Source organism: Ictalurus punctatus, chromosome 14, assembly GCF_001660625.3.
Source record: "Ictalurus punctatus breed USDA103 chromosome 14, Coco_2.0, whole genome shotgun sequence".
Lineage (NCBI taxonomy): Eukaryota > Metazoa > Chordata > Actinopteri > Siluriformes > Ictaluridae > Ictalurus > Ictalurus punctatus.
Window position 1 is genome coordinate 932,289 of NC_030429.2, and position 130,212 is coordinate 1,062,500.

The window sequence follows — 130,212 nt, forward strand, 5'->3', positions numbered from 1 at the left end:
CAGTTGGGACAGTAGTTTGGAACAGGTGGGACAGTAGTTGGGGCAGATGGAACAGTACTTAGCGGCAGTTGGGGCAGTAGTTAGGCGCAGTTGGGACAGAACTTAGCGACAGTTTGGACAGTAGTTAGGGGCAGTTGGCACAGTAGTTAGTGGTACTTGGGAGAGTAGTTGAGGCAGTTGCGACAGTAGTTAGGGGCAGATGGGACAGTAGACAGCGACAGATGGGACAGTAGATAGCGACAGTTGGCATTGTAGTTTGTGGTAGTTGGGACAGTTGTTATGGACAGTTGGGACAGTAGTTGGGGCAGATGGGACAGTAGTATGCGACAGATGGACAGGAGTCAGTGACAGTTGGGACAGCAGGTAGCCACAGTTGGAACAGTAGTTAGTGGCACTAGGGGCAGTTGGGACAGTAGCTTGCAGCAGTTGGGAGAGTAGTTTGCAGGATTTGGGACAGTAGTTTGCGCAGTTGGGACAGTAGTTAGTGGCAGATTGGACAGTAGTTAGTGACAGATGGAACAGTAGATAGGTGCATTTGGTACAGTAGTTACCGACAGTTGTCACGGTAGTTAGGGACAGTTGGGACAGTAGTTAGCGGCAGTTGTGACTGTAGTCAGTAGCAGTTGAGACAGTGGTTAGCGACAGTTGTCACAATAGTTAGTTACAGTTGGGACAGTAGTTAGGGACAGCTGGGATTGTAGTTTGCGGCATTTGGGACAATAGTTAGCGGCAGTTGGGACAGTAGTTAGTGACAGTTGGCACAGTAGTCAGGGACAGTTGGGACTGTAGTTAGGGTCATTTGAGACAGGGGTCAGCGACAGTCGTCACAGTAGTTAGTGGCAGTTTGACAGTAGGTACCTGCAGTTGGGACAGTAGTTTGGAACAGGTGGGACAGTAGTTGGGGCAGATGGAACAGTACTTAGCGGCAGTTGGGGCAGTAGTTAGATGCAGTTGGGACAGAACTTAGCGACAGTTTGGACAGTAGTTAGGGGCAGTTGGCACAGTAGTTAGTGGTACTTGGGAGAGTAGTTGAGGCAGTTGCGACAGTAGTTAGGGGCAGATGGGACAGTAGACAGCGACAGATGGGACAGTAGATAGCGACAGTTGGCATTGTAGTTTGTGGTAGTTGGGACAGTTGTTATGGACAGTTGGGACAGTAGTTGGGGCAGATGGGACAGTAGTATGCGACAGATGGACAGGAGTCAGTGACAGTTGGGACAGCAGGTAGCCACAGTTGGAACAGTAGTTAGTGGCACTAGGGGCAGTTGGGACAGTAGCTTGCAGCAGTTGGGAGAGTAGTTTGCAGGATTTGGGACAGTAGTTTGCGCAGTTGGGACAGTAGTTAGTGGCAGATGGGACAGTAGTTAGTGACAGATGGAACAGTAGTTAGGTGCATTTGGTACAGTAGTTACCGACAGTTGTCACGGTAGTTAGGGACAGTTGGGACAGTAGTTAGCGGCAGTTGTGACTGTAGTCAGTAGCAGTTGAGACAGTGGTTAGCGACAGTTGTCACAATAGTTAGTTACAGTTGGGACAGTAGTTAGGGACAGCTGGGATTGTAGTTTGCGGCATTTGGGACAATAGTTAGCGGCAGTTGGGACAGTAGTTAGTGACAGTTGGCACAGTAGTCAGGGACAGTTGGGACTGTAGTTAGGGTCATTTGAGACAGGGGTCAGCGACAGTCGTCACAGTAGTTAGTGGCAGTTTGACAGTAGGTACCTTCAGTTGGGACAGTAGTTTGGAACAGGTGGGACAGTAGTTGGGGCAGATGGAACAGTATTTAGCGGCAGTTTGGACTGTAGTTAGGCACAGTTGGGACAGTAGTTAGCCGCAGTAGGGGCAGTTGGGACAGTGCTTAGCGACAGTTGGGAAAGTAGTTGGGGTAGTTGAGACTGTAGTTAGAAGCAGTTGGGACTTTTGGGACAGTACTTAGCGGCAGTTGGGAGAGCAGTTATCGGCAGATGGGACAGTAGTTAGGGTCAGTTGAGACAGTAGGTAGCCGCAGTTGGGACAGTTGTTAGCGGCAGTAGAGACAGTTTGGAGAGTAGTTTGTGACAGTTGGGACAGTAGTTAGGAACAGTTGAGACAGTAGGTAGGAACAGTTGGGACAGTAGTTGCGGCAGTTTGGACCGTAGTATGCGACAGATTGGACAGTTGTTCGTGACAGATGGGACTGTAGTTAGGCACAGTTGGGACAGTAGTTAGGCATAGTTGGGACAGTAGTTTGGGGTAGTTGTGACAGTAGTTAGATGCAGTTGGGACAGTACTTCACGACAGATGGTAGTTAGTGGCAGATGGGACAGTAGATGGGGCAGTTGGGAGAGTAATTAATGACAGTTGGGACAGTAGTTTTTGGCAGTTGGGACAATAGTTAGTGGCAGATGGGACAGTAGTTAGCCACAGTTGGGACAGTAGTTAGCAGAAGTAGTTGCAGTTGGGACAGTAGTTAGGGACAGGTGGGACAGTAGTTAGCGGCAGTTTGGACTGTAGTTAGGCACAGTTGGGACAGTAGTTAGCTGCAGTAGGGGCAGTTGGGACAGTACTTAGCGACATTTGGGAAAGTAGTTAGGGGTAGTTGAGACTGTAGTTAGAAGCAGTTGGGACTTTTGGGACAGTACTTAGCGGCATTGGGAGAGTAGTTATCGGCAGATGGGACAGTAGTGAGGGTCAGTTGAGACAGTAGGTAGCCGCAGTTGGGACAGTAGTTAGTGACAGATGTGACAGTAGATGGGGCAGTTGGGACAGTACTTTGGGACAGTAGTTAGCCACAGTTGGGATAGTACTTAGCCACAGTAGGGGCAGATGAGACAGTAGTTAGTGACAGATGGGACAGTAGTTAGGGGCAGTTGAGACCGTATTTAGCTACAGTTTTGACAGTGGTTAGGGGCATTTGAGACAGTAATTAGTGGCAGTTGGGACAGTAGTTAGGGGCATTTGATATTGTAGTTAGGGGCAGTTGGGACAGTAGTTTGGGGCAGTTGGGACAGGAGTTACGGACAGTTGGGTCAGTTGATAGCGACAGATGGGACAGTAGATAGCTACAGATGGGACAGTAGTTGGGGCAGTTGGGAGAGTAGTTAACGGCAGATGGGACAGTAGTTAGGGTCAGTTGAGACAGTAGGTAGCCTCAGTTGGGACAATAGTTAGCCGAAGTAGGGACAGTTTGGAGAGTAGTTTGTGACAGTTGGGACAGTAGTTAGGAACAGTTGGGACAGTAGTTAGGAACAGTTGGGACAGTAGTTGCGGCAGTTTGGACCATAGTATGCGACAGATTGGACAGTTGTTCATGACAGATGGGACTGTAGTTAGGCACAGGTGGGACAGTAGTTAGGGGCAGTTGGGACAGTAGTTTGCGGCAGTTGAAAGAGTAGTTAGGGGCAGTTGAGGCAGTGGTTAGCAACAGTTGTCACAGTAGTTAGCAACATTGGTGACAGTAGTTAGGGGCACTTGGGACAGTAGTTAGTGACAGTTGGGACAGTAGTTTGGGCCAGTTGAGACAGTAGTTAGCGGCAGTTCCGACAGTAGCCAGGTTCAGTTGGGACAGTAGTTAGGGGCAGTTGGGACAGCAGTTTGCGGCAGTTATGACAATAGTTAGTAGGACGTGGGACAGTACTTAGTGGCAGTTGGGACTTTAGTTAAGAACAGTTGAGACAGTAGTTAGCAACAGTTGCGACAGTAATTAGTGGCAGTAGGGGCAGTTAGGACAGTAGTTAGGGGCTGTTGGGACAGTAGTTTGTGGCAGTTGAGACAGGAGTTGGGGCAGTTGGGACAGTAGTTAGCAACAGTTGCGACCGTTGTTAGCAGTAGTAGGTGCAGTTAGGACAGTAGTTAGGGGCAGTTGGGACAGTAGTTAGTGGCATTTGCGACAGTATTTAGGGGCAGTTGGGACAGTAGTTAGTGGCAGTTGGGACAGGAGTTGGGGCAGGTGGGACAGTAGTTAGCGACAGTTGGAACAGTAGTTCGGGCATTTGGGACAGTAGTTATCAACAGGTGGGACAGTAGATAGCGGCAATTGGGACTGTAGTTAGAGGCAGTTAGAACAGTAGTTAGGGACAGTTGGGACAGAAGTTAGACACAGTTGGGACAATAGTTATGGACAGATGGGGCAGTTGTTAGGCACAGGTAGGACAGTATGTAGGGGCAGTTGGTACAGTAGTTAGGGGCAGTTGCGACAGTAGTTTGTGGAAGTTGAGACAGTAGTTAGTGGAACTTGAGACAGTAGTTAGCGGAGGTTGAGAAAGTAGTTAGCGGCAGTTGGTACAGTAGTTAGCGACAGTTGAGACAGTAGTTAGGGGCAGTTGGCACAGTAGTTATCAGCAGTTGGGACAGTAGTTATCAGCAGTTGGGACAGTAGTTAGGTTCAGTTGGGACAGTACTTATTTACAGTTTGGTACAGTAGTTAGTGGCAGTAGGGGCAGTAGTTTGCAGCAGTTATGACAGTAGTTAGTGGCAGTTGGGACAATAGTTAGTGGCAGATGGGACAGTAGTTAGCCACAGTTGGGACAGTAGTTAGCAGAAGTAGTTGCAGTTGAGACAGTAGTTAGGGACAGGTGGGACAGTAGTTGGGGCATTTGGGTCAGTAGTTAGCGACAGATGAGACAGTAGTTAGTGACAGATGGGACAGTAGTTAAGAACATTTGAGATAATAGTTGGGGCAGTCGCGACAGTAGTTAGGGGCAGGTGGCACAGTCGTTTTGTTGCAGTTGGGAGAATAGTTAGCGACACTTGGGACTGTACTTAGGGGCAGTTGAGACAGTAGTTAGCAGCTGTTGGGACAGTAGTTAGGGGCAGTTGGGACAGTAGTTACCGACAGTTGAGATAGTAGTTAGGGGCAGTTGGGACAGTAGTTTGGGGCAGTTGGGAAAGTAGTTTAGTGACAGTTCAGTCAATATTTAGGGGCAGTTGGGACAGTAGTTTGCGGCAGATGGGACAGTAGTTAGCGTCAGAAGGGACAGTAGTTAGCGGCAGTAGGGGCAGTTGGGACAGTAGTTAGTAGCATTTGGGACAGTTGTTCAGGCAGTTGGGACAGTAATTAGTGACAGTTGTGACAGTAGTTAGCGGCAGATGGGACAGTAGTTAGGGGCAGTTGAGACAGTAGTTAGTGACAGTTGTGACAGTAGATCGGTGCAGTTGGGACAGTACTTAGCGACAGTTGGGACAGTAGTTTGCGGCAGTTGGGACAGTAGTTTGCAACATTTGGGACATTCGTTTGCGGCAGTTGGTACAGTAGTTAGAGGCAGGTGGGACAGAAGTTAGCAAAAGATGGGACTGCAGTTAGTGACAGATGGGACAGTAGGTAGGCACAGTTGGGACAGTAGTTAGTGGCAGTAGGGGCCTTTGGGACAGTAGTTAGGGGCAGTTGGGACAGTAGTTGGGGCAGTTGCGACAGTCATTAGAGGCAGTTGGGACAGTAGTTAGTGACAGTTGGCACAGTAGTCAGGGAAAGTTGGGACTATAGTTAGGGTCAGTTGAGACAGTGGTCAGCGACAGTCGTCACAGTAGTTAGTGGCAGTTCGACAGTAGGTACCTGCAGTTGGGACAGTAGTTTGGAACAGGTGGGACAGTAGTTGGGGCAGATGGAACAGTAGTTAGCGGCAGTTTGGACTGTAGTTAGGCACAGTTGGGACAGTAGTTAGCGGCAGTAGGGGCAGTTGGGACAGTAGTTAGTAGCATTTGGGACAGTTGTTCAGGCAGTTGGGACAGTAATTAGTGACAGTTGTGACAGTAGTTAGCGGCAGATGGGACAGTAGTTAGGGGCAGTTGAGATAGTAGTTAGTGACAGTTGTGACAGTAGATCGGTGCAGTTGGGACAGTACTTAGCGACAGTTGGGACAGTAGTTTGCGGCAGTTGGGATAGTAGCCAGTGGCAGATGGGACAGTAGGTCGTGGCAGTTGGGACAGTAGTTTGCAGCAGTTGGGACAGTAGTTTGCAACATTTGGGACAGTCGTTTGCGGCAGTTGGTACAGTAGTTAGAGGCAGGTGGGACAGAAGTTAGCAAAAGATGGGACTGCAGTTAGTGACAGATGGGACAGTAGGTAGGCACAGTTGGGACAGTAGTTAGTGGCAGTAGGGGCCTTTGGGACAGTAGTTAGGGGCAGTTGGGACAGTAGTTGGGGCAGTTGCGACAGTCATTAGAGGCAGTTGGGACAGTAGTTAGTGACAGTTGGCACAGTAGTCAGGGAAAGTTGGGACTATAGTTAGGGTCAGTTGAGACAGTGGTCAGCGACAGTCGTCACAGTAGTTAGTGGCAGTTCGACAGTAGGTACCTGCAGTTGGGACAGTAGTTTGGAACAGGTGGGACAGTAGTTGGGGCAGATGGAACAGTAGTTAGCGGCAGTTTGGACTGTAGTTAGGCACAGTTGGGACAGTAGTTAGCCGCAGTAGGGGCAGTTGGGACAGTACATAGCGACAGTTGGGAAAGTAGTTAGGGGTAGTTGAGACTGTAGTTAGAAGCAGTTGGGACTTTTGGGACAGTACTTATCGGCAGTTGGGATAGTAGTTAGGGTCAGTTGAGACAGTAGATAGCCGCAGTTGGGACAGTAGTTAGTATCAGATGTGACAGTAGATAGGGGCAGTTGGGACAGTACTTTGGGACAGTAGTTAGCCACAGTTGGGATAGTACTTAGCCACAGTAGGGGCAGATGGGACAGTAGTTAGGGACAGTTGGGACAGTAGTTAGTCACATTTGGGACAGTAGTTAGGGGCAGTTGTGACAGTAGTTAGTGACAGATTCGACAGTAGTTAGGGGCAGTTGAGACCGTAGTTAGCGACAGTTTTGACAGTGGTTAGAGGCATTTGAGACAGTAATTAGTGGCAGTTGGGACAGTAGTTAGGGGCATTTGATATTGTAGTTTGGGGCAGTTGGGACAGTAGTTATGGACAATTGGGTCAGTTGATAGCGACATATGGGACAGTAGATAGCTACAGATGGGACAGTAGTTGGGGCAGTTGGGAGAGTAGTTATCGGCAGATGGTTCAGTAGTTAGGGTCAGTTGAGACAGTAGGTAGCCGCAGTTGGGACAGTAGTTAGCGGCAGTTGTTAATGACAGATGGGACTGTAGTTAGGCACAGTTGGGACAGTAGTTAGGCACAGTTGGGACAGTAGTTAGGGGCAGTTGTGACAGTAGTTAGATACAGTTGGGACAGTACTTAGCGACAGATGGGACAGTAGTTAGGGGCAGTTGAGGCAGTGGTTAGCGACAGTTGTCACAGTAGTTATCAACATTGGGGACAGTAGTTTGGGCTAGTTGAGACAGTAGTTATTGGCAGTTCCGACAGTAGCCAAGTTCAGTTGGGACAGTAGTTAGGGGCAGTTGGGACAGCAGTTTGCGGCAGTTATGACAATAGTTAGCAGGAGTTGGGACAGTACTTAGTGGCAGTTGGGACAGTAGTTAAGAATATTTGGGAAAATATTTGAGACAGTAGTTAGTGGCAGTTGTGACAGTAGATCGTTGCAGTTGGGACAGTACAACAGTAGTTAGGAACAGTTCGGACAGTAGTTAAGAACATTTGGGACAGTAGTTAGTGGCAGTTGTGACAGTAGATCGGTGCAGTTGGGACAGTAGTTAGTGGCAGTTGGGACAGTAGTTAGGGACAGTTGGGACAGTAGTTAGGGACAGTTGGAACAGTAGTTATCAGCAGTAGGGGCAGTTGGGACAGTAGTTAGCGGCAGTAGGGACAGTATGTAGAGTAGTTTGTGACAGTTGGGACAGTAGTTAGGAACAGTTGGGACAGTAGTTAGGAACAGTTGGGACAGTAGTATGCGACAGATTGGACAGTTGTTAGTGACAGATGGGACTGTAGTTAGGCACAGTTGGGACAGTAATTAGACGCAGTTGGGATAGTAGTTAGCGGCAGTTGGGACAGTAGTTACCGGCAGATGGGACTGTACTTTGCGGCAGTTGGACAGTAGTTAGCGGCAGTAGGGGCAGTTGGGACAGTAGTTACCGTCAGTTGGGACTGTAGTTAGCAACAGTTGGGGCAGTAGTTTAGAGCACCTGTGACAGTAGGTAGGGACAGTTGGGACAGTAGTAACGGGCATTTGAGACAGTAGTTAGCGACAGTTGGGACAGAAATTAGGTGCATTTGGGACAGTAGTTAACGACAGTTGAGACAGTAGTTAGCGACAGCTGGGACTGTAGACAGGGGCAGTTCAGACAGTGCTTAGTGACAGCTGTCACAGTAGTTGGGGCAGTTGGGACAGTAGTTAGCTGCAGTAGGGGCACTTGTGACACTAGTTAGACGCAGTTGGGGCAGTAGTTAGTGGCAGTTAGGACTGTAGTTTGCTGCAGTTGGGACAGCAATTAGGGGAAGTTGGGACAATAATTAGCGGCAGTTGGGACAGTAGTTAGTGGCAGATGGGAGAGTAGTTATGGGCAGTTGGGACAGTACTTAGCCACAGATGGGACAGTAGTTAAGTGCATTTGGGACAGTACATAGTGACAGCTGGGACAGTGGTTAGGTGCAGTTGGGACAGTGGTTAGGTGCAGTTGGGACAGTACTTAGCGACAGTTGGCACAGTAGTTAGGGGCAGTTGGGAGAGTAGTTGGGGAAGTTGGGGAAGTTGGGGCAGTAGATAGGGGCAGTTGGGACAGTAGTTAGTGGCAGTTCGGACAGTTGGGACAATAGTAGGGGCAGTTGAGACATTAGTTAGCGACAGTTGGGTCTGTAGTCAGGGGCAGTTGAGACAGTGCTTAGCGACAGTTGTCACAGCAGTTAGCGACAGTTGGGACAGTAGTTAGCAACAGTTGGGACAGTAGTTAGGTGCATTTGGGACAGTAGTTAGGGGCAGTTGAGTCAGTAGATAGTGGCAGATGGGACAGTAGTTAGCAGCAGTTGGGACTGTAGTGGGGAAGTTGTAACAGTAGTTAGCAGCAGATGGGACAGTAGGTAGGGGCAGTTTTGACAGTAGTTACGTGCATTTGGAACAGTAGTTAGCGGCAGTAGGGGCAGTTGGGTCAGTAGTTAGGGGCAGTTGGGTCAGTAGTTAGGGACAGTTGGGACAGTTGGTAGCGAAAGATGGGACTGTAGATAGCGACAGATGGGACAGTAGATGCGACAGTAGTTAGCGACAGATGGGACATTAGTTGGGGCAGTTGGGACAGTAGTTATCGGCAGATAGGACAGTAGTTGGGGCATTTGGGACAGTAGTTAATGGCAGTAGGGGCAGTTTGGACAGTAGTTAGGGGCAGTTGGGACATGAATTAGTGGCAGTTGGGACAGTAGTTAGTTGCAGTCTGGACAGTAGTTTGGGACAGTAGCTGGGGCAGTTGGGACAGTAGTTAGTGGCAGTCTGGACAGTAGTTTGGGACAGTAGTTGGGGCAGTTGGGACAGTAGTTAGGGGCAGTTGGGACAGTAGTTGTGGCAGTTGGGACAGTAGTTAGTGGCAGTAGTGGCACTTGTGACACTAGCGGCAGTTGGGGCAGTTGGGACAGTAGTTAGGGGCAGTTGGGACAGTAGTTGTGGCAGTTGGGACAGTAGTTAGTGGCAGTAGTGGCACTTGTGACACTAGCGGCAGTTGGGGCAGTAGTTAGGGGCAGTTCGGACAGTAGTTAGTTGCAGTTAGGACTGTAGTTTGCAGCAGTTGGGACAGTAATTAGGCACAGTTAAGACAGTAGTTAGCGGCAGTTGGGACAGTAGATAACGGCAGATGGGACAGTAGGTAGCCACAGTTGGGACAGTGGTAAGGTTCAGTTGGGACAGTAGTTAGTGGCATTTGGGATAGTAGTCAGCGCAAGTTGGGACAGTAGTTAGCTGTCCCAACTGCCCCAACTACTGTCCCAACAGCCCCTACTGCCACTAACTACTCTCCGAACTATGGCTAACTATAGTGTCAACTGAACCTATCTACTGTCCCAATTGCTGCTAACTTCTGTCCCAACTGTTGCTAACTACTGCCTCAACTGCCCCTATCTACTATCCCAACTGTCGCTAACTACTGTCCCAACTCCCCAAACTACTGTCCCAACTTCAATCCCAACTGTCGCTAACCACTGTCACAACTGCTGCTAACTACTGCCTCAACTGCCCCTATCTACTATCCCAACTGTCGCTAACTACAGTCCCAACTGCCCCAACTACTGTCCCAACTGCAACTAACAACTGTCCCAACTGGCCCTAACTACTGACCCAACATCCGTTAACTACTGTCCCAACTGCCCCTACTGCCGATAACTATTGTCCCAACTGCCACTAACTACTGTCCCAACTACCCCTACTGCTGCTAATTACTGTCCAAATTGTGGCTAACTACTGTCCAAACTACCCCTAACTAGTGTCCCAACTGCCCCTATCTACTGTCCCAACTGTCCCATCTGCCGCTAACTACTGTCCCATCTGTCGCTAACTACTGTCCCACCTACACCTATCTACTGTCCCAACTGCCACTAACTACTGTCCCAATTGCCCCTAGCTACTGTCCCAACTGCTGCAAACTACTGTCCCACCTGCCGCAAACTACAGTCCCAATTGCCCCTAACTAGTGTCCCAACTGCCCCTACTGCCGGTAACTACTGTCCCACCTGCCGCTAACTACTGTCCCATCGGCCCTAACTACTGTCCCAACTGCCGCAAACTACAGTCCCAAGTGCCCCTAACTACTGTCCCAACATCTGTCGCTAACAACTGAACCATGTGCCCCAAACTGCTGTCCCAACTGCCCCTAACTGCTATCACATCTACCCCTAACTACTGTCCCAACTGCCGCAAACTATAGTCCCAACTGCCCCTAACTACTGTCCCTACATCCGCTAACTACTGTGTCAACTGTCACTAACTGATGTCCCAAGTGCCCCTAATTATTGTCCCATTTGCCCCTACTGCCGCTAAGTACTGTCCCAACTGCCGTCCCAACTGCCCCTAACTACTGTCACATCTGCAACTAACTACTGTCCCATCTGCCCCTAACTACTGTCCCAACTGTCGCTAACGACTGTCCCAAATGAGGTTTACTTCTGTCCCAACAATCGCTAACTACTGTCCCAATTCCAACTAAGTACAGTCCCAACTGCCGCTAAATACTGTCCCAGTTGCCCATAACTACTGTCCCAACTGTCACTAACTACTGCTCCAACTGACCCTAACTACAGTCCCAACTGCCCTTTACTACTGTACTAAATGTTGTTAACTACTGTTCCAACTGCCTCAACTGCAGTTCCAACTATACCTAACTACTGTCCCAACTGCCACTAACTACGGTTCCAACTGCCCCTAACTATTGTGACAACTGTCGCTTACTACTGTCTCAACTGTCGCCAACTACTGTCTCAAATGCCCGTAACTACAGTCCTAACTGTCTCTAACTACTGTCCCAAGTGCCCCTAAATACTGTCCCAACTGACGCTTACTACTGTACCAACTGTTGCTAACTACTGTCCAAACTGCCCCATCTACTGTTCCAACTGTCGCTAACTACTGTGCCAACTGCCACTAACTACTGTCCCAACTATTTCTGACTACTGTCCCATCTGTCGTTTACTACTGTCCCAACTGCCACTAACGACTGTCCCAACTGTGGATAACTACTGTCTCAAATGCCCGTAACTACTGTCCTAACTGTCTCTAACTACTGTCCCAGCTGCCCATAACTTCCGTCCCAACTGTCGCTTAGTACTGTCCCAAGTGCCCCAAACTACTGTCCCAATTGTTGCTAACTACTGTTCCAACTGACGCTTACTACTGTACCAACTGTTGCTAACTACTGTCCCATCTGTTGCTAACTACTGTTGCATCTGTCGCTAACTACTGTCCCGACAGCCACAAACTACAGTGCCAAATGCCGCTACCTACTGTCCCAACTGTCCCTAACTACTCTCCCAACTGCCCCGACCGCCGCTAACTACTGTTGCAACTGTCGCTAACTACTGTCCCAACTGCCCTTAACTACTGTCCCGACTGATGCTAACCACTGTCCCAACTGCCCCTAACTACTGTCCCAACTGCCCCTAACTACAGTCGAAACTGTCGCTAACTACTGTCCCAACTGAGGCTTACTACTGTCCCAAGAATTGCTAACTACTGTCCAAACTGCCCCTAACAACTGTCCCAACTGACGCTAACTACTTTCCCAAATGCACCTTACTACAGTCCCAACTGTGGATAACTACTGTACTAACTGACAATAACTACTGTCTCAACTGCCCCTAACTTCTGTCCCAACTGTCACTAACAACTGTCCCAACTGCCCCTAATTACTGTCCCAACTGTGCCTAACTACTGTCCCATCTCTCACTATCTACTGTCCCTAACTACTGCCCCAACTACTGTCCAAACTGTCCCTAACTACTGTCCCAAATGCCGCAAATGTCACTAACTACTGTCCACCTGGCTCTAACTACTGTCCCAACTGTTGCTAACAACTGTCCCAACTGAGGCTTAATACTGTCCCAACTGCTGCTAACTACTGTCCCATCTGTCCCAAACAACTGTCCAAACTGCCGCTAACTACTCTCTCAACTGCCCCTAACTACTGTCCCATCTGTCGCCAACTACGGTCCCAACTGCCCCTAACTACAGTCCCAATTGCCACTAACTACTGTCCCAACTACTGTCCTGACTGCAGCTAACGACTGTCGCAACTGTCGCTAACTACTATCCCAACTGCCTCTAACTACTGCCGCTAAGTACTGTCCCAAATGCCGCAAACTACAGTCCCAACTGCCGGTAATTACTGTACCATCTGGCGCTAACTACTGTCTGAACTGCCCCTAACTACTGCCCCTATTGCCGCTAACTACTGTCCCAACTGCCCCAATCACTGTCCCAACTGTCCCAAACTACTGTGCCAACCGCCCCTAACTACTGTCCCAACTGCTGCTAACTACTGTCTCAACTGCCCCAACTACTGTCCCAACTGTTGCTAACTTCTGTCCCAACTTCTGTCCCAACTGCCCATAACTTCTGTCCCAACTGGCACTACTGCCGTTAACTACTGTCCGAAGTGTCACTAACTACTGTCCCAACTGCCCCTAACTACTGTCCCAACTTCCACTAACTACTGTCCCAACTGCGACTACTGCCGCTAAGTTGTCACAGTAGTTAGAGACAGTTGGAACAATAGTTAGCGGCAGTAGGTGCAGTAATAGGGGCAGTTGGGACAGTAGTTACGGACAGGTTGGATTGCAGTTGGGGCGCATGGGACAGTAATTAGCGGCAGTTAGGACAGTAGTTAGGGTAAGTAGGGAGAGTAGATAGCGGCAGTAGGGGCATTTGGGGCAGTCGTTAGCATCAGTTGGGACAGTAGTTTGGGACATTTGGGACAGTAGTTTGGGGCAGTAGTGACAGTAGTTAGCGACAGATGGGACAGCAATTAGTGACTGATGGGACAGTAGTTAGCTACAGATGGGGCAGTAGTTAGTGGCAGTTGGGACAGTAGTTAAGGGTATTTGGGACAGTAGTCAATGACAGTTGGGACAGTAGCTGGCGGCAGTTGCAAAAGTAGTTAGCGGCAGTTGGGACTGTAGTCAGTGGCGGTTGAGACAGTGGTTAGCGACAGTTGTCACAGTCGTTAGTGACAGTTGGGACAGTAGTTAGGGGCAGGTGGGATTGTAGTTTGCAGCATTTGGGACAGTAGTTAGCGGCAGTAGGTGCAGTTGGGACAGTAGTTGGGGCTGTTGCTACAGAAGTTAAGGGCAGTTGGGGCAGTAGTTAGTGAATGTTGGCACAGTAGTCAGGGACTGTTGGTACTGTAGTTAGGGGCAGTTGAGACAGTGGTTAGCGACATTCGTCACAATAGTTTGTGGCAGTTGGGACAGTAGTTACCGGCATTTGGGACGGTAGTTTGTAACAGGTGGGACAGTAGTTTGGGGCATTTGGGACAGTGGTTAGGGACAGTTGGGACACTAGTTAGCGGCAGTTGGGCCAGTAGTTAGGGGCAGTTGGGTCAGGAGTCAGGGGCTGTCGGGACAGGAGTCAGGGGCAGTCGGGACAGTAGTCACTGACAGATGGGACAGTGGCGGCAGTTGGGACTGTAATCAGTGGCAGTTGAGACAGTGGTTGGCGACAGTTGTACCAGTTGTTAGTGACAGTTGGGACAGTAGTTAGGGTCAGGTGGGATTGTAGTTTGTGGCAGTTGGGACAGTAGTTTGGTGGAGTTGGGACAGTATTTTGCAGCATTTGGGACAGTCGTTTTTTGGAAGTTGGGACAGTAGTTTGTGGCAGCCGGGACAGTAGTTAGCGGCAGAAGGTTCAGTTGGGACAGTAGTTAGTGGCAGTTGGGACAGTAGTTAGTGACAGATGGGACAGCAGTTAGTGACAAATGGGGCAGTAGTTAGGCACTGTTGGGAGAGTAGTTAGTGGCAGTAGGGGCAGTTGGGACAATAGTTAGGGGCAGTTGGGGCAGTATTAGTGACAGTTGGCACAGTAGTCAGGGACAGTAGGGACTGTAGTTAGGGGCAGTTGAGACAGCGATTATGGACAGTTGGCAATTAGTTGTGGCAGTTGGGAGAATAGTTAGCGACAGATGGGACAATAGTTAGCGACAGATAAGACTGTACTTAGCGACAGATGAGACAGTAGTTGGCGGCAGTTCAAACAGTAGTTAGGGGCAGTTGAGACAGTAGTTAGCGGCAGTTGGGACAGTAGTTGTGGCACTTGGGACCATAGTATGTGACAGATGGGACCGTAGTTAGTGACAGATGGGACAGTAGTTAGTGACAGATGGGAAAGTAGTTAGGCACAGTTGGGAAGTAGTTAGGCACAGTTGGCAAGTAGTTAGGGGCAGTAGGGAAAGTAGTTAGCGGAACTTGGGACAGTAGTTAGGGGCAGTTGGGACAGTAGTTAGTTGCAGTTGGGACAGTACTTAGAGAACATTGGGACAGTAGTTGGGGGCAGTTGGGACAGTAGTTAGCCACAGTTGGGACAGTAGTTAGCGGCAGAAGGGGAGTTGGGACAGTAGTTAGCGGCAGATGGGACAGTAACTAGTGGCAGTTGTGACAGTAGTTAGTAGCAGTTGGGACTGTAGTTAGGTGCAGTTGGGACAGTACTTAGCGACCGTTGGGACTGTAGTTAGGTGCAGTTGGGACAGTACTTAGCGACCGTTGGGACAGTAGTTAGGGGCAGTTGGGACAGTAGTTTGCAGCAGTTGGGACAGTAGTTTGTGGGAGTTGGGACATTAATTTGCCACAGTTGGGACAGTAGTTTGTGGCAGTTGGGACAGTAGTTTGTGGGAGTTGGGACATTAATTTGCCACAGTTAGGACAGTAGTTTGTGGCAGTTGGGATAGTAGTTAGAAACCGTTGCGACAGTAGTTAGTGGCAGTAGGGGCAGTTGGGACAGTTGTTAGTGGCAGTTGGGACTGTAGGTAGGGACAGAAGTTTTGCACAGTTGTGACTGTATTTAGCGGCAGTCGGGTCAGTTGTGACAGTCGATAGTGGCAGTTGGGACAGTAGTTACTGGCAGTTGGGACAGTAGTTAGGGGAAGGTGGGACCGTAGTTGGGGCAGTTAGGAGAGTAGTTAGTGATAGTTGGCACAGTAGTTAGGGGCAGTTGAGGTAGTAATTAGTGGCAGTTGGGACAATAGTTAGCGGCAGTAGGGGCAGTTGGGACAGTAGTTAACGGAAGTTGGGACAGTAGTTAGGGGCAGTTGGGACAGTACTTGGTGACAGTTGGGACAGTATTTGGGGGTAATTGGGACAGTAGTTAGGTGCAGCTGGGACAGTAGTTTGCGGCATTTGGGACAGTAGTTAGTGAAAGATGGGGCAGTAGTTAATGGCAGTAGGAGCAGTTGGGACAGTAGTTAGTGGCAGTTGGGACAGTAGTTAGTGGCAGTTGGGACAGTAGTTATTGGCAGTTGGGACTGTAGTCAGGGACAGTAGTTAGGGGCAGTTGAGAACGTGGTTAGCGTGGTTCGTCCCAATAGTTTTTGGCAGTTGGATCATTAGTTTGGTCAGAAGGGACAGTAGTTAGGGGCATTTGGGACAGTGGTTCGGGCAGTTGGAACAGTAGTTAGCGGCAGTTCGGACAGTAGTTAGCAGGGGTTGGGAGTTTAGTTTTCCGCAGTTGGGACAGTAGTTAGGGGCAGTTGGGACGTTAGTTCATGTCAGATGGGACAGTAGTTAGGCACAGTTGGGACAGCAGTTAGGGGCAGTTCAGACAGTATTTAGCGGCAGTTGGGACAGTACTTAGCGGCAGTAGGGGCAGTTGGGACAGTAGTTATTGGCAGTTGGGACTGTAGGTAGGGACAGATGGGACAGTAGTTTTCCACAGTTGTGCCTGTAGTTAGCGGCAGTAGGGGCAGTTAGGACAGTCGATAGTGGCAGTTGGGACAGTAGTTAGTGGCAGTTGGGACAGTAGTTAGGGGATGTTGGGACAGTAGTTGGGGCAGTTGTGAGAGTAGTTAGGGACAGTTGGGACAGTAGTTAGCGGCAGTTCGGACAGTAGTTAGGGGCAGTTTCGACAGTAGTTAACGGCAGATGGGACAGTAGTTTGGGGTAGTTGGGACAGTATTTAGCGGCAGTAGCGGCAGTTGGGACATTAGTTAGGGTCAGTTTCGAGAGTAGTTAGCGGCATTCGGGACTGTAGTTAGCCACATTTGGGATAGTAGTTCGCGACACTTGAGACAGTAGTTATGGGCATTTGAGACAGTAGTTAGCAACTGTTGTCACAGTAGTTCGGGGCAGTTGAGAGAGTAGTTAGCGACAGTTGAGACAGTAGTTCAGGGCAGTTGAGAGAGTAGTTAGCGACAGTTGAGACAGTAGTTAGCGACAGTTGTCACAGTAGTTCGGGGCCTTTGGGAAAGTAGTTAGGCACAGTTGGGACAGTAGTAAGATGCAGTTGGGACAGTAGTTCGTGGCAGTTGGGACAGTAGTTTGGAACAGTTAGGACAGTAGTTAGCGGCAGTTGGGACAGTAGTTATAGTCAGTTGGGAGAGTAGTTAGCCGCAGTTGGGACTGTACTTAGCGACAGTTGGGACAGTAGCTTGGGACACTTGGGACAGTAGTTAGGGGAAGTTGGGACATTAGTTACCGACAGTTGGGACAGTAGTTACGGGCATTTGAGACAGTAGTTAACGACAGTTGAGGCAGTAGTTTGCAACAGTTTGCCAAAGTAGTTAGCGACAGTTGGGACGGTACTTAGGGCAGTTGGGATTGTAGTAGGGGCAGTTGAGACAGTAGTTAGTGGTCGTTGGGATAGTAGTTAGCAACAGTGATCACAGTAGTTAGGGGAGTTGGGACAGTAGTTAGGGTCAGTTGGGACAGTAATTAGGGTCAGGTGCGACAGTAGTTAACAGCAGAAGGGACAGTAGTTAGGGGCAGCTGGAACTGTAGTTAGGGGCAGTTGGGACAGTAGTTTGTGGCAGTTGGGACAGTAGTTATTGTCAGTTGGGACAGTTGTTAGGGGCAGATGGGACAGTAGTTAGGGACAGTTGGGACATTAGTTGGGGCCGTTCGGACAGTAATTAGCGATAGTTGGGATAGTAGTTATCTGCAGTAGGGGCAGCTGGGACAGTAGTTAGCGACAGTTTGGACAGTAGTTAGTGGCAGTTGAGACAGTAGTTACTGGCTGATGGGACAGTAGTTTGCAGCAGTTGGGACTGTAGTTAGGGGCAGTTTCAACAGTAGTTAGAGACAGTTGGGACAGAAGTTGGGGCACTTGAGACAGTAGTTAGCGACAGATGGGATAGTAGGTAGGGGCAGATGGGACAGTAGTTAGCTGCAGTTGGGACAGTAGTTAGGTGCAGTTTGGACAGTAGTTTGCAGCAGTTGGGTCAGTCGTTTGCCACATTTGGGACAGTCATTTGCAGCAGTTGGAACAATAGTTTGTGGCAGTTGGGACAGTAGTTAGCAGCAGTAGGGGCAGTCAGTTGGGACAGTAGTTGGGGCAGTTGAGACAGTGGACAGCGACAGTCGTCACAGTAGTTAGTGGCAGTTGGGACATTAGTTACCAGCAGTTGGGCAGTAGTTTGGAACAGGTGGGACAGTAGTCGGGGAAGATGGGACAGTAGTTAGGGGCAGTTGGTACAGTAGTTAGCGACAGACGGTACAGTAGTTAGGGACAGTTGGGACAGTAGTTAGTTGCAGTTGGGACCGTAGTTGGGGCAGTTGGAACAGTAGTTAGTGGCAGTTCGGTCAGTAGTTAGGGGCAGTTGAGACTGTAGTTAGTGGCAGCTGGCACAGTAGTTAGGGGCATTTGAGACAGTAGTTAGGGGCAGTTGGGAAAGTACTTAGCGGCAGTTGGGTCAGTAGTTTGGAACTGGTGGGACAGTAGTTGGGGAAGACGGGACAGTAGTTAGAGGCATTTGGGACAGTGGTTAGGGACAGTTGGGATTGTAGTTGGGGCAGTTGGGACAGCAGTTCGCCGCAGTTGGGACAGTACTTAGCGACAGTTGGGACAATAGTTAGGGGCAGTTGGGACAATATTTAGCCACAGTTTGGACAGTTGTAAGTGGCAGTAGTGGCAGTTGGGAAAATACTTAGCGACAGTTATGATAGTAGGTACGGGCAGTTGGGTCAGTAGTGTGCAGCAGTTGGAACAGTATTTTGCGCGAGTTGGGAGAGTAGTTTGCGGCAGTTGGGACAGTAGTTAGCGGCAGATAGGACAATAGTTAGCCACAGTTGGGACAGTACTCAGTGGCGGTAGTGGCATTTGGAACAGTAGTTAGCGACAGATGAGACAGCCGTTAGCTACAGATGGGACAGTATTTAGGCACAGTTCGGACAGTAGTTCGCGGCAGTTAGGAAAGTAGTTCGGGCGGTTGGGACAGTAGTTAGGGGCAGTTGGGACAGTAGTTGGGACAGTTGGGACAGTAGTTCAGGTAGTTGGGACAGTAGTTAGCGACAGATGGGACTCTAGTTAGGCACCGTTGGAACAGTAGTTAGCGGCAGTAGGAGCAGTCGGGACAGTACTTAGCAACAGTAGATATGGGCAGTTAGGACAATAGTTTGCAGCAGTTGGGACAGTAGTTAGTCCCAGTTGGGAGAGTAGTTGGGGCAGTTGGGACAGTACTTAGTGGCAGTTGAGACAGTGGTTATGGGAAGTTGGGACAGGAGTTGGGGCAGTTGGGACAGTAGTTAGGGGTTTTTGAGACAGTAGTTAGCGACAGTTGAGACAGTAGTTAGGGGCAGTTGGGACAGTAGTTAGCGACAGTTCAGACAGTAGTTACTTGCATTTGAGACAATAGTTAGCGGCAGTTGAGACAGTAGTTATCCACAGTTGTCACAGCAGTTCGGGGTAGTTGGGAGAGTAATTAGCGACAGATGGGGCAGTATTTAGCCACAGTTGGGACAGTAGCTTGGGGCACTTGAGAGAGTAGATAGGGGCAATTGGGACAGTAGTTAGCCACAGTTGGGACAGTAGTTACGGGCATTTGAGGCAATAGTTAGCGACAGATGAGACAGTAGTTAGCGACAGTTTTCACAGTAGTTCAGGGTAGTTGGGAGAGTAATTAGCGACAGATGCTGCAGTAGTTAGGCACAGTTGGGCCAGTAGTTAGTGGCAGTTGGGAAAGTAGTTAGCAGCAGTTGGGACAGTAGTTAGGGGCAGTTTAGACAGTAGTTCGTGGCAGTTGGGATAGTAGTTTGTGGCATTTGGTAAAGTATTTAGGGGCAGTTGGGACAGTTGTTAATGGAATTTGGGACAGTAGTTAGCAACAGCTGGGACAATAGATAGCGACAGTTGTCCCAGTAGTTAGGGACAGTTGGGACAGTAGTTAGCGGCAGTTGGGAAAGTAGTTAGGGGCAGTTATGACAGTGGTTAGGGACACTTGTCACAGTAGTTAGCTACAGTTGGGACAGTACTTAGGGGCAGTTGGGACAGTACTTAGTGACAGTTGGGACAATAGTTACGTGCATTTGGGACAGTAGTTGGCGGTCGTTAGGATTGTGGTTAGCGACAATTGGGACAGTAGTTAGGGGCAGGTGAGAGAGTAGTTAATGGCAGTTGGGACAGTAGTTTCCGGATGTTGGGACAGTAGTTAGCGGCAGATGGGACAGTCGTTTGCCACAGTTGGGACATTAGTTACCGGCAGTAGCAGTGGTTGGGACAGTAGTTAGGGGCACTTGGGAAAGTAGTTAGCGACAGTTGGGACGGTAGTTAGGGACAGTTTGGACAGTAGTTAGAGGCTTTGAGACAGTAGGTAGCGGCAGTTGGGAAATAGTTATGGCCATTTGGGACAGTAGTTAGCGGTAGTTGGGATAGTAGTTAGCGACAGTTGGGACAGTAGTTAGGTGCAGTTGGGTCAGTAATTATGGGCAGTTGAGACAGTAGTTAGCAACAGTTGGGACAGTAGTTAGGAACAATTGGGTCAGTAATTATGGGCAGTTGGGACAGTAGTTAGCAACAGTTGGGACAGTAGTTAGGTGCATTTGGGACAGTAGTTGGGGACAGTTCGGACAGCAGTTAGAGGCAGGTGGGATTGTAGTTGGGGCAGTAGTCAGGGGCACTTGAGACAGTGGTTAGCGACAGTTGGAACAGTAGTTAGGGCATTTGGGACAGTAGTTAGTGACAATTGGGACAGTAGCTAGGGGCAGGTGGGATTGTAGTTGGGTCAGTTGGGACAGTAGTTGTGGCAGTTGATACAGTAGTTAGTGGAAGATGGGACAGTAGTTAGCAACAGTTGGGACAGTAGTTAGCGGCCGTAGGGGCAGTTGGGACAGTAGTTCGGTGCAGTTGGGACAGTACTTAGTGGCAGTTTGGACAGTAGTTTGGAACAGGTGGGACTGTCGTAGGGGAAGATGGGACAGTAGTTAGGGACATTTGGGACACTAGTTACTGACACTTGGGACAGTAGTTATGGACAGTTGTGACAGTAGTTAGGGGCAGTTTTGACAGTAGTTAGGGCCAGTTGAGACAGTAATTAGCGGGAGTTGGGACAGTAGTTAGCGACTGATGGGACAGTTGTTAGCCACAGTTTGGACCGTCATTAGCCACAGTTGGGACAGTAGTTAGCGGCAGTAGGTGCATCTGGGACAGTACTTAGCGACAGATGGGACAGTAGTTAGGGACAGTTGGGGCACTTGGAACAGTAGTTTGTGGCAGTTGGGACAGTAGTTAGGGACAGTTCGGACAGTAGTTGGGGCAGTTGGGACCGTAGTATGCGACAGATGTGACTGTAGTTAGTTACAGATGGGACAGTAGTTAGACACAGTTGGGACAGTAGTTAGTGGCACTAGGTGCAGTTGGGACAGTAGTTAGGGGCAGTTGGGACAGTTGTTTGGGACAGTTGGGACATTCGTTGGTGCAGTTGGGACAGTAGTTAGCGACAGTTGGGATAGTAGTTAGGGGCAGTTGAGACAGTAGTTAGCAGCAGTTGGGACAGTAGCCATGTGCAGTTGGGACATTACGTAGCGACATTTGGGACAGTACTTAGGGGCAGTTGTGACAGTAGTTAGGGGCAGTTGAGACAGTAGTTAGCAGTAGTTCGGACAGTAGTTAGTGGCAGTAGGTGCATCTGGGACTGTACTTAGCGGCAGTTTTGACAGTAGTTTGCGGGAGTTGAGTCATTAGTTTGCAGTAGTAAGCGGAAGATGGGACAGTAGTTAGCCACAGTTGGAACAGTAGTTAGCGGCAGTTGGGACAGTAGTTGGGGCAGATGGAACAGTGGTTAGGGACAGTTGGGGCAATAGTTAGCAACAGTTGGGACAGTAGTTAGGTGCATTTGGGACAGTAGTTAGCGGCAGTTCGGACAGTAGTTAGGGGCACATGGTACAGTAGTTAGAGACAGTTGGGACAGTAGTTAGTGGCAGTTGGGACAGTATTTAGCGGCATTTGACAGTAGTTAGCCACAGTTGAGACAGTACGTAGGAGCAGTTGGGACAGCAGTTAGTGGCAGTTAGGATAGTAGTTAGTGACAGTTGGGACAGTAGTTAGGGGCAGTTGGGACAGTAGGTATAGACAGCTGGGACAGTAGTTAGGGGCAACTGGGACAGCAGTTAGCAGCAGTTGGGACAGTAGTTAGCGACAGTTGGGACAGTTGTTAGGGGCATATGGGATAGTAGTTAGGGGCAGTTGTGACAGTAGTTATTGAAAGTTGGGGCAGTAGTTACTGGCAATTGTGACTGTAGTTAGCAACAGTTAGGACAGTAGTTAGGTGCAGATGGAACAGTAGTTAGTGGCAATTGGAACTGTAGTTAGGGGCAGTTGGGACAGTAGTTAGCGACAGTTGGGTCAGTAGTTAGGGGAAATTGGGACTGTAGTTAGGGGCGGTTGGACTGTACGTAGCGACAGTTGGGACAGTAGTTACTTGCAGTTGGGACAGTAGTTTGCGGCAGTTGGACTGTACTTAGGGGCAGTAGCAGTAGTTAGGACAGTAGTTAGGTTCAATTGGGAGAGTAGTTAGTGGCAGTAGGGGCAGTTCGGACAGTAGATAGCGTCAGTTGGGACAGTAGTTAGCAACAGTTGGGACAGTAGTTTGGGGCACTTGTGACAGTAGTTAGCAACAGTTGGGACAGTAGTTCCGGGCACTTGAGACAGTAGTTAGCGACAGTTGCGACAGCAGTTAGTGGCAGATGGGACAATAGTTAGCGGCAGTTTGGTGTGTTGTTAGGGGCAGTTGGGACAGTAGTTAGGGGCAGTTGATACAGTAGTTAGGGGCAGTTGAGACAGTAGTTAGCGGCAGTAGGGGCAGTTGGAACAGTAGATAGGCGCAGTTTTGACAGTAGTTAGGTGCAGCTGGGACAGTAGTTAGGTGCAGCTTGGACAGTAGTTAGGGTCAGTTGGAACAGTAGTTAGCGACAGTTGGGACAGTAGTTGGGGAAGTTGAGACAGCAGTTTGGGACAGTAGTAAGCCGCAGTTGGGACAGTAGTAAGCCACAGTTGGGAAAGTACTTAGCGGCAGTAGGGCAAATGGGACAGTCGTTAGTGGCAATTGGGATAGTAGTTAGGGGCAGATAGGACAGTAGTTAGCGACAGTTGGGACAGTAGTTAGGGGCAGTTGGGACAGCAGTTAGTTGCAGTTGGCACAGTAGTTAGGGGCAGTTGGGACAGTAGTTAGTTGCATTTTGGACAGTACTTAGCAACAGTTGGGACAGTAGTTGGGGAATTTGAGACAGTAGTTATCGGCAGATTTGAAAGTAGTTAGGGGCATTTGGGACAGTAATTAGCGGCAGTAGGGGCAGTTGGGTCAGTAATTATGGGCATGTGAGACAGTAGCTAGTGGCAGATGGGGACAGTATTTTGCCGCAGTTGGGACAGTAGTTAGCGGGAGTTGGGACAGTAGTTAGCGACAGTTGGGACAGTAGAGGGGGAATTTGAGATAGTAGTTAGCGGCAGATGTGACAGTAGTCAGGGGGAGTTGTAACAGTAGTTAGCAGCAGTAGGGGAAGTTGGGACAGTAGTTAGTGGCAATTGGGACAGTAGTTACGGGCAGTTGGGACAGTAGTTAGGGACAGTTGGGACAGTAGGGACAGTACTTAGCAAAAGTTTGGACAGTAGTTAGGTTCAGATGGGACAGTAGTTTCCGGTTGTTGGGACAGTAGTTAACGGCAGATAGGACAATCGTTAGCCACAGTTTGGACAATAGTTCCCAGCTGAAGGTTCAATTGGGACAGTAGTTAGTGGCAGTTGAGACAGTACTTAGCAACAGTTGGTACAGTAGTAAGCGTCAGTTGGGACTGTAGTTAAGCGCAGCTGGAACAGTAATTAGTGACAGTTTAACAGTAGTTAGGGGCAGTTGGCATAGTCAGTAGTAGACAGTAGGGTCAGTAGTTTGCCTCTGTTGGGACAGTAGTTAGCTGCAGTTGCGGGAATTGGGACAGTAGTTAGGGACAGAAGTTAGGGGAAGTTGGGACAGTTGTTAGTGACAGTTGAGACAGTAGTTAGCGACAGTTGTCACATTAGTTAGGTGCAGTTCGGACAGTTCTTAGGGACAGTTGGGACAGTACTTAGCGGCAGTAGGGCAGATGGGACAGTACTTAGTGGCAGTTGGGACAGTAGTTAGGTTCAGAGGGGGCAGATGTCTGGAGCATTTGGGACAGTAGTTCGGGACAGTTGGGACAGTAGTTGGGGCAGTTGGAACAGTAGTTAGTGACAGTTTGACAGTAGTTAGGGGCAGTTGAGACAGTAGTCACCGGCAGATGGGACTGTAGTTAGGGGCACTTGGGAAAGTAGTTAGGGGCACTTGGGACCATATTTAGTCGCAGTACGGACTGTACTTAGGTGCAATTGGGACACTAGTTAGCGACAGTTGGGACAGTTGTTAGGGGCAGTTGGGACAATACTTAGCGACAGTTGGGACAGTAGTAAGCCTCAGATGGGACAGTAGTTATGGGCAGTTGGGACAGTGGTTAGCGGCAGTTGGGACAGTAGTTAGCTGTAGTTGCCGCAGTTGGGACAGTAGTTAGGATCAGTTTGAGAGTAGTTATCAGCACTAGGGGCAGTTGGGACAGTAGTTAGCTTCAGTTGGGACATTAGTTTGGGGCACGTAGGACTCTACTTAGCAACAGTTGGGACAGTAGTTAGCCACAGTTGAAACAATAGTTAGGGGCATTTGGGATAGTAGTTAGTGAAAGTTTGACAGTAGTTACGGGCATTTAAGACAGTAGTTTCCGGCAGATGGGACGCTAGTTAGTGGAAGTTGGGACACTAGTTAGTGCCAGTTGGGACAGTAGTTAGTGGCAGTTGGGACAGTAGTTATGGACAGTTGAGACAGTAGTAAGCCTCAGTTGGGACAGTAGTTAGCAACAGTTGCGGCAGTTTGGACAGTACTTAGGGACAGTTGGGATAGTAGTACGCCTCAGTTGGTACTGTAGTTAGGTGCAGTTGGAACAGTAGTTAGTGACAGTTTGACAGTTGTTAGGGGCATTTGAGACAGTAGTTACTGGCAGATGGGACAGTAGTTAGTGGCAGTTGCGGAAGTTGGGACAGTAGTTATCGACAGTTGGGAGAGTAATTAGGGACGGTTGGGAAAGTAGTTAGCTGCAGTTGGGACTGTGGTTAGGTGCAGTTGGAACAGTAGTTAGTGACAGATGGGACAGTATTGGGGGAAGTTGGGACAGTACTTAGCTACAGTTGGGACAGTAGTTAGCCACAGTTTGGACAGTAGTTAGCCACAGATGGGACAGTAGTTAATGACAGTTGGGACAGTAGTTAGCGGCAGTTGGGACAGTAGTCAGGGGCAGTTAGGATAGTTGTTAGTGACAGTTGGGCACAGTAGTTCGGGACAGATGGGACAGTAGTTAGGGGTAGTTGGGACAGTAGTTAGCGACAGTTGGGACAGTAGTTAGCGACTGTTGGGGCAGTAGTTAGCGGAAGTTGGGACAGTAGTTAGGAATAGTTGGGACAGTAGTTCGGGACAGTTGGGACAGTAGTTGGGGCAGTTAGGACAGTAGTTTGGAACACTTGGGACAGTAGTTAGTGACAGATTGGACAGTAGATAGCAACAGATGGGACAGTAGTTAGGGGCAGTTGACACAGTAGTTAACGATAGTTGGGACAGTAGTTAGCGACAGTTGGGCCAGTAGTTAGCGACTGTTGGGCCAGTAGTTAGCGGAAGTTGGGACAGTAGTTAGGGGCAGTTCGGATAGTAGTTTGCGGCAGTAGTGGCAGTTGGGACAGTAGTTAGTGGCATTTGGGACAATAGTTAGGGGAAGTTGAGACAGTAGTTAGCGCAGTAGGGGCAGATGGGACAGTAGTTAGCAAGAGATGGGACAATTGTTAGGCACATTTCGAACAGTAGTTAGTGGCAGTTGGGACAGTAGTTAGTGGCAGTTGGGAGAGTAGTTAGGGGCAGTTGGGACATTAGTTGGGTCAGATGGGACAGTACTTAGCGGAAGCTGGGTTAGTAGTTAGCAACAGTTGGGACAGTAGTTAGGGGCAGGTGGGATTGTAGTTGGGGCAGTTGGGACAGTCGTTACCGGCATTTGGGAGAGTAGTAGTTAGGGGCAGTTGGGACAGTAGTTTCGGGCACATGGTACAGTAGTTAGCGACAGTTGGGACAGTTGTTAGGGGAAGTTGGGACAGAAGTTAGGGGCAGTTGGGACAGTAGATAGCGACACTTGGGACTGAAGTTAACGGTAGTTATTGGCAGTTGGGACAGTAGTTAGTGACAGTTGGGACAGTCGTTAGGGGCATTTGCGACAGTAGTTTTGGGGGCAGTTGGGACAGTAGTTAGAGGGATATGGGCCAGTAGTTAGTCACAGTTGGGACAGTAGTTAGCCTCATTTGGGACACTAGTTAGTGACAGATGGGTCAGTAGTTAGGCACAGTGGGGACAGAACTTTGCTGCTGTTGGGACAGTAGTTAGCAGCAGTTGGGACAGTAGTTAGCGGCAGTTGGGACAGTAGGTAGCGGCAGTTGGGACAGTAGTTAGCGGCAGTTGGGACAGTAGTTAGTGACAGTTGGGACAGTAGATAGGGGCAGATAGGACAGTAGACAGCGACAGTTGCGACAGTAGTTTGGGCAGTTGGGACAGTAATTAGCGGTGTTAGTGTCATTCGGGACAGAAGCTATTGGCAGTTGGGACAGTGGTTCCGGCAGTTGGGACAGTAGTTAGCAACAGTTAGGACAGTAGTTAGGTGCAGTTGAGACAGTAGTTAGGGGCAATTGGGACAATAGGTAGCGGCAGTTGGGACTGTAGTAAGGGGCAGTTGGGACAGTAGTTTGTAGCAGTTGGGACAGTAGTTAGCAGCAGTAGGGGCAGTTGGGACAGTAGTTAGGAACAGTTGAGACATCAGTTGGGACAGTAGTTAGGGGCTTTTTGTACAGTAGTTAGCGACAGTTGGGACAGTAGTTAGCGACAGTTGGGACTGTAGTTAGGTGCTGTTGGGATTGTACTTGGGGCAGTTGGGACAGTAGTTAACGGAATTTGTGACAGTAGTTAGGGGCAGTTGGAACAGTAGTTAGCGACAGTTAGGACAGTAGTAAGCAACAGTTGGGACAGTAGTTGGGGCAGTTGGGACAGTAGTTAGCCACAGTTAGGACAGTAGTTAGCGGTAGATGTGACAGTAGTTAGGGGCAGTTGTGACAGTAGTTTGCAGAAGTTGGGACAGTAGTTTCCGGCTGTTGGGACAGTAGATAGCGGCAGATGGGACAGTCGTTAGCCCCAATTGGGACAGTAGTTACCGGCGGTAGGTTCAGTTGGGACAGTAGTTGGGGCAGTTGAGACAGTAGTTAGCGGCAGTTGGGACTGTAGCTAGGGGCAGTTGAGACAGTAGTTAGCGGCAGTTGGGACAGTAGTTAGGGGCAGTTGGGACAGGAGTTAGCGACTTTTGGGACTGTAGTTAGGGGCAGTTTAGACAGTAATTAGGTGCAGTCGGGACAGTACATAGCGACAGTTGGGACAGTAGTTAGGGGCAGTTGGGACACTAGTTTGCAGCAGTTGGGACTGTGGTTAGCGGCAGTAGGGGCAGTTGGGACAGTAGTTAGGGGCAGTTCGGACAGTAGATAGTAGCCGTTGGGACAGTAGTTGGGAACAGTTGGGACAGTAGTTGGGGCAGTTGGGACAGTAGTTAGGGGCTTTTTAGACAGTAGTTAGTGTTTTGTAAAAAATTGACATGAAATAAACATTAGGGAGACTAAATGAATAAACTGTAATTTTATTGGTAATTCCCAGGACTGGTGGGTGTGTAGTTTGGAGGAGAGCTGGAGGGGGAAGAAAATGGGGTGCGTCCTGTGGACATGGGCAAGTCGGCAAAGGTGACGTGGGAGGACCACTGAGAGTGGGGTGGACTGGTAGGTGAGAAGAGGGACGAAGGGTAGGTGCCCGGATCAGAGAAGAGGACATCTCCCTCAGACTGAAAGCCGGAGGGGGGTTCTGGCTGTGTAGAGGCATCAACACACACGTTCACGGGGCAGATTCTGTATCGGAGGGCGGGAGGCAACCCCGCATTTCCATTTCCATTTCTGGAGGGGGTGCTGTGAAGATAGTTAAGTAGCACCATGATATCAGCAGTGAGATGCATAAGCTGATAATGAGTGTCCAGATCGTGATCCAGATCCAGATCCAGTAACGGGGAGAGGAAGGACTGACGACGGGCACCTAGACACATAGAAGCACGATTAGGCGAACATTGACAAATTGGAATTACACTTTAAAGATCGTTAAGAGCACTACACTGTGGTGTAGTACTCAAAAAAGTCAAAAAGAGGTATACGAGCTGAGCTGAGGAGTGCTAATACACACACACACACGCTCGTACAGTCAAGGGCGGGCAAGTAGACACAACATACACACACACACTCTCTTTCTCATACACACACATGAATAACTTTATAAGAATAATGAAAAAGTACTAATAAGATATTATAATATCTTATAGTAATAGAGAAACTCTATAAAAAACAGCATAGTAGGATATGCAGGACAGTAGAACTGTAATGATATTAAGAAGGAGGAAGTACAGTAAACTGCTTTTCAAGTAGTATAAATATATATAAAATAAGAAATATAGAGCAAACATGAAAATAAATTATAAGCTAGAAATACAGACAAAATGTAACTTACTCATACTTCAGATGGTAAAGATTCTTGTCTCGCTAGGAAGGCCTTAATTTTAAGAGAGAACCATGAGGAGCCATTTATAAAGGTGGCTGAGTCAAGCTGCCCCCCCCCCCCGCGAGATAATAATAAGACCGACATCACTCTAGATTGTTTTGTCTCTTCACTTTTGATTTTACGGGTTATTCAAATCCCTTGGTTTCGATTCTCTGGGTTATTCAAATCCCTTGGTTTGGATTCTCTGGGTTATTAGAATCCCTTGGTTTTGATTTTCTGGGTTATTAGAAATCCCTTCGTTTTGATTTGATGTGTATTTTGAGAACCCCTGGTTTTGATTCTATGTGTAAGTGGAATAGCCCTTTTCTGGAACATAAGAGTAAGGTAGATGAGCTCTTTTTTAACCCTATTGGTAGTGATGGTATAGTTTTCTTGAAACATATGGGTTATTTACTGTGTAAGTACAGTATAAATACTGGAGCTTAAGCGCAGGCTATCAGATCACTTCTGAGAATTCTCATCGATGTGGATCTTGTGTGGTGGAACGGAACCGATGAAGCTGGACCCTTGCTTCTTCTCACTCACAGCTGGTGTCTTTTTTTCTATCTCCAACTGGGCTCAGAGGTAGGTGTGAGTATTGGCTTCTATGTTGAATTTTAAGTGTTTTGGCTAAATTTGAGACAGCATTAGCGACAGTTGTCACAGTAGTTAGCGACAGTAGGGACAACAGTTACGGGCATTTGAGACGGTAGTTAGCAACAGTTGGGACCGTAGTAAGTGGCAGTTGGGAATATAGGTAGGGGCAGTTGGAACAGTAGTTAGCGACAGTTAGGACAGTAGTTAGAGGCCGTTTAGACAGTAGTTAGCGGTAGATGGGATAGTAGGTAGGGGCAGTTGGGACAGTAGTTGGCAGCAGTTTGGACAGTAGTTAGGGGCTTTTGAGACAGTAGTTAGTGGTAGATGGGATAGTAGGTAGGGGCAGTTGGGACAGTAGTTGGCAGCAGTTTGGACAGTAGTTAGGGGCTTTTGAGACAGTAGTTAGCGACAGTTGGGACAGTAGTTAGGGGCAGTTGTGACAGTAGTGTTGTGGATAAAAATGACATGAAATAAACACGAGGGAGATTGAGTATGAGTAAAAATGTCATTTTATTGGTAATTCACAGGACGGGTGGGTGCGTAGTCTGGAGGAGAGTAGGAGGGGGAGGAAAATGGGGTGCGTCCTGGGGACATGGGGAAATCAGGGTGGGTGAAGTGAGCGGACCACTGAGAGTCGGGCGGACTGGTGGGTGAGAAGAGGGACGGATGGTCGGGGCCCGGATCGGAGAAGACAACATCATCATCCTCGGATTGGAAGCTGGAGGGGGGTTCTGGGTCTGACTGTGTAGAAGCGTCAACACGCACGTTCGTGGGGCAGATTCTGTACCGAAGAAGAGGGGGGAACCCCGGATCTCCATTCTTAGGGGGGGTGCTGCGAAGATAGTTAAGTAGCATCATGATATCAGCAGATGCACAAGCTGGTAATGAGTATCCAGATCCAGGTCCAAACCCTGATCCAGGTCCAGTAACGGAGAGAGAGGGGACTGACAACGGGCACCGGCACCTAGACACATAGAAGCGGGATTAGGCGGATTGGAATTACGAGCAATTTAAGAGCAGTAATAGTAAAAAAGTCAAAAAGAAATGTACGAGCTGAGGAGTGCTAAAAACACACACACTCGTACCGTCAAGGGCGGGCAGGTAGACACAACATACATACACACACATGAATAACTTTAATAGAATCTTATAGTAATAGAGAAACTCTATAAAAAACAGAATAGTAGCATATGCAGGACAGTAGAACTGTAATGATATTAAGAAGTTGGAAGTACAGTAAACCGCTTTTCAAGTAGTATAAATATATATAAACTAAGAAATATAGTGCAAATATGAAAATAAATTATAAACGAGAAATACAGGAAAAAAACAGGAAAATATAACTTACTCATGATTCAAATGGTGAAGATTCTCGTCTCGCAAGGAAAGCCTTAATTTTTAGAGAACCATGAAGAAAGCCAGTTATAAGGGTGGCTGCCCCCCCCCCCCTCGAGATAACGATAAGACCAAGGTCCCTCCCGGTTGTTTAGTCGTCTTGCTTACGTCATTTTTTTAACCTAGGGAAATGGGAATCTTGGTTTTTGAAAACCTAGGTAAAAGAGAACCCTGGTTTTTGAAAACCTAGGTAAATAGAAACACTGGGTTTTTGTTTCCTGGGTTGTTGGAAATGCCTGGGTTCTGATTTTATGTGTAAAGTAAAACCCCTGGTTTCAATTCTATGGGTAAGTGAAATAGGCCTTTTCTGGAAACCTATGGGTTATCTAGTGTGTAAATACAGTATAAATACTGGAGCTTAAGCTCAGGGTATGGGGGATCACTTCTGAGAATTCTCATCAGTGTGGATCTCGTGTGGTGGAATGAAACAATAAAGCTGGACCCTTGCTTTTTCTCACTCACGGCTGGTGTATTTTTTCTATCTCCAACTGGTCTCAGAGGTAGATGTGAGTATTGGCTTCTAAGTTGAATTTTAAATGTTTTTGGGTAATAGGCTAAATTCGAGCCAACATTTGGCGACTCAGATGGGACTGGGCTAAGATCTATATGTCTGGAATCTCTCCCGTGGGACTTCGCTCTCTAAGCAACAGACAGGCCGTATAGGAAAAGGCATTGCAGACGCCTGTTATTTCAAAGCTCTGTTTTAGTGGTCTGTTGTTACGATTGAGAAGCCCCGGGGTGGGAAGAAAGACTAAGTGGGTCTCCAAAAGAACCTGGAGTGAGTGAGAAGAGGTAAGAGAGAAGTGTAGATTGTAGAATGTACTTTTTATATAATTGTAATAAAGAAATGGTATATGTGTTGTGTGAGTGAAAGTCCTGCAATACCGCTGGAGGAAGGGAAAAAAGGTAGAAAAAAGAGTAGAGAAATAGAGAAATACTCCAGGGCTGGGATAGAAAGCAGGTGGAAAATGAGGCCTCAGACCCCAGATACCGGCTACTAGACTTGACTAGCAGTCTAGTGGTGGCTGCATTGGTGGGGACCCCTAATACCGCTGGAAAAGGATTAGATAAAAGATAGATAGATTAGATTCCAGGGCTGGATAGAGAGGGGAATAAATCCTGGGCCCAGGTCCGGGTCGTGCAATACAGCATGCCCGGTGTATGAATGGAATATGTACTAACAAATGTGTGTGCTTAAAATATATGTGCTTATAATATGTATAATATGAGTGTGGTGTGAGAGCGTGTAAGTTTTGGAGACAGGGAAAATGTATTTATTAGTGCTCTGAACATGAGCTCCATACCTAAAGTATTGGATAAGTTGGATAAGAGTCAGAGAAAATAATTTTTTTTGGAGAAAGTTGGATTTAATTTGTATGACTGTAAGCTTCATGCATACGGAGCTGGTTTGGAGGTACTTTATACTTTGAAAACTTCATGTAGTAAAATAAGTGTAATAATGTGGAATACAATGTGTGTATGTGAGCTTGCCTGCGTTGTTGATAGAAAAGGGGGTGTGTGTGTTCCTGTCCGTTCTTATCTGTGCGTCTGTGTGGAAGGACAAGGGAAAAAAAAAAGGGGGAAAAAGGTAAGACAATTCGGTGTGTGTGAATTCTTCAGAGTGGGCTGGGTAATGCGGAGCATTGTGAGATATCTTGCGGACTTTGAATATTTCGAATCCGGTACATACGTTCGGTGAGTCGCTAGACTGTGCTAGACTGTGTGTGTGTTATAATTAATTTAATATCCATAACTGCTGTATAAGTGAAAAAAAATAAAAATAATATTAATATGTAAGTGTATATATATATATATATATATAAACATATGCATATTTTAGAGCATGCACGCCAATGGTACATATTTTAGACATCTGTACGACTGCCCATTGGGTAAATAGGAATTACTAGACCTGTAATATATAACAACATATTCCCAGATTGTGTGATCCAGGAACAGGAAAACTGAAGGTGGGAGAAAAGTGTATATTGTCGGGCCATTATTGAGAAATGAGTGAGTTAGTCCATTTGGACCCTTTATTTTTTATGCTATAAATTACGAATGTGATGTCTAGGTAAAAGCCCCAAAAATGAGAATAATAATATATTGTTTTTGCGGAAGCTGCCACAGGGCCTAGACGGGGGAGGTTCCTAACTCAGGACGGAGAAAGTAGGCGGCTGCGGCATCCACAGGGACACAATGGAGCCCGCGTGAAAGAGATACAAAACGATGCAGGAGTAAGTGAAATTTTGTCCTGGTTAAAACGGGGGGCTCAAAAAGACGGTGCGGGGATATGGCGCAGTGTGGAAGGGTTGTGTATAGCCCCAGTCAGCCTCCTCCCATGCTTGGTCAAAGACGCCCATGGCGTGGATCATGTCAATAAGACTGAAATGATCCGGAAAATCCGTCAGGAATGGTGGTCCCCTCAGCTGGCCTCACAAGTGGACCAAATGGTAAATGTATGTGCTGTGTGCATCAACCACAACGTGCGAAAGAACCTCACCACCCCCTTAGGACATATCCCCCCCCCCGACAGGACCGTTTCGGCATCTAATGATGACTCATATAGACATGGGAGCGGAGTTACAGGTGGATGGGAAACGCTTCCTTCTGGTAATAGTGGACCGCTTCAGCCGGTGGGTGGAGGCGACTGCTACTTCTGGGGAAGATGTGGAGTCCGCCGCTAAATTTTTATGTTGTGAGGTCATACCTCGATTCGGTATCCCTGATTTTTTGAGTTCAGACAATGGCATACACTTCAAGGCCGATGTAACATTCTTAAGGACGTTACTTATGAAGATTGATCATAAGCTAGGATGTGTATATCTTCCTGAGTCCCAAAGCGCGATGGATCCAGGGTACCGCACCCTAACTAATAAATTGGCAAAAATATGCGATGAATCACACCTAAACTGGGTCCAAGCCTTACCACTGGCATTGATGAAGATACGATCACAAACCAATCGTATGACGCACTTGACTCCTCATGAAATGCTTACTGGGCGCCCAATGCCTATGGCGTACACCAAAGGTCCATACATAGAGCCGTCTGAGGCTCAATTGGAGGGCGAAATGCAGGATTATATGCGAATCCTCACTCGAATTCACAGACAGTTGTATTCACAGGTTAGAGAAGCAATCCATGGTGGGGACGTGGTAAGGGAGGATGTACGTTTAGTGGCACCCGGGGATAAAATACACATTCGTATGTTTAAGAGGAAAAGCCCCCTCGGGGCACGTCGGGAAGGACCCTTCACTGTGGTCGCTGCAACAGCCTCGGCTGTGAGAGTTGAAGAGAGAGATCATTGGTACCACCTGAACCAGTGCGTCTGGGCCGGAGCAGGTACGGGACGGGGAGGACCAACAACCCCGGGCCCTGCCACTACAGGGCAGCCCATGGAGGCGGAGGTGTTAACCGACAGCGACTCGGATACCTCATTTATGGGTCCGGCCTACGGCACTCGAGCCCAGGCTAAACGACGGGCTGTTGACAGGTTGGATAGACCGGCCCATGCCGGTAGCTCAACAGGCTCTTCGTTCCTCTCCTCTCCATACGATGATATTGACCCTGTTACCTCCCCCCGAGCTGAAGCGGGAGACGTAGCTGCCGTCCCGCTGGTAACCCCACCAGAGGCAGAATTGTTATCAACACTCGCCACTCTCTGGCAATCTGATAACCTTGATGACCCCATGCCTATGAGCACTATTGATTTGGGTATACTGCAGGACCTTGAGGTACAGTTAAGAACACCCCCCGTCCCCGTGCCCCCTGAGCTCCGGTCTCCGTAGGGATCTTTACACACTCCCCTACCATTGGGTCGAGAGAACACTGGTTCAGTAGAGTAGCTGGGGTGGGGGCGCCTTATACCACAGGGCTAAAGAGTTCCTGTTTAGACCAGAGGGTGATGTTCGGAAGAACACACCGTCATTGTATAATTTACTGATCATAATCTAGACTGCAGGTCAATAGCTTGCGTACCTTTAACGGTAATTGGAAGTCGGTATGATTCCATGTTTGTAAACTGAATGAGAACGTTATCTAAACCACCGAGCACGCGAGAGAGGGAGAGAGCGCGTGCGAGAGATTTCTGTTTTTACCCCTTTTTTCCAATCCTTTATCTTACGCTCTACATTAAAATCGAAGTGATTCAATATGTATATATACGTAGATATATTCCTGAAAAAAATTAAAATCAATCAGTATGTCTTGATGTTATCAGTTCGGAGAGAACTTTAATAATAGTTTATGTGGTGTGCATTGTGCCACTTAGTTTCTACTGCAGAGGCATCTTTTCCTGACTAATGATAAAATTGACATGTGAACCTGTTCGTTTTGAGTGATATTAATAAAAAAACCCTGAAAAGTAAAACCGACCCGAGGTAACAGTCTCAGGCTGATCACAATGTGGTCCGTATCAGGCTAGGTCACGTCCTCCCTGTTGAGATAATGTTGAGCCTAAACATTTGGTTTCAGCGAGCAGTCTACCTTCATGAACTGACTCGCTAACAAGAACTGGAGTAACCATAATTAATTTGTATCGGTGATTCCGATATGGGTACGTGTCTATACAATATCTTAAGCAGTGTAAGTGCGAATTCTTCTGGTGAATTCTATTCTCTGAATAATTTCTGCATATTTTCTCTTTAAATGCTGTGTATATGTCCAATGATAAGTAATTAGTAAGATCAGATGGCAGTAGTAGTCTGCACATTTTTTAAATTCTGTATAATGTGTTGTACGCCTGTTACAGAAGTGATATCTGAATCAGTAACATTAGAATAAGGTGATGATTTGATTACTTACTTTTGCCGACATGTTGTGCTGATATGAGTTTGGGAGGTAGTTTAATTACGGTCCCTTTACAATAGTGTAGTTTGAAGTGTTTTTTTCCTGAACCGTAGATTGGTGAATAGAATAGAGTAGTTACGCAAATATATATGTGTGGGTGTGTATATATATACATATGTGCTATACGGTGTGCTATGGATATGTCATACAAAGTATACGAGTTACAATATTTAAATAATACAAAGCAGTGGTCACAAACTCGAGAACCTGTGAAGTGAATTGAATTGATAGTACGTTATATAGCAGCTGAGAGCTGATAAAAACTGAGAGCTGTGAACTGGATGCAGGTGTGTGTGATCTGGGAATTGCAGTTCATGGCAGCCAGCCATGTTTGTGGACCGCAGTGAAGGATGGGGAATGTGGTTTGTGATATGAGTAGATTTAACACTACCTCAATATGGTCAAATACAGTTTAAATGAAATGGATAAAATTATAGGGCGAATCTTATGCTTCTTACAATTGTGCATTCAGCCAAGATGATAAATTTTATTAGACTAAGTTAAATACATATTCACATTCCTCGAAAGTGAGCAACATTTAAATGTCATGTATGAAGGATCTGAGTGATATTTTGAGTACAGTATGTTGATACAGTTATAAATTAATAAGAAACAAAATGCATGTACATGCATGTATACCATTTAGACTACAGACTAGTGCTGTACACATAGAACCAAATTCACTAGGTTGTTTTGAATGTAAATTAGTGGGATAAAAGTGGTTAGAGGACTGTAAATGCATATCTAGATCTCAACCTCATTTACTCTATTTTAGTTCTATCTTATTGGGATTATCACTCGTTAGCACAGATGGAATATTAATATGTTCGAGTAGTGTGCACCACAAATTTTCAGACTAAAGGAATTTTGTTTTCCTTTCTCAATATCTTTCTGGTAAATGAAAAACAGGAAGGGATAAGAATGTATCCTTGTCAATTGGGTTTGTACTTTTAAAAATAAATGGACTAGAACTATTTTACAGGGATAACTATACATGAGAGTGGAAAACCCCTTTAAGAGAGGTTTTATTCGATTGTTTAGAGCAGTGGAGATTACTTTAGTAAATTTTTAAATGATTCGATAGACCAACATTATTTAATCTCTGCAACAATATTTCCTGATTCACTATGTTGAGAGCCTCTTCTAAATCAACAGACAGGGAAGTGCAGAGGGAACCGTGACATTGTTTTAAGACTTTCAAAACAACAGTTGTGCTGATATGTTAGTATGACCTTAGACTTCTTGCAGACTGATAACATGTGAACGATTTACTGAAAAAGCTTTCCACAAGGGACATAGGCGAGGAGGCCGTGTTATTGGATTGTAATGATCTAATATAGTTGGATGTCCCCGATTTAATGTAATAAATAAATAAGAAAACTGATTTCCAAATTTCTAGTATAACCCCTTTGTCTAATCAAAGATTAAAATGATACATTGAAAGAGATGAAATAATATCAACTGCTAAGTCGTTTAGAAATACAGACTCCACACAATCAGGGCCTTGTGATGTGTTTATATCGAACTTGAGTGATCTGTAAACATCACAAGTCTTAACACGTTAAAAACTGAACCCCTCATATCGAATTGTTTTTAATAGCTTCCTGCTTTATTAAAATCAGGGTATAGTAAATCACGATAAATATTCACTGTTTTAAGGCCTAGATCTGATGCATAAATTGAACATTTAATGATGGGTTTTGCAGATGTGTGTTCCCAGTTGTCTGTCTCCAGTTTCCAAGTACTCTTGCCCTGTAAACAATATCTTGAAAGGACATGCCCAATTACCATTATTACAGCAAGCTGTGATAACAAAAGCGATAAGTTTTGCGATACAACCAACCCACCCAGTAACCATTATTTATAGTATGATGTATATAGAATATATATATATATATATATATATATATATATATATATATATATATATATATATATATATATATATATATATATATATATATATATATATATATATATATATGTATGTATATATGTATGTGTATATATATATATATATATATATATATATATATATATATATATGTATATATATATGTATGTATATATATATATATATATACACATATATATATGTATGTATATATGTATGTGTATATATATATATATATATATATATATATATATATATATATGTATATATATATGTATGTATATATATATATATATATATATATGTATATATATATATATATATATATATATATATATATATATATATATATATATATGTATGTATATATATATATATATATATATATGTATATATATATATATATATATATATGTATATATATATATATATATATATATATATATATATATATATAAGATGTCCCAATTGTAACCTATAACTGTAATTCCATTCCACATGATATTATTATGGATCCGCGCTTTTTCCACATGACTGCATGTGAGAGCTCAAGGCCATTATTCCTCTTAACAATTCCTAGATAGGTAGTACACCTGGAAGCGTCTCCTTCGCGGGGCTGTGGGCTCCCCTGTGGTGTACTCCTCTGTGGTCATAGACTCCCTTGCACGCTCCCAAGGCCGTCAGGACATGATTGGGGTCATCCTCCGCCCCATAAAAGCACAACAAATGTTATGTTCCTGGACGTTATCAAGTATGGTCTGCAGTGGATCACTGATTGCTCACTAAAGGACAACATCCTGAGATCCGGGTGTTCTTTGGACAAGCCTGACATTGAATGAACTTATGCTTTGCACCTGAACTATGGCTAGCAAACAATAACAAAGACTGTGTCTTACATGTGACTGAAGGGGTTGGGTGCTGCTGGGGGGGGTCCCGGCTCAGGGGAATGGGGCGCTTACAGGGCTGAAATTTATGTATTGAAAACATTTGATTTGGTGGCACAAGGATTGCCAGGCTGGAGATGCTCTCTTAGTGCAGATCATTGGGAAAATTTCTCTCTCACACATCGATCTTACGTTTATCACACCAGGTCATTTCTATTTTGAAAGAACATGATATGGGGATATGGGGTTAATCGATGTGCCACCCGAACTAAAATTCTTAAACCTGTTAGTGTGCCTAACTCACCAACTGTAAGTGTTGTAGTGGTGTCATTAATTCTGTGGAGCCAGTCACTGAGAACACTCACGATTGCCCAGCCGAAATTTGTATCTCGTTGAGCTTAAAAGTTTTGGGTCTGAAATTTCACAAACATTATGAACACCCTGTTCTGCCCAATTGGCTGAATAGAAGTCTATCACTAAAGAATGCAACCTGGTTAAGGGTAGAATTGTTAAAAAAAAAAATATATATATATATAATAAAAAATAAATAAAAAATAATATAAATACTGACGTTTAGGCCCATGGATTGTGTCGTCTGTTTGGAGTTGTTTGAATGCAATAAGGTTCTAGGAAAAAATTGGAACGCCACTTATCGAACAAATAGTTTAATTGAATTCTGACTGCACTTCTTGCTGTATGTATTACAGCTGCCCATGATCTTAGCCTTAGAGGGGGAAGGTAGAGGAATGATCTCTGTACTTGCAGGCAACGATGGAGGGTCACCTGAAGTGTGCTCAAGATTATTATTATTTTTTTTTTTTCCTTGACCAGGGATAGGTCTGGCATACCCTGATTTGTGTTGGATACAATTTGTGCTGATACTAAACGTATTTCGGTAGATGCTCTACCTCTTGCACTAATGACCTATCACATGCAGACTAACAGCAATATGTATCTAACACCGCATGAAATGCTTATGGGTCGACCCATGTCTGTGTCTGTTCCTTATGATGGACGGCCGCTGGAGTAATTGCAGATGAATCGGAAAACATATATAAGACCACTAACTATTATGTATGGAGCTATATATTCACAGGAACACAGCTAAGTGCAGTGTTATCAGTGTTATGTGTGAGGCGTCACCGCCTCAACGGGGGGAGGTGTTCGGAGGTGTTCAGAGGTGTTCACCCGGAGGTGGGAGTCCCGGAGCCGCGAGAGAAGGCTGACTACAGGGCAGCAGCGGACTAGAAGCAGCGAACTAGAACATGCAACCCCTGGAGGATGCTCAATCCACGTGAAGGTCCGGTACGAAGCGTCAACGGGGGGTCTGCTCTGTGGCAGACAGGATGAAGATGTGAAGATCCATACCCTGGGTGTACGTGCTAGCCTAACCTCTCCCCAAAGGGTGGCTCTCTACAGTACGTAAAGTGCTTGAGCTGAAGACAACCAGCGTACAGAGAGATACAGATACTGCATACAACAGACTGTCAAGTATTGTTATAAAATGTTATAAAATGTTTGTGATGTGACGCAATCAGGCACAGAAAAGTATAATGGTGCTGCCGAGCACATAGTGCTGGCCGGGTGGGAATTTTTCCTCATAAGAGGTTTTTTCGCCCACCCCTGACTGCGAAAGACTGGGGTTTGGTTTTTGAGGGGAAGCAAGAATCTGCAGGTCCCGACAAATACAAAACTGTGGGCTGACAGGCCTAGTTGAAAAAGATAGGGACGTGTAGATCAAGTAGTTAGTTACTGTAGTGTACTCATACGTACGGCAATAGTAGTAGTAATGAATGATTAGGGGAACTCGGTTAATCACACTTATAATCGATGTAGACAAACAAACGTATAATCAAGGTAGTTAGATTCGAAATGAGATATATATACATAGTTGAAAGGAGAAGTAAGTTAAGGGTTAAGAGTTATGGCTAGGTACATCTACACATGTCCGGCGCAAAGTGGATGTAGGGGGGTCCTAAGGCCCATTCTCCAGCTGCCAATCTACTATGAGACCCCAGGGTGCACAACACTAGCACGTCTCCCACCAGGTCTACAAAACCTCCTCAGCTCCTGTTCGGATCAGTGTTGCGTAGAAGTGGTTAATGTAAGGGACCCATTGGATTATGGGGACGACGGGCGCAGGGATTATGGCCTTGTGAGAGTAATCCTCCGACAGCTAGCGGGGGACGGCCATGGGGTGCGGCAGAACCAGTTCCTCCACGCTTAATTAAAGTATTGTATGAGGCTTCATAGCCTCAGAGGGGGGAAATGTTGTGGATAAAAATGACATGAAATAAACACGAGGGAGATTGAGTATGAGTAAAAATGTAATTTTATTGGTAATTCACAGGACGGGTGGGTGTGTAGTCTGGAGGAGAGTAGGAGGGGGAGGAAAATGGGGTGCATCCTGGGGACATGGGGAAATCAGGGTGGGTGAAGTGAGCGGACCACTGAGAGTCGGGCGGACTGGTGGGTGAGAAGAGGGACGGATGGTCGGGGCCCGGATCGGAGAAGACAACATCATCATCCTCGGATTGGAAGCTGGAGGGGGGCTCTGGGTCTGACTGTGTAGAAGCGTCAACACGCACGTTCGTGGGGCAGATTCTGTACCGAAGAAGAGGGGGGAACCCCGGATCTCCATTCTTAGGGGGGGTGCTGCGAAGATAGTTAAGTAGCATCATGATATCAGCAGATGCACAAGCTGGTAATGAGTATCCAGATCCAGGTCCAAACCCTGATCCAGGTCCAGTAACGGAGAGAGAGGGCACTGACGACGGGCACCTAGACACATAGAAGCGGGATTAGGCGGATTGGAATTACGAGCAATTTAAGAGCAGTAATAGTAAAAAAGTCAAAAAGAATTGTACGAGCTGAGGAGTGCTAAAAACACACACACTCGTACCGTCAAGGGCAGGCAGGTAGACACAACATACATACACACACATGAATAACTTTAATAGAATCTTATAGTAATTTTAATTACGTCATTTTTTTAACCTAGGGAAATGGGAATCTTGGTTTTTGAAAACCTAGGTAAATAGAAACACTGGGTTTTTGTTTCCTGGGTTGTTGGAAATGCCTGGGTTCTGATTTTATGTGTAAAGTAAAACCCCTGGTTTCAATTCTATGGGTAAGTGAAATAGGCCTTTTCTGGAAACCTATGGGTTATCTAGTGTGTAAATACAGTATAAATACTGGAGCTTAAGCTCAGGGTATGGGGGATCACTTCTGAGAATTCTCATCGGTGTGGATCTCGTGTGGTGGAATGAAACAATAAAGCTGGACCCTTGCTTCTTCTCACTCACGGCTGGTGTATTTTTTCTATCTCCAACTGGTCTCAGAGGTAGATGTGAGTATTGGCTTCCAAGTTGAATTTTAAATGTTTATGGGTAATAGGCTAAATTCGAGCCAACAGTAGTTATCGACAGTTAGGACAGTAGTTAGGTGCAGTTGGGACAGTAGTTAGCGACAGTTGAGACAGTTGATGGGGCAGATGTGACAGTACTTAGCGACAGTTGGGACAGTAGTTAGGGGCAGGAGGGAAAGTAGTTAGCGACAGATGGGAAAGCAGTTAGTGACAGATGAGGCAGTAGTTAGGCACAGTTATGAAGTTAGTGGCACTTGGGGCAGTTGGGACAGTAGTTAGGCGAAGTTGGGATAGTAGTTAGTGGCAGTTGGGACAGTAGTTATTGGCAGTTGGGACAGTAGTTAGGAACAGTTGGGACAGTAGTTACAGCAGTTTGGGCGGTAGTTAGTGACAGTTGGTATAGTAGTCAGGGACATTTGGCACTGTAGTTAGGGGCAGTTGAGACTGTGGTTAGCGAAAGTCCTCACAGTAGTTAGTGACAGTTTTGACAGTAGTTACCGGCAGTTGGGACAGTAGTTTGGAACAGGTGGGACAGTAGTTGGCGACAGATGGGACAGTAGATAAAGACAGATGGGACAATAGTTTGGGCAGATGGGACAGTAGTCATCGGCAGTAGGGGCAGATGGGACAGTAGTCATCGGCAGTAGGGGCAGATGAGACAGTAGTTAGCGGAAGTTGTGACAGTAGTTGGGGCAGTTGGGACAGTAGTTAGCAACAGCTAGGACAGAAGTTAGGTGCAGTTAGAAAAATAGTTAGGGGCAATTGAGACAGTAGTTAGTGGCAGAGGTGACAGTATTTAGTGGCAGTTGGGACAGTTCTTAGTGACAGTTGGGACAGTAGTTAGCCACAGTTGTGACCGACAGTAGTTATGGGCAGTTGGGACAGTAGTTATGGGCAGTTGGGACAGTAGTTACCAGAAGATGGGACAGTAGTTGTGGGCAGTTGGGAGAGTAGTTAGCCACAGTTGGGACAGTAGTTAGCGGCATTAGGGGCAGTAGGGACAGTAGTAAGGGGAAGTTGGGACAGTAGTTAGGAAAAGTTGGAACAGTAGTTGGGGCAGTTGTGACAGTAGTTAGGCACAGTTGGGACAGTAGTTATCTGCTGTAGGGGCAGTTGGGACAGTAGTTACGGACAGTTTGGACAGTGGTTAGCGGCAGTTGGGACAGTAGTTAGCGACGGTGGTACCAGTAGTTGGGGCAGTTGGGACAGTAGTTAGCGGCAGGTGGGACAGTAGTTAGGTGCAGTTGGAACAGTAGTTAGCGACATTTCAGACAGTAGTTGGGGCAGTTGGGAAAGCAGTATGCGACAGATGGGACACATGGGACAGTAGTTAGGCACAGTTGGGACACTAGTTAGCGGCAGTAGGGGCAGTTGGGACAGGAGTTAGCGGAAGTTGGGACAGTAGTTAGGGGCAGTTGGGACAGGAGTTAGCGGAAGTTGGGACAGTAGTTAGGGGCAGTTGGGACAATAGATTGAAGCAGTTGGGACAGTAGTTAGGCACAGTTGGGACAGTAGTTGTGGCAGATGGGACAGTAGTTATTGACAGTTAGGACAGTAGTTAGGTGCGGTTGGGACATTAGTTAGGGGTATTTTGGGACAGTAATTAGCGGCAGTTGGGACAGTAGTTTGGAACAGGTGGGACAGTAGTTGGGACAGTAGTATGCGACAGATGGGACAGTAGTAAGGCACAGTTGGACAGTAGTTAGGGACAGTTGGGACTGTAGTTTGCGACAGTTGGGAGAGTAGTTAGGGGCAGTTGGGACAGTAGTTTGTTGCACTTGGAACAGTAGTTAGGGACAGTTTGGACAGTAGTTGGGGCAGTTGGGACAGTAGTATGCAACAGATGGGACTGTAGTTAGTGACAGATGGGACAGAAGTTAGCCACAGTTTGAACAGTAGTTAGCGGCATTTGACAATAGTTAGCGACAGTAGTCACAGTAGTTAGGGGCAGTTGGGACAGTAGTTGGCAGCAGTTGGGACTGTGGAGAGGGGCAGTTGGAACAGTAGTTAGCGACAGTTTGGACACTAGTTGGGGCAGTTGGGAAAGTAGTATGCGACAGATGGGACATTAGTTAGTGGCAGTTGAGACAGTAGTTATTGATAGTTTAGAAAGTACTTAGCGACAGATGGGACAGTAGTTAGCGGCACTTGGGACAGTAGTTAGGGCCAGTTGAGACAGTGGTTAGCGTCAGATGGGACAGTAGTTAGTGGCAGATGGGACAGTAGTCACCATCAGTTGGGACAGTAGTTGGGCAGTTGGGACAGTAGTTAGCGGCAGTAGGGGCAGTTAGGACAGTAGTTAGTGGCATTTGCGACAGTAGTTAGCGGCAGATGGGACAGTAGTTTGGGGCAGTTGAGACACTAGTTAGTGACAGTTGGGACAGTAGTTTGCAGCAGTTGGGACAGTAGTTTGCGGCAGTTGGGATAGTAGCCAGTGGCAGATGGGACAGTAGGTCGTGGGAGTTGGGACAATAGTTTGCAACATTTGGGACAGTCATTTGCGGCAGTTGGTAGAGTAGTTAGAGGCAGTTGGGACAGAAGTTAGCGAATGATGGGACTGACAGATGGGACAGTAGTTAGGCACAGTTGTGACAGTAGTTAGTGGCAGTAGGGGCCTTTGGGGCAGTAGTTAGTGGCAGTTGGGACAGTAGTTGGGGCAGTTGCGACAGTCGTTAGAGGCATTTGGGACAGTAGTTAGTGACAGTTGGCACAGTAGTCAGGGACAGTTGGGACTGTAGTTAGGGTCAGTTGTGACAGTGGTCAGCGACAGTCGTCACAGTAGTTAGTGGCAGTTCGACAGTAGGTACCTGCAGTTGGGAGAGTAGTTTGGAACAGGTGGGACAGTAGTTGCGGCAGATGGAACAGTAGTTAGCGGCAGTTTGGACTGTAGTTAGGCATAGTTGGGACAGTAGTTAGCCGCAGTAGGGGCAGTTGGGACAGTACTTAGCGACAGTTGGGAAAGTAGTTAGGGGAAGTTGAGACTGTAGTTAGAAGCAGTTGGGACTTTTGGGACAGTACTTATCGGCATTTGGGAGAGTAGTTATCGGCAGATGGGACAGTAGTTAGTGTCAGTTGAGACAGTAGGTAGCCGCAGTTGGGACAGTAGATAGGGGCAGTTGGGACAGTACTTTGGGACAGTAGTTAGCCACAGTTGGGATAGTACTTAGCCACAGTAGGGGCAGATGGGACAGTAGTTAGGGGCAGTTGTGACAGTAGTTAGTGACAGATGGGACAGTAGTTAGGGGCAGTTGAGACCATAGTTAGCGACAGTTTTGACAGTGGTTAGGGGCATTTGAGACAGTAATTAATGGCAGTTGGGACAGTAGTTAGGAACAGTTGGGACAGTAGTTGCAGCAGTTTGGACCATAGTATGCGACAGATTGGACAGTTGTTCGTGACAGATAAGACTGTAGTTAGGCACAGTTGGGACAGTAGTTTGGGGTAGTTGTGACAGTAGTTAGATGCAGTTGGGACAGTACTTCGTGACAGATGGGACAGTAGTTAGCGGCAGTTGGGACAGTAGTTAGGGGCAGTTGAGGCAGTGGTTAGCAACAGTTGTCACAGTAGTTAGCAGCATTGGTGACAGTAGTTAGGGGCACTTGGGACAGTAGTTAGTGACAGTTGGGACAGTAGTTTGGGCCAGTTGAGACAGTAGTTATCGGCAGTTCCGACAGTAGCCAGGTTCAGTTGGGACAGTAGTTAGGGGCAGTTGGGACAGCAGTTTGCGGCAGTTATGACAATAGTTTGTAGAAGGTGGGACAGTACTTAGTGGCAGTTGGGACTGTAGTTACGAACAGTTGAGTCAGTAGTTAGCAACAGTTGCGACAGTTGTTAGCAGCATTAGGGGCAGTTAGGACAGTAGTTAGGGGCAGTTGGGACAGTAATTAGTGGCATTTGCGACAGTAGTTAGGGGCAGTTGGGACAGTAGTTAGTGGCAGTTGGGACAGGAGTTGGGGCAGGTGGGACAGTAGTTAGCGACAGTTGGAACAGTAGTTACGGGCATTTGGGACTGTAGTTAGAGGCAGTTAGAACAGTAGTTACCGACAGTTGGGACAGGATTTAGCAGCAGTTTGGACAGTGGTTAGGGGCAGTTGAGTCAGTAGTTAGTGGCAGTTGGGGCAGTAGTTAGGTGCAGTTGGGACAGTACTTAGCGACAGTTGGGACAGAAGTTAGACACAGTTGGGACAATAGTTATGGACAGATGGGGCAGTTGTTAGGCACAGGTAGGACAGTATGTAGGGGCAGTTGGGACAGTAGTTAGGGGCAGTTGGGACAGTAGTTTGTGGAAGTTGAGACAGTAGTTAGTGGAAGTTGAGACAGTAGTTAGCAGCAGTTGGGACAGTAGTTAGCGACAGTTGAAACAGTAGTTAGGGGCAGTCGGCACAGTAGTTATCAGCAGTTGGGACATTAGTTAGGTTCAGTTGGGACAGTACTTATTGACAGTTTGGTAGAGTAGTTAGTGGCAGTAGGGGCAGTAGTTTGCAGCAGTTATGACAGTAGTTAGTGGCAGATGGGACAGTAGATGGGGCAGTTTGGAGAGTAATTAATGACAGTTGGGACAGTAGTTAGCAGAAGTAGTTGCAGTTGGGACAGTAGTTAGGGACAGGTCGGACAGTAGTTAGCGGCAGATGGGACAGTACTTAGCGAGAGTTGGGAAAGTAGTTAGGGATAGTTGAGACTGTAGTTAGAAGCAGTGGGGACTTTTGGGACAGTACTTAGCGGCAGTTGGGAGAGTAGTGAGGGTCAGTTGAGACAGTAGGTAGCCACAGTTGGGACAGTAGTTAGTGGCAGATGGGACAGTAGTTAGGGACAGTTGGGACAGTAGTTAGTGACATTTGGGACAGTAGTTAGGGACAGTTGTGACAGTAGTTAGTGACAGATGGGACAGTAGTTAGGGGCAGTTGTGACAGTAGTTAGTGACAGATGGGACAGTAGTTAGGGGCAGTTGAGGCAGTGGTTAGCAACAGTTGTCACAGTAGTTAGCAACATTGGTAACAGTAGTTAGGGGCACTTGGGACAGCAGTTAGTGACAGTTGGGACAGTAGTTAGCCGCAGTTGGGACAGTAGTTAGCAGCAGTAGGGACAGTTTGGAGAGTAGTTTGTGACAGTTGGGACTGTAGTTAGGCACAGTTGGGACAGTAGTTAGGCACAGTTGGGACAGTAGTTAGGGGCAGTTGTGACAGTAGTTTGCGGCAGTTGGGACAGTAGTTAGCAACATTGGTAACAGTAGTTAGGGGCACTTGGGACAGCAGTTAGTGACAGTTGGGACAGTAGTTTGGGCCAGTTGAGACAGTAGTTAGCGGCAGTTCCGACAGTAGCCAGGTTCAGTTGGGACAGTAGTTAGGGGCAGTTAGGGGCAGTTGGGACAGCAGTTTGCGGCAGTTATGACAATAGTTAGTAGGAGGTCGGACAGTACTTAGTGGCAGTTGGGACTGTAGTTACGAACAGTTGAGATAGTAGTTAGCAACAGTTGTGACAGTAGTTAGTGGCAGTAGGGGCAGTTAGGACAGTAGTTAGGGGCTGTTGGGACAGTAGTTTGTGGCAGTTGAGACAGGAGTTGGGGCAGGTGGGACAGTAGTTAGCAACAGTTGGGACAATTGTTAGCAGCAGTAGGGGCAGTTAGGACAGTAGTTAGTGGCATTTGCGCCAGTAGTTAGTGGCATTTGGGACAGTAGTTAGGGACAGATGGGACAATAGTTTGTGACAGATGGAACAGTAGTTAGGGACAGTTGGGACAGTTGGTAGCGAAAGATGGGACTGTAGATAGCGACAGATGGGACAGTAGATAGCGACAGATGCGACAGTAGTTAGCGACAGATGGGACAGTAGTTGGGGCAGTTGGGACAGTAGTTATCGGCAGATGGGACAGTAGTTGGGGCATTTGGGACATGAATTAGTGGCAGTTGGGACAGTAGTTAGTTGCAGTCTGGACAGTAGTTTGGGACAGTAGCTGGGGCAGTTGGGACAGTAGTTAGTGGCAGTCTGGACAGTAGTTTGGGACAGTAGTTGGGGCAGTTGGGACAGTAGTTGTGGCAGTTGGGACAGTAGTTATTGGCAGTTGTGGCACTTGTGACACTAGCGACAGTTGGGACAGTAGATAACGGCAGATGGGACAGTAGTTAGCCACAGTTGGGACTGTGGTAAGGTTCACTTGGGACAGTAGTTAGTGGAATTTGGGATAGTAGTCAGCGGCAGTAGGGACAATAGTTAGCGGCATTAGGGGCAGTTGTGACACTAGTTAGGGGCAGTTGGGGCAGTAGTTAGTGGCAGTTAGGACTGTAGTTTGCGGAAGGTGGGACAGTAGTTACCGGCAGATGGGACAGTAGTTCTGGGCAGTTGTGACAGTAGATAGCCACAGATGGGACAGTAGTTAGGTGCATTTGGGACAGTACTTAGCGACAGTTGGGACAGTGGTTAGGTGCAGTTGGGACAGTACTTAGCGACAGTTGGGACAGTAGTCAGGGGCAGTTAGTACAGTAGTTAATGGCAGTTGGGACTGTAGTTAGCAGCAGTATGGGCAGTTGGGACAGTAGTTTGCGGCAGTTGGGAAAGTATTTAGGGTCCATTGTGACAGTAGTTAGGAACTGCTGGGACAGTAGTTGGGGCAATTGGGACAGTAGTTAGCGACAGATGGGACAGTAGTTAGCGACAGATGGGACAGTAGTTAGTGATAGATGGAACAGTAGTTAGGTGCATTTGGGACGGTAGTTAGGGACAGTTGGGACAGTAGTTAGCGACAGTTGTCACAGTAGTTAGTGACAGTTGGGACAGTAGTTAACAGCATTTGGAACAGTAGTTAGCGGCAGTAGGGGCATTTGGAAAAGTAGTTAGTGGCAGTTGGGACAGTAGTTAGTGAAAGTTGGCACAGTAGGCAGGGACTGTTGGGACTGTAGTTTGGGGCAGTTGAGACAGTGGTTAGCGACATTCGTCACAATATTTCGTGGCAGTTGGGACAGTAGTTACCGGCAGTTGGGAAAGTATTTTGTAACAGTTGGGACAGTAGGTGGGGCAGATGGGACAGTAGTTACGGGTGGTTAGGGACAGTTGAGAAAGTAGTAAGCGGCGGTTGGGACTGTAGTTTGCAGCAGTTGGGACATTAGTTAGTGGCAGTTGCGACAGTAGTTGGGACAGTTGGAAAAGTAGTTAGCGACAGATGGGTCAGTAATTAGCGGCAGTCTGGACAGTAGTTTGGGACAGTTGTGACAGTAGTTAGGGGTAGTTGAGACAGTAGTTAGGGAAGTTGGGACAGTAGTTAGGGGCAGTTCGAACAGTAGTTAGTGGCAGATGGGTCAGTAATAAGCGGCAATTGGGACAGTAGTTGGGCAGCTGGGAGAGTAGTTAGTGGCAGATGAGACAGTAGACGGCGACAGTTGGGACAATATTTGGGGCAGTTGGGACAATAGTTAGCAACTACTGTCCCAACTGCACCTAACTACTGTCCCAACTGCGGCTAACTACTGTCTGAACTGCCCCTAACTACTGTCCCAACTGCCCCAACTCCTGTCCCAACTGCCCAAACTACTGTACCAACTTCAATCCCAACTGTCGCTAACCACTCTCACAACTGCCCCTAACTACAGTCCCAACTGCTCCAACTACTGTCCCAACTGCAACTAACAACTGTCCCAACTGGCCCTAACTACTGAACCCAACTTCCGTTAACTACTGTCCCAACTGCGGATAACTATTGTCCCAACTGCCACTAATTACTGTCCCAACTACCCCTACTGCTGCTAATTACTGTCCAAACTGTGGTAAACTACTGTCCAAACTACCCCTAACTAGTGTCCCAACTGCCCCTATCTACTGTCCCAACTGTCCCATCTGCCGCTAACTACTGTCCCAATTGTCGCTAACTACTGTCCCACCTACACCTGTCTACTGTCCCAACTGCCACTAACTATTGTCCCAACTGTCGCTAACTACTGTCCTTAACAACAGTCCTAAATGCCACTAAATACTGTCCCAATTGGCCCCTAACTACTGTCCCAACTGTCCCTAACTACTCTTGCAACTGCACCTAACTACAGTCCCAACTGCTGTTAACTACTGACCCAACTGCCCCTAACTATTGTGATAACTGCTGCTTACTAGTGTCTCAACTGTCGTTAACTACTGTCTCAAATGTCCGTAACTACTATCCTAACTTCCCATAACTACTGACCCAACTGTCCCTAACTACTGTCCCAACTGAGGCTTACTACTGTCTGAACTGTCCCTAACGTCCCACCCAACTGTCGGTAACTACTGTCCCAAGCGCCCCTAACTACTGTCCCAACTGTTGCTAACTACTGTCCCAGCTGTCCCTAACTACTGTCCCAAGTGCCCCTAACTTCCCTCCCAACTGCCCCTAACTATTGTGACAACTGTCGCTTACTATTGATTCACCTTTCGATAACTACTGTCCCAACTGTTGCTAAGTAGAGTCCCAAGTGCCCCAAACTAATGTCCCAACTGAAGCTAACTACTGTCCCAACTGCCGCAACAACCACTAACTACTGTCCCAACTGCGGAAAACTACTGTCCCAACTGCCGCTCCCTACTTTAACAACTGCCCACAACTACTGACCCAACTGCCCATAACTACTGACCAAACTGCCCCTAACTACTGTCCCAACTGTCGGTAACTACTGTCCCAAGCGCCGCTAAGTACTGTGCCAACTGTCGATAACTACTGTTCCAACTGCCCCTAATTACAGTCCCAACTGCCGCTGTGTACTGTCCCAACTGGCCCTAACTACTGTCCCAAATGTCGCTAACTATTGTCCCAGCTGCCGCAACTGTCGCTAACTACTGTCCCACGTGCCGCTAACTACTGTCACATCTGCAACTAACTACTGTCCCGTCTGCCCCTAACTACTGGCCCAACTGCCACTAACTTCAGTCCCATCTGCCAGTAACTACTGTCTCAAATGCCTCTAACTGCTGTCAAACTGTCACTAACTACTGTTCCAACTGTCCCTATCTATTGTAACAACTGTCGCTTACTACTGTTTCAACTGTCTCTAACTACTGTCCCAACTGTTGCTAAGTAGAGTCCCTGTGCCCCAAACTAATGTCCCAACTGAACCTAACTACTGTCCCAACTTCCCATAGTGCTGCTAAGTACTCTCCAAACTGACCCTAACTACTGTCCCAACTGCTGCAACTACTGCTAACTACTGTCCCATCTGCTGCTAACTAGTGTCTCAACTGCCCCTAATTACTGCCCCAACTGTCGCTAACTACTGTCTCAACTGCCCCTAAGTACAGTCACAAGTGTCGCTAACTATTGTCCCAACTGCCCCAAATGACTGTGCCAACTGTCACTAACTACTGTCCCAACTATCACTAACTTCTGTCCCAACTGTCGATAAGTACTGTCCCAATTGCACCTAACTACTCTCCCAACTGCCGCAAGCTACTGTCCCAACTGCCGCAAACTACTGTGCCAAATGCCACAGTAGGGACAGTAGTTAGTGGCAGTTGGGACAGTAGTTTGCCGCACTTGGGGCAGTAGTTAGGGGCAGTTGGGGCAGTACTTAGCGACAGTTGGGACAGTAGTTAGTGGCAGTTGGGGCAGTTGGGACAGTAGTTGGGGCAGTTGGGACAGTAGCTAGCGACAATTAAGACAGTAGTTAGGGCCATATGGGATAGTAGTCAGCATCTGTTGGGACAGTAGTTCGGGCAGTTGGGACAGTATTTAGCGGCAGTAGGGGCACTTCGGACAGTAGTTAGGGGCACTTGGGACGGTAGTTAGGGGCAGTTGGGACAGTTGTTAGTGGCAGTTGGGCAGAAGTTATGGGCAGTTGGGAAAGTAGTTAGCGGCAGTGAGGCCATTAGTTACCGACAGTTAATACAGTAGTTAGAGGAAGTTGGGACAATAGTTAGCCGCTGTTGGGCCAGTAATTAGGGGCAGTTGGGGCAGTAGTTAGCGACAGTTGGGACATTACTTAGCGACAGATAGGACAGTAGTTAGGCACCGTTGGGACAGTAGTTATTGGCTGTAGGGGCTGTTGTGACAGTTGGTAGTGGCACTTGGGACAGTAGTTGGGGCTCTTCGGACAGTAGTAACGACAGTTAGGACAGTAGTTAGTGGCAGTAGGGACAGTAGTTAGGGGCAGTTGGGGCAGTAGTTAGGGGCATTTGGGGCAGTAGTTAAGGACAGTTGGGACAGTAGTTAGCGACAGTTACAACAATAGTTAGCGGCAGTTAGGAAAGTAGTTAGGGGCAGTTGGGACAGTAGTTATCCGCAGTTGGGACAGTAGTTGGGTGGAAATGGGACAGTAGTTGGGGCAGTGGAAACTGTAGTTAGCGACAGATGGGACAGTAGTTGGGAAAGTAGCTAGCGGCTTTAGGGGCTGTTGGGACAGTAGTTAGTGGCAGTTGGGACAGTAGTTGGGGCACTTGGGACAGTAGTTAGTGACAGTTGGCACTGTAATTAGGGGCAGTAGAAACAGTAGTTAGCCGCAGTTAGGACAGTAGTTAGGGGCAGTTGGGACAGTAGTTAGGGTCAGTTGTGACAGTAGTTGGGGCAGTTGGGACAGTAGTTAGCGACAGTAAGGACAGTAGTTAGGGGCAGTTGGAACAGTAGTTAGCCACAGTTTGGGCAGTAGTTAGGGGCAGTTGGAACAGTAGTTAGGGGCAGTTGAGCCAGTAGTTACCGGCAGATGGGACAGTAGTTAAGGTCAGTTGGTACAGTAGTTAGCGGCAGTTGGGAAAGTACTTAGGGGTAGTTGGGATTGTAGTTTGGACAGAAGTTAGTGACAGTTGGGACAATAGTTATGGGCATTTGGGACAGTAGTTATCGGTAGTTGGGATAGTAGTTAGCGACAGTTGGGACAGTGGTTAGCGACACTTGTAACAGTAGTTAGAGACAGTTGGGAAAGTAATTAGGGGCGGTTGGGACATTAGTTGTGGGAACTTGGGACAGTACTTAGCGACAGTTGGTAAAGTAGTTAGGGGCAGTTGGGACATTAGGTAGCGCCAGTTTCGACAGTTGTTAAAGGCAGTTCGGACAGTAGTTAGTGATAGTTGGGACAGTGGTTAGGGGCCGTTGGGACAGTAGTTAGGGGCATTTGGGACGGTAGTTATGGGCAGTTGGGACTGTAGTAAGCGTCAGTTGGGAAAGTAGTTAGCGACACTTTGGACAGTAGTTAGCGACAGTTGAGACAGTAGTTAGCGACAGTTGTCACAATAGTTCGGGGAAGTTGGGACAGTAGTTTGCGACTGATGGGACAGTAGTTAGGCACAGTTGGGACAGTAGTTTGTAGCAGTTGGGACAGTTGTTAGCGACAGTTCCGACGGTAGTTATAGGCATTTGTGACAGTAGTTAGAGGCATTTGGGATAGTAGTTAGCGACAGTTGTCACAGTAGTTGGGGGCAGTTGGGACAGTAGTTAGCGGTAGTAGCGGCAGTTGGGACAGTAGTTAGGCTCAGTTGGGAGAGTAGTTAGCAGCAGTTGGGACTGCAGTTAGCCACAGTTGGGACAGTAGCTTGGGGCACTTGGGACAGTAGTTAGGGGCAGTTGGGACAGTAGTTTGTGACAGTTCGGACAGTAGGTAGCGACACTTGAGACAGTAGTTAGCGACAGTTGTCACAATAGTTCGGGGAAGTTGGGACAGTAGTTTGCGACTGATGGGACAGTAGTTAGGCACAGTTGGGACAGTAGTTTGTAGCAGTTGGGACAGTTGTTAGCGACAGTTCCGACGGTAGTTATAGGCATTTGTGACAGTAGTTAGAGGCATTTGGGATAGTAGTTAGCGACAGTTGTCACAGTAGTTGGGGGCAGTTGGGACAGTAGTTAGCGGCAGTTGGGACAGTAGTTAGCGGTAGTAGCGGCAGTTGGGACAGTAGTTAGGCTCAGTTGGGAGAGTAGTTAGCAGCAGTTGGGACTGCAGTTAGCCACAGTTGGGACAGTAGCTTGGGGCACTTGGGACAGTAGTTTGTGACAGTTCGGACAGTAGGTAGCGACACTTGAGACAGTAGTTAGCAACAGTTGTCACAGTAGTTCGTTGTAGTTCGGAGAGTAGTTAGTGTCAGTTGAGAGAGTAGTTAGCGACCGTTGTCACAGTAGTTCGGGGCCTTTGGGACAGTAGTTAGGCACAGTTTGGACAGTAGTTAGTAGCTGTTCGTAATGTAGTTAGTTGCAGTTGTTACAGTAGTTTGGTACAGTTGGGACAGTAGTTAGGGGCAGTTGTCACAGTAGTTAAGGACAGTTGGGACAGTAGTTAGCGACAGTTACAACAATAGTTAGCGGCAGTTAGGAAAGTAGTTAGGGGCAGTTGGGACAGTAGTTATCCGCAGTTGGGACAGTAGTTGGGTGGAAATGGGACAGTAGTTGGGGCAGTGGAAACTGTAGTTAGCGACAGATGGGACAGTAGTTGGGAAAGTAGCTAGCGGCTTTAGGGGCTGTTGGGACAGTAGTTAGTGGCAGTTGGGACAGTAGTTGGGGCACTTGGGACAGTAGTTAGTGACAGTTGGCACTGTAATTAGGGGCAGTAGAAACAGTAGTTAGCCGCAGTTAGGACAGTAGTTAGGGGCAGTTGGGACAGTAGTTAGGGTCAGTTGTGACAGTAGTTGGGGCAGTTGGGACAGTAGTTAGCGACAGCAAGGACAGTAGTTAGGGGCAGTTGGAACAGTAGTTAGCCACAGTTTGGGCAGTAGTTAGGGGCAGTTGGAACAGTAGTTAGGGGCAGTTGAGCCAGTAGTTACCGGCAGATGGGACAGTAGTTAAGGTCAGTTGGTACAGTAGTTAGCGGCAGTTGGGAAAGTACTTAGGGGTAGTTGGGATTGTAGTTTGGACAGAAGTTAGTGACAGTTGGGACAATAGTTATGGGCATTTGGGACAGTAGTTATCGGTAGTTGGGATAGTAGTTAGCGACAGTTGGGACAGTGGTTAGCGACACTTGTAACAGTAGTTAGAGACAGTTGGGAAAGTAATTAGGGGCGGTTGGGACATTAGTTGTGGGAACTTGGGACAGTACTTAGCGACAGTTGGTAAAGTAGTTAGGGGCAGTTGGGACATTAGGTAGCGCCAGTTTCGACAGTTGTTAAAGGCAGTTCGGACAGTAGTTAGTGATAGTTGGGACAGTGGTTAGGGGCCGTTGGGACAGTAGTTAGGGGCATTTGGGACGGTAGTTATGGGCAGTTGGGACTGTAGTAAGCGTCAGTTGGGAAAGTAGTTAGCGACACTTTGGACAGTAGTTAGCGACAGTTGAGACAGTAGTTAGCGACAGTTGTCACAATAGTTCGGGGAAGTTGGGACAGTAGTTTGCGACTGATGGGACAGTAGTTAGGCACAGTTGGGACAGTAGTTTGTAGCAGTTGGGACAGTTGTTAGCGACAGTTCCGACGGTAGTTATAGGCATTTGTGACAGTAGTTAGAGGCATTTGGGATAGTAGTTAGCGACAGTTGTCACAGTAGTTGGGGGCAGTTGGGACAGTAGTTAGCGGTAGTAGCGGCAGTTGGGACAGTAGTTAGGCTCAGTTGGGAGAGTAGTTAGCAGCAGTTGGGACTGCAGTTAGCCACAGTTGGGACAGTAGCTTGGGGCACTTGGGACAGTAGTTAGGGGCAGTTGGGACAGTAGTTTGTGACAGTTCGGACAGTAGGTAGCGACACTTGAGACAGTAGTTAGCGACAGTTGTCACAATAGTTCGGGGAAGTTGGGACAGTAGTTTGCGACTGATGGGACAGTAGTTAGGCACAGTTGGGACAGTAGTTTGTAGCAGTTGGGACAGTTGTTAGCGACAGTTCCGACGGTAGTTATAGGCATTTGTGACAGTAGTTAGAGGCATTTGGGATAGTAGTTAGCGACAGTTGTCACAGTAGTTGGGGGCAGTTGGGACAGTAGTTAGCGGCAGTTGGGACAGTAGTTAGCGGTAGTAGCGGCAGTTGGGACAGTAGTTAGGCTCAGTTGGGAGAGTAGTTAGCAGCAGTTGGGACTGCAGTTAGCCACAGTTGGGACAGTAGCTTGGGGCACTTGGGACAGTAGTTAGGGGCAGTTGGGACAGTAGTTTGTGACAGTTCGGACAGTAGGTAGCGACACTTGAGACAGTAGTTAGCAACAGTTGTCACAGTAGTTCGTTGTAGTTCGGAGAGTAGTTAGTGTCAGTTGAGAGAGTAGTTAGCGACCGTTGTCACAGTAGTTCGGGGCCTTTGGGACAGTAGTTAGTAGCTGTTCGTAATGTAGTTAGTTGCAGTTGTTACAGTAGTTTGGTACAGTTGGGACAGTAGTTAGGGGCAGTTGTCACAGTAGTTGGGGGCAGTTGGGACAGTAGTTGGCGGCAGTTGGGAGAGTAGATAGGAGAAGTTGGGACAGTAGTTTGCAGCAGTTGGGACAGTAGTTAGTGACAGTTCGGATAGTAGTTACAGGCATTTAGGACAGTGGTTAGCGGCATTTGGGACAGTAGTTAGAGTCAGTTGGGACAGTAGTTAGCGACAGTTCGGACAGTAGTTAGGGGCATTTGGGACAGTAGTTAGCGACACTTGAGACAGTAGTTAGCGACAGTTGTCACAGTAGTTGGGGGCATTTGGGACAGTAGTAAGTGGCAGTTGGGACAGTTGTTAGTGGCAGTTGAGACAGTAGTTAACGGCAGATGGGACAGTAGTTTCCGGCTGTTGGGACAGTAGTTAGCGGCAGTTGGGACAGTAGTTCATGGCAGTTCAGACAGTTGTTCGGGGCAGTTGGGACAGTAGTCGGCTAACGTTGGGACAGTATTTAGGGACAGATGGGACAGTAGTCAGTGACAGTTGGGACAGTAGTTAGCGGCAGTTGGGAGAGTAGTTAGCGACAGTTGTCATAGTAGTTCGGGGGAGTTGGGACAGTATTTAGTGGCAGTTGGGACAGTAGTTAGTGGCAGTTGGGACAGTAGTTCGGGCAGTTGGGACAGCAGTTAGCGGCAATTGGGAGATTAGTTAGGGGCAGTTGGGACAGTAGTTTGTGGCAGTTGAGACAGTAGTTAACGGCAGATGGGACAGTAGTTAGCGGCAATTGCGACAGTAGTTAGCGACACTTGAGACAGTAGTTAGCGACAGTTGTCATAGTAGTTCGGGGCAGTTGGGAGAGTAGTTAGCAACAGATGGGACAGTAGTTAGGGGCAGTTGGGACCGTAGTTTGTGACAGTTCGGACAGTAGTTCGTGGCAGTTGGGACAGTAGTTAGGAGCAGTTGGGACAGTAGTTACCAACAGTTGGGACAGTAGTTAGGGGCATTTGGGACATTAGTTAGGAACAGTTGTCACAGTAGTTAGCGGCAGTTGGGATTGTAGTTGGGTCAGTTGGGACAGTAGTTAGCGGTAGTTGGGATAGTAGTTAGGAGCAGGTGAGACAGAAGTTAACGGCAGATGGGACAATAGTTTGGGGCAGTTGGGACAGTAGTTTACAGAAGATGGGACAGTAGTTTCCGGCTGTTTCGAGAGTAGTTAGCTACAGTTGGGATAGTTGTTAGGGGCCATTGGGACAGTAGATACGGGCATTTGAGACAGTAGTTAGTGACACTTGAGACAGTAGTTAGCGACAGTTGTCATAGTAGTTCGGGGCAGTTGGGACAGTAGTTAGTGGAAGTTGGGACAGGCATTACAGGCATTTGGGACAGTAGTTAGCGGCATAAGGGATAGTACTTAGCGGCAGTTGGGACAGTAGTTAGCGACAGTTTGGACAGTAGTTACAGGCATTTGGGACAGTAGTTAGCTGCTTTTGGGTCAGTAGGTAGTCGCAGGTGAGACAGTACTTAATGGCTGTTGGGACAGTAGTTAGCGGCAGATGGGACAGTCATTAGCCACAGCTGGAACAGTAATTACCGGCAGTACGGGCAGTTGGGACAGTATTTAGGGGCACTTGGGAGAGTAGTTAGTGACATTTGGGACAGTAGTTCGTGGCAGTTGGGACAGTAGTTAGGGGCAGTTGGGACACTAGTCAGCTAACGTTGGGACAGTAGTCAGGGACAGATGGGACAGTAGTCAGTGACAGTTGGGACTGTAGTTAGCGGCAGTTGGGACAGTAGTTAGAGTCAGTTGGGACAGTAGTTAGCGACAGTTCGGACAGTAGTTAGGGGCATTTGGGACAGTAGTTAGCGACACTTGAGACAGTAGTTAGCGACAGTTGTCACAGTAGTTGGGGGCATTTGGGACAGTAGTAAGCGGCAGTTGGGACAGTTGTTAGTGGCAGTTGAGACAGTAGTTAACGGCAGATGGGACAGTAGTTTCCGGCTGTTGGGACAGTAGTTAGCGGAAGTTGGGACAGTAGTTCATGGCAGTTCAGACAGTTGTTCGGGGCAGTTGGGACAGTAGTCGGCTAACGTTGGGACAGTATTTAGGGACAGATGGGACAGTAGTCAGTGACAGTTGGGACAGTAGTTAGCGGCAGTTGGGAGAGTAGTTAGCGACAGTTGTCATAGTAGTTCGGGGGAGTTGGGACAGTAGTTAGTGGCAGTTGGGACAGTAGTTCGGGCAGTTGGGACAGCAGTTAGCGGCAATTGGGAGATTAGTTAGGGGCAGTTGGGACAGTAGTTTGTGGCAGTTGAGACAGTAGTTAACGGCAGATGGGACAGTAGTTAGCGGCAATTGCGACAGTAGTTAGCGACACTTGAGACAGTAGTTAGCGACAGTTGTCATAGTAGTTCGGGGCAGTTGGGAGAGTAGTTAGCAACAGATGGGACAGTAGTTAGGGGCAGTTGGGACCGTAGTTTGTGACAGTTCGGACAGTAGTTCGTGGCAGTTGGGACAGTAGTTAGGAGCAGTTGGGACAGTAGTTACCAACAGTTGGGACAGTAGTTAGGGGCATTTGGGACATTAGTTAGGAACAGTTGTCACAGTAGTTAGCGGCAGTTGGGATTGTAGTTGGGTCAGTTGGGACAGTAGTTAGCGGTAGTTGGGATAGTAGTTAGGAGCAGGTGAGACAGAAGTTAACGGCAGATGGGACAATAGTTTGGGGCAGTTGGGACAGTAGTTTACAGAAGATGGGATAGTAGTTTCCGGCTGTTTCGAGAGTAGTTAGCTACAGTTGGGATAGTTGTTAGGGGCCATTGGGACAGTAGATACGGGCATTTGAGACAGTAGTTAGTGACACTTGAGACAGTAGTTAGCGGCAATTGTCATAGTAGTTCGGGGCAGTTGGGACAGTAGTTAGTGGAAGTTGGGACAGGCATTACAGGCATTTGGGACAGTAGTTAGCGGCATATGGGATAGTACTTAGCGGCAGTTGGGACAGTAGTTAGCGACAGTTTGGACAGTAGTTACAGGCATTTGGGACAGTAGTTAGCTGCTTTTGGGTCAGTAGGTAGTCGCAGGTGAGACAGTACTTAATGGCTGTTGGGACAGTAGTTAGCGGCAGATGGGACAGTCATTAGCCACAGCTGGAACAGTAATTACCGGCAGTACGGGCAGTTGGGACAGTATTTAGGGGCACTTGGGAGAGTAGTTAGTGACATTTGGGACAGTAGTTCGTGGCAGTTGGGACAGTAGTTAGGGGCAGTTGGGACACTAGTCAGCTAACGTTGGGACAGTAGTCAGGGACAGATGGGACAGTAGTCAGTGACAGTTGGGACTGTAGTTAGCGGCAGTTGGGACAGTAGTTAGCGACAGTTGGGACAGTAGTTATTGGCATTTGGGACAGTAGTTAGCGGCAGTTAGGACAGTAGTTAGCGGCAGTAGCGGCAGATGGGACAGTAGGTATCCTCAGTTGGGAGGGTAGTTAGTGGCCGTTGGTACTGTAGTTAGCCGGAGTTGGGACAGTAGCTTGGGGCACTTGGGACCGTAGTTAAGGGCAGTTGGGACAGTAGTGAGCGACTTTTGGGACAGTAGTTAGCTACAGATGTCATAGTAGTTCCGGGCAGTTGGGAGAGTAGTTGGCGACAGATGGGACAGTAGTTAGGGGCAGTTGGGACAGTAGTAAGGGGCAGATGGGACAGTAGTTAGGAACTGTTGGGACAGTAGTTGGGACAGTGGTTAGTGACAGTTATCACAGTAGTTAGCAATAGTTGAGACCATAGTTAGGGGCTGTTGGGATTGTAGTTGGGGCACTTTGGACAGTAGTTAGCAACACTTGGGACAGTAGATATGGGCATTTGGGGCAGTATTTAGCAACAGTTGAGACCATAGTTAGCAACAGTTATCACAGTAGATAGGGGCAGTTGGGACAGTAGTTAGCGGCAGTTGGGACTGCAGTTAGGGGCAGTAGTTTGCGACAATTGGGATAGTATTTAGGGGCAGTGGAGACAATAGTTAGGTGCAGTTGGGACAGTACTTAGCAACAGCTGGGACTGTAGTTAGGTGCAGTTGGGACAGTACTTAGCAACAGATGGGACAGTAGTTATGGGCAATTGGGACAGTAGTTTCCGGCAGTTGGGACAGGAGTTAGCGGCAGAAGGGGCAGTTGGGACAGTGGTTAGGAGCAGTTGTCACACTAGTTAGCAACAGTTGGAACAGTAGTTAGCGAAAGGTGGGACAGTAGTTTGCGACAGTTGGGATAGTAGGTAGGGGGAGTTGAGACAATAGTTAGCGGCAGCTGGGACAGTTGTTAGAGGCAGTTGGGATTGTAGTTGGGACAGTTGGGGGAGTAGTTAGTGGCTGTTGGGACAGTAGTTTGGAACAGTTGTGACAGTAGTTGGGGCATTTGGGACAGTAGTTAGTGGCAGTTGTGACATTAGATAGGTGCAGTTGGGACAGTTCTTAGCGACAGTTGGAACAGTAGTTAGTATCAGTTGGGACAGTATTTAGGGGCAGCTGACAAGCTGACAGTAGTTAGCGGCAGTAGGGACTGTAGTTAGGGACAGTTGGAACAGTACTTAGCCACAGTTGGGACAGTAGTTGGGGAATTTGAGACAGTAGTTAGCGGTAGATGTGACAGTACTTACCAACAGTTGGGACAGTAGTTAGTGACAGTTGGGACAGTAGGGACAGTATTAACGACAGTTTGGACAGTAGTTAGCGACAGTTGAGACAGTACTTAGCGACGGTTGGGACAGTAGTTGGGGAATTTGAGACATTAGTTAGCGGTAGATGTGACAGTAGTTAGGGGCAGTTGGGACAGTAGTTAGCGGCAGATGACACAGTAGTTATCCCCAGTTGGGACAGTAGTTAGAGGCAGTAGGGGCAGTTGGGACAGTAGTTAGTGGCAGTTGGGACAGTAGTAAGTGTCAGATGGGACAGTAGTTGGGATAGTAGTTAGTGGTAATTGGGACTGTAGTAAGGGTCAGTTGGGACCGTAGTTGGCGACAGTTAGGACAGTAGATAGGGGCAGTTGGGACTGTAGTTAGGGGCAGTTGTGACAGTGGTTAGTGACTGTTGTTACAGTAGTTAGCGACAATTGAGACAGTAGTTAGGGGCAGTTGTTATTGTAGTTGGGGCAGCTGGGACAGTAGTTAGCCACAGTTGGGACAGTAGTACGCCACAGAATGGACAGTAGTCAGGCATAGTTGGGACAGTACTTGGGGCAGTTGGAACAGTAGGTAGTAACATTTAGGACAGTCGTTAGGGGCAGTTGAGACAGTAGTTACCGGCAGATGGGACAGTAGTTAGTGGAAGTTGGGACAGTAGTTACAGGCATTTGGGACAGTAGTTAGCTGCTTTTGGGTCAGTAGGTAGTCGCAGGTGAGACAGTACTTAATGGCTGTTGGGACAGTAGTTAGCGGCAGATGGGACAGTCATTAGCCACAGCTGGAACAGTAATTACCGGCAGTACGGGCAGTTGGGACAGTATTTAGGGGCACTTGGGAGAGTAGTTAGTGACATTTGGGACAGTAGTTCGTGGCAGTTGGGACAGTAGTTAGGGGCAGTTGGGACACTAGTCAGCTAACGTTGGGACAGTAGTCAGGGACAGATGGGACAGTAGTCAGTGACAGTTGGGACTGTAGTTAGCGGCAGTTGGGACAGTAGTTAGCGACAGTTGGGACAGTAGTTATTGGCATTTGGGACAGTAGTTAGCGGCAGTTAGGACAGTAGTTAGCGGCAGTAGCGGCAGATGGGACAGTAGGTATCCTCAGTTGGGAGGGTAGTTAGTGGCCGTTGGTACTGTAGTTAGCCGGAGTTGGGACAGTAGCTTGGGGCACTTGGGACCGTAGTTAAGGGCAGTTGGGACAGTAGTGAGCGACTTTTGGGACAGTAGTTAGCTACAGATGTCATAGTAGTTCCGGGCAGTTGGGAGAGTAGTTGGCGACAGATGGGACAGTAGTTAGGGGCAGTTGGGACAGTAGTAAGGGGCAGATGGGACAGTAGTTAGGAACTGTTGGGACAGTAGTTGGGACAGTGGTTAGTGACAGTTATCACAGTAGTTAGCAATAGTTGAGACCATAGTTAGGGGCTGTTGGGATTGTAGTTGGGGCACTTTGGACAGTAGTTAGCAACACTTGGGACAGTAGATATGGGCATTTGGGGCAGTATTTAGCAACAGTTGAGACCATAGTTAGCAACAGTTATCACAGTAGATAGGGGCAGTTGGGACAGTAGTTAGCGGCAGTTGGGACTGCAGTTAGGGGCAGTAGTTTGCGACAATTGGGATAGTATTTAGGGGCAGTGGAGACAATAGTTAGGTGCAGTTGGGACAGTACTTAGCAACAGCTGGGACTGTAGTTAGGTGCAGTTGGGACAGTACTTAGCAACAGATGGGACAGTAGTTATGGGCAATTGGGACAGTAGTTTCCGGCAGTTGGGACAGGAGTTAGCGGCAGAAGGGGCAGTTGGGACAGTGGTTAGGAGCAGTTGTCACACTAGTTAGCAACAGTTGGAACAGTAGTTAGCGAAAGGTGGGACAGTAGTTTGCGACAGTTGGGATAGTAGGTAGGGGGAGTTGAGACAATAGTTAGCGGCAGCTGGGACAGTTGTTAGAGGCAGTTGGGATTGTAGTTGGGACAGTTGGGGGAGTAGTTAGTGGCTGTTGGGACAGTAGTTTGGAACAGTTGTGACAGTAGTTGGGGCATTTGGGACAGTAGTTAGTGGCAGTTGTGACATTAGATAGGTGCAGTTGGGACAGTTCTTAGCGACAGTTGGAACAGTAGTTAGTATCAGTTGGGACAGTATTTAGGGGCAGCTGACAAGCTGACAGTAGTTAGCGGCAGTAGGGACTGTAGTTAGGGACAGTTGGAACAGTACTTAGCCACAGTTGGGACAGTAGTTGGGGAATTTGAGACAGTAGTTAGCGGTAGATGTGACAGTACTTACCAACAGTTGGGACAGTAGTTAGTGACAGTTGGGACAGTAGGGACAGTATTAACGACAGTTTGGACAGTAGTTAGCGACAGTTGAGACAGTACTTAGCGACGGTTGGGACAGTAGTTGGGGAATTTGAGACATTAGTTAGCGGTAGATGTGACAGTAGTTAGGGGCAGTTGGGACAGTAGTTTGGGGCAGTTGGGACAGTAGTTAGCGGCAGATGACACAGTAGTTATCCCCAGTTGGGACAGTAGTTAGAGGCAGTAGGGGCAGTTGGGACAGTAGTTAGTGGCAGTTGGGACAGTAGTAAGTGTCAGATGGGACAGTAGTTGGGATAGTAGTTAGTGGTAATTGGGACTGTAGTAAGGGTCAGTTGGGACCGTAGTTGGCGACAGTTAGGACAGTAGATAGGGGCAGTTGGGACTGTAGTTAGGGGCAGTTGTGACAGTGGTTAGTGACTGTTGTTACAGTAGTTAGCGACAATTGAGACAGTAGTTAGGGGCAGTTGTTATTGTAGTTGGGGCAGCTGGGACAGTAGTTAGCCACAGTTGGGACAGTAGTACGCCACAGAATGGACAGTAGTCAGGCATAGTTGGGACAGTACTTGGGGCAGTTGGAACAGTAGGTAGTAACATTTAGGACAGTCGTTAGGGGCAGTTGAGACAGTAGTTACCGGCAGATGGGACAGTAGGTAGGGGCAGTTGGGACAGTAGTTCGTGGAAGTTGGGACAGTAGTTTGGGACAATTGGGACAGTAGTTAGGTGCAGTTTCGACAGTAGTTAGCGGCAGTAGGGGCAGTTGGCACAGTAGTTAGGAACAGTTGAGACAGTAGCTGGGACAGTTGAGACAGTAGTTGGGGCATTTGGGACAGTTGTTAGTGACAATTGGGACAGTAGTTAGGGGCAGTTTTGACAGTAGTTATTGGCAGTTGCGACAGTAGTTAGGTGCAGTTAGGACAGTAGTTAGCCACAGTTGGGACTGTAGTTAGGTGCATTTGGGACAGTAGTTAGCGTCAGTTGGGACAGCTGTTAGGGGCAGTTTGGACAGTAGTAAGGGGCAGTTGTGACAGTAGTTAGCGGCAGTATGGGCAGATGGGACAGTAGTTAGTGACAGTGGGGACAGTAGTTAGGGGCAGTTGGACAGTAGTAAGCGGCAGTAGCGGCAGTAGTTAGGGTAAGTTGGGAGAGTAGATAGCGGCATTAGGGTCAGTTGGGACAGTAGTTAGTGTCAGTTGGGACTGTATTTAGCGACAGGTGGGACAGTAGTTAGGGGCACCTGCTACAGTAGTTAGTGACAGTTTGGAAAAGTTGGGACATTAGTTAGTGGCAGTTGGGACAGTAGATAGGGACAGTAGATAGCGACAGATGGGCAGTAGTTGGGACAGTAGTTAGGGGCAGTTGAGACAATAGTTAGCGGAAGTTGGGAAAGTAGTTATGGGCAGTTGGGACAGTAGTTAGGGGCAATTTGGACAGTAGTTAGCGGCAGTTGGGACTGTAGTTAGCAGCGGTTGGGACAGTAGTTAGCAGCAGTTGGGACTGTATTTAGTGACCCTTGGGACAGTAGTTAGGTCAGTTGTTAATACTTAGCCACAGTTGGAAGAGTAGTTAGCGGCAGTAGGGAGAGTAGTTACGGGTAGTTGGGACAGTAGTTAGGACAGTAGTTGGGGCAGTTGCGACAGTAGTTAGGGAAAGATGGGACAGTAGGTTGGGGCAGTTGGAACAGTAGTTAGCGACAATTGGGACTGTAGTTTGTGGTAGTTGAGACAGTTGTTAGGGACAGTTGGGACAGTAGTTGGGGCAGTTGGGACCCTAGTATGCGACAGATGGACAGTATTTCGTGACAGATGGGACAGTAGTTAGTGATAGATGGAACAGTAGTTAGGTGCATTTGGGACGGTAGTTAGGGACAGTTGGGACAGTAGTTAGCGGCAGTTGGGACTGTAGTCAGAGGCAGTTGAGACAGTGGTTAGCGACAGTTGTCACAGTAGTTAGTGACAGTTGGGACAGTAGTTAACAGCATTTGGAACAGTAGTTAGCGGCAGTAGGGGCATTTGGGAAAGTAGTTAGTGGCAGTTGGGACAGTAGTTAGTGAAAGTTGGCACAGTAGGCAGGGACTGTTGGGACTGTAGTTTGGGGCAGTTGAGACAGTGGTTAGCGACATTCGTCACAATATTTCGTGGCAGTTGGGACAGTAGTTACCGGCAGTTGGGAAAGTATTTTGTAACAGGTGGGACAGTAGTTGGGGCAGATGGGACAGTAGTGAGGGGTGGTTAGGGACAGTTGAGAAAGTAGTAAGCGGCGGTTGGGACTGTAGTTTGCAGCAGTTGGGACATTAGTTAGTGGCAGTTGAGACAGCAGTTAGCGGTAGTTGGGGCAGTTGGGACTGTAGTATGCGACAGATGGGACAGTAGGTAAGCACAGTTGCGACGGTAGTTGGGACAGTTGGAAAAGTAGTTAGCGACAGATGGGTCAGTAATTAGTAGCAGTCTGGACAGTAGTTTAGGACAGTTGTGACGGTAGTTAGGGGTAGTTGAGACAGTAGTTGGGGAAGTTGGGACAGTAGTTAGGGGCAGTTCGGACAGTAGTTAGTGGCAGATGGGTCAGTAATAAGAGGCAATTGGGACAGTAGTTGGGCAGCTGGGACAGTAGTTAGTGGCAGATGAGACAGTAGACGGCGACAGTTGGGACAATAGTTGGGGCAGTTGGGACAGTAGTTAACAACTACTGTCCCAACTGCGGCTAACTACTGTCTGAACTGCCCCTAACTCTGTCCCAACTGCCCCTACTGCCGCTAACTACTGCTCCAACTGACCCTAACTACAGTCCCAACTGCCCTTTACTACTGTACTAAATGTTGTTAACTACTGTTCCAACTGCCTCAACTGCAGTCCCAACTATACCTAACTACTGTCCCAACTGCCACTAACTACTGTTCCAACGGCCCCTAACTATTGTGACAAGTGTCGTTTACTACTGTCTCAACTGTCTCCACCTACTGTCTCAAATGCCCGTAACTACAGTCCTAACTGTCTCTAACTACTGTCCCAAGTGCCCCTAACTACTGTCCCAACTGACGCTTACTACTGTACCAACTGTTGCTAACTACTGTCCAAACTGCCCCATCTACTGTTCCAACTGTCGCTAACTACTGTCCCAACTGCCACTAACTACTGTCCCAATTGTGGCTAACTACTGTCTCAAATGCCTGTAACTACTGTCCCAGCTGCCCATAACTTCCGTCCCAACTGTCGCTAAGTACTGTCCCAAGTGCCACTAACTACTGTCCCAATTGTCGCAAACTACTGTTCCAACTGAAGCTTACTCCTGTACCAACTGTGGCTAACTACTGTCATAACTGCCCCTATCTACTGTTCCAACTGTCGCTAACTACTGTGCCAACTGGCACTAACTACTGTCCCAACTATTCCTGACTACTGTCCCATCTGTCGTGTACTACTCGCCCCACTGCCACTAACTACTGTCCCAATTGCCCCTAACTACTGTCCCAACTGTCGCTAACTACTGTCCCAACTGAGGCTTACTTCTGTCCCAACTGTCGCTAAGTACTGTCCCACCCGCCACTAACTACTATCCCAACTGCCCCTAACTATTGTCCCAACTGCCCCTAACAACTCTCCCAACTGTCGCTAACTACTGTCCCAACTGTGCCTAACTACTGTCCCATCTGTCGCTATCTACTGTCCCTAACTACTGCCCCAACTACTGTCCAAACTGTCCCTAACTACTGTCCCAACTGCCACTAACTTCTGTCCCATCTGCCGCTAAGTACTGTCCCAACTGTCGCTAAGTACTGTCCGAACTGTCGCTAAGTACTGTCCCAACTGCCCCTGACTACAGTCCCTACTGCTGCTAACTACTGTCCCAAATGCCGCAAATGTCACTAACTACTGTCCACCTGGCCCTAACTACTGTCCCAACTGTCGCTAACAACTGTCCCAACTGAGGCTTAATACTGTCCCAACTGCTGCTAACTACTGTCCCATCTGCCCCAAATGACTGTCCAAACTGCCGCTAACTACTCTCTCAACTGCACCTAACTACTGTCCCATCTGTCGCCAACTACGGTCCCAACTGCCCCTAACTACAGTCCCAATTGCCACTAACTACTGTCCTAACTACTGTCCCGACTGCCGCTAACTACTGTCGCAACTGTCGCTAACTACTATCCCAACTGCCTCTAACTACTGTCCCAACTGTGGCTAACTACTGTCCCAATTGCCCCTAACTACAGTCCGAATTGCACTATTTACTGTCCCAACTACTGTCCCGACTGCCGCTAACTACTGTCGCAACTGTCACTAACTACTGTCTCAAATGCCTGTAACTGCTGTCCCAACTGTCGCTAACTACTGTCCCAATTGCCCCTAACTACTGTCCCAACTGCACCTAACTACTGTCCTAACTGTTGCTAACTACTGTCCCAACTGCCCCTAACTACTGTCCCAACTGTCCCAAACTACTGTCCAGACTGCCCCAAACTACTGTCCCAACTGCTGCTAACTACTGTTCGAAGTGCCCCTAACTACTGTGCCAACTGTCACAAACTACTGTCCCAACTGCCGGTAATTACTGTACCATCTGGCGCTAACTACTGTCTAAACTGCCCCTAACTACTGCCCCTATTGCCGCTAACTACTGTCCCAACTGTCACAACCACTGTCCCAACTGTCCCAAAACAAGTGTCCCAACTGCTGCTAACTACTGTCCCAACTGCCCCAACTACTGTCCCAAGTGTTGCTAACTTCTGTCCCAACTTCTGTCCCAACTGCCCGTAACTTCTGTCCCAACTGGCACTACTGCCGTTAACTACTGTCCGAAGTGTCACTAACTACTGTCCCAACTGCCCCTAACTACTGTCCCAACTTCCACTAACTACTGTCCCAACTGCGACTACTGCCGCTAAGTTGTCACAGTAGTTAGAGACAGTTGGGACAGTAGTTAGCGGCAGTAGGTGCAGTAATAGTGGCAGTTAGGACAGTAGTTAGGGTAAGTAGGGAGAGTAGATAGCGGCAGTTATGGGCATTTGGGGCAGTCGTTAGTGTCAGTTGGGACTGTAGTTTGGGGCATTTGGGACAGTAGTTTGGGGCAGTAGTGACAGTAGTTAGCGACAGATGGGACAGCAATTAGTGACAGATGGGACAGTAGTTAGCTACAGATGGGGCAGTAGTTAGTGGCAGTTGGGACAGTACTTAGTGGCAGTTGGGACAGTAGTTTGGAACAGTTGGGACAGTAGTTCGGGCAGTTGGGACAGAAGTTAGCGGCAGTTGGGACAGTAGTTAGGGGCAGTTGGGACAGTAGTTAGGGGTAGTTGGGACAGTAGTCAATGACAGTTGGGACAGTAGTTGGCGGCAGTTGCAAAAGTAGTTAGCGGCAGTTGGGAGTGGCAGTTGAGACAGTGGTTAGCGACAGTTGTCACAGTCGTTAGTGACAGTTGGGACAGTAGTTAGGGGCAGGTGGGATTGTAGTTTGCGGCATTTGGGACAGTAGTTACCGGCAGTAGGGGCAGTTGGGACAGTAGTTGGGGCTATTGCTACAGAAGTTAAGGGCAGTTGGGGCAGTAGTTAGTGAATGTTGGCACAGTAGTCAGGGACTGTTGGTACTGTAGTTAGGGGCAGTTGAGACAGTGGTTAGCGACATTCGTCACAATAGTTCGTGGCAGTTGGGACAGTAGTTACCGGCATTTGGGACAGTAGTTTGTAACAGGTGGGACAGTAGTTGGGTCAGTTGGGACAGTAGTTTGGGGCATTTGGGACAGTGGTTAGGGACAGTTGGGACACTAATTAGCGGCAGTTGGGCCAGTAGTTAGGGGCAGTTGGGACAGGAGTCAGGGGCAGTCGGGACAGTAGTCACTGACAGTTGGGACAGTAGGTGGCGGCAGTTGCGAAAGTAGTTAAGGCAGTTGGGACTGTAATCAGTGGCAGTTGAGACAGTGGTTGGCAGCAGTTGTAACAGTTTTTAGTGACAGTTGGGACAGTAGTTAGGGGCAGGTGGGATTGTAGTTTGCGGCATTTGGGACAGTAGTTAGCGGCAGTAGGGGCAGTTGGGAAAGTAGTTAGTGGCAGTTGGGACAGTAGTTAGCGACAGATCTGGCAGTAGATAGGCTCAGTTGGGACTGTAGTTAGTGGCAGTTGGGACAGTAGTTGGGGCTATTGCTACAGAAGTTAAGGGCAGTTGGGGCAGTAGTTACTGAATGTTAGCACAGTAGTCAGGGACTGTTGGTACTGTAGTTAGGGGCAGTTGAGACAGTGGTTAGTGACATTCGTCACAATAGTTCGTGGCAGTTGGGACAGTAGTTACCGGCAGTTGCGACAGTAGTTTGTAACAGGTGGGACAGTAGTTGGGTCAGATGGAACAGTAGTTTGGGGCATTTGGGACAGTGGTTAGGGACAGTTGGGACAGTAGTTAGCGGCAGTTCGGACAGTAGTTAGGGGCAGGTGAGACAGTAGTAAGCGGCGGTTGTGACTGGAGTTTGAGGCAGTTGAGACAGTAGTTTAGGACAGTTGGGACAGTAGTTAGCGGCAGTAGGGGCAGTTGGGACCGTAGTAAGGGGCAGTTGGGACAGTAGTTAGTGGCAGTTGGTACAGTAGTTAGGAAAAGTTGGAACAGTAGTTCGGGCAGTTGGGACAGTGGTTAGCGACAGTTGGGACAGTAGTTATCTGCAGTAGGGGCAGTTGAGACAGTTGTTAGGGACAGTTTGGACAGTAGCTAGCGGCAGTTGTTAATGTAGTTAGGGGCGGTTTAGACAGTGGTTAGCGACAGTTGTTAGAGGCATTTGGGACTGTAGTTACGGACAGTTGGAAGAGTAGTTAGCGGCATTTGGGACTGTAGCTCGGAGCAGTTGAAACAGCAGTTAGGGGCAGTTGAGAAAGTAGTTAGCGGGAGTTGGGACAGTAGTTAGGTGCAGTTGGGACAGTATTTTGCAGCATTTGGGACAGTCGTTTTTCGGAAGTTGGGACAGTAGTTTGTGGCAGCCAGGACAGTAGTTAGCGGCAGCAGGGGCAGTTGGAACAGTAGTTAGTGACAGATGGGACAGCAATTAGTGACAAATGGGGCAGTAGTTAGGCACTGTTGGGAGAGCAGTTAGTGGCAGTAGGGGCAGTTGGGACAATAGTTAGTGGCAGTTGGGGCAGTATTAGTGACAGTTGGCACAGTAGTCAGGGACAGTTGGGACTGTAGTTAGGGGCAGTTGAGACAGTGGTTATGGACAGTTGGCAATTAGTTGTGGCAGTTGGGAGAATAGTTAGCGACAGATGGGACAATAGTTAGCGACAGATAAGACAGTAGTTGGCGGCAGTTCGGACAGTAGTTAGGGGCAGTTGAGACAGTAGTTAGCGGCAGTTCGGACAATAGTTAGTTGCAGTTGGGACATTACTTAGAGAACATTGGGACAGTAGTTGGGGGAAGTTGGGACAGTAGTTAGCCACAGTTGGGACAGTAGTTGGGGGAAGTTGGGACAGTAGTTAGCCACAGTTGGGACAGTAGTTAGCGGAAGTACAGGAGTTGGGACAGTAGTTTGCGGCAGATGGGACAGTAGTTAGTGGCAGTTGGGACAGTAGTTAGTAGCAGTTAGGACAGTACTTAGTGGCAGTTGGGACAGTAGTTTGGAACAGTTGGGACAGTAGTTCGGGCAGTTGGGACAGAAGTTAGCGGCAGTTGGGACAGTAGTTAGGGGCAGTAGTTAGGGGTAGTTGGGACAGTAGTCAATGACAGTTGGGACAGTAGTTGGCGGCAGTTGCAAAAGTAGTTAGCGGCAGTTGGGACTGTAGTCAGTGGCAGTTGAGACAGTGGTTAGCGACAGTTGTCACAGTCGTTAGTGACAGTTGGGACAGTAGTTAGGGGCAGGTGGGATTGTAGTTTGCGGCATTTGGGACAGTAGTTACCGGCAGTAGGGGCAGTTGGGACAGTAGTTGGGGCTGTTGCTACAGAAGTTAAGGGCAGTTGGGGCAGTAGTTACTGAATGTTAGCACAGTAGTCAGGGACTGTTGGTACTGTAGTTAGGGGCAGTTGAGACAGTGGTTAGTGACATTCGTCACAATAGTTCGTGGCAGTTGGGACAGTAGTTTGTAACAGGTGGGACAGTAGTTGGGTCAGATGGAACAGTAGTTTGGGGCATTTGGGACAGTGGTTAGGGACAGTTGGGACAGTAGTTAGCGGCAGTTCGGACAGTAGTTAGGGGCAGGTGAGACAGTAGTAAGTGGCGGTTGTGACTGGAGTTTGAGGCATTTGAGACAGTAGTTTAGGACAGTTTGGACAGTAGTTAGCGGCAGTAGGGGCAGTTGGGACCGTAGTAAGGGGCAGTTGGGACAGTAATTAGTGGCAGTTGGTACAGTAGTTAGGAAAAGTTGGAACAGTAGTTCGGGCAGTTGGGACAGTGGTTAGCGACAGTTGGGACAGTAGTTATCTGCAGTAGGGGCAGTTGAGACAGTTGTTAGGGACAGTTTGGACAGTAGCTAGCGGCAGTTGTTAATGTAGTTAGGGGCAGTTGAGACAGTGGTTAGCGACAGTTGTTAGAGGCATTTGGGACTGTAGTTAGGGACAGTTGGAAGAGTAGTTAGCGGCATTTGGGACTGTAGCTCGGAGCAGTTGAAACAGCAGTTAGGGGCAGTTGAGAAAGTAGTTAGCGGCAGTTGGGACAGTAGTTAGGTGCAGTTGGGACAGTATTTTGCAGCATTTGGGACAGTCGTTTTTCGGAAGTTGGGACAGTAGTTTGTGGCAGCCGGGACAGTAGTTAGTGGCAGCAGGGGCAGTTGGAACAGTAGTTAGTGACAGATGGGACAGCAGTTAGTGACAAATGGGGCAGTAGTTAGGCACTGTTGGGAGAGTAGTTAGTGGCAGTAGGGGCAGTTGGGACAATAGTTAGTGGCAGTTGGGGCATTATTAGTGACAGTTGGCACAGTAGTCAGGGACAGTTGGGACTGTAGTTAGGGGCAGTTGAGACAGTGGTTATGGACAGTTGGCAATTAGTTGTGGCAGTTGGGAGAATAGTTAGCGACAGATAAGACAGTAGTTGGCGGCAGTCCGGACAGTAGTTAGGGGCAGTTGAGACAGTAGTTAGCGGCAGTTGGGACAGTAGTTGTGGCACTTGGGACCGTAGTATGTGACAGATGGGACATAGTTAGTGACAGATGGGACAGTAGTTAATGACAGATGGGACAGTAGTTAGGCACAGTTGGGAAGTAGTTAGGCACAGTTGGCAAGTAGTTAGGGGCAGTTGGGACAGTAGTTAGGGGCAGTTGGGACAGTAGTTAGTTGCAGTTGGGACAGTACTTAGAGAACATTGGGACAGTAGTTAGCCACAGTTGGGACAGTAGTTAGCGGAAGTACAGGAGTTGGGACAGTAGTTTGCGGCAGATGGGACAGTAATTAGTAGCAGTTGGGACTGTAGTTAGGTGCAGTTGGGACAGTACTTAACGACAGTTGGGACAGTAGTTAGGGGCAGTTGGGACAGTAGTTTTCAGCAGTTGGGACAGTAGTTTGTGGGAGTTGGGACATTAATTTGCCACAGTTGGGACAGTAGTTAGTGTCAGTTGGGACAGTAGTTAGTGGCCGTTGGGACTGTAGTTAGGGGCAGTTTAGACTGTATTTAGCGGCAGTTGGGACAGTACTTAGTGGCAGAAGGGGCAGTAGGGACAGTCGATAGTGGCAGTTGGGACAGTAGGTAGGGATAGATGGGACAGTAGTTTTGCACAGTTGTGACTGTAGTTAGCGGCAGTCTGGGCAGTTGGGACAGTCGATAGTGGCAGTTGGGACAGTAGTTAGGCGAGGTTGGGACAGTAGTTGGGGCAGTTGGGAGAGTAGTTAGTGATAGTTGGCACAGTAGTTAGGGGCAGTTGAGACAGTAGTTAGTGGCATTTGGGACAATAGTTAGCGGCAGAAGGAGCAGTTTGGACACTAGTTAACGGAAGTTGGGACAGTATTTAGGGGCAGTTGTTACAATAGTTATCGACAGTTGGGATAGTACATACGGGCAGTTGAGGCAGTATTTAGCAGCAGTTGGGACAGTAGATAGGTACAGTTGGGACAGTACTTGGTGACAGTTGGGACAGTAGTTAGGTGCAGTTGGGACAGTAATTTGCAGCATTTGGGATAGTAGTTAGTGAAAGATGGGTCAGTAGTTAATGGCAGTAGGGGCAGTTGGGACAGTAGTTAGGGGCAGTTGGGACAGTAGTCAGGGACAGTTGTGACTGTAGTTAGGGGCAGTTTAGAAAGTGGTTAGCGACATTCGTCACAATAGTTAGTGGCAGTTGGGACAGTAGTTACTGGCAGTTGGAACAGTAGTTTGTAATAGTTGGGACAGTAGTTAGGGGCATTTGGGACAGTGGTTAGGGACAGTTGGGACAGTAGTTAGTGGCAGTTGGGACAGTAGTTGGGGCAGTTGGGACAGTTGTTAGCGGCAGTTGGGACTGTAGTTAGCGGCAGTTGCGACTGTAGTTAGGGGCAGTTTAGACAGTATTTAGCCGCAGTTGGGACAGTAGTTAGCGGCAGAAGGGGCAGTTTGGACAGTAGTTAGTGGCAGTTGGGACTGTAGGTAGGAACAGATGGGATAGTAGTTTTGCACAGTTGTGACTGTAGTTAGTGGAAGTTGGGAGAGTAGTTAGGGGAAGTTGGGACAGTAGTTGGGGCAGTTGGGAGAGTAGTTAGTGACAGTTGGGACAGTAGTTATCTGCAGTAGGGGCAGTTGGGACAGTTGTTAGGGGCAGATGGGACAATAGTTAGTGGCACTTGGGACAGAAGTTAGTGTCCGTTGGGACAGTACATAGGGGCAGTCGGGAGAGTAGTTGGGGCAGTTGGGAGAATAGTTAGTGACAGTTGGGACAGTAGTTAGCGGCAGTAGGGGCAGTTGGGACAGTAGTTATTGGCAGTTGGGTCTGTAGGTAGGTACAGATGGGACAGTAGTTTTGCACAGTTGTGACAGTAGTTGGGGCAGTTGGGAGAGTAGTTAGTGACAGTTGGGACAGTAGTTATCTGCAGTAGGGGCAGTTGGGACAGTCGATAGTGGCAGATGGGACAGTAGTTAGTGGCAGTTGGGACAGTAGTTAGGGGAAGTTGGGACAGTAGTTGGGTCAGTTGGGAGAGGAGTAAGTGACAGTTGGGACAGTAGTTATCTGCAGTTGGGACAGTAGTTAGGGGCAGTTGGGACAGTCGATAGTGGCAGATGGGACAGTAGTTAGTGGCAGTTGTGACAGTAGTTAGGGGAAGTTGGGACAGTAGTTGGGTCAGTTGGGAGAGTAGTAAGTGACAGTTGGCACACTAGTTAGGGGCAGTTGAGACAGTAGTTAGTGGCAGTTGGGACAATAGTTAGCGGCAGTAGGGGCAGTTGGGACAGTAGTTAACGGAAGTTGGGACAGTAGATAGGGGCAGTTGGGACAGTACTTGGTGACAGTTGGGACAGTAGTTGGGGGCAGTTGGGACAGTAGTTAGGTGCAGTTGGGACAGTAGTTTGCGGTATTTGGGACAGTAGTTAGTGAAAGATGGGGCAGTAGTTAATGGCAGTAGTAGCAGTTGGGACAGTAGTTATTGGCAGTTGGGACAGTAGTTATTGGCAGTTGGGACTGTAGTCAGGGACAGTTGGGACAGTAGTTAGGGGCAGTTGAGAACGTGGTTAGAGACATTTGTCACAATAGTTATTGGCAGTTGGGACATTAGTTTGGTCAGAAGGGACAGTAGTTAGGGGCATTTGGGACAGTGGCTCGGGCAGTTGGAACAGTAGTTAGCGGCATTTCGGACAGTAGTTAGGGGCAGTTGAGACAGTAGTTAGCGGTGGTTGGGCCTGTAGTTTTCCTCAGTTGGGACAGCAGTTGGGACATTTGGGACAGTAGTTAGGGGCAGTTGGGACGGTAGTTAGTGTCAGATGGGACAGTAGTTAGGCACAGTTGGGACAGTAGTTAGGGGCAGTTCAGACAGTATTTATCGGCAGTTGGGACAGTAGTTAGCGGCAGTAGGGGCAGTTGGGATAGTAGTTATTGGCAGTTGGGACTGCAGGTAGGGACAGATGGGACAGTAGTTTTGCACAGTTGTGACAATAGTTAGCGGCAGTAGGGGCAGTTGGGACAGTCGATAGTGGCAGTTGGGACAGTAGTTAGTGGCAGTTGGGACAGTAGTTAGTGGCAGTTGGGACAGTAGTTAGGGGAAGTTGGGACAGTAGTTGGGGCAGTTGGGAGAGTAGTTAGGGACAGTTGGGACAGTAGTTAGGGGCAGTTGGGACAGTAGTTGGGGCAGTTGGGACAGTAGTTAACGGCAGTTCGGACAGTAGTTAGAGGCAGTTCAGACAGTAGTTAGCGGGGGTTGGGACTGTAGTTTTCCACAGTTGGGACAGTATTTGGGACAGTTGGGACAGTAGTTATTTGCTGTTGGGACAGTAGTTAGAAACAGATGGGACAGCAGTTAGTGACAAATGGGGCAGTAGTTAGGCACTGTTGGGACAGTAGTTAGTGGCAGTAGGGGAAGTTGGGACAATAGTTAGGGGCAGTTGGGGCAGTATTAGTGACAGTTGGCACAGTAGTCCGGGACAGTTGGGACTGTAGTTAATGGCAGTTGAGACAGTGGTTAGGGACAGTTGGCAATTAGTTGTGGCAGTTGGTAGAGTAGTTAGCGACAGATGGGACAATAGTTAACGACAGATAAGACAGTAGTGAGTGACAGATGAGACAGTAGTTGGCAGCAGTTCAGACAGTAGTTTGGGGCAGTTGAGACAGTAGTTAGTGGCAGTTGGGACTGTAGTTTGTGGCAGTAGTTTGTGGCAGTTGGAACAATAGTTTGGGACAGTTGGGACAGTAGTTGTGGCACTTGGGACCGTAGTTAGTGACAGATGGGACAGTAGTTATTGACAGATGGGAAAGTAGTTAGGCACAGTTGGGAAGTAGTTAGGCACAGTTGGCAAGTAGTTAGGGGCAGTAGGGAAAGTAGTTAGTTGCAGTTGGGACAGTACTTATAGAATGTTGGGACAGTAATTGGGGGCAGGTGGGACACTAGTTAGCCACAGTTGGGACAGTAGTTAGCGGAAGTACAGGAGTTGGGACAGTAGTTTGCGGCAGATGGGACAGTAGTTAGTGGCAGTTGGGACAGTAGTTAGTAGCAGTTGGGACTGTAGTTAGGGGCAGTTGGGACAGTAGTTTGTGGCAGTTGGGACAGTAGTTTGTGGGAGTTGGGACATTAATTTGCCACAGTTGGGACAGTAGTTAGAGGCCGTTGGGACAGTAGTTAGTGGCAGTAGGGGCAGTTGTGACAGTGGATAGTGGCAGTTGGGACAGTAGTTACTGGCAGTTGGGACAGTGGTTAGTGGCAGTTGGGACAGTAGTTAGGGGAAGGTGGGACAGTAGTTGGGGCAGTTGGGAGAGTAGTTAGTGATAGTTGGCACAGTAGTTAGGGGCAGTTGAGATAGTAGTTAGTGGCAGTTGGGACAATAGTTAGCGGCAGTAGGGGCAGTTGGGACAGTGGTTAACGGAAGTTGGGACAGTAGTTAGGGGCAGTTGGGACAGTACTTGGTGGCAGTTGAGTACGTGGTTAGCGACATTCGTCCCAATAGTTATTGGCAGTTGGATCATTAGTTTGGTCAGAAGGGACAGGAGTTAGGGGCATTTGGGACAGTGGTTCGGGCAGTTGGAACAGTAGTTAGCGGCAGTTCGGACAGTAGTTAACGGCAGTTGAGACAGTAGTTAGCAGGGGTTGGGACTCTAGTTTTCTGCAGTTGGGACAGTAGTTAGGGGCAGTTGGGACAGTAGTTCGTGTCAGATGGAACAGTAGTTAGGCACAGTTGGGACGGTAGTTAGGGGCAGTTCAGACAGTATTTAGCAGCAGTTGGGACAGTCGTTAGCGGCAGTAGGGGCAGTTGGGACAGTAGTTATTGGCAGTTGGGACTGTAGGTAGGGACAGATGGGACAGCAGTTTTCCACAGTTATGCCTGTAGTTAGCGGCAGTAGGTGCAGTTGGGACAGTCGATAGTGGCAGTTGGGACAGTAGTTAGGGGAAGTTGGGACAGTAGTTGGGGCAGTTGGGAGAGTAGTTAATGGCAGCTGGGACAGTGGTTAGGGACAGTTGGGACAGTAGTTAGCGGCAGCTGGGACAGTAGTTCGGGGAGTTGAAACAGTATTTAGGGGCAGTTCGGACAGTAGTTAGGGGCAGTTGAGACAGTAGTTAGGGGTGGTTGGGACTGAAGTTTGCCGCAGTTGGGACAGTTGGGACAGTAGTTAGCAACAGATGGGACAGTAGTTAGTGTCAGATGGGACAGTAGTTAGCGACAGATGGGACAATAATTAGCGGCAGTAGGGGCAGTTGGGGATGTAGCTAGGGGCACTTCGGACAGCAGATGGGACAGTAGTTGGGACATTTGTTAGCGGCAGTTGGGACTGTAGCTAGCGGCAGTTGGGACTGTAGTTATCGGCAGTAGGGGCAGTTGGGACAGTAATTAGTGGCAGTTGGGACTGTAGGTAGGGACAGATGGGATAGTAGTTTTGCACAGTTGTGACTGTAGTTAGGTGCAGTTGGGATAGTAGTTAGCGGCAGTTCAGACAGTAGTTAGCGGGGGTTGGGACTGTAGTTTTCCGCAGTTAGGACAGTAGTTTGTACAGTTGGGACAGTAGTTAGTGGCAGTTGGGACAGTAGTTAGGGGAAGTTGGGACAGTAGTTGGGGCAGTTGGGAGAGTAGTTAGGGACAGTTGGGACAGTTGTTAGGGGCAGTTGGGACAGTAGTTCGGGCAGTTGGAACAGTAGTTAGCGGCAGTTTGAACAGTAGTTAGCGGCAGTTCGGACAGTAGGGACAGTAATTAGGGGCAGCTGGGATAGTAGTTAGGTGGAGTCGGGACAGTACTTAGCGACAGTTTTGACAGTAGTTAGGGGCAGTTGGGACATTAGTTAGCGGCAGTTGGGACAGTAGTTAGCGGCAGATGGGACAGATGTTAGTGGCAGTTGAGATAGTAGTTAGGTGTAGTTGGGACAGTACGTAGCAACAGTTGGGACAGTAGTTAGGGGCAGTTGGGACTTCAGTTTGAAGCAGTTGGGACAGTAGTTCGGGCAGTTGGAACAGTAGTTAGCGTCAGTTCGGACAGTAGTTAGAGGCAGTTGAGACAGTAGTTAGCGGGGGTTGGGACAGTAGTTTTCCACAGTTGGGACAGTAGTTGGGACACTTGGGACAGTAGTTATTGGCAGTTGGGACAGTAGTTAGTGACAAATGGTGCAGTAGTTAGGCACTGTTGGGATAGTAGTTAGTGGCAGTAGGGGCAGTTGGGACAATAGGTAGGGGCAGTTGGGACAGTAGTTATTGGCAGTTGCGACAGTAGTTAGTGGCAGTAGGGGCAGTTGGGACAATTGGTAGGGGCAGTTGGGACAGTAGTTATTGGCAGTTGGGACAGTAGTTAGGGGAAGTTGAGACAGTAGTTGGGGCAGTTGGGAGAGTAGTTAGTGATAGTTGGCACAGTAGTTAGGGGCAGTTGAGAGTAGTTAGTGGCAGTTGGGACAATAGTAAGCGGCAGTAGGGCAAGTTGGGACACTAGTTAACGGAAGTTGGGACAGTAGTTAGGGGCATTTGTTACAGTAGTTAGAGACAGTTGGGATTGTAGATACGGGCAGTCGAGGTAGTAGTTAGCAGCAGTTGGGACAGTAGATAGGTGCAGTTGGGACAGTACTTGGTGACAGTTGGGACAGTAATTTGTGGCATTTGGGATAGTAGTTAGTGAAAGATGTGGCAGTAGTTAGTGGCAGTAGGGGCAGTTGGGACAGTAGATAGGGACAGTTGGGACTGTAGTTATGGGCAGTTGAGAAAGTGGTTAGCGACATTCGTCACAATAGTTAGTGGCAGTTGGGACAGTAGTTACCAGCAGTTGGGACAGTAGTTTGTAACAGGTGGGACAGTAGTTTGGTCAGATGGGACAGTAGTTAGGGGCATTTGGGACAGTGGTTAGGGACAGTTGGGACAGTAGTTAGTGGCAGTTGGGACAGTAGTTCGGGGAGTTGAAACAGTATTTAGGGGCAGTTCGGACAGTAGTTAGGCGCAGTTGAGACAGTAGTTAGGGGTGGTTGGGACTGAAGTTTGCCGCAGTTGGGACAGTTGGGACAGTAGTTAGCAAAAGATGGGACAGTAGTTAGTGTCAGATGGGACAGTAGTTACCGACAGATGGGACAATAATTAGCGGCAGTAGGGGCAGTTGGGAAAGTAGCTAGGGGCACTTCGGACAGCAGATGGGACAGTAGATGGGACATTTGTTAACGGCAGTTGGGACTGTAGTTATCGGCAGTAGGGGCAGTTGGGACAGTAGTTAGTGGCAGTTGGGACTGTAGGTAGGGACAGATGGGATAGTAGTTTTGCACAGTTGTGACTGTAGTTAGGTGCAGTTGGGACAGCAGTTAGCGGCAGTTCAGACAGTAGTTAGGGGCAGTTGAGACAGTAGTTAGCGGGGGTTGGGACTGTAGTTTTCCACAGTTAGGACAGTAGTTTGTACAGTTGGGACAGTAGTTAGGGGCAGTTGGGGCAGTATTTAGTGGCCGATTGGACGGTAGTTAGTGGCAGTTGGGACAATAGTAAGGGGCAGTTGGGACAGTAGTAAGCGGCAGCTGGGATAGTAGTTGGGCAGTTGGGACATTAGTTAGAGACAACTGGCACAGAAGGTAGGGGCAGGTAAGGCAGTAGTTAGCAACAGTTGGGACAGTAGTTAAGGGCAGTTCAGACAGTAGTTTGGGACAGTTGGGACAATAGTTAGTGACAGTTGGGGCAGTAGTTAGGGGTGGTTGGGAAAGTACTTAGCAACAGTTTTGACAGTAGTAAGCATCAGTAGTTATGGGCAGTTGGGAAAGTAGTTAGCGGCAGTTGGGACTGTAGTTATGGGCAGTTGAGAAAGTGGTTAGCGCCATTCGTCACAATAGTTAGTGGCAGTTGGGACAGTAGTTACCAGCAGTTGGGACAGTAGTTTGTAACAGGTGGGACAGTAGTTTGGTCAGATGGGACAGTAGTTAGGGGCAGTGAGACAGTAGTTAAGGGCAATTCGGACAGTAGTCAGCGGCAGTTGGACAGTAGTAAGCGGCAGTAGCAGCAGTTAGTACAGCAGTTAGGGTAAGTTGGGAAAGTAGATAGTGGCATTAGGGGCAGTTGGGACAGTAGTTAGCGACAGTTGGGACAGTAGATAGTGGCAGATGTGACAGTAGTTAGGGGCAGATGGGACAGTAGTTAACGGCAGTTGGGACAGTACTTAGCGACAGTTGGGACAGTAGTTTGCAGCAGTTGGGACAGTAGTTAGGGGCAGTTGAGACAGTAGTTAGAGGCAGATGGGATAGTAGTTACTCACAGTTGGGACAGTAGTTAGCCACATTTGGGACAGTAGTTAGGCACAGTTGGGACTGTTGGGACAGTAGTTAGCTGCAGTTGGGACTGTAGTCAGGAGCAGTTGAGACAGTGGATAGCAACAGTTGGGACAGTATTTAGCGACAGTTGGGATAGTAGTTAGGGGCTATCTACTGTCCCAACTGTCGGTAACTACTGTCTCAAATCCACCTAACTACTGTCAAAACTGCCCATAACTACCGACCCAACTGGCACTAACTACTGTCCAAACTGCCCCTAACTACTGTCCCAACTATGCCTTACTACTGTCCCATCTGTTGCGTACTACAATCCCAACTGCCACTAACTACTGTCCCAATTGCCGCTAACTTCTGTCCCAACTTCCCCAACTACAATAACAACTGCTAAATACTGTAACAACAGCAGCTAACAACTCTCCCAACTGTTGTGTACTACTGTTCCAACTGCCACAACTGTAGCTAACTATTGTCCCACGTGGCCCTAACTACTGTCCCAAATTCCCCAACTACTGTCCCAACTGTCGCTAAGTACTGTTCCAACTGCCCCTACCTACAGTCCCAACTGCCACTAACTACAGTCCCAACTGTCTCAAATGCCCGTAACTGCTGTTCCAACTGTCGCTAACTACTGTCCCAACTGTCGCTAACTACTGTCTCAAATTCCCCAACTACTGTCGCTAGTGCCCCTAACAACTGTCAAAACTGTCACTAACTACTGTCCCAACTGCCACTAACTACTGTCTCAACTGTGCATAACTACTGTCCCATCTGTCGCTAACTACTGTCCCTAACTACTGGCCCAACTGCCACTAACTCCTGTCCCACCTGCCATACTGCTGCTAAATAGTGTTGTAACTGTCGCTAAGTACTGTCCCAAGCACCACTAACTACTGTCCCAACTGCACCTGACTACTGTCCTAACTGTTGCTATCTACATTCCCAACTGCCCCAAATACTGTCCCAACTGTCGATAACTACTGTCCCAACTGTCGCTAACTACTGTCCAAACTGTGGCTAACTACTGTCCTAACTGCCCCTAACTCGGTGCCAACTGCCACAACTGGTGTCCCAACTGCTACGAACTACTGTCTCAACTATTCCTAACTACTGTTCAAACTGCCCCTACTGCCGCGAAGTACTGTCCCAACTGTGGCTAAGTACAGTCCCAACTGCCGCTAAATACGGTCCCAATCGCCCCTAACTACTGTCCCAACTGCCACTAACCACTGTCTCAACTGCCCCTAACTACTGTCAAACTGTAAATAACTACTGTTCCAACTGCCCCTAACTACAGCACCAACTGCCCCTAACTGCTGTCCTAAATGTTGATAACTACTGTTCCAACTGACCAACTACTGCCTCAAATGCCCCTAACTACTGTCAAACTGTCACTAACTACTGTTCCAACTGCCCCTAACTACAGTCCCAACTACCACTTAGTACAGTCTCAACTGTCGCTAACTACTGTCCCAACTACTGTCCCAACTGCCACTAACTACTGTCCCATCTGCCGGTAACTACTGTCTCAAATGCCCCTAACTACTGTCAAACTGTCACTAACTACTGTTCCAACTGCCCCTAACTACAGTCCCAACTGAGGCTTACTACTGTCCGAACTGTCCATAACTACTGTCCCAACTGCCACTAACTAGTGTCCCAACTGCTGCAAACTACTGTCACAAATGCAGCAAACTACTGTCCCAACTCCCGCAAACTACTGTCCCAACTGCTGCAAAGTACTGTCCCTACCTACTGTCCCGAACTGTCCCTAACTACTGTTCCATCTATCGCTAACTACTGTCCCATCTGTCGCTAACTACTGTCCCAACTGCCCCTAACTACTGTCCCAACTGCCCCTAACTACTATCCCAAATGCCACTAACTACTGTCCCAACTGCCCCTAACTACTGTCCCAAATGTCGCAAAGTACTGTCCCAATTGCACCTACCCACTGTCCCAACTGCCGCTAACTACTGTCCCATCTGCTGCAAACAACTGGCCCAACTCGCGCAAACTACTTTCCCAAAGGCTTCAAACTACTGTCCCAACTGTTGCTAAGTACTGTCCCAACTACAACTCACTACTGTCCCAACTGTTGCAAAGTACTGTCCCAACTGCACCTACCCACTGTCCCAACTGCCGCTAACTACTGTTCCATCTGCCGCTAACTACTGGCCCAACTCCCGCAAACTACTTTCCCAACTGCTTCAAACTGAAGTCCCAACTGCCCCTAACTACTGTCCCAACTGTTGCTACGTACTGTCTCAACTACACCTAACTACTATCTCAACTGCCACTAACATCTGTCCCATCTGCCGCTAACTACTGTCTCAACTGCACCTAACTACTGTCCCAACTGCCGCTAACTAATGTCCCAACTGCCCCTAACTACTGTCAAAACTGTCGCTAAGTACTGTCCCGACTCCACCTAACTACTATCCCAGCTGCCCCTAATTACTGTCCCATCTGCCGCTAACTACTGTCCCAACTGCCGCAAACTACAGTCCTAACTGCCACTAACTACTGCCCCTAACTACTGCCACAACTGCCCCTAACTAGTGTCTCAACTGCCCCTACTGCCACAAACTACTGCCCCAACTACTGTCCCAACTGCCCCTAACAACTAACTACTGTCCCAACTGCCCCTAACTACTGTCCCAACTGTCACTAACTACTATCCCAACTGCCACTAACTACTGTGCCAACTGCCCCTAACTACTGTCCCAACTGTCGCAAAGTACTGTCCCAACTGCTGCAAACTACTGTCCCAACTGTCCCTAACTACTGTAGCATCTGTCGCTAAGTACTGTCCAAATTGTACTTAACTACTGTCCCAACTTCTGCTAACTACTGTCCCAACTGCCCCAACTACTGTCCCAACTGCCACTAACTACTCCTTCAACTGCTCCTAACTACTGTCCCAACTAACCCTAACTACAGTCCCAACTGCCGCTAACTACTGTCCCAACTGCCCCTACCTACTATCCCAACTGCCACTGGCTACTATCCCAACTGTCCCTAACTACTGTCCTAACTGTCGCTAAGTACTGTCCCAACTCCACCGCTCTACTGTCACAACTGCCACTAACTACTTTCTCAACTGCCCCTAACTACTGTCCCATCTGCCACAAACTACTGTCCCAACTGCCCCCAACTACTGTGCCAAATGTCACTAAACTACTTTCACAACTGCCCCAAACTACTGTCCCAACTGCCCCTAACGACTGTCTCAACAGCTGCTAACTACTGTCCAACTGCCCCTAAGTAAAGTCCCAAGTGTCGATAACTATTCTCCCAACTGCAAAAAAACGACTGTGCCAACTGCCCCTTACTATTGATGCAACTGCCCCAACTATTGTCCCAAATGTTCCTCACTACTGTCCAATCTGTCACTAACTACTGTCTCATCTGTCACTAACTACTGACCCAACTGCCCCAACTACTGTTCCACCTGTCCCTAACTACTGTCCCAACTTCCCCTACTGCCGCTAACTACTGTCCCAACTGTGCCCAACTACTGTCCCAACTGTGCCTAACTACAGTCCCAACTACCCCTAACTTCTCCCTCAACTGCTCCTAACTACTGTCCCAACTGTCGCTTACTGTTCCAACTGCCGCAAACTACTGTCCCAACTACCCCTACCTACTGTCCCATCTGCCACTGGCTACTATCCCAACTGCCGCAAACTACTGTCCCAACTGTCCCTAACTACTGTCCCAACTGTCGCTAAGTACTGTCCCAACTGCCCCTAACTACTGTCCCATCTGCCGCTAACTACTGTCTCAACTGCCCCTAACTACTGTAGCAAGTGTCATTAACTACTGTCCCAACTGCCCGAACAACTGTCCCAACTGTTACAAACTACTGTCCCAACTGCCACTTACTACTCTCCCTACTGTCCCTTCTGACGCTAAGTACTGTCCCATCTGTTACAAACTACTGTCCCATCTGCCGCAAACTACTGTCCCAACTGGCCTAACTACTGTCCCAATTGTTGTTAAGTACTGTCCCAACTGCACCTACCCACTCTCCCAATTGCCGGTAACTACTGTCCCATCTGCCGCTAACTACTGTCCCATCTGCCAATAATTACTGTCCCAACGGCTGCAAACTAGTTCCCCAACTCCTGCAAACTACTTTCCCGACTGCTGCAAACTACTGCCCCAACTGCCGCTAAGTACTGTCCCAACTGCACCTAACTACTGTCTCAACTGCCCCTAACAACTGTCCCAACTGTCGCTAACTACTGTCTCAAATGCCCCCAAGTACAGTCCCAAGTGTCGCTAACTATTCTCCCAACTGCAACAAAACAACTGTGCCAACTGCCCCTAACTACTGTAATAACTGCTGCAAACTACTGGGCCAACTGCCCCTAACTACTGTCCCAACTGCCGATAACTACTGTGTCGACTGCCCCGAACTACTGTCCCAACTGTCGCTAACTACTGTCCCAACTGCCGCTAACTACTTTCTCAACTTCCACTAACTACTGTCTCAACTTCCACGAACTACTGTACCAACTACCCCTACTGTCCTAACAGCCACTAACTACTGTCATAACTGCCTCAAACTGCTGTCCCAACTGCCCCTAACTACTGTCCCAACTGACGCTACGTACTGTCCCAACTGCACCTAACTACTGTCCCAACTGCCACTAACTACTGACTGAACTGCCCCTAACCACTGTCCAAACTGCTGCTAACTACTGTCCAAACTGCCCCTAACTCCTGTCCCAACTGCCCCTAACTACTGTCCTAACAGCCACTAACTACTGTCATAACTGCCGCATACTGCTGTCCCAACTGCCCCTAAACTACTGTCCCAACTGAACCTGGCCACTGTCGGAACTGCCGCTAACTACAGTCTCAACTGGCCCTAACTACTGTCCCCAATGTTGCTAACTACAGTGACAACTGTCGCTAACCACTCCCTCAACTGCCCCTAACCACTGTACAAACTGCTGCTAACTACTGTCCCAACTGCTCCTAACTCCTGTCCCAACTGTCGCTATCTACAGTTCTAACAGTTGCTATCTACAATCCCAACTGTTGCTAACTACTGTCCCAAATGCCCGTAGCTACTGTTCCAACTGTTGCTAACTACTGTCCCAATTGTCGCTATCTACTGTGACAACTGTCTTTAACTACTGTCCCACCTGCCCCAACTCCTGTCCCAACTGCCCCTATCTACTGTCCCAACTGCCCCTACTGCCACTAACTACTGTCACAACTGTGCCTAACTACAGTCCCATCTGTCACTAACTACTGTCCAAACTGCCCCTAACTACTGTGCCAACTGTCACTAACTCCTTTCCCAACTGCTCCAAACTGCTGTGTCAACTGTCACTAAATACTGTTCCAACAGCCCCTAACAACTGTCCCAACTGCCCGTACTGCCACTAACTACGGTCCCAACTGTGCCTAACTACAGTCCCATCTGTCACTAACTACTGTCCCAACTGCCACTAACTACTGTCCCAAGTGCCCCAAACTACTGTCCCAACGGTCATAAACTACAGTCCCAAATGACCCTAACTACGGTGCCAACTGCCCCTACTGCTTCTAACTACACTCCCGACTGCCACTACTGCTGCTAACTACTCTCCCAACTGACCCTACCTACTCTGCTAACTGCCGCTACTGCCGCTAACAACTGTTCAACTGCCGATAACTACTGTCCCAACTGCCACTAACTACTGTCCCAAGTGCCCCAAACTACTGTCCCAACGGTCATAAACTACAGTCCCAAATGACCCTACGTACTCTGCTAACTGCCGCTACTGCCGCTAACAACTGTTCAACTGCCGATAACTACTGTCCCAACAGCCCATAACTACTGACCCAAGTGCCCCTAACTACTATCAAACTGTCGCTAACTACTGTCCCAACTGCCCCGACTGCAGATAACTACTATATAATGTCCCAACTGTCACTGACTACTGTCCCATCAGCCCCTAACTACTGTCCCAACTGCCCCTAACTACTGTGCCAACTGCCGCTAACTACTGTCCAAGCTGTCCCTAACTACTGTCCCAACTGCAGATAACTACTGTCCCAACTGTCGCTAACTACTGTAACAACTGCCACAACTACTGTTCCAACTTTTCTTAACTACTGTCCCAAATGCCCCTTACTACTGTCCCAACTAGGCATAATGCCGCTAACTACTGTCCCAACTGTGGCTAACTACTGTCCCAACTGCACCCAACTACTGTCCCAACTGTCTCTAAGTACTGTAGTTAGGGACAGTTGGGACAGTAGTTAGCGACAGTTGGGAGAGTAGTTTGGGGCACTTGGGACAGTAGTTAGGGGCAGTTGGGACAGTAGTTACTGACAGTTGGGACACTAGTAAGGGGCAGTTGGGTCAGTAGTTAGGGGCAGTTGGGACAGTAGTTTGCGGCATTTGGGAGAATAGTATGCGTCAGCTGGGACAGAAGTTGAGGCAGTTGCAGAGTAGTTTGGGGCACTTGGGACAGTAGTTAGGGGCAGTTGGGACAGTATTTAGGGTCAGTTGGGACAGTAGTTAGCGGCAGTAGGGGCAGTTGAGACAGTGGTTAGCGACAGTTGTCACAGTAGTTAGCAACAGTTGGGACAGTAGTTAGGGGCAGTTGAGACAGTGGTTAGCGACAGTTGTCACAGTAGTTAGCAAAAGGTGGGACAGTAGTTAGGGGCAGTTGGGACAGTAGTTAGCGACGGTTGTGACAGTAGTTAGTGGCAGTTGGGACAGTAGTTAGGGACAGTTGGGACAATAGTTAGTGGAAATTGAGACAGTAGTTAGGGGCAGTTGGGACAGTAATTAGGGCCCATTGGGATTGTAGTTGGGACAATTGGGACAGTAGTTAATGACAGTTGGGACAGTAGTTACGGGCATTTGGGACAGTAGGTAGCAGCAGTTTGGACAGTAGTTAGGGGCAGTTGAGACAGTAGTTAGCGGCAGTTGGGACAGCAGTTATTGACAGATGGGACAATAGTTATTGACAGATGGGACAGTAGTTAGGCACAGGTGGGACAGTAGTTAGCTGCAGTAGGGGTAGTTGGTACAGTAGTTAGGGGCAGTTGGGACAGTAGTTGGCGACAGTTGGAACAGTAGTTAGCGGCAGTTGGGACAGTAGTTAGGTTCAGTTGGGACAGTACTTAGCTTCAGTTGGGACAGTATTTAGTGGCAGTTGGGACAGTAGTTTGCGGCAGTTATGACAGTAGTTAGTGGCAGATGGGACAGCAGTTAGGAACAGTTGGGACAGTAGATGGGGCAGTTGGGACAGTAGTTAGTGACAGTTGGCACAGTAGTTAGGGGCAGTTGGGACAGTAGTGAGACACAGTTGAGACAGTAGTTAGCAACATTTGGGACTGTAGTCAGGGGCAGTTGAGACAGTGCTTAGCGACCCTTGTCACTGTAGTTAGCGACAGTTGGGACAGTAGTTGGGGCAGATGGGACAGTAGTTAGCCGCAGTTGGGACTCTGGTTAGGGGCAGTTGGAACAGTAGTTTGTGGAAGATGGGACAGTAGGTACGTGCAGTTGGGAGAGTAGCTTGCAGCAGTTGGGACAGTAGTTTGCAGAAGTTGGGACAGTAGTTTGCAGCAGTTGGGACAGTCGTTTGCAGCATTTGGAACTGTAGTTAGGGGCAGTTGGGACAGTAGTTAGCGACAGTTGGGTCAGTAGTTAGGGGCAGTTGGGACTGTAGTTAGGGGCAGTTGGAATGTATGTAGCGACAGTTGGGACAGTAGTTATGGGCAGTTGGGACAGTAGAGTGCGGCAGTTCGACCATACTAAGGGGCAGTAGCAGCAGTTAGGACAGTAGTTAGGTTCAGTTGGGAGAGTAGTTAGTGGCGGTACGGGCAGTTGGGACAGTAGATACCGACAGTTGGGACAGTAGTTATGGGCATTTGAGACAGTAGTTAGCAACAGATGAAACAGTAGTTAGCAACATTTGGGACTGTAGTCAGGGACAGTTGAGACAGTGCTTAGCGACCGTTGTCACAGTAGTTAGCGACAGTTGGGACAGTAGTTGGGGCAGATGGAACAGTAGTTAGGTACATTTGGGAAAGTAGTTAGGGGCAGTTGAGACAGTAGTTAGTGGCAGATGGGATAGTAGTTAGCGGCAGTTGGGACTGTAGTTAGGGGCAGTTGGAACAGTAGTTAGTGGCAAATTGGGAAAGTAGGTAGGGGCAGTTGGGACAGTAGTTAACGGCAGTTGGGACATTAGTTAGGGGTGGTTGGGACAGTAGTTTGCGGCAGTTGGACCATACTAAGGGGCAGTAGCAGCAGTAGGACAGTAGTTAGGTTCAGTTGGGAGAGTAGTTAGCGGCAGTAGGGGCAGTAGTTAGCGTCAGTTGGGACTGTAGTTAGCAACAGTTGGGACAGTAGTTTAGGGCACTTGTGACAGTAGTTAGTGACAGTTGAGACAGTAGTTAGTGGCAGTTGGAACAGTAGTTCGGGGCAATTGGGACTGTAGTTTGTGGCAGTTGGGACAGTAGTTTGTGGCAATTGGGACAGTAGTTAGCGGCAGTTGAGACAGTAGTTAGGGGCAGTTGAGACAGTAGTTAGGTGCAGTTGGGACAGTAGTTAGCGGCAGTAGGGGCATTTGGGACAGTAGTTAGGGGCAGTTGGGACAGTAGATAGCGACAGGTGGAACAGAAGTTAGCGACAGATGGGACAGTAGTTGGGACAGTAGTTAGGTGTAGTTGGGACAGTAGTTTGCAGCAGTTGGGACAGTTGTTTGGGGCAGTTGGGACAGTAGTTGGGGCAGTTGGGACAGTTGTTAAGGGCAGTTGGGACAGTAGTTGGGGCAGTTGGGACAGTAGTTCGTGGCAGTAGGGGCAAATGGGACACTAGTTAGGGGCAGTTGTGGCAGTAGTTAGGGGCAGTTGGGAGAGTCGTTAGGTGCAGTTTGGACAGTACTTACCGACAGCTGGGACAGTAGTTAGGTGCAGTTGAGACAGTAGTTAGCGGCAAATGGGACAGTTGTTAGGGGCAGTTGAGACAGTAGGTAGGTGCAGTTGGGGCAGTACTTAGCAACAGTTGGGACAGTAGTTAGGGGCAGATGGGACAGTAGTTAGCCGCAGTTGGGACAGTGGGTAGGTGCAGTTGGGAAAGTAGTTTTGTGCAGTTGGGACAGTAATTAGTGGCAGTTGGGATAGTAGTTAGTGACAGTTGGGACAGTAGATAGGGGCAGTTGCGACAGTAGTTAGCGATAGTTAGGACAGTAGTTACGAGCATTTGGGACAGTAGTTAGGGGCAACTGGCACAGTAGTTAGCGACAGTTGGGACAATTGTTAGGGGCATATGGGATAGTAGTTAGGGGCAGTTGGGACAGTAGTTAGCGACAGTTGGGACAGTTGTTAGGGGCAGTTGGGACAGTAGTTATTGAAAGTTGGGACAGTAGTTATGGGCAATTGCAACAGTAGTTAGCAACAGTTAGGACAGTAGTTAGGTGCAGTTGGGACAGTAGATAGGGGCAATTGGGACAGTAGTTAGCTACAGTTGGGTCAGTAGTTAGGGGCAATTGGGACTGTAGTTAGGGGTGGTTGGACTGTACGTAGCGACAGTTGGGACAGTAGTTTGTGGCAGTTGGACCGTACTAAGGGGCAGTAGCAGCAGTTAGGACAGTAGATAGGTTCACTTGGGAGAGTAGTTAACGGCAGTCGGGGCAGTTGGGACAATAGTTAGCGTCAGTTGGGACTGTATTTAGCAACAGTTGGGACAGTAGTTTCGGGCACTTGTGAGAGTAGTTAGCAACAGTTGGGACAGTAGTTTGTCGCAGTTGGGACAATAGTTAGCGGCAGTAGGGCAGTTGGGACAGTAGTTTGGCGCAGTTCGGACAGTAGTTAGGAACAGTTGGGACTGTAGTTTGTGGCAGTTGGGACAGTAGTTAGGAACAGTTGGGACAGTAATTGGGGCTGTTGCGATAGTAGTTAGGGGCAGTTGGGACAGTAGTTAGTGACAGTTGGCACAGTAGTCAGGGACAGCTGGGACGGTATTTAGGGGTCAATTGAGAGAGTGGTCAGCGACAGTCGTCACAGTAGTTTGTGGCACTTGGGACAGTAGTTACCGGCACTTGGGACAGTAGTTTGGAACAGGTGGGACAGTAGTTGGTGAAGATGGAACAGTAGTCATCTCAGAAATATTTCTAAAATAAGAAACATATTGTCACTACATGATGCGGAAATACTAGTTCATGCATTCGTCACCTCTAGATTAGATTACTGTAATGCCATACTGTCTGGATGTTCCAGTAGGAATATAAATAAGCTCCAATTAGTCCAGAATGCAGCTGCTAGAGTCCTAACTAGAACTAGAAGATACGACCATATCACACCGATATTATCCACACTGCATTGGCTCCCAGTAAAATCTCGCATTAATTATAAAATACTCTTATTAACCTATAAAGCACTAAACGGTCTCGCGCCACAATATCTAAGCGACCTTTTGGTTTTATATGATCCGCCACGCCTACTTAGATCAAAAGATGCAGGCTATCTGACGGTACCTCGAATAGTGAAGGCTACAGCAGGGGGAAGAGCTTTCTCTTATAGGGCCCCACAGTTATGGAACAGTCTTCCTATTAGTGTTCGGGACTCAGACACAGTCTCAGTGTTTAAGTCTAAGCTTAAAACGTATTTGTTTACTCAAGCCTACCCTGACTAGATTCTGTTCTACTTTCTCCCTCTCTCCTTTCGCCGAGCCCCACACGAATTTATGGAGATACTAGAGATCCAGATCCTTTCTGCCTCTGGATGGAGCTCAAATCTTCTTTAATTCCAGACTGCTGGGACTACGGCTGCTCTTAACACTATACAGACTTCATATAAATCCATAATGAACTTTTTCACAATATCTGTTGTTACCCAGATGAGGATGGGTTCCCTTCTGAGTCGGGTTCCTCTCAAGGTTTCTTCCTCTTAAAACATCTTAGGGAGTTTTTCCTTGCCACCGTCGCCACTCAGTGGCTTGCTCAGTTGGGATAAATTCACACCTTTAATATCTGTATACCGTGTTGATATTTCTGTAAAGCTGCTTTGAGACAATGTCTATTGTAAAAAGCGCTATACAAATAAAATTGAATTGAATTGAATAGTTAGGGGCATTTGGGACAGTGGTTAGGGACAGTTGTGACAGTAGTTAGTGGCTGTTGGGACAGTAGTTCGGGCAGTTGGAACAGTATTTAGTGGCAGTTATGACAGTAGTTAGGGGCAGATGGGAAAGTAGTTAGCCACAGTTGGGACAGTAGTTACCGGCAGTAGGGACAGTTGGGACAGTAGTTGGTGACAGTTGTCACAGTAGTTAGGGGCAGTTGAGACAGTCGTTAGCGGAAGTTGGGACAGTAGTTAGTGACAGTTGTTAGGGGCAGTTGGCACAGTAGGTAGGGCAGTTGGGACAGTAGTTAACAGCAGTAGTGGCAGTTGGGAGACTAGTTAGGGGCAGTTGGGACAGTAGTTAGCGGCAGTTGGGACAGTAGTAAGCGTCAGTTGGGGCAGTTGGGACAGTAGTTAGGGGCAGTTGGGACAGTAGTTAGTTGCAGTTGGGACAGTAGCAAGCGGAAGATGGACAGTAGTTGGGACAGCAGTTAGCGGCTGTCGGCACAGTAGTTAGGGGCAGTTCAGACAGTCATTAGCAGCAGTTGTGACAGTAGTTAGGGCCAGTTGGGACAGTACTTAGGGGCATTTGAGACAGTACTTAGCGACAGTTGGGACAATAGTTAGGGGCAGTTGGGACAGTAGTTACTGGCAGGTGGGATAGTAGTTACCGACAGCTGCGGCAGTAGTTAGGGGTAGTTGGGACAGTAGTTAGCGGCATTTGGGACAATAGTTAGGAGCAGTTGGGACAGTAGTTACTGGCAGGTGGGATAGTAGTTTCCAACAGCTGCGGCAGTAGTTAGGGGTAGTTGGGACAGTGGTTAGCGGCAGTTGGGACTGTAGTTAGGGACAGTTGTAAGCAGTATTTAGCTGTAGTTAGTTGTAAAACAGTAGTTAGCGGCAGTTGCGGCAGTTGGGACAGTAGTTAGGGTCATTTGGGACAGTAGTTAGCGACAGTTGGGACAGTAGCTTGGGGCACTTGGGACAGTAGTTAGCGACAGTTTGGACAGTAGTTACAGTCATTCGATACACTAGTTAGTGACAGATGAGACAGTAGTTAGCAACAGTTGTCACAGCAGTTCAGGGCAGTTGGGAGAGTAGTTAGCGACAGATGGGACAGTAGTTAGGCACAGTTGGGACAGTAGTTTTTATTTAGGGGTATTTATTTAGGTTGGGACAGTAGTTTGTATTTAGGGGTCAATTGAGAGAGTGGTCAGCGACAGTCGTCACAGTAGTTTGTGGCACTTGGGACAGTAGTTATTTTGTGTTGCTGACTACTTTCCCAACTGCCCCTAACTATTGTCCCAATTGTCGCTAACTACTGTCCCAACTGTCGCTAACTATTGTCCCAACTGCTGTACAATACTGATAATGCTCTAACACTTGAAAGGGATGTATGGCAGACCCTGTTCAATAATATTATTCCGTTTTTTCCTTGTAATGTCTTATATTTTATAAATATATTCTTGTATATCTTTATATTACTTTTTGCCTTTTCTTATATGTTGACATGGGAGAAGACGTGCAATGGGACAATGCTGGTGCAAAGGTGAGCCTCCACAAGGACATGTCTTTGTAACTGTAAGTGACTAGTCAACTTACTCCTTCACATGGTATTCATAAGGTGCCATAAGTTTCTTCTTCTCTAAGGATCATGCTGAAGTTTGAACAAAACGGTTTACTTAATATCCGCAGAAGTAGTGTACACGTCATTTCTTCCTCATTTGTTTATTATCTTTTATTGTATGCCTAAATGCAATACAAGTTATTTGCCAGATTCAGATGCTCCTAAACAAATTATAATAAAGTATTGTAAAAAGTTTGTGACTTGTCAACAAAGGCTGTGCTATCTTTTCTAATATAATGCATTTAATATGGAAAAATATTTTCACTGAAATATTTCAGAGAATTTTTTTACACTAGTTTACACTACATGTTTAATATTCTGTTCTGTTGGAAATATGCCTTAACTGTTAAATTAATTTGGAACCTTTAAAAATAACTCACCTGCTTCTATACCTCTGGCTTATAGTGTATATGACTGCTCACTGTCATAAACCCATACAAGGAAATAATAAGTAGGTGATCTGATCTAATATAGCATATTATAATATATATATATATATATATATATATATATATATATATATATATATATATATATATATATATATATATATATATATATATATATATGTACCTTAGATAATGCCTCTCTGAGGGCCATGTTGAAATGTTCCCAAGTGGAAGTACTGTAGAATTCCTAAGCATTAAATCACCCCAATTACTCCTGTATACACTTTCCATGCGATCGTGCTCTTTGCCTGACAAAGCCATTCACACAGCGTATTTGTCAGTTGGGTCTAATTCTAAAATCACCAGATACCAAATGTACAACTGTTTTGTCCTGCTGCCATCACAAAATAAAAATGTTTGAACCTTAAGTAACGTAGTCATGGAGGGTGTGTACATATGTCACTCTACATTAAGGGCGGGGATCCTTACAGACTGTGGAACAGAAATGAACTCAGTGTGTGTCCACCGATTTATTTCACATTGGACTACAAACATTTTTCTTTTTAACCATTATGGACGAAACACCCATTTCTTTTAAAACATCACCTTTAAATGTTTTTCTACCAACTAAAGAGACGATCCTCGGAGTTGTTGACGTCCTGCTCAGGGTTAAACAACAACGTCTTTACAATATCTTCATGAAGAAACTGTCAAACTAACATCTTGTTTTTGTTTTCTCGGAGCAGAAGTCAGATCCTCTCTCATTTCATCAGGGTATTAGGGTATTAGGATTTCTCGGAGCAGACATTGTAACAGATAGTTGCAGAGTTTCTTCTGTGTTTAACTACAACGTCTTAACCATTATTTAAGCACTGAGACACACGACTCTCTACTTAATTTGTTAACATAAACACATTTGTAAGCATTCTGGTCAGCAAAGCCCCCAGAAATCAGACGTCTCTGTCTCACACAAACATACCACTGCCAGGAAAGATCACACATTCAGATCAAACAGTGTTACAGAGGTCATAAATGTACACGACTTGACTGTCAGCCAGTGGGGACATGGGATGTCAAAGCATAGACCAAGTCTTATTTAGTGACAGTTCTGTGTAAGTTCAATTCAATTCAATTTTATTTGTATAGCGCTTTTTACAATAGACATTGTCTCAAAGCAGCTTTACAGAAATATCAACATGGAATATCAATATACAACTTAGTCGTTTTTCCTGGTTTAAAAGGCTGCAATCTACTGGAGAAAATCTAATTGGAGCAACATAATTTTTAAAATGATCGTCAACTTAAAAACCTGTGTTAATTGAACACACACACACACACGTTCTTTCAAATAGATCAATACATACGCACATGCACACTCTAAAAACAAATGTTTAGGCTCAAAAAAAAAAAACTTCTAATGAAGTTATGACAACTTTTAATGAAATTAATTTCAACCAATGAACTACATCTTTAACCTTCATCTGTCAAGATCAGTGATTGATCTATGGGAAAGAACAATTAACATAATTTATCTTTGAAATACATCTGTCAAGAACATGTGAATCTCTGGGAAAGACCACCAATATTAATCTTTAACCTATACCTGTCAACATAATTATGATTGATGATGATAAACATACGGATCTATGGGAAAGAGCACATGTAACATTATCTTTGGCATACCTCTCTCAACTATGATTGATGATGATGACCTTTGACCTACACCGGTCAAGATAATTATGATTGGTGATGACCTTTGACCTGGACCTGTAAAAAATAAGGTTTTACAAAACATACAAACCATTTCTCTCTGCTGTATATGGATGGCATATCGAATGTTTTTCAAATACCTTTGTTGTTGTTCTTTTGAGAGGTGATCAAAATATTCATGACTTGAAACAGATGGAAATTTGACAGGCCTGTGTTGCAGTTCCATGGAGTGTCCAGTGTTGGCTGCCATTTTGGAATGATGTTTTGCTCTCCAGGTCTCCAAATCAGTCATGTGACTGAAAACTATGAACAGGCCCACGTGGGTCCCACACAAACCACCCTAATTAAAGGATGCAGATGGAAGCTAGTGTATCAAAATTTTCATCAGTAATACAGACATTTAAAAAGACAACAACTATGCTGCACTCCATGAAATTACATTAAAAATAAAATATTAAATTACTACAGACATGTACATACATATACAAATCCGCTCCCTCCCTTTCTTCAGAGCACACCCACAGGGCGTTTAGTATAACTACTGCATCATGAGTTATGGTAGGCACAAAGGAATTATAAATACAAATAGCAGGAAAATCAATGACTGGACACATTCCCCAATAAAAATAATAAAATATCATGAGCTCAGGTTACCTAACATACATTCAATGTTCCCAGGAGTATTCATACTGAACAAAGAACAACTTCTGAAGGATGCATCCTCACACACCAATCTCATGCCACTTTCCTGTTATAGGAATGTAGAAAATCAGCATACCAACATTTGCAGTTGTTCACAATATAGCACATCTAGAACGACTGGTTTTCACAACGGCCAACCTCAAGCTCTAACAATGGCAGTAGTTAATCCTTGGTGTGTTCATTCCCTATGCTGTGCTGACATGCTGGCTTGGCTTGGCTTGTCACGCTGTTATTACTAGAGATGCACTGATACTAAATTTCTCAGCCAATACCGATAGTTCTGCCTTTTATACAGTCTTTTAAATTAATAATAATTAATTCCACAATTCTGACGGAAATACAAATAAAAACTTTATTCTCTCCATTTCAACAATTTGTTTCACGGTAACTGGTCTCATAAACACAAAACACATTACTCTAATTAACATTAACACATGAACTCAATTCTGAAGACGGAAGTAAGATTCTTAACTTATTGAATGTTATTAATTCATATTAACAGAATTAACTGACTGAATTCTAAAAACCTCCTGTTAGTCTCACACTCACTCACCACAAACAAACACATTTCTACTTCATCACTGACATCACACTGGTAATATATAATATCAACTTTTTATATATTAACATTAACTGTATATGGAATATACTACTCTACAAATATATGTTTCTGTGCAATATAGATGTTTTGTCAACTCGGCTTTATTTAAATCTTCCAACCGTGTACTGGTGCTTTAATTCAGCGCGAGCAACTCTGCAAAAAAAAATTTAATTTGACTTGATGCCGAAACTCCCGCTTCACTGCTGCTCACTTCTGGTGTAAAATATTATCAGTGCAGAGCTTACAGAGATTACAGACTGCAGTTTTGTCGTCATTCAACACAAGAGACATCATCTTTACACACAGCACTAAACTGATGTGTTTTCCCGCCCTCTTTTGATTGACAGATATAATGGGCCCTGATCATTGGATGTTTTTAAACTATCGGTCGATGGCCCATAGCGTGAAAAATTGCATCGGTGCATCTCTAGTGATTACGTCACGCTGTTTAGACAGCTGAACAAACGAAAAACATTCAAAGGCACGCCTACTGGGACCTAATGTCCTACCCCATACACAGTTGCATGAATTTTTTTGCCTCCTTGTATTGAGGACTGGAGAGTCAAACCACACCGTAAAGTCTTCTCCAGTACATCCCAAAGACATTCAATGGAGGTCAGGACACTGTGGTGGCCAATTCATGTGTGAAAATTATTCCTCATGCTCCCTAAACCACTCTTTCACAAGTTAAGCCCGATGAATTTGTCATCCTGCCAAATATGCCTGTGCCTTCAGGGAAGAAAAAAAAATCCATTGCTGGGATAACCTGGCCATTCAGTACATTCAGGTACTCAGCTGACGAGGTTATTGTCGCATAATGTTGCAGAGCCTAGACCTGACAAACTGGAGTGAACCCAGACCATAACACTGCGTCCAGAGGCTTGTACAGTAGGCAGTATGCTTGATGAGTGCATCGCTTCATATGCTACCCTTCGTAACCTGAAGCGCTCATTGCTTTGGAATAGGTAATCAGACAACATGACCTTTTTCCATTGCTCTGTAGAAGATTTATAAATTGTGGCAGTAATTTGATTAAGGTTAAAATGATCAGGAATGTGTTTGAGAGATACTAGGTAAACCAAAACTGATCAGCTGAACTGTGTGTAATTACAGCATTTCTCAGGGCATGTTTGATATCATTTATATCCATATTTCATGGTGAACTATGTGGTGAAATCAAAGATATCATAGGTTTAGGAAACAAGATTTACAATATATGTTGCAATATGTGCTCTACACACACACACACACACACACACACACACACACACAGACACACACGCTGGCACCCCTGGTTTACATGGGGGACATTTTTCCTTTGCTCCCACCCACCCATTCTCAGGAGTTTAATCAGTGTACAGTTCCGCATTATTTGGTTATATAGCTGTGAGTCTATCCTGCCATAAAACCCCTTGTTTCATTTCCCATTTGGTATCTTGGTCACATTTCAAAGAGGCTCAGGGGTATAAGAGGACACACTTGGGAGAACCCAAGGTGGGCTTGTAACAAAGAGTTGGCTGGTAACGTTAAGGAAGGAGCTTATAACATCAGAGGTTGCCTTTTGTGCCATTAACCCCAGAGATAACCCCACTTATCTCTATTTTATGCATACCTTCATTTGTGTATAATTTGTTACATATATTTCTTCATTTGTTTTAATAAATTCATTTGTTATTTCTATCTATAAACATTCAGTGGATCTTCCATAAGAAAGTGCTGCATTAAAAGTGCATGACTGTATTTATATGGTCATTAGAAGTAGTTTCCTAAGCTAAAGTTGTTGTATCTTAAAATTGACCTCTAACAAGTAAATAGGAAAGGCCTAGACTTGCATGTTAATATTAACTGCTGAGCTAACCAAAATAATTACTTATTATAGTCTACATAAAAGACGTCTTTTTTATAATGAAAGCTTAGCATGAAACCGTTTTAGACTAAATATAATCAGAACACTGAGGTATTATACTTCCAGCACTAACTAGATTATCTTTTGGAGTCAGACAATTAATTAAATGGAGTCAGAAATATAAATCATAAATTAAAACACGCATTCAACTGGCGGCTGCACCTATTTCCGTCTTTTGTTATAGGAGAGCAGTTGGCTAAGTAATTAAGGGTTCATATTGTAGTCCTGCAGCTCCACAGTCCAATCTTTATGCTGATTTAATGTTCAGTGAAGTGTATCACGGCAACTGAGGAAAAAAAAATTCAGATTCAATCCGGGTTACAAGGGAGTTTGTTTTTAATAGTTGAAAGATTATTGGTACGTGGGCACAAAATTCTTTTTGAATAGGTAAAATAAGGCACATCATTGGTTCCCTTCGGAACCCCTTCAAAACAGCATAGTTTTAGTGGAGGAAAAATGCTGTATGGTAAGACAATACATCATTCCATACCAACACTGCCAGATCTATTGCAGTCTCACACCAAATCAATCCGTGTATATATCTTACTGATCCTACTGCTCATATCTCAATCCACCTATACTTGTATTTTTAAAAACGGAAAAATTAAACTACTTAAAATTTAAACATTCCAAGCGATAAAGCTACACCAGGATTACGGACATTTCCATTTCCACAGCTGTGGTGATAGTCAGAAATTTAAAGCCTGAAAAACAGTCACCTGCCCCTTAGTAGGTTTGTGTATGTGTAGGTGGGTGGTGCTGAACTTTTAACAAGAGACTGGTAGTTTTCAAATCTATTACTGTAGGGGACACGACAATGTCCAGTGGAGCATGTTCTAGGCTAGGCTTCACAGAAAAGAAAAATATTTCTCTGATTTTGCTTAGTGCCACAGATATGCGGTCTATACATTTGGCATAACAGATCATCGTACTGGACACTACAGAAACAGCTGGTCATGAATAGAAATAATTAAAGTAATACATTATCAATACCATCAGACTTGCATACTGGAGGGCCAAAACTGATGTGTTTTTCCTTTTCTACCACTAGCTGAAGAGTTGAATGAGATGTGTTAAATGAGGTAGAATGATAAACTCAGTCTTGCTATGGCCCTCCAGTACTACAGCTTGCCACCCTAAATGCAGTAGACAATAAAATAAATACAATCAATAAAACATCAGGGTTCTCTATGTTCATAAAATAACTTAAAAGTGTAACATTCACATGCATTCAAACACCCAAGTAATAAAATAAAGTTTTACTCTAAGCTACGAATAATCTTTACAAACACCAAAAAATATGAGCAGTAGAACATTTAAACAAAAATTTAACCTAAACAATTTTCACAAACATCTGCTTTAGAAGAAGAAACTCTGTAAACTAGATTAAAGTGCCAGAAGCAATTTAATGAAAGCGCTTCAGCTTCTGTTGAGCCGCATAATTATCAAAATGATTCCTCATGATGGTTTAGTACAATAAAAGGGCAACGTAGCGGAAAGGGGATATTATACGTTCTGAGTAAAATAATTATATGAGCCAAAGACACAGGTAATCAGTTTACCTCAGAATGTGTATGTATGTGTATATTATATTATATTATATTATATTTTATATATATATAAATATAATATAATATAATATAATATATATATATATATATATATATATATATATATATATATATATATATATATATGATGTAATATAAAAACCTAACAGACATGATTTTCAAAAAACGAAACAAACCAAAAATTCACCCAAGAAGCCGTAGCAGTAGCTGTCGGCACCAGCTTTACATTCCGTCAACATAAAAAAGGTATAATGCTTTTTCACTTTTTAGGAACAACACAAAAAAAAAATCTAATATTTACATGGCAAAACTCTCTTCACCAGAACCGAGCACAACTACAGTATACCATTTTTTATACTGTATATTCTCATCACATAATGCTTGTGAGGGTTTTGTTTTCCCATTTAACTGCACTCATGACCGGCAGTGTTAATATAATACTAAAAAGCCCCAATTCAATTCTAATTTAATAAAATTACAGATCTGTGATACTCGTTAGATAATTATAAATATGGTTCTGATGCATAATTTCATGAGTATGAGTTGCTATGAAATGCCATAATGCCCTGACTGTAGCTCATCATACAGCTTTGCTTGTCAATTTGTAGTCTGTCATTCAGATTGCATATTCATTAAGATAATAATCAAGGATCATTTGCATATTGTGGGGAAAAGTGAAATCTATGGAAGAACTTTTCTTTTGATTGACTGGGCACACAGAGAATCTACATCATTTGGATCAGAAGGATGATCTAGAGGATATCAGTCGTGCTTCCGAGGAATGCAACCCTCCATTTCCAGAACTTCTGGCCAGCCTTCATACTTGTTGGTCTCAGCATTGTTCTTAATGTACTGAGAACAATAGAAGAAGTTTAGTTGAATTTCATTACACGATTAACTTCACAGAACAGGCTTAATAATTATTTTCATAAAAGAATTCCCCTTAATTAGAATTTTAGTGCAGAATCAATAGAGGTAGAGATTCACATCTACACTCACTGAGCACTTTATTAGGAACATGAACACCTAATCATTCATTTAATAATGTAATTGAGAGTGGCATGATGGTTAATGCCAGATGGGTTGCTCTGAGTATTTCTATAACTGCTGATTTCACACACAACAGTCTCTAGAGTTTACATAGAATGGTGCAATAAAGAAAAACATCCCATGAGCATCAGTTCTGCGGACAGAAACACCTACAGTAACTCAGATGACCACTCTGTACAGTCGTGGTGAGCAGAAAGGCGTCTCAGAATGCACAACAAGTGGAACCTTGAGCTGGATGAGCTACAAGAGGCGAAGACCACGTCGGGTTCCACTTCTGTCTGCCAAGAATAGAAAGTTGAGGCTGCAGTGGGCACAGGCTCACCAAAACAGGACAGTTGAAGACTGGAAAAATATAGCCTGGTCTGATGAATCTCAATTTCTGCTGATGCACACAGATGGTCGGTTCAGAATTTGCCACCAACAGCATGAATCAGTGGACCCAACCTGCCTTGTGCCACCAGTCCAGGCTGGTGGAGGTGGTGTAATGGTGTGTGGAATGTTTTCTTGCTATGCTGTGGGCTCATTACCACCAATCATCCATCTCTATAATGCCTCAGCCTATTGTTCAGACCGTGTGCATCCATTCATGGTCACAATTTACCATCTTCTAATGGTTACTTCCAGTACAATACTACACCATGTCACAAATCAAGTGTCATCTCAAACTGGTTTCATAAACATGACAATGAGTTCAATGTTCTTCAGTGGCCGTCCTAGTCACCGGGTCTGACTGAGAAGGCCCCTGAAGGGAGCCCCTCTCAGTATTAATATAGTATTCCCAATAAAGTTTACAGTGAGTGTATTTAAGAAGACGTGTGTCTCTCAAACACCAAAGAAAAGGAAAAAGAATCCAATGCCATTTCTGAGCCACATTGGCTTCTGATAAAGATCAAGATGGAGATGATGAAAATTCACCTGTTCAAAAGGACTCTTGGTTTTGATCCCTTTTCCTCCAACAAACAGCCAGTTGTCCCTGAAGCTGAGTGAATTGATATAGGAGCTGCCAAATGCTGATATTAACTTCCTTGCCTCACTATTAAGTCTGTTTAAAAGAGGAAAAAAAGGTTAAAGAAATTTATAACATTCATAGTTTTATGTCATGAAAGCAGATCTCCCAAATAAATCCGAGTACTGTAGTTTAAGAATATCCCCTTTTTTCAATACTGTTCATTAAATTACATTTCAGTTTTAAGGTCACGCATTAAGACTTATAATTTATTCTAAATAATTCTGTATGTAGATAATTCCAGAAGCAGATGCACTTCAATTATTCACATTATAATTCTGATTTACGGTGAAGTATTCAGACACTGTGGTTTTTGTTCTTTAATATCCACTTCATGCCATAAAAATGAACAAAAAACCCCCCAAAAAGATATGTTTAAAAAATTTAACTGAAAAGAGAAAGAAGTATTTGGACATCACAAATATGACTGAAATTAGCACTTTGTTGCAAAGCATTTGTTGGCAATTACAGCTTGGTAACATACATCTATGGTAACAAGTAATTAGGTTTTTGCAACGTTGGCAATAATTCATCTCGTCATGGGCCAGAATTAAACCACAAAGAATTAAAATTTTTTGCTTTGTCTGATCAGAGTATGTAATAGATCTAATTTGTGTAAACGCTTTTATGTGTGTATTCCTGTGCTGCTTTTTCAGCAGAGGAGTTTAGTGTGAAGTGTGGGAACGAAAGGAAATTCTGAAATGAAATTGTGCGTGGCTCTGTATTATCAAATCAATTATACTAACAGGGATGTTTAAGGTCTTTGTTCTGTAGCTATTTCCAATTGAGCGTGGTTTAATAATGTCATCCCTGAGACATCTTCCCAACCAATAGCATCATCTTTTATAATGACACCAGAACATTCTTTGCAGCATTTAAATCTAAAATGTAATTTATTTTTATGTAACCTATATATACACAGATATTGTGTGTGTGTGTAATTTTTATATATATATATATATATATATAAAACCTATACACACACACACACACAAATATACATGTATGTAACCTATACATACATATATTTTTAGTGTCCAAACGTTTCCCTCCTATAAATTACATTTTTTAAACATACATTTGTTTATGCTTATAAATACATATGTTGGTGTTAATATTAATAAGTACAAATTTAAGACACATTATATGCATGTAAATTTAAAGTGGATATTTGCACTGGAAGTATACACTCATTGTCCACATTCTTTCAGTTATCTAATCATTCAATCATGTGGCAGAAGAACAATGCATAAAATCAAGCATAAACCGGTCAAGAGCTTCAGTTAATGTTCACATAAAACATCAGAATGGAGGAGAGGTGTCATCTCAGTGTCTTTAACTGTGGCGTGCTTGTTGGTGTTAGATGGGCGCAGGGTTTCAGAATCTGCTGATTTCCTGACATTTTCCACACACAGCAGACTCAAAAGAATGGGGACGGTTTACACAGAATGGTACGAAAAACAAAAAACACATCCTGTTTGTGGTGGGTCTGGAGGCTGAAACACCTTGATGAGAGAGAGCAGAGGAGAATGACCAGACTGGTCTGAGCTGACAGGAAGTAACTCAAATAAGCACTCTACAACCATGGTTGAGCAGAAAAGCATTTCAGAATGCACAACCCATCAAACCCGAACGTGGAACAGCAGAAGACCACGTCTGGTTCCTGTCAGCTAAGAAGAAGAATCTGAGGCTATTATGGGCACAGACTCACCCAAACTGGACAGATGAAGACTAATCGCCAACTAATCTCAGGCTAATCTCCCCCCTAATCTCCAAGTGTCCAGTTTGGGTGAGTCTTTGCCCCTGGATAGCCTCAGATTATTATTCTTAGCTGACAGGAGTGGAACCCAATGTGATGTTCTGCTGTAGCCCATCCACCTCAAAATTCAATGTTTTATGCATACTGAGATGCTTTTCTGCTCACCACAGTTATACAGAATGAGAAGATAATTTACTACATCCTCCCTGGCAGCTCAAACCCATCTGTCCATTTTTCTCAGTTTCTACCCACAGAACTGTCACCACTCTCTTCCTCAACATTCTGTGCAAACTCTATAGACTGTTGAGTGTGAAAATCCCAGGAGATCAGCAGTTTTTTGAAATACTCAAACCAGATATCTACCACCAACCACCATGCCATGGTTCAAGTCACAGAGATCACACGTTTTCACCATTCTTATGTCTGATGTAGACATAAGTTGAAGCTCTTGACCATAACTGCATGAATATTATGCATGAATATTAAAGTGGCCAGTGAGTGCATTAAATAAAATTAAATCAACAGTATTCAAATATTTACTTAGCCTCACTATAAATAAATCATTAAGAGAACCTACTTTGTAGAAGAGTCATCAAAAGTAGCCATCATGACAACTGTTCCATCTTCAATATCCTTCAAAAACTTGATAAGTAAGCTGACATCTAGACAAAAAAAAAAGAAAGTAAATCCAATTTCATTTAAAGTGGTTTTCTCAACATAACCATATAACAATATCAATATTAAACATACAAGTGTTATTATATTACTCAAACTGAACTGATAATGCATCCTAATGAATATGAATAAAAACATGAAATAACATTCAGAGTATTAATTTTTCCCCACTGAAGCTTCAGACTAGGTGTGTGAAATGGGATCCTTCAGGATGAAACAAAAAAGGTTTGCCAGGTTTCAGCAAAATTCCCACCCTAACTACAACTCAAAAGCTACAAAAAATGTAGCCCAAATATGTTAGGGAATAAAAACAGGCAAACCATATTTCTTCTTTTTCTCAGTTTTTTAGGGGAAACAAGCTAACAGTGGTGCATGGTATACATCTGTAAGTCATGGCCATTATACCTATACATATAACCTGGCAACCCTGCATGCAGGACAAATACCAAGTTTACTAATAAGAATGAACAGAAGATGCACAGTTTGATTTTTCCTCAGTGGTTTACACTAGTAGCCAAACCTGAACACCAGCTGTGGCGCCAGGCCACAGGAAACAAAGATCGCTCCTTGCGCGACTGCCACAGTGGCACAGTAGAGACAGTTCCGCTTCAGCACCACCAAATGTTTTGGACATCCAGAGAGCACGTAGGGAGGGGCAGGGCCGCCAACACACCCACGGCTCGTGAATGGTGCACCATGCAGAAGAATTCCACCATCCAGCAAGCGAGGGGAGAGTATAAAAGGGCGATATTCCACTCACAGAAAGAGACAAGTATCTCCAAGCATGTGCGCAAATCTCTGGCGTGTGTTATACAGTTTTGCCGACGCGTGCCTGTTTGCTAATCGCTGTGTTTTTTCTGGTTTCAGGTGCCTCCGACGCGAGTGACGGCACCGCCCCGCCCCCTCGGCTGTAACCGCCGACGGCTGAGACCCTTACCGCCTGATCGCCCTTCAACGCACACACAGGCACCCCTGCTCACCAACTGTCTTAAATAAATCTCCCATAACATTGAAAGAGCCTCCTGTATGTCTGTGCTCCGCCCACCGCTAGCTAAGATCCCTACACTGGTGGAGGATGCGGGCATGAACACAGACCCACCCATCTTTTAATAAAAATAAATTTAAATAAATAAATAAATAAATAAATAAATAAATAAATAAAGTGCCCCCCCCTTTCCCTCTCCCCCTTGGGGATTGTTCATAAACATGGATCCTACACTGCAGCACCTTCTGGAGGCCAGTATTCAGCAGCAAACGGTGGCACAACAGCTCGCCCACAGTCTACAAGCTGTGACACAAGAACTAGTGGCCCTGAGGCCAGCGACTCCCGCAGCTGCTACGCCCCTCCCTGATCCTGGCTGTGAGGTCCAACTGCTTCCCCCTCTAAAACCCGAAGATGACATCGAGGCCTACCTCGAGACCTTTGAAGGCGTCACCCACCGCGAAAAGTGGGACCACGATAAGTGGCCACGCATCCTCAGCCCGCTGCTTTCCAGGGAGGCGCACACGGCCTATTACTGTCTCTCTCCGGCGGAAGCAGCTGACTATGGAGAGGTAAAGAGAAAGATCCTGGCATGGTGTGGGCGAAACCCGCTCCAGGCAGCGGCGGAGTTCCACCGGTGGCGCTACAGGCCGGGAGCCAAGCCACGTGGACAGATGGACACCCTCCTGCGCCTCACCAATAGGTGGCTCCAGCCTGACATGCACTCTGCCACCGAGGTTGTAGAGAGGGTGGCCGTGGACCTGTTCCTGTGGACCTTGCCACCCACAGAACGCCAGGCTGTGGGGATGCAAGCCCCCGGGACATCCAGGGAACTATTGACCGCCCTGGAACACACCCTGACCACCCTGGCACTCGGCAAAGAGGGACAGCACCAACAAGGCCACCCGGACTACAGGGCGCCCCGGGATGAGCCCAGCCCGACCGAGCCGGACCATGGGACACCAAAGAAAACCCAGAAAACCTGGCCGGCAGGACGTGTCCTCCCCACGCTGAATCAGCCGAAACCGCCGCAGCGAGCGAAGGAAGCATGAGTGCAACAGGCCTACCTGGCCCGAGGCGAGGTGGACGCCGGGACAGAAGGTAAACTGCACACACCTTCTAACCCTCTCTCGTCTGTGTTCCAGCAGGTAAACCAGCAGGGGAACTCTGGCCAAGAGCAGAAGAGGACAGCCGCCTGAAGTATTGCTGGGCCCAGGTGCGCCAGATCGAAGGGGTCGACCATAGCCCGAACCAGAGACTCCCCTCCTCTTACTTTCTGGTCAAAGGAGACTTACTGTACCACCGTACCAACTGCTGAGGGGAGACTGTGGACCTCTTGGTTGTGCCCAAAGCCAGAACGCAGGCCCTGATGCACCTGGCCCATGCCCATCCGCTCGGGGGCCACCCGGGGGCAAGAAACACCCTGGAGAAGCTGAAGGTCCATTTTGTCTGGCCAGGCATGGACGCAGAGGTCCGGTGCTTCTGCCAACAATTCCCCCAGTGCCAACACACGGCCCCAAGGAAGCCCCCGCCGGCACCACTCATCCCGCTTCCATCATAGGCATCCCGTTTGAGAGGATTGGCATGGACCTCGTCGGGCCACTCCCCAGATCCGCCCAAGGGCACGAGTACATATTGGTAATCGTGGACTATGCCACCAAATACCCTGAGGCGGTACCACTGCATAAAGCCACCTCCCGGAACATCGCCAAAGAACTGGTGCTCCTGTTCAGCCGTGTGGGGATCCCAAAAGACATCCTAACTGACCAAGGTACCCCGTTTGTGTCAAAGCTTATGTCTGATCTATGTCAGCTGTTGCAAGTGAAACACCTAAAGACATCAGTCTACCACCCACAAATGGAAGGGCTGGTCAAACAGTTCAACCGGACCTTAAAGCAGATGTTGCGCCGGGTGGTAGACGAGGAAGGGAGGAACTGGGACCTTCTCCTGCCATACGTCCTCTTTGCCATCCAAGAGTGCCCCCAGGCATCCACGGGCTTCACACCCTTCGAGCTCCTCTTCAGACGGCAGCCACGTGGACTGCTTGACGTGGCACGGGAAGCCTGGGAAGAACAGCCTTCCCCGTACCGCTCGGTCATTGACTATGTACAGGAGATGCAGGAGAAGATCGACCGAGTGGCCCCGATCGTCCAGGAACATACGAGAGCCGCTCAGGAGGAAAATAAACGAGTGTACAACCGCCCAGCGCAACTCCGCGAGTTCCAACCTGGTGATCAGGTACTCCTGCTAGTGCCCAGCAGCTCCTGCAAATTCCTAGCTCGGTGGCAGGGCCCATACACAGTCCTTGAGAGGAGAGGTCCCATGAATTATCGCCTGCAGCGGCCCAGTAAGCGAAGAGAGACACAAACGTACCACATAAACCTGCTGAAGAGGTGGATAGAGCCAGAACCGGTACTGTCTGGGTTTGCGGCCCTACACACAGATCACGACCAGGGCGCCTTAGTCCAACTGGGTGAAGAACTCACCCCCGCCCAGAAGCAGGAGCTGACAGAGTAAGTGGGGCAATTTACCAATGTTTTTTCTACCTCCCCAGGCATGATGCAGCTGGTACAGCATGAAATGAAGACTCAACCGGAAGTGGTGGTGCGGCAGCAGCCCTATCGGGTCCTCTCACAAACCTTCCACAGGGAGGAGCACCTGGTCCTCTACATTAGCCAAAAGTTGTCCCCAGCGGCGAGGAAGTATGCGGCTGTGGAGAGGGAGGCCCTAGCAATAAAGTGGGCCACCAAGGAACTACGGCACTACCTGACTGGACGGAACTACGTCCTGGTGACAGACCACGCCCCACTCCAGTGGATGGCCAAGGCCAAGGAAACTAATGCCCGAGTGACTCGGTGGTTCCTCTCCCTAGAACATTTCTCTTTCCAGGTCCAGCACCGGGCAGGGGCCCAACACGGAAATGCAGATGGTCTCTCAAGACGGGACGCCCTGTGGGCCCGACACGCAGCAGCAGTAGGCTCGGAGCTGGGGGCGGGCTACTGTGGAGCCAGGCCGGTAGCCGGCCCACAGGAAACAAAGATTGCTCCTCACGCGACTGCCACAGTGGCGCAGAAGAGACAGTTCCGCTTCAGCGCCACCAAATGTTGTGGACATCCAGAGAGCACGTGGCAGCAGGGCGGGGCCACTGCCACACCCACGGCTCGTGAATGGTGCACCGTGCGGAAGAATTCCACCATCCAGCAAGCGAGGGGAGAGTATAAAAGGGCGATATTCCACTCGCAGAAAGAAGTATCACCGAGCATGTGCGGAAATCTCTGGCGTGTTTTATGTAGTTTTGCTGATGAGTGCCTGCTTGCTAATCGCGGTCATGTGTTTTTTTGGGTTTCAGGTGAGTCCGACGCGAGTGACGTCTCCGCCCCGCCCCCTTGGCTGTAACCGCTGACGGCTGAGACCCTCACCACCCGATCGCCCTTCAACCCACCCACACACACACACACACACACACGCTCACCGATTGTCTTAAATAAATCTCCCATAACATTGAAACAGCCTCCTGTGTGTCTGTGCTCCGCCCACCGCTGGCTAAAAGCTTACTGAGTTCCAAAAATAACCCAGATTTCTGTACAAACAATAGAAATGCTTTTATTTATTGTTCCATAAAGCTATGTACACACAGACTGCATGCACTCAGATCACTGCTGAATTTCTATTAAAAAAAAACAAACAAAAAAACAACTCAAACCCTCATTGTGCATGTTTTCTTCATTATTAAATGACTGTTCATGATCATTTAGTCCAGCTTTATAATATTGTGTCCAACAAACTTTTCTGATCTTTTTGGCAATGTTGTTTAAATTGCTCTGGATATTAGCAACAAAAAATTAGACTATGGTCTAGTAACAAATTCACAAACAGGTGAAATCGGTGTGTGCAGAATGTGTGCAAGAAACGAATGCTTACCTCCACTCCACATGTCAAAGGAGTCAGTACGGATGAGCCTGCCAGTCTTTCCTATAAGAAGCATACGTTTGGTGCGTCAGTGTTTAGAAAAGTCTCCACGATAAACCAAACTGTTTGTCACCAGCAAGCCATACCATTGACTAGGGCAATGTTCAAACCCCTTCCAACGTTGTTCCTCACACCACTCATCAATCTGAGGAGAGAAAGATCATAGAGATGTAAACCTATTAAAAAACAAGTAGAACTTAAATTTAATTCAATTTTATTTATATATCACTTTCAACAATGGCCACTGTCACAAAGCAGCTTTAAAGATATTTGGATATAGATTTAGATTTATCTTTAATGAGCAAGCCAGAGGCGATGATGGCAAAGACAAACTCCCTGAACGAAAAGATGAAGAAACTTTGAGAGGAACCAGACTGAAAACAGAGTCCATCTTCTTCTGGGTGACAACGGACACCGGCTAGACACCAACATCATTGACAGGGGTGCTTCTGCTGCCAACAAGCCTAGTCCTTTTTCTTACTAATTTCTATGTCTCGAATACCCTTAAAATATACTTCAAACAGGAAGGAAGTTATTGAAGAAGAAAAAAAAAAGTCAGATATTTGATCTTACTGTGACTTTGACGATAATACAAACCACTTGTGCTTGAGATATCATGCTAAAGGGAATCTCATATGGACACACAATGCCACCTAGTAGCAGAATCATAAAAATATCTCGTAGTTGAAAGGTTCCAGCCATAGTCATAGCCATCCAATGCCAATTCAATGCCTTGCAGTGGACTGTTTGATATCTCTCCAACGCCAATGTTGCTTGCCCATCATATATAAAACTGAGTCGTTAATACTCTCCTCTCACATTACAGAAACTCAAAAACCATGTGGTGATTAGCTTTGTAGTCCACTCCCAACTGGTGTCCTTGAATATAGACCTGCTGGGTCTGACTCCTCAGGTATTTCAGCTCTTTTAATATCATACGACTTCCTCAAAGTGACCCAGGTGAGGCTGATCTGACTAGTATTCAGATTAGTGTTCAGATGGTTAGCTTTCTTCTGCCCCCATGGCTCTCCTCTCTTGACACACAGCCATCACAAGGCTCTTATTGGCCACTTTGCTGATTACGGATGGCTCTTCGCATACACACTTACACGATGATCATCAGCAGGGGCGCCGTAATGGGGGGAAGATTAGGGTGATTTTAAAAGCCCTGGTCAGACATGGGGCCCAGCAGAACCCCATACTTTCCTGTATGATTTGGTATTTAAATGGTCTCTTTGCACAATAATCCAATTAATAAACTATTTATAATAATGACTGTGCCAAGTGCATGTGTGTGTCTCCACAAGACGTTTGCGGATTATTCAGAAACACAGCACTTCACATTTGTGAGTCGTTACATGCATCAGGTAGACGGCAAGATATGCAGCAGACAAAATCAGGATACCAAAAGAGTAAAGAAAAACATGAAAAAGACGAGAAAGCAAAATGGGGAATTCAGTTATTAAAAAAAAAAAAAAAAGGTGATTTATGTTCCCTGATTTTGTGCTATGATTCTGGAGCTAGCCTGTATGAAGCTGTTATAGTTAACATAAACTAGAAATTTGATCAGTTTCTCACCCCGATGTTTATCCTTGAAAGTTGGAACACAATATTTCCAAGAATGTATGTTTTTCCACACAATTGAGCAATAGTAATGGAGCACTGAGCTTCAAAAAGGACGGAAAAGCACCGAGCGATAATAAAACTAGTCCAGTGTTTCCATATATATTCCATATATATTCCAGCATTCTGAAGCCTTGCAACAGCCTTCTGTGAGTAATCAACTGAAATTTAATGCACTGATAAATCTGCTTTAATTGTCCCTAGTGAGTTTATGACTGAAGTGTTATAACGATGTCCGATTCGTGAAGGAATCGTTTGAGTCGGCTCATTGCAATGAATTGGAGAATCCCGTTGATAAAACCAGTCTGAATGATTCATTCACGAATAGAACAGATTTGATTCTTGAGTTCAACTCACTGATTCAATGATCCGGTCACCGTTTTAGCTAATTTCCACATTTCTTTCTGGAGCTGCTCGTGTGTGAGACTTATTAATCACTCAACGAATAATAATAATAATAATAATAATAATAATAATAATAAAGTTCATTGTTCTTGGTACTTTGGGAATAAGAAATCACAAGTCAACAGCTTATAAAGACATCCAGACAGAGTTTCAATAGTGTTTGTGTATGAGAGAGAGAGAGAACAATGTTAATTACTTGTACTGTATATATAGTTATTTGAATATACTTATAAATGCATAATTTCAGTTAATTTATTAGCTGTTCAAATTTAGTCTCTTATTGAATATGCAATAATTGTTATGTTTATTGATAATTATTTCTTAGTTCCACATGTAAAAACAAAGATATCTGGGGTGGGGGCTTGGGGCCTGGAGTACAAATTAGCCAGGAGGCCCAGGAACCCCACCTAAGAAGTCTTCAAGAGACTGTGCAGCTGTGTAGACCAAGTGATCCAATAAAGCTAATACTGGACACCGAAGGGAATGTACTGCAGGTTAATCTTAACACTGCGAGGTTAATCGCCTTTTTCACAAACTCTGATCACTCTGAACTAGGAAGCTATGTAAGCAGCTGTTTAGAGCAGCAACAACTAATTGATAAAATTGATAATAATCGATCATGAAAATCGCAGTCAACATAGCTCATTATCGATTCATACACATAGATAAGGATGGCGCATGACACTGCGCATGGCACTATCGTGCAGTGTCTGCGCATGGCATGGGGCACGTTTAACCACCGTGTTACTTGTTCCAAAAACAGGCATCATACCAAAATTGTGTGCCAAATGCCGTACTGTACATTTGCTCTATGCACTCTACCATCTAATGTATGAATTTTAGAATGGTCGTATCAGCTCAAATGGAACACTAGAGTTTTTTTACTAACTGGAAGTAGAAGCTGTTTCCCAGACGATGGCACGACCTCCAACGCACGTACTGCGATGCCGTTAGCTTTAGCAGAATACTCAGAATCAACGAAAATGAATTTCTTTATTTTACTGTTTTGAATGTGAAAAGTTCACTGGACTTGTGCATGTATACACACACACACACACACACACACACACACACACACACACACACACACACACGACACAGTGTAGCTGGAAGAAGCCATGTGTTCTAGTACCCAGGCCAGGAGAATGCACTTACGTCTCATCCTCTAGGCAGATTTTGGGCCCGACGATACTGGCAGCTCCGCTGGCCATTTTGAAGGTGAAATGGTGTTCAGGACAGGGCTTATACACGCCACATTTGTGAGGAGTTGCCTCTGTAGCTAAAAGAGAAAAGGTCTTGGTTAATTGTCATTTTTATTACATACATGGATATTTTCAATCTGGGTTCTACTGCGATTAAGTCTATAATAGTATTTGTTAAATTCACTCTTAGGAGTAGCACAACCCTGCATTCTGAAGCAGTCATTGTATAGAAATCCTAATTTATATTTAAAAATAAATAAATATTTTTTTTGGAGCATGGCTGTGGGGATTTGTTTTCATTCAGCTACAGGAGCATTAGCGAGGTCAGGGCTCTGTGTAGGTCACTCGAGTTCTTCCACTCCAACCTTAACACACCATGTCTTCATGGTTCTCTCTTTGTGCACAGGGACAGTGTCATGCTGGAACAGGTTTCTGGGCCTCTTGGTTCCAGTGTAGGGAAATTGTAAATTTTAAAGCACAACTGTGTGCTTCCAACTTTATGGTACCAGTTTAGGGAACAACCATGTATGTGCGATGTGTCCACAAACCACATAGTGTATGTATAACAGATACTCAACTCTATTTTATAAGGATACATATTTAGTTAAAAAGACAAACACTCCACCCAGCACCTGCTCAATAGTAATCAGATACTTAGATCCTGTTCACACCCACTGTGAACAGTCCATTACACTCATAATGATTACAGACTTACACGAGCACTTTATCAACACAGGCTGACAAGCTAAAAAAAAAATGCTCTGGTTTAATTTAAATTATGACAGGATTCTTCTGCTTTTCAGAACTGAATTTCATCATACGCTCCTAAAATGATGTACACTAAAAACATTAATTATTTGCTTTCTCACCGCAGGTTTTCACTTTTATTTTTCTGAAAAAAATACTGGGACAGTATGGAAAATGCCAAAAAAAGAAAAAGAAAAAAAGACCAAAACAAACAAAAAGAGTCATTTTAAAATTCTATTCACCCTGCACTATATCAAAAACACATTATTTGATGTTTCACTTTGTGCATTTAATTTATTTTTTTAAATATACACTCATTTCTAATCTGATGACTGCAACACACTCTAAAAAAGTTGGGACAGTTGACTGTTTTCCGCCGTGTAACATCATTTCTTTTAATAACACTTATTAAGCATTTGGACGCTGAGTGAAGACACCAGCTGGTTAAGTTTAGCAAGTGGAAATTTCCCCATTCATCCATTATGCATTTCTCCAGCTGTGTAAGTGTACGGGGCCTTCAATGCCTTATTTTGCGCTTCATAATGCACCACACATTCTCAGTCGGAGACAGGTCAGGACTGCAGCAGGCCATGCTCGCACCCACACTCCCTGCTGATGCAACCATGCGCTTGTAATCCAGGCAGAATGTGGTTTGGCTCCAAAATGTGTACATTCTGCATTAATGCTGCCCCCACAGATGTGCAGGTTACCCATACCATGGGCACTGACGCTCCCAAATACCATGATAGACGCTGGCTTTTGGACCTGACGCTGCTAAGAGCTTGGATGGCCCTTTTCCTCTTTGGCCCAGAGAAAATGACGGCTGTTTTGTCCTAAAACTATTTGAAATATTGACTCGTCGGACCACAACACACGATTCCACTGTGCTACTGTCCATCTCGGATCACACCGAGCCCAGAGAGGTGGGCGGAGCTTCTGGACAGCGCTAATGTATGGCTTCTGCTCTGCATAGTAAAACCTTAACTTTCATCTGTGGATGCAGCGTTGAATGGTGTTGAGTGACAAAGGTTTACAGAAGTATCCCCGAGCCCATGTCGGGATCTCCATTACAGACTCATGAGGGTTTTTAGGACAGTGACGTTTGAGTGATCGGAGATCACGCGCATGCAGAAGTGGTTTTCAGCTTTGCCCTTCACACACCGAGATCTGACCGGATTCCTTGAATCTTTTAATTATAACCCCAATTCCATAAAAGTTGGGACACTGTGTAAAATGCAAATAAAAACAGAATGCAATGATTTGCAAGTCTCATAAACCCATATGGTATTCACAGCAGAACATAGAAAACATATCAAATGTTTAAACTGAGGAAATGTAGCATTTATGAAAAAATAAGGTCGTTTTTTAATTTGATGGCCACAACGTGTCTCAAAAAATTTGGGATGGGTGCAACAAAAGGCTGGAAAAAAGTGTTACTAAAAAGAAACAGCTGGAGGTTAACTGGCAACAGGTCAGTCACATAATTGGGTATAAAAGAGATTAGAGAGGCAGAGTCTTTCAGAAGTAAACATTGGCAGATCTGTGAGTTTTTTGGAAATGGGTTATATATTGTACACTATAGAAGGTGAAATGCCCATAATCCTACCGATTTGTCTTTGTGGAATGTTCTTCTCACAGTGTTGGATTATACTCCGACACATCTGTTGGCAGATCAGCGAGACTCGACTCATGCTTGTTCCTCAAGGACTATACCTTTTCTGGAGGCTCCTTATATACTATGATTAGACGATTACCTTCACCTATTTCACATCACCTTCTTATTTCAACTTCTCACATCGCTATTAGTCCTAAACTGCCCCTGTCCCAACCTTTTTTGGAGCGTGTTACATTATCAATTTCAAAATAAACATTTATCTTCAAAGAACTATGCAGTTGATTAGGTAAAACAACAAATACCTCATCTTTATACTTATTAAAAAAAAAAAAAAAAAAAAAAAAAAAAAACACAAGTCAAAGTACTCCTCTTTGTTTTTATTAGCATTTCCCATACTGTCCCAACTTTTTCAGAATTGGGGTTGTAAATTATTCACTTTCAGAATGTTCAGCTCCTTAAAACTAGCTGTGACAACATTTTTATATATACAGTGTGTAATCTATTAACATTCAAAATCCTTACAGAACATTTACCAAGGACAGAATTTTTTAAAATCACTGAGATATAAACCTGCAGCTTTGAGTTAATTTAGAAGATACAGCAGCAATCAAAATGATTCAACCCGCATTGTAAATCAGGTTTATTATCAAAATTTACAGACTTTCAGCTGTTTGCAATGAACAAACCAAACAAAAGCAATTGAAATAGTTCAATGAATGCTTCAAGTGGTTTCCCCAAATTCAACTGAAAATGCAACTTATAATGACTTTTCCAGTCTCAAAATTATTCACCCCCTGAATAGAAGTGATGTGTCTGTGCCGTTTTGATCAGAGCTTTATATTACAAAGTGATTTTGTCCCAGAGTTGTTACTGCACCAGTAACAACTCTGGGACAAAAACACTTTGTAATATAAAGCTCTGATCATAGAAATCCAACATATCTTTGTAGTAAAGTTAGTGTCCATGTTGTTTTCACATTCCGACTTAAAAGCGCAACTAGGGAAATGAGACCATCCGAGGAGCGTGCAAATGCACCAATTACACTTGCCCTGATGGCAGCAGGTAGCCTACCTTAGCTAGCTACATTAAACGTGCTTAAATTAAAATGCCTAAGACTAAACGTTGTAAAGCATGGCTGTATTTCACAAGAAAGGATTCCGACATTGCAATGTGCAACAACATCCGCTGTGTTGAATTATTTCGTTTGATTTATTCTTTGCAAACAGCTGAAAGTCTGAAATTTTCACAATAAACCCGATTTGCAACGGGGGTTGAATAATTTTGATTGCAGCTGTATGATTAGTCAAGTATAAATTGGTACAAATGAATTCAGAGCATCCACAGAGAGTTTTGTGAAAATGATGCCACGCTGTGCTGCACTTGCAAGAGAGCAAAAAAAAAAAATTCACAAAGAAGCACTTATACTCATTCTGAGTATCGGCTTAAACAATTGTACGATTTTGGATGATTGCAGAACATTTCATTCATTCATTCTCAGTAACCTCAGATCCTGGTTAGGGTCCTGGGAACACTGGGTGCTTGGAGTGAGACAGAAGCACTCAAATCAGTTAGGTTAGAGCAGAATTGCTCCACTGACTGGTGCTGGCTTATGAGCAATTCATTAAAACTAGAGATGACTGATACTAAATTTCTCAGCCGAAACCGATAACCGAGTATTCAGAGTGACCGACAGCACACTGGTAATATATAATATCAACTTTTTATATATTAATATTAACTGGATATGAAATATACTACTCTACAAATATGTTTCTGTGCAATATATACTTTGTTAACTCATCTTTATTTAAATCTTTCAACCGTGTACTGGTGCTTTAATTCAGCGTGAGCAACTCGGCAAAAAAAAAAAAGATTAAGTCTCGCAGCGGAAACTCCAACATGCACACCGAAAAAAATACGCACCGATTCTGCTCTGCTGCAGCGTCCAGTGTAAAATATTATCAGTGCAGAGCTTACAGAGATTATAGACTGCAGTTTTGTCGTGATTCCACACAAGAGACATCATCTTTACACACAGCACGAATTCGATGTGTTTCCCCGCCCTCTTTTGATTGACAGCATGTAATCGGCCCTGATCATAGGATGTTTTTAAATTATCGGCCAATAGCATGAAGAATCCCCTTTATCGGCCGACACCGATTATTGGCCGATACATCGGTGCATCTCTAATTAAAACCCTCTGCTAATGTGGTGCTGACATGAGAAAGTGGTTACCAAGATAGCTTTAAAGTGCTTAAAGCATAAAGTGGTTACTGAGGATGAACGAAAATTTTTGTTTCAAACATTTGTACTTTGGTCTTATTGTACACCTTGGTTTTTATTTTAGCATTTCAGCATCAGCAAACTACAGTGTTAGTAGGTTAAGAAGTACACAAATGGTGTTTATAGGACAAATATACTCACAACTTTCCATGGCTCCAGGTTTCACTACAGAGAAAAGAAAGCAATTTTAACTTTTTGCTCTGAAGCACTTATTAATGAAGCCAGTACTGAGGGTATCTCATACATTGTAGCAATTAATAATCTGGAAAGACCCTTGTAATATCACAATCTAAAACTGGATTTAAAGAGAAGCAAATTAGTAAATGAATCACATGAAAACGTATTACTTGAATATAAATCTCATGAATATGAATAAATAAATTAAAGATATTAATGAAGCCAGTAATAAAATCACTTGAAAGTGCAATGAGTGTAGAGCATAAAAACAGCACAAAACCAATTTTTCTCCAAATATACAAAAAAAAAAAAAAAGTCATTTAAGGACATTTAATTTCTTTGCCTTAGGAAGCACTTGGGTTGCTTTCGTGATATGTTTTGGGTCGTTATCCATCTGTACTGTGAAGCACTGTCCCTATCAGTTTTGCAGCATTTGACTGAATCTGAGTAGAAAGTATCACTCTATACACTTCAGAAATCATCCTGCGCCTTCTATCAGCAGTTTCATCATCAATAAACACCAGTGAAGCAGTTCCACCCGCAGCCGTGCATGCCCATGCCATAACACTTCCTCCACCATGTTTAACAGATGACATGGCATACTTTAGATCATGAGCCTTTCCTTTCCTTCTCCAAACTCTTCTCTGCCCATCATTCTAGTACAAGTTCATCTTAGTTTCCTCTGCCCAAAGAATCTTGTTCCAGAACTGGTCATGTTTTTATTTTATTTATTTAAGATGCTTTCTAGCAAAGTCTAATCTGGTCTTTCTGTTATTGTGTGTTACCAGTGGTTTTCATCTTGAGGTAAACCAATATTCTATATTCTATATTCTATTTACAAGATAGAAATATGACTTACAACTAAATCTTTCACTAAAATGAGTATTTCAACGTTGGAGTCAGTGGCTTCAAGTCATAACAGTAAAGTCACAATTAATTAATTATTAATTAATTCTTTTAATAATCTAATTAATTCTTCATTACTTAATTATGAAGAGTCTTACTACATGAATATCAATATGATGATAACAGCTGGTTGGATAGCGAGCTATCGACATCCCAAAAATGCAAAGGCTAGCTAGTAAACTGGTCGAACACTTCCTTCTATTAAAAACTGGTAAAGATACCCTGTATTTACACGTATTATATTACATGACAATGTTACAAAAGGTATAAATCGAAAACTAGCAAAAAAAAAAAGTGACAATTGTGGGTCGAGTGTCCACGTGTGAGAGAGTCAATAACACGCTTGGATTTTTGGCATGGATGTGCCTCCATAAGCATGCAACATCCATTTTGATTCAATATAAAAACTGTAAAGATTCTTAAAAAGCAAACTGTCTAAAGGGCTTTCTTCAGATTGGAACGGCTCTCACACACTTTCGAAAAATCCTGCTTATGATTCATCACTTTTATGAGCAAATACACAGATCTATAGCCAAGATCACCCACAACCTGCCATTATGAAATAGGTAAATATCCTGGTGAAGCAAGTGCTCTGCTGACTGCATTACTTACATTTACTTTGTTAAACACTCATTAGCTGTGTTAAAACATATGCAATCCAGCACAGAACAGAACAATCAGGAAATCATGAGCAGGGTATATTTACATAACGAGTGTGGCAAATGAAAATCCGTGTGGAATTCCAGGAGCTGAAAAGCCAGGAACACCACCAAGAGAAGGGTAGAAATCAGGATGATCAATTTCACAATTCCTGAAATCAAAAAAGCACAACAATGCTGAATTAAAAACTCAACAACAACAACAACATCTCTAAACCCAACTGGGTAAAATAAACAACAAACAATGGACTGACCTCCTGGTCTCATCATTATGTCTCACAAATCAATATTCTCAATCTTATATTGATAAAACTGCGAGGATGTTGATAGATTCAAATTCCTGAAAAACAACAACAACAACAACAACAACAACACTGTAAAGTATAAGTACATGTCAGTAAACGTAAACAAATTTAATCTCAGGACACAGTTACTTAAATTAGTTAAATTCCCCGTCTGGTTATCAGTGTGAGTGTAAAATGTGTGTGTGTGTGTGATACATATACGCATATATATTATATATACACACACACACACACACACACACACACATACACATACATATATATATATATACACACATATATATATATATATATATATATATATATATATATATATATATATATATATATATATATATATATAAAAAGAAAAAAAGCACAGTGTGTAGATAATCAGGAGTTAAACTGAGTCAGTGAAAGTTAAGGAAGTTAGGCAGAAAACGCAAACGGATGCTAACATGCTATTAGCTGTCGGAAACTGTAGTAGATAAACGCTAGCTCAGAACTCAGTGCTTTAGTAAGTAGGACCTTACCTGTTTATCAAATTAAAGCTTTAAAATATGATCAACAACTAGTTAATAGAGAGCAGATAGTATACATGTTAGCTCAGCTAGCCGTGCAAGCCTGCCGGAGGTCTCTGCTTCCCGTTGGAGGGGTTTTACCCAGCGGCTATATTTACGCTATATTTACACTGTATACAGTGTTAAAACTCAGCACTGCACCGTCGCGACACTGGTTTCTCTCTCACATTCAACACTGGCAGTTCACCTTCAACATGACGCACCGCCGCCATCTAACACCATTATAAATGTTTCTACAAATCCGCTGAAGACATACCTCCTTTTCGAAGATTCGAGAAAACTTCAACAGCTAAAACATCTGGATGCCCCGCATACAAGAATACAGCGCGGTAAAAGAACAAACAAACAGATAAACAGAAGTGCCAACAACTATTCTCATACTGAAGTAGCATGGAACAGGGAAGGGGCGGGGCGGAAGGGGCGTACAGCCTGAGCCCTGTCACACGGAGCGCGACTGACGCCGCGTCCTCTGTACACGTCTTCACAGGTGTGGTGCGATTTAAACATTGGGTGCGGAAAACCGGCACAACCAGTACTGAAGATGGTGATGATTACAGGACATTTCCTGAAATGACTTGTCATAAACTATATAAACAACAAAACTCGACAAGGCAGAAATCTATCTATCTATCTATCTATCTATCTATCTTTGGTGTACTAGCATTTTGAAGTGAAATTGGTCTGTGGAATCAAGGAGTTTTCCTTTTATGGGTGTCTATACATGTAGACAAAACAACACTTATATGAGTTTAGACTGCTTTTATTTTGTAATTCAACATCACACAGTCCTGAAATGGTGTGAGTGACCCTGTGATAAAGGTGTACTATCATTGTGAGGTGAAATTGGTCTGTGGAATCAAGGAGTTTTCCTTTTATGGGTTTCTAAATGTAAAAACAAAACATCGTATATATATAAATTTGTAGGGCTCTTATTTTGTAATTCAACATCAGACAGTGCTGAAATGGTGTGAGTGACACTGTGAGAAAGGTGTACTATCATTTTGAGGTACACCTCAGAATCATTGGAAAGTTGAACCTACTGGGCCTGAACACCTCTGTAACTGGAACTTGAACTTCCTGATTGGGAGACCTCAGTCAGTCCAGATTGGGAACAGCATCTCCAGCACCACCACACTGCGCACACGGGCTCCTCAGGGCTGTGAGCTCAGTCCACTGCTGTTCACTCTGCTGACTCATCAGGGCTCTACAGTGCACCCATTTCTGTAGCATTTGTTACTGAAAAGTACTTTGTGTGACTGTGAAACAATATTTAGGCGCACCGGTCCGAGTGACCTGTTCAAAGTTGTGTAATAAAAATCGGAATAAAAACTACAAACTCCAAAATGCATCTACACAGCGCAACAGTTACCTTCGCACTGCTTTTCATCTCCTCAGTCAACCGAACAAGTGTGTAAATACTGCAAAGAAGCCATTATGATGACAAGAGTAACACCGTAATTATCTGCTTCTCTTAACTTAACTTGCCGATCTCACAACCGCCATCTTTTATTGATCACGCAAAATGACCTGAAACTGCGACTGTGTTATAATAATGCTAACGCTACAAGGTGGGATGTAATTCAAACTACTTTATTAAATAATTCTTCAACAATCATAATCAAGAGTAGCAACTGTTCAGTCTGTAAACATACAGTACACTGCCGCTCTCTCCTTCACTAACTCTAACAGACAGAGCATTCACTTCATTTAAACTCACGGTTGGCAGATATCACTAGAAAATCAACTCCAGTTTTCATGTTTTAATTTAATTCCCCATAATACGTAATATTATCAGCAGACATGACAACACTGTACTGGGGGATCGATCTAAAACTGATAAACAAACAAACAAAAAAATAATAAAATGTAAAGACAGAATATATGCTTGGTTATAAATAAATCAGTATAAAAATAGATATTATAATAAATTTATAAAATATAAATAAAATGAGAAATTAAATGGTGTTTAATTACTATGGGCTGCATTTAATATCAATTTGACATTAAGCTTCGTTCGCTATAAAAATCCTGATCGGAGCATCAGTAATGAACACCATTAAACTAAAGCGCTTTGCATCTGGCGGGTAAATTAACTCACCCAATCACATCCTATATGAGATTATTCAGATATATACACAATATACACAGAGCGGTTAGAGAACTGACTCCAGCCCAGAAACATGACAGTGGAAAATGTATAATAGTGTAGCTGTCACGATTTCCCTTTGAGACAGCGCTGCAGTTTGCAGCGTGCTTGGAAAGCCGGAGTGCATGCGCGTGCACGAGCCAGGTTTCCAGTTGTTTATGACTGCGACTTTGTTTACTGTGGACACGTGTTTGTTTTGATTATTTTCTGTGTCCGCCCCGTTTAGTCATTGGTTGTTGTCCAAATGTGTGTCAACATTGGTTTCAGCTGTCCGTGTTTACCCATGACTACGTTATGTTATTCATTTAAACCCCTCATGTCTCTGGGAATTCGCACAGTATTGAGTTTAGTTCATGACCTAGCTCTCGTTTCTAGTTTCCCAGTTATCGGGTGATTGCCCGTTTGCCAATCGCCTGACCCATTGCCTGTTTTGACCATGTCCCTGTATCACGATTTGGATTTGTCTGCCTGCCCTCTCGTCTGCATTTGCATCCATAGTCACTCCATTAGATCCTGGAACATAACAGAATACTGTGCCATAACATGGATGCAGCAGGACTACGGAGGAGACGTCACACAAGGAAAACCAGGCAAACCGTCACAGCTGTGGATTCAATCCAGTTTCTGCAGTGTAGAAGAACCGAGCTCCCGGAGCTGGTGATCCTGAATTGGGGACTGCCAGATATACTTTTACAGCCTAACGGACCCCAAGCCTGGCGAGAAGCAATGGCTAGGGTTCCTTTTGTTCCGGTTTTGTGGCCCAGCACGCCAGTGGGCAGAGGGTTTAGCAGCCATGGGATCCAGGGGACTGGAGAATCTCAATCAGTTTGTGGGACTAGTCATGAGGATGTTCAGCAGTCCAGAATCCTGGGCAGTCTTTGAGGATCTTGTGGGGGAGCCATGCCTCAGAGATGAACCTGACGGGCCGTTTACTTCATATTATGAGCAGGCTAACTGAGGAACCTCCTACTTAGAGCTCCAACATGAGACTCACGAAGTGGTCTCACCTGCCGAGCTCCAGCCTCAGGTCAACGTGGCGACCGCGGAGATTCAGTTTGAGACCTATGAGGTGGTCTCACCTGCGGAGCTCCAGCCGGAGGTCAACGTAGCAACCTCGGCACCAGAGCTCGAACCTGAGACCTATGAGAACGTCTCAACTGCAGAGCCCCAACCAGAGGTTAACGTGGCAACCTCAGAACCAGAGCTCCAGCTTGAGACATACGAGGTGGTCTCACCTGCTGAGCGCCAGCCAGAGGTCAATGTGGTGACCTCAGATCTCCCACTCGAGACCCATGAGGTGGTCTCACCTGCCGAGCTCCAGCCGGAGGTCAACGTGGCAAACTCATATCCAGAGCTCGAACCTGAGACCCATGAGGTGGTCTCACCTGCTGAGCTCCAGCCAGAGGTCAATGTAGCGACCTCGGCACCACAGCTCCAGCTCGAGACATACAAGGTGGTCTCACCTGCCTAGCTCCAGCTGGAGATCAATGTGGTGACCTCAGAGCTCCAGCTCGAGATCTCCGAGGTGGTCTCACCTGCTAAGCTCCAGCCAGAGGTCAACATGGCGACCTTAGAGCTCCAGTTTGAGACCTACAAGGCGGTCTCACCTGCAGCGCTCCAACCAGAGGTCATCATGGTCACCTCATCTCCAGAGCTTGAACCTGAGACATACGAGGTGGTCTCACCTGCCAAGCTCCAGCCGGAGACCTATAAGATGGTCTCACCTGCTGAGCTCCAGCCAGAGGTCAACGTAGCTACCCCGGCACCAGATCTCCAACTCGAGGCATACGAGATGGTCTCACCTGCCGAGCTCCAGCCGGAGGTCAATGACCTCAGAGCACCAGAATGAGAACCATGAGGCGGTCTCATCCCCAGAGCCCCAGCATGACACCCACGAGGCGGTCTCATCTCCAGAGCTCCAACATGAAGCCTCTCACATCAAGTTTCTCTCCAAGGTCGAAGAGACGGCTTCCCAAGACATGTTTCTGTCTGAGGTCAATGAGGCGACCTCCCATGCCAAGTTCCTGTCTGAGGTCGATGAGGCGACTTCCCACGCCAAGTCTGAGATCAACGAGGTAACCTTCCACGCCACGTTCCAGCCCAAAACCGACGCAACAACCACCCAAATTCTCTTCACGCCTGAAACCGACATCACGACCATCCAAGTTATGCTCACGCCATAGTCTGTTGACATGACCAACCATGTTCTCCTCATGCCTGAAACCGACATCACAACCAACCATGTTCTGCTCACGCCTGAAGCCGATGTAATGACCAACCAGGTTATGCTCACACCACAGTCTGTTGACATGACCAACCAAGGTCTCCTTATGCCTGAAACCGATGTCACGACCAACTCAGCTCTGCTCACACCTGAAACCGACATCACGACTAACCAGGCTTTGCTCACGCCTGAACCTGACGCCATGACCAACCAAGTTCTGCTCACGCCCGAGTCTGCTGACACGGACGACCAAGTTCTACTCATGCCTGAAGCAGGCTTCATGACAAACCAAGTTATCCTCATGTCTGAGATTGACGAAACAGCCAACCAAGTTGGCAAAGTCGATGGAGACCATCGACCAACCAAGTTCTGCTCACGCCCGAGTCTGCTGACATGGACGACCAAGTTCTACTCATGCCTGAAGCAGGCTTCATGACAAACCAAGTTATCCTCATGTCTGAGATTGACGAAACAGCCAACCAAGTTGGCAAAGTCGATCGAGAATGACGCTCAGACTCTCTGCGTGACTGAGGATGCCACTCAGCCGCCCTGTTCTACTGAGGAAGTTTCTCCATCTCCTGTTGCAGTCAAGAGCTCCATTTTGCTTCCCTACAGTGCCGTGGATGCCACTACACCAGGGTCCTTTGAGGACATCACTCCGCCTCCCTGCTCCGCTGAGGACGTCGCTCTGCTTTCCTGCTCCGCTGAGGACATCGCGCGGTCTACTGGTTCAGCTGGGGACATTTTGCCCAGGGGGCTAGGACCGCAAGGGGAGGGGAGTGTTTTCTGGCGCCCTTGGGCGGGGGGGTAAATCTGTCACGATTTCCCCTTGAGACAGTGCTGCAGTTTGCAGTGTACATAATATACACAGAGCAAGAACTGGCTCCAGCCCAGAACCATGATAGTGGAAAATGTCTAATATTGTAGCTGTCACGATTTCCCCTTGAGACAGCGCTGCAGTTTGCAGCGTGCTCGGAAAGCTGGAGTGCATGTGTGTGCACAAGTCAGATGCGTGAGCATTCAGCGGACGCATGCTTTCTGGTTATTTATGACTGTGACTTTGTTTACTGTGGACACATGCGTTTGTTTTGATTATGTTCTGTTTCCACCCCCGTTTAGTCATCGGTTGTTGTCCAAAGGTGTGTCAACATTGGTTTCAGCTATCTGTGTTTACCCATGATTACGTTATTCATTTAAACCCCTCATGTCTCAGTGCAATTTGCGCAGAATTGAGTTTATCTCATGACCTAGCTCTCATTTCTTGTTTCTCGTTTCCCAGTTATCGTTTCATGTTTCCTGTGATTGACCTTTTTTCTCGTTTCCTCGTTTTTGATCACAGCCTAGCCCAGTTTATGCCCGTTTGCCAATCGCCTGACCCATTGCCTGTTTTGACCACGTCTCTGTATCACGATTTGGATTTGTCTGCCTGCCCTCTCGTTAATAAACGTCTTTATCTGCATTTGTATCCTAGTCACTCCATTAGATCATGGAACGTAACAGTAGCTTTAAATATATTTAAGAGGAGCAGACTTCAAAGACTGGACTTTGAAGTTTTTTGTATTGTTTTAGAGATGCACCGATACTAAATTTCTCAGCCGATACGATAACTGAGTATTCAGAGTGATATCAGCTGATACCGATACATATAGTTCTGCCTTTTATACCTTCTTTTAAATGAATAATAATTAATTAAACAATTCTGAAAGAAATACAAATAAAAACTTCACTCTCTCCATTTCAACAAGTTGTTTCACAGTAACTGGTCTCATAAACACAAAACACATTACTATAATTAACATTAACACATGAACTCAATTCTGAAGATTAAAGTAAGATTTCTTAACTTATTGAATGTCGTTAACAGAATTAATTAATTGACAGAATTAATTGACTAAATTCTAAAAAACCTCCTGTTACTCGCACATTCACTCACCACAAACGCATTTCTACTTCATCATTGAATATCAAACTGGTAATATATAACATCAACTTTTTATAATATTAACATTAAGTGGATATGAAATATACTACTCTACAAATATATGTTTCTGTGCAATATAGACTTTTTTGTCAACTTGGCTTTATTTAAATCTTCAACCGTGTACTGGCCCGAGCCAGCTCGAGCAGCAGACAAAAAAAAAAGAATAGACTCAACGCAGAGACTCCCGCTTCACTGCTGCAGCATCCGGTGTAAAATATTATCAGTGCAGAGCTTACAGAGATTACAGACTGCAGTTTTATCGTGATTCCACACAAGAGACATCATCTTTACACACAGCACGAATTCCATGTGTTTCCACCACCCTCTTTTGATTGACAGGATATAATCGGCCCTGATCATCGGATGTTTTTAAACTATTGGCTGATGGACGATTGCGGGAAAACTTGCCTTCGGGAAAAAATACCAAAAACTAGACATGCACTGATAATTGGTTTCGGCCGATACATCAGTGCATCTCTAGTTTTTTGTATTTGTTTATAAGGTGAAACAGGTTAATGGTTATTGTTTTTTGCATACAGCCTGTAAAATTAACTGAAGATATTAAATTTAGTTTATCAGAAGGTAAATGAATTTGTTCACTATGTTCACACACTATGTTCCTAAATTCTGTCATAATTGACAAGCTCAAGTTTTCTCATGCCTACTTGTGCGTTATATTGTGGCACATTAACATTACCATCTCTCAAAAAAAAAGCTAAATTTCAACCGTGCTCCTAAATTTTTGATTGTGCTCCTAAATTTTTGTAATTAGGAGCACTACTAAAAAAAATTGTTATCGTAGAGCCAAGAAGATCCCTGTTCTTTAAATAAAACAGGGTGTTCACTCACACCTGATCGTCATCCGATTGATTGAAAACACCTGACTCTAATTTCATCTTCAAATTAACTGCTAATCCTAGAAGTTCTCATACTTTTGCCACTCACAGATATGTAATATTGGAACATTTTCCTCAGTAAATAAATGACCAAGTATAATATTTTTGTCATTTTGTTTAATTGGTTTCTCTTTTTCTAATTTTACGACTTGTGTGAAAATCTGATGATGTTTTAGGTCATATTTATGCAGTTATATAGAAAATTCTCTAGGGTTCACAAACTTTCAAGCAGCACTGTACACGGAAGACATTAGGGTTTGCGATCAACAGATGAATATGAGAAAATAGATAAGAATTTCAGCTTTTGATTCCTCATATTTACATTTACATGTGTTAAACAACTTATAACAGGGCACCTTTTGTTTGAACTCACCCACTTTTTCAAGTGATCAAAAATATCGGAACATGTGTCTGATAGGTGTTTCTTGCTGTCCAGGTGTACCCTTTTAAATTGACTGTTTATAACATTAATAACTCTGAATATCTACTCTTGTGCTGCATTCCAATTCACCTACTTATACTACACACTAAAAGTATGTACTCTTTTTGCGAAGATAAAGTGAATGTGTAGAAAAAGAGTATACAAATACTGGGACATACTAACGTCATGTAACAGAAGAGAACGCTGTTGCTTAGTTACGCACATGGTCATCGTAAACAAACTCCTCATTGCATTTCAGCTTTTCTTTATTCATTATTCCTTATATAATTTATACTATTTCATTTAATGTACCATTTTTCAAATGTATTTTTCCACATTTCATTTACATCTCTTTAAATGCATTACACTCATCCACCATGTTTACAGGTTCAATTTGGCGAATCATACAGACACAAAACCTCTCTCACGAGTTGTGGGCAATATTAGCTGACAAAATGTCCATGGATCCACACTTCGAAAATCTTCCAGATATAATAAACCATCCGGGTACCTCTGGGATACTCATCTCAACATACTACGATTTAGGACACACTAATTCTAATCTTATTTACTATTCAGGATGGTTAGTAGGTGAATTGGGATGCAGCATTTGTTTGAGCCCTAGGTTTTTGCTGTGAAGACTGCACTTGTTAAAAAAGATAAACCAACATGAAGACCAGAGAGCTATCTATGGGAGAAAATCTAGCCATTTTGAAGCTGAGAAAAGAGGGAAAATCGATCAGATACATTGCACAAACATTAGGCATAGCCAATACAACATTTTGGAATGTCCTGTCAGTCTGGTGTACTGACAACCAGACAAGTAACATGTTACAACAGCAGTTGATCTAGCACAACTATCTGTTGTTACCCAGATGAGGATGGGTTCCCTTCTGAGTCAGGTTCCTCTCAAGGTTTCTTCCTCTTAAAACATCTTAGGGAGTTTTTCCTTGCCACCGCCGCCACTCAGTGGCTTGCTCAGTTGGGATAAATTCACACCTTTAATATTTGTATACCATGTTGATATTTCTGTAAAGCTGCTTTGAGACAATGTCTATTGTAAAAAGCGCTATACAAATAAAAATTGAATTGAATTGAATTGAATAACAAACATTGTGAAAGCTGTGAAGAAAAACCCAAAAACAACAGTTATTGACACCAACAACCTTCACAGGGCAGTATCACAGTCCACTGTTTGAATAAGCACGCAAGTGAGGAAATATAGAGGATACCACAAGACGCAAACCACTCATGAGCAGTAAGAATCAGAAGGCCAGACTGACAAACTGAAGATACTTGAGTGTGTTTTTGGATGAGAAGTTGTTTGAAAGCCTTCCAAATAACTTGTGGTGATGTAGGTGACTTCGGAGTGTAGTTTTGGAGACTTCTGCAGTTCTCCAGCTGTGATCCTTGGAGATTTTTTGGCCACTCGAACCGTCCTCTTCACAGTGCGTTGAGACGATATAGACACGCATCCAGTTCCAGGTCGATTCATAACATTTCCAGTTGACTGGAACTTCTTAATTATTGCCCTGATGGTGGAAATGGGCATTTTCAATGCTTGTGCTATTTTCTTATAGCCACGCCCCATTTTGTGGAGCTCAACAACCTTTTGCCGCACATCACCGCTACATTCCTTGGTCTTACCCATTGTTATGAAGGGAATTTGGTCTATGTGTTACCTCATATTTATACCCCTGTGAAACAGGAAGTCATGGTTGAACAATTTCCTGTTCCTAGTCACCCAAGTGTACTAATAATAATAAAAAAGAGTAAAATATCAATGGGAATATACTTCAAATATATTTTTCTCATATGAATTCATAGCGGTGCCAATGATTGATGCACACCTATGTCTAACAAAGATATTTTTTGATAAACCTGCGTTGTCTTTGCAATTGTTTGATATCCATGAGAGCAGAGTATTTTTGTTAATTATTCTTAACAAAAAATCAAAAGGTTCAACAATAAAGAAAATTTTTCACAGCCTTTTTTGCTCGTATTTCCCAAGGGTGCCAATATTAGTGGAGGGCACTGTATTTCTGGTATTTTATTATTCAGCACACCAAAAACGGTGACTTCCGAAGCCAGCTCTAAGCTAAAACCACAAAAGTACAACATCAAAATTCAGCAATGATATGCAAACATAATATTTACCAAATACATTTTATTTTTTAGACATTTTTATGTCACAATAAAATACACTTAGTGCAGGATAAGACACTAAACCATCTAATGGCTTGTTCGCAGGTGGTGTTCAGCATGTCACAAATGTCACCTGGTGAATCTACTGGCCACCACAAAAGCACCAATGCGCACACTACTCTTAATTGTGGTCCCCTTTAAAAGATTTGGCATGGACCTCATCGGGCCATTAGGAAGGTGCACCCCAGTATAGCACTTTGTGTTAGTCCTGGTGGATTATGCAACGCGATATCCAGAAGCCGTGCCTCTGCGCAACATCTCAGCCTTTCATGTTATCTCCTGAGTTGGGATTACTAAAGAGATCCAAACTGACCAAGGCACAATGTTTATGTCACGGACACTACACAAGCTCTATGAATTATTAGGGATTAAATTGATTCTCATCAGTGTTTACCATCACAGATATCCTCGTGGAGAAGTTTAATCAGACGCTAAAAATGACTCATAAATTTATTCCTGATGATGCTTGGAATTGGGATAAGTGGCTCGAGCCCCTTTTATTTGCAGTACAAGAGGTCCCGCAAGCCTCATAGTGTCTTAGAAGTCATTAGGGAAAATTGGTTTGCTGTTATAATAACCTACACTCTTCTGGGAAGGATTTCCCCTAGATTTGTGTGGCTGTGCAGCAAAAGGTGTCATTCAGCTATAAGAGAATTAGTGAGGTCAGGCACTGATGTTTAGTGAGGAGCCTCCAGTTCCAGTTCATCCCAAAGGTGTTCAGTGAGGTTGAGGTTATGGAAAATATTTATGAAGTGCAAACAATATGTGTAATTGACATTTGGATATGTTAATGAAGTGAATTCAATATGTAACCAACATTTAGAATTATTACTTGAGCATAATCATATAATCAATATTGGTTAAAAACATAATCTATATGTATAATCAACAGTTAGAAGCATAATCTAAATCCATAGAACAATGTTTGATCAATTTATATTCTGAGTGGATTTGAGTTGAATGAACTCTGTTTCAGTGCATAACAATTGTTCTTCTGTATTAGCTGG

At 45.8% G+C, this 130,212-nt stretch overlaps 1 protein-coding gene across 4 annotated transcripts; it reads right to left on the reverse strand.

The window, feature by feature from the left end:
- Positions 1-40,436: 40,436 nt before the first annotated feature.
- Positions 40,437-119,830, reverse strand: fam3c (FAM3 metabolism regulating signaling molecule C). 4 transcript variants are annotated; one of them, XM_053685745.1, is made up of 11 exons: positions 119,285-119,514; positions 118,722-118,807; positions 118,515-118,619; positions 116,867-116,890; positions 112,034-112,157; positions 108,937-108,995; positions 108,803-108,853; positions 103,802-103,886; positions 101,375-101,501; positions 94,603-94,969; positions 40,437-40,807 (listed from the first exon to the last, which is right to left on the reverse strand). In XM_053685745.1, the coding sequence occupies exons 2-11, from the start codon at positions 118,735-118,737 to the stop codon at positions 40,704-40,706; spliced, it is 1,062 nt and encodes a 353-aa protein (XP_053541720.1). In that variant the 5' UTR covers positions 118,738-118,807; positions 119,285-119,514; the 3' UTR covers positions 40,437-40,703. The 4 variants fall into 4 exon arrangements, with proteins under 4 accessions (XP_053541720.1, XP_053541719.1, XP_047015824.1 ...); XM_053685744.1 differs by lacking the exon at positions 119,285-119,514 and adding an exon at positions 119,589-119,830 and having other exon boundaries at positions 40,438-40,807; XM_047159868.2 differs by lacking the exons at positions 40,437-40,807; positions 119,285-119,514 and adding an exon at positions 119,589-119,809 and having other exon boundaries at positions 94,320-94,686; positions 94,770-94,969.
- Between the last annotated feature and the right edge of the window lie 10,382 nt (positions 119,831-130,212).

Excerpts from the sequence above, each read along its gene's own strand:
- fam3c (XM_053685745.1), bottom strand. Across the intron at positions 108,854-108,936 it reads GAACATTGCCCTAGTCAATG|GAAAGACTGGCAGGCTCATC; the intron begins GTATGGCTTGCT and ends TGCTTCTTATAG. Across the intron at positions 101,502-103,801 it reads TTTGATGACTCTTCTACAAA|ACTTAATAGTGAGGCAAGGA; the intron begins GTAGGTTCTCTT and ends TCTTTTAAACAG.